The sequence below is a fragment of the Saccopteryx bilineata genome, chromosome 1, assembly GCF_036850765.1.
Source record: "Saccopteryx bilineata isolate mSacBil1 chromosome 1, mSacBil1_pri_phased_curated, whole genome shotgun sequence".
NCBI classification, from domain to species: domain Eukaryota; kingdom Metazoa; phylum Chordata; class Mammalia; order Chiroptera; family Emballonuridae; genus Saccopteryx; species Saccopteryx bilineata.
This window is the reverse complement of record NC_089490.1, coordinates 398,090,021-398,227,885: the sequence shown is the minus strand read 5'-3', so window position 1 is coordinate 398,227,885 and position 137,865 is coordinate 398,090,021. Positions and strand designations below refer to the sequence as shown.

The 137,865-nt window shown below is 50.5% G+C and overlaps 5 protein-coding genes, 1 long non-coding RNA gene, 10 other non-coding genes and 1 pseudogene across 26 annotated transcripts; 15 read left to right on the top strand and 2 right to left on the bottom strand.

Moving 5' to 3' along the window:
* Positions 1–1,643: 1,643 nt before the first annotated feature.
* On the top strand, positions 1,644–11,026 carry SLC22A6 (solute carrier family 22 member 6). Of its 3 annotated transcripts, none has more exons than XM_066251795.1 (10): positions 1,644–2,278; positions 2,617–2,720; positions 2,951–3,105; positions 4,315–4,483; positions 4,919–5,042; positions 5,199–5,314; positions 8,192–8,406; positions 8,544–8,652; positions 10,083–10,286; positions 10,585–11,026. In XM_066251795.1, exons 1-10 carry the CDS (start codon positions 1,910–1,912, stop codon positions 10,658–10,660), a joined length of 1,641 nt encoding a protein of 546 aa, XP_066107892.1. In that variant the 5' UTR covers positions 1,644–1,909; the 3' UTR covers positions 10,661–11,026. The 3 variants fall into 3 exon arrangements, with proteins under 3 accessions (XP_066107892.1, XP_066107891.1, XP_066107893.1); XM_066251794.1 differs by having other exon boundaries at positions 10,582–11,018; XM_066251796.1 differs by lacking the exons at positions 4,919–5,042; positions 5,199–5,314 and having other exon boundaries at positions 10,582–11,024.
* Positions 7,432–8,062, bottom strand: LOC136327862 (UBA-like domain-containing protein 2 pseudogene; annotated as a pseudogene).
* Positions 11,027–28,781: 17,755 nt separating the features above from the next.
* TRNAS-AGA (transfer RNA serine (anticodon AGA)) lies at positions 28,782–28,857 on the top strand. The gene has a single exon. It is a non-coding gene; the product is annotated as a tRNA-Ser (tRNA).
* A 13,261-nt stretch (positions 28,858–42,118) lies between these two features.
* Positions 42,119–55,254, top strand: CHRM1 (cholinergic receptor muscarinic 1). Of its 3 annotated transcripts, none has more exons than XM_066251792.1 (3): positions 42,119–42,538; positions 43,022–43,078; positions 52,276–55,254. In XM_066251792.1, the coding sequence occupies exon 3, from the start codon at positions 52,352–52,354 to the stop codon at positions 53,732–53,734; it is 1,383 nt and encodes a 460-aa protein (XP_066107889.1). In that variant the 5' UTR covers positions 42,119–42,538; positions 43,022–43,078; positions 52,276–52,351; the 3' UTR covers positions 53,735–55,254. The 3 variants fall into 3 exon arrangements, with proteins under 3 accessions (XP_066107889.1, XP_066107888.1, XP_066107890.1); XM_066251791.1 differs by having other exon boundaries at positions 42,986–43,078; XM_066251793.1 differs by lacking the exon at positions 43,022–43,078.
* Positions 55,255–74,093: 18,839 nt separating this feature from the next.
* Positions 74,094–93,138, bottom strand: SLC3A2 (solute carrier family 3 member 2). The gene is made up of 10 exons (XM_066251789.1): positions 92,845–93,138; positions 81,381–81,815; positions 80,783–80,956; positions 79,564–79,658; positions 76,678–76,746; positions 76,525–76,583; positions 76,177–76,360; positions 75,920–76,063; positions 74,711–74,794; positions 74,094–74,599 (listed from the first exon to the last, which is right to left on the bottom strand). The coding sequence occupies exons 1-10, from the start codon at positions 92,954–92,956 to the stop codon at positions 74,234–74,236; spliced, it is 1,722 nt and encodes a 573-aa protein (XP_066107886.1). The 5' UTR covers positions 92,957–93,138; the 3' UTR covers positions 74,094–74,233.
* Positions 93,139–93,322: 184 nt separating this feature from the next.
* LOC136318832 (uncharacterized) lies at positions 93,323–97,059 on the top strand. 2 transcript variants are annotated; one of them, XR_010728130.1, is made up of 12 exons: positions 93,323–93,394; positions 93,716–93,766; positions 94,011–94,097; positions 94,314–94,364; positions 94,702–94,737; positions 94,903–94,951; positions 95,621–95,664; positions 95,853–95,887; positions 96,101–96,137; positions 96,459–96,505; positions 96,744–96,780; positions 96,937–97,059. It is a non-coding gene; the product is annotated as an uncharacterized lncRNA (long non-coding RNA). The 2 variants fall into 2 exon arrangements; XR_010728129.1 differs by lacking the exon at positions 93,323–93,394 and having other exon boundaries at positions 93,416–93,766.
* Positions 93,837–93,906, top strand: LOC136321136 (small nucleolar RNA SNORD26). Its single transcript, XR_010728429.1, has one exon. It is a non-coding gene; the product is annotated as a small nucleolar RNA SNORD26 (small nucleolar RNA).
* Positions 94,169–94,240, top strand: LOC136321135 (small nucleolar RNA SNORD27). The gene has a single exon (XR_010728428.1). It is a non-coding gene; the product is annotated as a small nucleolar RNA SNORD27 (small nucleolar RNA).
* Positions 94,557–94,633, top strand: LOC136321134 (small nucleolar RNA SNORD28). Its single transcript, XR_010728427.1, has one exon. It is a non-coding gene; the product is annotated as a small nucleolar RNA SNORD28 (small nucleolar RNA).
* LOC136321146 (small nucleolar RNA SNORD22) lies at positions 94,992–95,118 on the top strand. The gene has a single exon (XR_010728437.1). It is a non-coding gene; the product is annotated as a small nucleolar RNA SNORD22 (small nucleolar RNA).
* Positions 95,706–95,772, top strand: LOC136321131 (small nucleolar RNA SNORD29). The gene has a single exon (XR_010728424.1). It is a non-coding gene; the product is annotated as a small nucleolar RNA SNORD29 (small nucleolar RNA).
* LOC136321137 (small nucleolar RNA SNORD30) lies at positions 95,957–96,026 on the top strand. The gene has a single exon (XR_010728430.1). It is a non-coding gene; the product is annotated as a small nucleolar RNA SNORD30 (small nucleolar RNA).
* LOC136321138 (small nucleolar RNA SNORD31) lies at positions 96,213–96,281 on the top strand. Its single transcript, XR_010728431.1, has one exon. It is a non-coding gene; the product is annotated as a small nucleolar RNA SNORD31 (small nucleolar RNA).
* LOC136321145 (small nucleolar RNA SNORD22) lies at positions 96,547–96,672 on the top strand. The gene has a single exon (XR_010728436.1). It is a non-coding gene; the product is annotated as a small nucleolar RNA SNORD22 (small nucleolar RNA).
* A 5,243-nt stretch (positions 97,060–102,302) lies between the features above and the next one.
* On the top strand, positions 102,303–102,493 carry LOC136321431 (U2 spliceosomal RNA). The gene has a single exon (XR_010728677.1). It is a non-coding gene; the product is annotated as a U2 spliceosomal RNA (small nuclear RNA).
* Positions 102,494–104,800: 2,307 nt separating this feature from the next.
* WDR74 (WD repeat domain 74) lies at positions 104,801–109,846 on the top strand. Its single transcript, XM_066251788.1, has 11 exons — positions 104,801–104,921; positions 105,003–105,109; positions 105,191–105,312; positions 106,729–106,804; positions 106,940–107,086; positions 107,250–107,351; positions 108,502–108,602; positions 108,689–108,744; positions 109,049–109,194; positions 109,283–109,339; positions 109,625–109,846. Exons 1-11 carry the CDS (start codon positions 104,816–104,818, stop codon positions 109,802–109,804), a joined length of 1,200 nt encoding a protein of 399 aa, XP_066107885.1. The 5' UTR covers positions 104,801–104,815; the 3' UTR covers positions 109,805–109,846.
* An 838-nt stretch (positions 109,847–110,684) lies between these two features.
* Positions 110,685–135,134, top strand: STX5 (syntaxin 5). Of its 6 annotated transcripts, none has more exons than XM_066251787.1 (12): positions 110,706–110,835; positions 111,277–111,387; positions 111,482–111,725; positions 113,174–113,244; positions 113,410–113,465; positions 113,573–113,643; positions 120,341–120,457; positions 120,541–120,597; positions 120,760–120,841; positions 121,689–121,795; positions 121,984–122,105; positions 134,638–135,134. In XM_066251787.1, exons 3-12 carry the CDS (start codon positions 111,501–111,503, stop codon positions 134,795–134,797), a joined length of 1,068 nt encoding a protein of 355 aa, XP_066107884.1. In that variant the 5' UTR covers positions 110,706–110,835; positions 111,277–111,387; positions 111,482–111,500; the 3' UTR covers positions 134,798–135,134. The 6 variants fall into 6 exon arrangements, with proteins under 6 accessions (XP_066107879.1, XP_066107883.1, XP_066107884.1 ...); XM_066251785.1 differs by having other exon boundaries at positions 111,479–111,725; XM_066251782.1 differs by lacking the exon at positions 111,277–111,387 and having other exon boundaries at positions 110,685–110,835; positions 111,479–111,725.
* Positions 135,135–137,865: the final 2,731 nt, after the last annotated feature.

The window sequence follows — 137,865 nt, the reverse complement described above, 5'->3', positions numbered from 1 at the left end:
GGTTGTGTGGGGCTGCCCATGCCCTCTAAGATGTTCAGCAGCCTCCTGGAAATCTACCCACTAGAAGCCAGTAGCACCTCTACCCGCAGTGCTGATGACCAAAAATATCTCCAGACATTGCCCAACGCTCCCTGGGGGCAAAATCACCCTCACTGGAGAATCACTGTTCTAAAGATAAGATGTGCTGAGGCATATTTTCTTTCTAACTTCAATGTGATAGTCTTGCCTTTTTTATCAGCAATAAGTCATAAGTACAACTCGTAATCAGTGAGCTATGGGGCAAGGGCTTCTTTGAGATCTTTACCTGTATTTGTGTGTTTAAGGCCCCAAGAACACGAGAGGCCAGCACTATTCTCTCCGCCTTGCAAACATGAGCTCTGACGTACAGAGGAGTTAAACAACTTTCCCCGTTACACAGCCTTAAGAGTAAAATGAGGATTTGGATCCAAGTAGGCTGGCTCCAGAGTCCATGCTTTATATCATAATGCATGATCCAAACAATTGGATCCTGTCCAATCACAGCCGCCGGCACTGCCCTGCATTGTGAGTGACCAGAAGTCAGGAGCCAAGTGTTGGAGGAAATCAAGTTACCATCTTAGCACTGTGGCTAAAAATAAAATAAGTGCAGCCAGACTTGCGGCGGTGCAGTAGATAAAACGACCTGGAACGCTGAGGTCGCCAGTTCAAAGCCCCCGGCTTGCCTGGTCGAGGCACATTCAGGACGCAACTACTACAAGTTGATGCTTCCCACTTCTCCCTACTTTTTCTCTCTCTTTCTCTCTCTCTCTCCTCCCTCTAAAATTCAATAAAAAATAAAATAAAATAGAAAATTCATGCTCATTGCAAGAAAGGGATGGGGGATTTGAATCAGGACAAGCTAGAAGGTTAAAGCTGAGACACTGGAAGAACCTCCCGACATCACGTGTGAGGTTGGCCTCAGGTCCCAAACCTTCGAAGGCAGCCTCTGGCCTCTGTCGTTTCTTCACTCGAACAAAGCTGTGGTCCTCCAAGATGTGAGCTGTTCCCAGAAGACCTAAGACCAGGGCTGCTGATTTTAGCAAATGGGAATACCGGATGCCCAGTTAAATTTGAATTTCAGATCAATAAATAATTTTTAGTATAAGTATATCCCATGTGATTTTAGGGATATATTTATGGTTTAAAAATATATATATATAATATAAACAGTATATATATATACACACATAAATATACATACATATATGTGTGTAAATATGTATATATAAATATTGTGTGTGTGTGTATATATATATATATACATACATGCAACCGTTCCCAAGGACAGGCTGTTTGGGTCCTGTCCACTAAAATGACAGAAGCCCCTCAAGAGGCCACCATACTTCTCAAAACCCAGTCTTCTTCCTGAAAGAAAGATAAAAATATACCACCCTGTCCCCTCCTGATCCCAGAGGCCCAGCTGAGCCCTCCCAGCCCACCCCTCCCACCACCCAACCTCAGTTCACCCGCCCCTGCCCTTTACAACCACTTGGAGAAATTCCAGACACCAGGATACTCGGAGGGTTAATTCTTGTAATACTAAGTAACACATTAACGCCTTCCCTCCAGCCCAAGGATTAAATACTGCCCATCTAGGGGTCAGGGCTATAGCAGACCCTGAAAGTTGAACACCCACCAAGTGAGAAGAGCCTGCAAGGGAAAGGGAGGGACAGACCAGGAGAGAGAGAAAAGAAAGGAGGGGCACCGAGCAGGCTGCTGTCCCCCCCCCCCCCCCGGGACCAGCTCAAATTCAGCTCTAGGAGCAACTCAGCTGCAGAGGCCACGGCAGCTCCTCTCCTCCGGCAAAGGACAGCAGGCAGACAGACACACAGACGGAGATCCCGGGACTAGAAGTCCTCAGTCCCCAACCACTCGGCTAGGCTCGGTCCCCATGGCCTTCAATGACCTCCTAAAGCAGTTGGGGGGCATCGGCCGCTTCCAGCAGATCCAGGTCACTCTGGTGATCCTCCCCCTGCTCATGACAGCCTCCCACAACATGCTCCAGAACTTCGTGGCCGCCATCCCCACCCACCACTGCCGCCCGCCTGCCCACGCCAACCTCAGCGAGGACGGGCAGCTGGAGGCCTGGCTGCCCCGGGACGGGCAGGGGCAGCCTGCGTCCTGCCTCCGCTTCACCACCCCACAACGGGGACCGCCCTTCCCCAACGGCACCGAGGCCAACCGCACAGCAGCGACAGAGCCCTGTACCGAGGGCTGGATCTACGACAATAGCACCTTCCCTTCCACCATCGTGACCGAGGTGAGGATGCCTGGGGCCCCTCCGTGCACCATCCAGGCTGTGCCTTCCCCTCCGAGACAGGCAGACAGACAGACAGACAGAAACACACATGCGCAGAGACTATCTGAAGTTCTCCACAGGCCGCAGAGGGAAGACAGAGAAAGGAGGTCCAGACGGGGATCTTTAGAGAAAAGGTGGATGTGGGAGTCAAGAACAGGCTCTCAGCACCTGGAATCAGGGAAAGGAACAACTCAGAGAAGTCAGGGGAAGGGGGTGACAGACTTCGGGGGGCCAGCCGGGGGAGAGGGCTGCCCGCTGCTCAGGCCCCCCTCGCCTGACCCTTCCCCCTTTCCCCGCAGTGGGACCTTGTGTGTTCTTACCGGGCCTTACGCCAGCTGGCTCAGTCCTTGTACATGGCAGGGGTGCTTCTTGGAGCCATGGTATTTGGGTACCTGGCAGACAGGTCAGTCCGGGGTAGGGCCAGAGGGCCAGGCTGGGACCAGGGGCTCCTCAGCGGGGCTTAGGGCCCTAGGTGGGAGGTCAGCATTCCCAGCTGGAGGCTGCCTGAGGACCTCCAGCACCAGCCTCATGATACTTCACAGGTCCTCAGAAGACCCCCCCTCCCAGGACCTCGCCCAGGGCCAGCACCCCTCCCCCTACCCAGCCGGGCCCCTGGTCCTCCCTCCTCCACAGGCTGGGCCGCAGGAAGGTGCTGATCTTGACCTGCCTGCAGCTAGCTGTGGCAGGGACCTGTGCTGCCTTCGCTCCCAACTTCCACATCTACTGTGCCTTCCGGTTCCTCTCGGGCATGTCGGTGGCTGGCATCACCCTCAACAGTGTGACCCTGAGTGAGGAATGTGGGGAAAGGCAGGGCGGGTCCCCACCTCCTTTCCTCTCACCGCTCAGCCCACACCCGCTCCAGCCTCCCCTCCGAGCCCTCCGCTCCCCAGCTCTGCCTGCACTTGGCTTGCCCTTTGGATCTTCCCTTCCAGCCCACATAACAGCCTTCTGGGGGAGCCTTACACTATCCTGACCCCTCGTTTAGACATGGGCTTGCAAACTCCATTATTAGGAACAAGCAGGTCCCATAAAACTGAAGCAGGCCAGGTCCAGAGGCATCAGGGCGTGGGGAGGACTGTACCTAAAGGTATGCGAGCCCTTCCAGAGGGGCCACAGTCACTCCGTTGCTCCAGCCAGGAGGTCTCAGGACTGACAGAGATCTCCTCTCCTTTTTTTATTACTAATGTAAAATATCCCAGTTTCTTAATGTTAGCAATTCATTCTGATATTTCTGACATAGGGCAAGCCGGTACAATGTAGACCAAACACATTTACGGACTGATCATGGCCTGTTCGACAGCGACGTTTCCCAGACCAGAAGCCTGAGGCTGGGGAGAAGGGCAAGGCTTTACCCAAGGTCGTCCCTCAAGCCCAGAAAAGAATCTAAGTATTCGGGGTTCTCTGAACTAGAGGAATTAATCAGGACGAGGCTAGAGCCGGGGCAGGACACCTGGAGAACACAGCCCCAAAGCCTAGGCTGTCTCCAAGCCGCTGCCCCAGGAGCCCAGGAGGAACAGAGCAGGACCTCGCAGACCCCAGGAGGGCGGGGTTCCCTCCCCAGCCCCACCCTCCGGGGGGCGGGGCGGAAGAAAGCTGCGGCTTCCTCTGAGCTGCTCTGGCCGCCGCTGAGGCGGAAGTCGGGCCCAGGCCGAGGGGAAGCAGAGGGGGGCTGCTGTCCAGGGTGGACTGCATGGTCAGAGACACTCGGAAGGGAGAGGAGGCCTCAGCGTGGCCTGTAGCACAGGGAGGAGCAAAACCACAGGAGGGGGCAAGGGGGCAATTCCTGGGGATTCCAACCCCCCATTCCTGCCTCCATCGAAGGTCTCCCGCTCTCTCTACCATTGCACCCACCCTGCCACCCTCATGTGCTGTCGCACCCGCTGAGCTTTGGGACAGACCCAGGTTTGGAGGCAGAGAGGGCTCTCTGCCTGCCTCGCGGCCTCCACCCACCTGGCAGTCCAGGCCGTGGCCCCACTCTGCTCTAACCCTATTTCCAGATATGGAGTGGATGCCCATCCACACGCGGGCTTACTTGAGCACCATGACTGGCTACGTCTACAGCCTGGGCCAGATCGTCCTGGCCGGCCTGGCCTATGCCATGCCCCACTGGCGCCACCTGCAGCTGCTGGTCTCCGTGCCTTTTTTCGCCTTCTTCATCTACTGCTGGTGCGTGGGGCCCAGGGGGCTGGGGTGCCACAGATGCCCAGAGGGCTGCAAGCGACAAGATATCCCCCCCCCACCACTCGCTGAACACTCACTCCACAGAATCGGAGAAGGTCAAAGCCAGAAGGTCAAACCCAGGCCAGTGCCTCAGTCTAACAGATGGGGAAGCGGCCGTGGGAGATTTGTCCCAATGGAGCCGGTTCTCCGGCTTTCCCCCGCTTCCCCAGTCCCCAGACTGCCTGCACCGCTCCCTTTACCCGGCACTCAAGGCCTGAGTTCCTGGTGCACACAGTGAGTGGTCCCCAAGAGATAGATTTGACAAAACCGCTGTATTCCTAGACTTAAGTAAAATCCCACTGCAAGCCCTTAGAATGCCAACCCCCCCCCCAGCTGACTGGAACTGAAGCCACGCCCACCCCGCCCCTCCCCCGCCCCCAGCTTCATCATCGAGTCCGCCCGATGGCACTTCTCCTCCGGGAGGCTAGACCTCACCCTCAAGGTCCTGAAGAGAGTGGCCTGGATCAATGGAAAGCGGGATGAGGGGGCCAAGCTCAGTCTGGAGGTGAGACCTGCCAACACCTCCCATGACACCTCCTGAGACTCCACCCCCAACCCCTGAACCCAGGGCTCAGGACCCAGAGGCCTTCCGCGAGAAAGAGGCGAGCCTGGGAGGAGCTCAAGGAGATGCCCGGGCCCTGAGCCTTGTCCCTCCTAACAGGTCCTCCAGGCCAGCCTGCATAAGGAGCAGACCACAGGCAAAGGTCGGGCCTCGGCCATGGAACTGCTGCGCTGCCCAGCCTTGCGCCGCCTCTTCCTCTGCCTCTCCGTGCTGTGGTAGGTCCGGACAGCCGGGCCAAGGGAGACACTGCTGACTGGGAGAGAGTGCATGCCCTGGGCAGAAAAGTGGGCGAGAGGAGCAGTCAGTGGCCTGCCATGAGGAGCAGAAATCCTCCACCAGGGGCAGTATATAAGGACCACATGATTTCCATCGTCAGTGCAATTCCAGAGTCTAAACTGGAAACCACAATCTCCATCTTCTTCTCCTTTTATCAACTCTGTTCCAATATAGAAAAACCTTATCAGGCCTGATCAAGCGGTGGCACAGTGGATAGAGCATCGAACTGGGATGAGGAGGATCCAGGTTCAAAGCCCCAAGGTCGCCGGCTTGAGCATGGGCTCATCCAGCTTGAGCGGGGGCTTACCAGCTTGAGCAAGGGGTCACTTGCTCTGCTGTAGCGCCCCCCCCCATCAAGGCACATATGAGAAAGCAATTAATGAACAACTAAGGAGACTAAGGAGCTGCAACAAAGAATTGATGCTTCTCATTTCTCTCCTTTCCTGCCCATCTGTTCCTATATGTCCCTCTGTCTTTTTCTCTTGTCTCTGTCACACACAAAAAGAAAGAAAGAAAGAAAGAAAGAAAGAAAGAAAGAAAGAAGAAAGAAAGAAAGAAAGAAAGAAAGAAGAAAGAAAGAAAGAAAGACCTCATCAGGCTCAGTGGCCCCCAGAGTCAATAGAATTATACATCACGAAGGCAGAGACTGGTCTGCCTGGCAAAACATTTGGAGTCTTTCCTGGCCTTGTGCCTATGCTGGTTTTGGCCAGAATCACAATCATGGGCAATAAGATGCTTAAAGCTTGTCTCCGAATGTACATTTTGATTCGGGCTGATTTCAGCCAAATGTCTTCTTTCCCCATTGCAACGTTCCCCACTGCCCTTCTTTCAGCTACCCTCCCAATCCCACCGCACCAACGCCATGACACTGAAGAGAGGTGTGGTCAAAAGGAACAAATCCACCAATGAATTCTGTTTCCAATTTTGGATTTACTCTGGATTATGGGTTTGATCCGATAACCTGAGCTTCATTTTGTGGGATTTTGATATCTTAAAATGAACACCTTCCATCCCAGCACCGTGGACAGCTCCTAGAAGGACATTGCCTCTCCCAGCACCTTGACCCTAAAGACATGGCCTGGATATCCACTTATCCTCCCTCAGCCCAGTTTCAATAGATAAAATAGAGACTAAAACTATGTAAATCTTAGATGGCTTCCAAGTGAAAAAGTTTCGGTGTATTCCAGGACTACCCCAATATTTAAACTGGGTACTGATGTCTAAAGAAAATTAGCCAAGGCAGATTTCAGCTCCTAATCCAGGTACTCAGTGCAGCTCATTCCTATTTTAGTTGTTTGTTTATTTGTTTTGAAGTTAGGAAAGTCTCTTTTTAAGTTTTTAAATTAGCATTTCCCCTGAGGGGAAAGAACTGATTTGGGAACTAAGCCGAAGACAAGCTCTATCCACTCGGCCATTGCTCAGCCAGGACACGGAGAGAGGCAAGCCCCGAGCGAGCGAGCGAGCCACAGACTGGACCTCTGCCCCTTGCTGGCTCTTTAGTCCCAGCCACCAACAGGGAGGGGTGGGGGGTATCTTGTGATGGCAAAGAGGCTGCCACACCTTTGGCCACCAGCACCTCTAGGAACTCTCCTGCAGCCATTACTACTTGGAGTGGTGGTGACCTTCTCCTTCTCCCCATTCCAGAAGGCATGATGTCTAAAGGGAAGCAGCTGGCAGACACCTCATGCCTGCAATACTGCGCCACTTGGCTTTGTAGCACCTGCCCGGGGACTGGAGCCCAGGAGGGGGTGCTGACCACAGGGCAAGGTCTTCTGCTCCTTCCCTCTGACCTCAGTGCCTCAGGCCGGCCAGCCTCATTCCCATACATTTGTTATATTTATAGTTATAAATATACCTGAAGAGAAACTCCTGAAGGACCCAAGTGACTCAGGAAGTTTACTATCTCCCCACCCCACCCAAAATTCCTTTATAAACTCTTCCCGTGCTATTTCCAGGAAACCTCCTCCCACCCCAAGCCCCCCAGCTCCAGCCTTCCTGCATCCTCACCACCCCAGGACTGTCCCCAGCTTCAGCCAGCACAGGGCAGCGTCCAGTCTCACGTCTGGCTATCCACCGAAGCCACGGCTTTCTGCTGGTGCCCCCCCTGCTGGGCCCTGATGGGCCACGTGGGCTGTGGGTGGTGGAAGTGGAGGGAGCTGTAGGGCGTTGGGGAGGAGGGTGGGATCCAGGTGGCCTGGTGGCTGGGTGGGAACGAGGCCCAGAAGGAGCTTAAGTTTGCAGGGTGGGGAGCAGGCCACGGCAGGCATGGGGCTGTCGCTGCTGCACAGCCCTCGGAGGTGAGAAGCTGGGACAACATGGCCAGGGCATGGGGGAAGTTGGGTGGCGTGGCTGGAGTGTTGTTGGGGGAGCACATCATCTAGTGGTGGTGATGGCTATGGGGAGCGCTGGTTTCTTGGGAAAACGTACTCAGGGCAGTCTGCAACCGCCGGTGGGCTCTTGTAGCAGCTGAGTCACCTGGTCAGCTGCACAGCCCATACCAGCACCAACCAGCTGATCATGACCTGGTGCCGCAGCTCATCCGTGGTCACTCATTTGGCTGTGGCCTCAGCTTGCACTCACCGTCTGGCCAGCCACCCCGCTGCCCACTGGGCTAGTGTTGTGGTCTGGTCCCCGCTGCTGCCAATGCACAAATAGCAGTGGGGCGGGGCTGTGTCCCAACTTTTCATCGCCGCTGATTGGCCCGCGCCGCTGGGCCAACTCCCTACATTCGGTTCGAATCCTCCCCCTACTTTGAAGGAGCACTCCACTCTCAAACCTTCCTAACAGACTCCATGCCCCTCCTCCCTCCCCACTAGGTTCGCCACCAGCTTTGCCTACTACGGGGTGGCCATGGACCTGCAAGGCTTTGGGGTTAGCATCTACCTAATCCAGATCATCTTCGGAGCTGTGGACCTGCCTGCCAAGCTTGTGGGCTTCCTCATCACCAACTTCGTGGGCCGCCGGCCTGCCCAGATGGCCTCCTTGCTCCTGGCTGGCATCTGCATTCTGATCAATGGGGTCGTACCCAAGGGTGAGCACTCACAAGCATGTTGGTCCTTCATCCTTGGCCTTAGCCCCAGGCATGACTCAACATCCCACGAGGGAGGGGCCCCCACTCTCCCAGCCCCCACTCCCAAGATCCTGCTGACACCCCTCCTTTCTCTCTAGTTCAGACCACAGTCCGAACCTTCCTCGCCGTGCTGGGGAAGGGCTGCCTGGCTGCCTCCTTCAACGGCATGTTACTGTACACTGGGGAGCTGTACCCCACCGTGATACGGTGAGTGGGAGCCTAGCGAAGGGTCCTGGCGGCGAGCATGCCTCCACACACGGGCCAGACCCCAGAGTACGGTCCGGTGCGCACAGCCCAGAGCCCCTTCCCGGCGCCCGCCGCCCGCCGCCCGGCAGTATTAAATGCATAGCAGCCACTCGACACACACTCGGTGGCTACCTGACTAACACAAGTGTGACTACCCACTAAGGCCTTACCTGACCCTAGAAGATCTCAGAAAGTGGCCCAACTGAGACAGGGTAGGAAGCCAAGAAGACACATCTCAGAGGCAATGAACTGAAGTCCCTCCTTGATTTTCAAGGCGCACGTTAGAATCTGACATCAAATCTAAATTCTGTCTCTAAACCAAGCGGTATGTCTGAAACCAAAGACCGCTGGCGTGAAGGTACTTTCCCTCACAGGAGCCACACTCAGCAGGGTGGGAACCGATGGTACGGCAGCTCTAGGGATAAACACAGCACTGCTTCTCCCAGTGTCAAGGTTCAGTGGAAAGAGGCTTTTTGAATTAAGAAACAAGAAACAGGTGTCTATGTTAAGAATGGGATGCAAAATTCACATGAGATGTCAGAGAAATGTTAGGCTTCCCAAAGCCACTTGGCATGAGAACCCAGAGGCGTCATGGTTCCTATACTGAGCCCTCATGGGACTTAAGAAGAAGGACTAATGATACAAGCCACTTACTATGTGCCAGACACTGTCTTAAACTTTTTACAAATACCAACTCGTTTAATCCTCATAACAAGACTACCAGGTAGATATTATGATGATTTCTACTTTACAAATAAAACACGGGAGCCACAGAGAATTTAAGTGATTTGCCCAAGGCCACACAGCTTGTGAATCCAAGCAGTTTGTCTCCTGAGACAATATTTTTAACCTCTGCTCTCACAGAGCATGTTCTTAACCTATTCTTCACTTGTATGTTCTGGACCCTTCCCTGCGACACTAATCTAATAGAACTGTCTGTATGGGGCTGGGGCCACCGCAACTCAAAAATCCCCCAGGTGATTTGAGAATGATTGGCCCGACTCGGCTCTGGTTTGACTGCAAAGAAAACTTAGTCCCAGAAAGGAAAAGGGACTTGCCCAAGTCATGCAGCAAGTTAAGGGCAGAGGGATCTGGCCAGAGAATCAGGCAAAATCAATTTCCTGATTCTCTAGCCAAACACCTTGTTTTCCTCTTCTTCTTCTTCTTCTCCTCCTCTTCCTCCTCCTTCTTCTATTTCCTCTTCTTCCTCTTCTTCCTCTTCTTTTTCTTCTTCTTTTTCTTTTTCTTTTTCTTCTTCTTCTAATCTCTAAATCAAATTGGTTTGCTAATCAAATGGGGAACAGAGGAGTGTGCTCAGGCTCATAATTGCCCACGCACCTCAGCAATTATGCCAGAACTCAAACCGGAGCCTACCCCTGTGGGCCCTGCAGGCAGACGGGCCTGGGAATGGGCAGCACCATGGCCCGAGTGGGCAGCATCATAAGCCCACTGGTGAGCATGACGGCTGAGCTCCACCCCTCCGTGCCTTTCTTTATCTTCGGCATCGTCGCCATGGCTGCCAGCATTGTCACTCTCCTCCTGCCGGAGACCCTGGGCCGTCCACTGCCAGACACAGTGCAGGACATGGAAAACAGGTAGGACCCGACCCAGAGAGGAGCAGGGACTTACCCCAGGTCACACATCCAGGCCGGGGTGGCATTGAGACTCAAACCCAGGCCTCTTTTTCTAAGCCAGCAATCTTTATCTCCATTTCCCCAATGTACTCCACCACCTCGAGTTGTTCCTGGGGCTCCAAGCTCCAGGGAGGGGTAGGTGTGTGAGGCAGAGAGTTGGTAGCTGGGCCCAGCTAAGTGGAGAAGCCCGGGAACACCCAGCGCCCAGCCCTGGCCTGCAAGCTGCATACCTAGGGCACCGCATTCTGCCCCCCAGGAGGGGAGGGAAACTGCAGGAAGAGCAGCAGAAACAGATGGTCCCGCTCCAGTCCTCGGCACAGAGGAGAATAGACTGAGCGCTGAGAACCAGCTTTACAAGAGCCCGAAAGAGAGCAAGTGCCCTGGGCCACCCATGCCAGGAGGGAGAAGAGGCAGCCCAAGTGATTCTGATGGCTATGGCACAGGGGCACAGGGAAGCCATATGGCTTCAGGGGCCCCCCCTTTGAATAGATTCTACCAAGACTGCGTCATTAAAAGGTTTGTCTATGTGCAATCTCTGTCTTCGTCTGTCTTGTCTCAAAGTCACAGTCACTTCACATCGGCCAGCTGCCAGCCCAAAAGGAATTAAAACCCAGTCCTTGCCCTCAACACCCACAACTTGACAAACCAGCCCAGACCTCGACCCTCTCCCCTGTCCTACCTCCTTCCCTCCCCCCTTCTCTAACTTATTCAAATACTTCTGCAAGGTTTAAATACCTTAGGCCAGTGGTCCCCAACCTTTTTTGGGCCACGGACCGGTTTAATGTCAGAAAATATTTTCACGGACGGGCCTTTAGAGTGGGACGGATAGGCCTGACCTGTGGTGGCACAGTGGATAAAGCGTCGACCTGGAAATCCTGAGGTCGCCGGTTCGAAACCCTGGGCTTGCCTGGTCAAGGCACATATGGGAGTTGATGCTTCCAGCTCCTGCCTTCCTTCTCTCTCTCTGTCTCTGCTCTCTGTCTCTCCCTCTCCTCTCTAAAATGAATAAGTAAATAAATAAATAAATAAATAAAACTATAGAATAATCAGCTGTTTGTGCAAACATAAAATATCTTAAAAAAAAATAGAGTGGGACGGATAAATGCACAAAATAAAATTATGTGAATGGCGTAAAAACTGGTATTTTTAAATATAATTGTTGAACTTACAAGACAAGCGTCAAGAGTGAGTCTTAGACGGATGTAACAGAGGGAATCTGGTCATTTTTTAAAAATAAAACATCGTTCAGACTTAAATATAAATAAAACGAAAATAATGCCCTGGCTGGTTGGCTCAGTGGTAGAGCGTCAGCCTGGCGTGCAGAAGTCCCGGGTTCGATTCCCGGCCAGGGCACACAGGAGTAGCGCCCATCTGCTTCTCCACCCCTCCCGTCTCCTTCCTCTCTGTCTCTCTCTTCCCCTCCCGCAGCCAAGGCTCCATTGGAGCGAAGATGGCCCGGGCGCTGGGGATGGCTCCTTGGCCTCCACCCCAGGCGCTAGAGTGGCTCTGGTCGCAACAGAGCCACGCCCAGGAGGGGCAGAGCATCGCTCCCTGGTGGGCATGCCTGGTGGATCCCGGTCGGACGCATGTGGGAGTCTGTCTGTCTCTACCCATTTCCAGCTTCAGAGAAATAAAAAAATAAAAAACAAACAAACAAACAAACGAAAATAATGTAAGTTATTTATTCTTTCTCTGCAGACCGGTACCAAATGGCCCACAGAACGGTACCGGTCCGCAGCCAGGGGGTTGGGGACCACTGCCTTAAGCCTCTCTCCTTAGTTGGACTGGAAATTGAAGAGACTAAAATGAAGGCAGCCAATCAGAGGCTTTGTTTCAGGCTCCTCCCCCTCTGTGAGAGCAGATGGGAACCTCTAGCCGCAGGACTACGGGGCGGGGCGCTGGGATGTCCGGATGCTGGGCCCTGCTCTTCTAGATTCCAGCAGAATCGGGACGCAAACCCAGTTTGACACTTCCAGCTCTGCGACTGGAGAGATTCAGCCTCTAGCTACCCTAATGCTTCCGCCTCACTTCCTGGCCTATCTTTGCAGCTCCGCCTCCTGGGGCCTGGCTGGTGGAGGGGCAAGGGAAGGGACCAGCGAAGGTAGTACTCAGCTCGAGAGAGCCAGCACTGAGTGCTAATTTGGTGCCAGGAGCTGTCCTAAACTTTGCATGTATTATCTCATTTAAGCTCCCCAGTAACTTTTTAGAAATAGATGTTATTATTAGCCCCCTCCCTCATTTTAAAGATAAGAAAATCAAGGCAGAGTGGTTAAGATACTTGCCTAAGTTCACACAGCTAGAAAATTGTGGAGTCAGGAGTAGAATGCAGACAATCTGGTCACAGTGTGCACCTGGCCCCTCTGCTGCCAGCGGCTGTGGGGCACTGAGACTTTGGCCGCTTCCACTCCTGAGATCTGGCCTCTCCTCCCTCCTGGACTGAAAAGAGACAAGCTCTGGGGAGGGAAGCACCGGGAGTGGGTTGTAGAGAGAATATTATAAGGAGCCCAGGCTCTGGGATTGGGCAGAGGCATTGCGGTGCTCGCGGTTAGGGGGCGTAATGGTGGCACTGCAGTGTGGGCTCTTCACAGTCTTTCCCCCACTCCGTCTGACTCAGTGTCATTGAGAAAAAGGGAATTTGGTTTAGGCTTCATGCTCACACGAACTGGGGCCTTCTTTCCTGACCTTAGCACTGTCCCTTCTTCTCCAAGGAGAGGTCGCCCTCTCTGGCCCAGTGGGGAGACTCAACCTGACCAACACGGGGGCATCGTGCGTGTCCCTCCTTCACAGAAAGGTAGTTTCTTCCACCTGGTTCAACTTGACCTGCTCTGTAGATCCTCCTGAACTAACCATTAACCCAATGAGTCTTCATAATTGCATGTCTTACTCTCAAGACACAGTTTAACTTGATTCCTTAAAAGAAGTAATAGAAACTACTATTGAACATATAAATAGCCTGGCTTGCGGTGGTGCAGTGGATAGAGCTTCGACCTGGAACTCTGAGGTCGCCGGTTCTAACCCCTGGACTTGCCCAGTCAAGGCACATACGGCAAGCAACGAACAACTAAAATGAAGCAACTATGAGTTGACACTTCTCACTTCCCCATTCTCTTCCCTCTCTGTAAAATCACTAAATAAAATTTTTAAAGAAAATATAAACAAATAATGATAAAAACTCTTCCTGGCCATCAGGAGGCCCAGGGCCACAGCCGACCTAGGAACTGATGAGTTAAAGAGACAAGAGCAGTCCTTCACCTCGCCCTGCACCACGAGACAGGCACAGTCTGAAAGCAGCAGGCTCAGCTCGTGTTCCTGCAAGGTCCTGCTCCCTGGCCTGCAGCGCCCTGCTGCAGCAGTTGAGAGGGTCTCAGCTGCCTCCACACATCCAGGTAAGCTTGCTGCTCTTCCCCCGGCTCCTGCTGTCCTCACATGACGCCCTGCAGAACTTCACCACTGCCATCCCCGCCCACCACTGCAGCCAGCCTACCAACGCCAACCTCAGCAAGGACAAGGAGCCCCAGGACAGGCAGGAGCGGCCGGCCGGCCGGAGTCCTACCTCCGCTTCACCTCCCCCTAATGAGGTCCTCCCTTCCCCAACGTCACAGAGGCCAACCGCAGGGAGGCCACAGAGCTCGGTACCGATGGCTGGATCTATAACAGCAGCCTCTTCCCTTCCACCACCATGACCGAGGTGAGGATGCCTGCATCCCCATCTTACCTCGCCAAGCATGGGCTGGACCGGATGACCCTGGCCTGAGTTTGTCTGAATGTGGGAAGACCCTGGAGCTATAAAGAGTTTTGACCAAAACATAAGAGAGCCGTGGTTGGAGTTGGGGATTTCCTGGCAGAGAACACGTGGCGGTCCTTGCGGAACCCTGCTCTCTGTCTTTTCATTCTTGCCAGGGAGAGACACTGGTGCAGTATTTACCTGTGGTTACCCTGAGCTAGGGCAGCTGGGAGGGGCACAGAGGAGGGGAGAGAGGAGGCACGCTGGTGGCTCGTGGTCCCTGGGGCATTCCTAAGCAAGGGATTCTGGGCTCAGAGTCCTAGAGACAAAAACCGTTTCCTGACTTCATCTAGAAATAGCTCTCAGCAGCTGGGTCCAGGCGACGGCAAGCAGCCAAGTGGAAAAAATGGGAAGAGAACAGGGTTATGGGGGGTCCATTCATCCCTAGTGAGTTAACGCTGCTTCCCCCAAACACACACACCCATTTGTAGAGTCACCCTGGCCTGCTGAGTGGTTCATCCAGCTGGGTCCTGCACTTTATAGCTGTCAGAGCCATCGTGTTCTTATCATCTATTCTAGTCAATGGTCTTTTGGTGGCGAGAAAGAGAAGCTCTCTCAAATCAGCTCATGGGAACGGGGGTGTTACTGCAAAGATACAGAGATTCCAGGGAATCCAAGGACAAGAAATGAAGTGTGTCCAGGCCTCATGGAAACTAGAACCAGAAACTGGAACACAAGAGGCATCTCTATACACTCACTCTGCTCCTGTCTCCTCTCAGCCCAGTTCATCTGTGTGCTCACCCCGCCAGAGGACCACCAACCCCAGCGGTGATCCGGTACCTCTCACAGTTAGGGTCCACCAACAACCAGACTGTTTCTGTATATCTTACATCAAATTCTTAGAAAAGTCTCTGATTGGCCCAGCACAACATACTGATGCGTTCATCCCCTCTCACAACTGGCTCAGATGCCCGCTCTTCATCTATTCATCATGCCAAGGGGCAGGATAGTGGGATCGCGTGGCCGCTGGCCTCTCCGTCAGGGCTGCACAGGGAAGAGGCCCTGAGTAGGGGTTGTGGTCACGCATAGTCCCCAAACTTGTCTGATGCAGCATCTGTCTAAAATTTATCAAAATCAAGCCATACTCCCACCAGAGAGACCCAAGACAGAAGCAGAAGGAGACCAAGTCTGACTGGCCTTTCCCCCTGTGAGGCATGCAGGACTCCACGCCGTCCCCTCCGTGCCTGGTGAGAGGGACTTTCTTCATTACCTTCCAGCTTCAACCCAAGCCCACTCACCTTAGTGTGGATGTCTCAGCCCTTCCAGATCTGCTTCCCCTTTTCCCTTCTTAAAACTTTACACTTAGCTTTCCAAGGTCAACAATATTCCAGGAACTATCAACCTAGCTACTGCTCTTTCGTGTAAACAACAGGCAGTTTGATCCAAAAGCTCAGATTTCTTGCCATCTAAGAGCAAAGAATCTGGGTAAGCGAACACCTTCGATTTCCTTCTAAATAAAGACTTGGTAGTAATCTCATAACTCTTGGTTTCAGTGACTAAGAAGGCCAGATGCAGTTATTCCGTTCTCTGAGATGTACAGAGATGCCAAAAATAATCCATTCCTCTTCCTATAGGCACGGTGGATGGGACCTACCCACCACCACACACAGGCACGGGGCACCAGCAATGCCAAAGCCTTTGACTGTGCCAGAAAACATTTCATTAGGATAATAAACAGCTTACATGCCTAACCCAAAGTAAAGCTGGACCCTCTGAGTTGTGAAACAAATGAAAACAGCTCACACAAGTTAATAGGGGCTGCGTAAGCAAAAAACTTGATGGCAATGAAGACACTGTCCCCAGGCCACATGGCTGTATCTGGTAAGCACAACAGCACAGGTCACCTGAAAAAGTCCCAGCTTGCCCCTTGGAAGGAAGATGGCCCAACATCCCATAGGGATATTTCAGCACTCTGAATGCAAAGCAAAAAATAAATAAATATAAGAAGAAAAAGAGGCTGGCTAGGGTTATAATAAAAACCCTGCCTGAGCTTTTCTCTTCGTTTTCTTCTGAATTAAAATATCCTGAGCAATAACTAGCAGCTCCCATCTGCGCTACATTAGTCCGGACTCTTACTGGCAAGTGACTGTAATTCAAGTTGAACTCATCTGAGCATAAAAAGAGTATATAAAGTCTCCCGTATTCAAACTACAAGACGGGCAGAGGGGGTGGCAATGCCTCCAGGGAAAGTGGGAACCAGGGCCATGGATGTCATCAGGACCCTTGCTGGGTCTCAGTTCTGCTTTTCTGCTTTTCTTCGCATCCTGGGCATGTCTACTGCACACATGACCCTGCACAAGGAGGCCACCAACCATTCTGGGCTCACTCTTCATCACTTCCTCCCCAGAGAGAAAGAAGGTTCCTGCCCTCAGCTCCAAACTTGAAAACTTCTAGGAAAGACTGATCAATTGGTTTGGGTCATGTGCCTACCCTTTGGTCCAGTGACGTGACGTCAGGGCAGGAAGGACAGGGGTTATTATGAATGACCCCGCCTGAGTCCCCTCTTCCTTCCTGTTCTGCCGAAGAGTGGAGCTACCATTTCACCTCTGTGCTCTCTGGCCCAGCTGCCATTCGTTTCCTCTCTTTCTCCTGCTCTCTCCCCTGTGGGCGGTCTCCTGGCATCTGCTGTGTATCATAGCCTTTATCAAGTTAGCCGTGCAGGGCTGTCTTACAGGCAGCGGTTCTCTTGGTCTCCCTCAAATCCTATTCCTAGACTCTGGTTCCTGTTAGAGATAAAAGTTCTCTATATAAGATTCTCTGTAATACAAGAGGCCCAGGAGCACACAGAAATATTTGGTCCTCAATGGGCCCTGGCTGGATAGCTTGGTTGGTTAGAACATCAACCTGAAGCACAGAGGTTGCCGGTTCAATCCCCGGTCAGGGCACATACAGGAACAGATAAATGTTCTCTCTCTGTCTGTCTGTCTGTCTCTCTCTCTCTCTCTCTCTCCCTCCCTCCCTTCCTGTCTCTCTAAAATAAAGGAAGGGAAGGTGGGAGGGAGGGAGGGAGGGAGGGAGGGAGGGAGGGAGGGAGGGAGGGAAGGAGGGAAAAAAATATTTGATCCCAGGGATTTTTTGAAGGGAACACAGTCAGTGGTCTAAGCTTCATGCAACCTTTGCTTTTGCAGATGACAGCACCTTGAATAGACCACAGGCGGAGAGAGCCTCTGAGCATTCCATATTCACTGATCCATTTCTCATCCGGGCTACACACAGATTTCATCACGAGACTGCATGGATTTGGTTCTCTTTGCCCTTCTCTAACTTCTTACCTCTTTCCCACACCCTCTCATTTCCTATTCTTCCATTCCTCCTTTCCCGTCTACAAAAACCTTAAACCCCTCACCACCGTCTTTCCCACGTACTTCTCCACAGCCACACTCCATTCACATATTTTCATCAAAGTACTGTTAACATTAATTTTCATTCTGACACAGCCCAGAATCATTTTTTTAATTTTTATTTTATTTATTTCAGCTAGAGAGTAAAGTAGAGGGAGAGGAACATCAATCTACTCCTGTCTGTGCCCTGACCAGGGACCAAACCGGCAACCTCTGTGCTTCAGGACAGCACTCTAGTCAACCGAACTATCTGGCCAGGGCCCAGAATCATTTTTAAATGAAAGCTATATTACACAGTACAAAGAATTATGGAATGGCTATTTGAACAAAACAGCAATAAAGTCCATTACTCCTTGGGGGGGGGATGTTCAAATGCAACATCCCAAATTTTACATCATGTTGAGTGTTCATCATGTGCATCCACAGAGTAGTAAAAGTCTAACGTTAATAAGTTTATTCAAAAATAAGAATTTCTAGCCTTGGCCAGTTGGCTCAGTGGTAGAGTGTCGGCCTGGCGTGCAGAAGTCCCAGGTTCGATTCCCGGCCAGGGCACACAGGAGAAGCGCCCATCTGCTTCTCCACCCCTCCCCCTCTCCTTCTTCTCTGTCTCTCTCTTCCCCTCCCACAGCCGAGGCTCCATTGGAGCAAAGATGGCCCGGGCGCTGGGGATGGCTCCTCGGCCTCTGCCCCAGGCGCTAGAGTGGCTCTGGTTGCAACAGAGCGACACCCCGGAGGGGCAGAGCATTGCCCCCTGGTGGGCGTGCTGGGTGGATCCCGGTCAGGCGCATGCAGGAGTCTGTCTGTCTCTCCCCGTTTCCAGCTTCAGAAAAAAAAAAAAAAAAAAAAGAATTTCTTTCTGACCAAATCAAGATTATCAAGTAACTACACTTGAAAAGTGAAACCATTTGGATGTATATTAACACATCTTAGGGGAAAGCCCCTAATTGTCTTGGTCATTCCAGCCCCTTTTTCTTTTTTTCTTTTTTTCTTTTTTTTTTTTTTGTTTTGTTTCTTTATGTTTGACCAAAAAAAAAAAATGACAGTTTAAGAATCTACTCAAAAGTACACAAAAATTAGCTCTTAATTGTGAAGGAAATGCCACGTCCATTTATTATTTCACTTAATCTGAACAGCCGTGCATCAGCCCCATGATTTTCCTGCAGGCTGTGGAGCTATGTTACTCTATCTCGAGAGAAAGTACTTTCAAAACGAGAGGGTTGATTTCTTTCTTCTATTAATTAAAAGGAGCAATGCAATGTAAACTATCAGTTGTATTGCCCAATTTCTGTTTATTTCCAAGTTGCAAATAACCACAACCCTCTCAAATTTGCTTACGGACAGTTAATGGAAGGATGGAAGGGTATTTCACAGGATTCATGGTCAAGAGCTTAGGGCAGCCCTAGGCGGGGGTGGGACCAAGTAGCTGAAGGGAACTGAGATGATGGACTCTCCATCTTGACTTCCCTAGTGCTGACTGAGCTCTCCCCCCGACTTCTCTCTGACTAGATTACTTCCTCCTCTTCCTCCTCCTCCTCCTCCATTCTATTTCTTTCACATTTCTCCTTCTCTGTCTATCTCTAACTCTTTCCCTCATGTTTTCTTAACTCCACTTCTATATTGTTCCAAATCTTAGCCATCCCATCCCAACTTTAGGTGTCTTGACAGATCTCGCTTCCCTGAGACACATTTCCAAATTTATAATTAAAAACAGTTTCTGAGTAGCTAAACCCAGCTCCAGGGACAGGTTTCCTCAGGTGTGGCCTGGGAGAGACCAGCTCAGCAGTCCTGAAAGAGGGTGAGGGGTTAGTGTTCGGAGAACAAGTTGTCTAAGCAGTCACTATGAAAGGCACCTTTTATATGTTTTGAAATTACTATATGTTGAACTTTCATAATAATTCATTACCTTTTTTAAGAAGTGAATATTTTTATTTATTTATTTATTTATTTATTTATTTTAACAGAGGCAGAGATAGACAGGAACAGACAGACAGGAACGGAGAGAGATGAGAAGCATCAATCATCAGTTTCTCGTTGCGACTTCTTAGTTGTTCATTGATTGCTTTCTCACATGTGCCTTGACCGTGGGCCTTCAGCAGACTGAGCAACCCCCTGCTGGAGCCAGCGACCTTGGGTCCAAGCTGGTGAGCTCTTTGTTCAAGCCAGATGAGCCCGCGCTCAAGCTGGCGACCTCGGGGTCTCGAACCTGGGTCCTTCCACATCCCAGTCCGACGCTCTATCCACTGCACCACCACCTGGTCAGGCAAGAAGTGAATATTTTTAATAACTACAGTCACACTGGCCCTGGCCAGTTGGCTCAGCGATAGAGCCTCGGCCCAGCGTTTGGAAGTCCCAGGTTCGATTCCCAGCCAGGGCACACAGGAGAAGCACCAATTTGCTTCTCTACCCTTCCCTCTCTCCTTCCTCTCTGTCTCTATCTTCCCCTCCTGCAGCCAAGGCTCCATTGGAGCAAAGTTGGCCCGGACACTGAAGACGGCTCCATGGCCTCTGCCTCAGGCACTAGAGTGGCTCCAATTGCAACAGAACAGTGCCCCAGATGGGCAGAGTATCGCCCCCTGGTGGGCATGCGGGGTGGATCCTGATCAGGCACATGCGTGAGTCTGTCTGACTGCCTCCCTGTTTCTCACCTCAGAAAAATACAAAAAAAAAAAAAAAAACAACTACAGTCACATAACTAATAAGTAGTGAAAGCAGAACAGGAATCTAGATTTTCTGACATCCTAAAGAAGTCACCTTCCACCACTTCTGCCTTGTATGTGACATGCGAGAGTCACAAAAACAAACATAGACCTAAGAATCAGTAAGAGCTAGGAACAAGCCATAACCCTACCACTAACTGTGTCCACGGGAGAGTTACAACCTTTCTTTGGCTCATTTTTTCTTCTATAAAATGGGAGTAATGATTCTAACCCTAGGGTTATGGTGAAGGCTAACTTGGTACCTAGAACTCAGTGTTGATTGCCTGAACCTTGACTGTCTTGAAGGCTAAAGACCATAAACACATCATAGGGTGGATAACAGAGGGTAATTTGCTAGAGAATAAAATCTACAAATACTAGAAATGTCATAGCAGATCAAAGGTACACAAAATCAGCTTTATTCTTCATACAGTATTATAAGCCAAAGTCATATCTATTTTGCTAAAGCATAACTTTGCAGAGGTTTCTCAAAACAAATCTATAAACCAAACTCAGATACAGAAGACAGGCAGTTGCCAGTGACTGGGGGGGGGGGGGCGGGTGACCAAGCTAAATAGGTGAAGAAGGCCAAAAGGTGCAATCGTCAGGTTATAAAACAAGTAAGTCATGGGATGTAATGTACAGCATGGTGACTACAGTTATTAATACTGTATTGCATATTTGAAAGTTGCTAACAGATATGATTTTAAAAGGTCTCATAAGAAAAAAATTTGTAACTATGTACATTTACAGATGGCAAGTACACCTATTATAGTGATCATTTCCCAGTGTACACAATTATTGAGTCATGGTGCACACCTGAAAACTGATATAATGGTACACGACAACTATGCCTCAGTTTTAAAAATCACAAAAGACTTGTCTACTGGGGGAGGTCTGTCAGGAATAACCATCAACCAACAGTCAAAGAATCAACCACATCCCAGAACAGCAGTTCACAAACCTTAAAAACTTGTTAAAAAATCATATTTTAGTTTATCCTCCAGATAGTCAACAGGACTTGAGTGGGATTCAGGCATATGAGTTGTTTCAACACATCCCTGTGATTTTTTTAAAAGATTTTATTAATTTTACAGAAAGAGGGGAAAGGAGGAAGCGAGAAGCATGAATTTCTAGTTGTTTCCCTTTAGTTGTTGATTGACTGCTTCCCATATGTGCCCTGACTGGGCAAGCCCAGGGTTTCCAACCAGCGACCTCCGCACTCCAGGTTGACACTCCATCCACTACACCACCACAGGTCAGGCAGACATCCTTGTGGTTTTAACCAGAGGGTTTGGGCCCCTCCACTCCAGTGAGCTGAGGTGTCAGGACCCTGGACAGCGGCAGCCCAGGCCCGGATCCCAGCCCTCACCTTATTGTTCCCACCTCCCACCTCAGCACCTACTTCATGGTCACATGTGGACAGCTTTGCCAAAAAAAAAAAAAAATCTGTTAGATTGCTCAGGGCGCCAAAGGCAACAGCGAGTGCCACCAGGCAGGGAGGAAGTGACGTGCTCGTTGAACCCGGGGTTCCCCTCTCCCTACAAGGCCGGCACTGGAAGGCGTTGGTCTGGACCTGCCTGTAGTTAGTCAGCAGCGTCAGGAACCCTCACTGCCTTCACACCCAACTTCACAGCCTCCTGCGCTTGCAGCCTCCATTCATGCATGGCTGTGAGTGGCTTCACCAGCAGCTCCCTGGGCCTTGGGAGGGCCGGGCTCGGAGGACGCCTGAATCACAGGGGCTCAGTGGGCCAGGGGACCCAGCCTGGGCCCTATCTCTCTGAGCAGCTGCTCCAGAGCCCTCTGCAGGGGAGCCTGACCACGGACCAAGCTCAACACCCCTGCTGTTCACCTCCTCGTCCTCGGCCTCGTGCCACTGAGGTAGGTCCTTCCTCACTCGGCTGGGAGACAGACAAACTGATGGACAGAAGCAGACTGAGAAAACAGGACAGGCCGGGAAGGTAAGAGGCTGAAGGAGGCCCCACAGCAAGCGGCAAAGAGGCTCAGAGCGCTCCCCGCCTCTCCCGGGAAAGAGCAGCTGTACCTCAGCCGAGCTACTCCAGGGGATCGGGGCTCAGCTACCCCCAGAGCCCTGGTTTTCTGGCCCTGAGAGCTGGGTCATAGGCACTCACATTTCCCTAAACATGTCTTCTAGTTAGCCGCTTACAATAACCCGCAATTGTTGTCTCACAGTTTCTGTTGGTCCCAAGTCTGGGCAGAGCTTACCTGAGTCCTCTACCTAGGGGCTCACAGCTGAAACCAAAGTGTGAGATGAGCTACATTTGAAGGCTTGACTTGAGAAGAATCCACTTCTAAGCTCACCCAGGTTGTTGCCTGAATTCATGTCCTTGTAGACAGAGAACCGAGGGCCCTGGCTACTTGCTGGCTGTCGGCTGGAGGTCGCCCTCCGCTTCTAAAGGCTGTCCTCAGTCCGTCACGTGGGCTTTCCCAAATGGCTCCTTACTTCATCAGCCACAAGGAGTCTTTCTAGTGGGTCTGCAGCAGGAAGCCATCCTAGAGTGTGCCTGCCACGATGTCTTCCCAAACGCTGTGCGACACGTTCCTGACTGACAATGGGATTGTTTGTAGCTGACAAGGGTGCAGCCATGGTCTCGCTTGGTTTGCACAATTCTGTAACACCTCCACAGAAAAACTTACAGGTCACCCATGTGTATAAGGTAACTAGGCAGTAGGGATAAGCGGACAAAAATTGTTAATGATTTGGTAATCTTATATCTCAGAAATAATCCTCATTAACACACTGGCATGCATTCACCTAGACTTGTCCCATTTTCACATACTTTTGAAACACACACAGTAATTTATATCACATATAGTTAAAAAATACAGCAGAAATAACAACTGTTTGTTCTTAATATTTCATGAACATCTTTCTATATTAATAAATGTAGAGCTACACAGCTGACCCTGTATTCTCATGATTCACCCACTCTAAGAAATGCAGATATTCCCAAGGGGCGCAAAGAGGCCAGACACCGGAACTCTGATGCCAGGACAAGTTAAAAGATAAATAACACTGAAGTCTCCTTGCCCCAAAGGAAGGGCTAACTGCTGGAGGTTTGTGATTAACCCACAGCCTCTGCACATTCCAGAGTCCACCCAGGGAGGAAATGAGAGGAGGTTTGGGTTCAGAGGTATTAGTTCTAAAACGGAGTCAGCTTTATCTGCACACCAACCTACTCTCCAGTAAATAAATATTTTACAAGCCCCGGCCAGCTAGCTTAGTCGGTTAAGAGCATCATCCCAAAACAACAAGGTTATTGGTTCGATCTCCGGTCAGGGCACACACACAGGAAGCAACCAAAAAGTGGAATAACAAATGTTTCCCTCCCCCCTTCCCTCCCTCTCCCTTCCTCTCTTTGTCTCTCTAAAACTCAATAAAAGTTAAGCCCTGTCCGAATAGATCTGGAGCGTCGTCCCGAAGCACAGAAGTTGCCAGTTTGACCCTGGTCAGGGCATGTACGAGAGCAGCTTGATGTTCCTGTCTCTCTCTACCTGCCTCTCAAAAAAGAAAAAGAAAGAAAGAAAAATGCAAAGGAATATTTTACAAAAGTGACCATCTTCAACAGAATATTATTACTCTAAGAAACAGAAAATAATATTTTCTTTTTCAGCTCACTTTTATTTTATCCTGGAGGAAGTTGAATATTTTCTTCCTATGGTTTTGATCTATTTATAATTTTTTATAAACTTCTTATTCATATCCCTTGTCCATTGTTTCTTTTTATTGACTTATAAGAATACTCTTTGACCTTAAAGATAATAACCTATACGCCCTGGCCGGTTGGCTCAGCGGTAGAGCGTCGGCCTAGCGTGCGGAGGACCCGGGTTCAATTCCCGGCCAGGGCACACAGGAGAAGCGCTCATTTGCTTCTCCACCCCTCCGCCGCGCTTTCCTCTCTGTCTCTCCCTTCCCCTCCCGCAACCAAGGCTCCATTGGAGCAAAGATGGCCCAGGCGCTGGGGATGGCTCTGTGGCCTCTGCCTCAGGCACTAAAGTGGCTCTGGTCGCAACATGGCGACGCCCAGGATGGGCAGAGCATCGCCCCTGGTGGGCGTGCCGGGTGGATCCCGGTCGGGCGCATGCGGGAGTCTGTCTGACTGTCTCTCCCTGTTTCCAGCTTCAGAAAAATGGAAGAAAAAAAAAAAAAGATAATAACCTATTACCATATGTGATCAATATTTTTTGCATTTTAAAATCTGCCATCTATACTTATCACTTTTTAAAAACAAAGATGTTTTGCCTGACCAGGCGGTGGGGCAGTGGATAGAGCATCAAACTGAGATGCAGAGGACCCAGGTTCAAACCCCAAGGTCGCTGGCTTGAGCCCAAGGTTGCTGGCTTGAGCAAGGGGTCACTCACTCTGCTGTAGCCCCCCAGTCAAGGCACATATGAGAAAGCAATCAATGAACAACTGAGGTGCCACAACAAAGAACTGATGCTTCTCATCTCTCTCCCTTCCTGACTGTCTATCCTTATCTGTTCCTATCTGTCCCTCTCTCTCTCTCTCTCTCTCTCTGTCACAAAAAATAATAATAATAAAATAAAAACAAAGACATTTTATTGCTTTGTACAAACACATCTACCCTTTCTTTTAAATTCAGCTTCCATGTTCCAAATAACATCTAGGTTGCCCTCCCCCTGAGTATAAAACTATTCATCTAGATTTTCTTCAAGCATGTTCTTATTTGTTTAAGCTTTTATATTTTATGATAATCTATCTGAAATATAGTTGAACATACGGTAAGGAGTAGGAGTCTAGTTGTTCTAGATTAACTAATTATGCCAAACCCACTTACTGACTGGTCCATCCTCTGTGGTGGGTGTGAAACCCCTCCCCATGACATGCTGTTTCAGTACTATGCAGTCCCATTGACTAACTACCTAGTCTAGTGCCCGTCCTATTCTGTCTAAGTCTTCATTCCCATGTGGCTCACATAAGATTGCCTTCTGCGGACAGCTTCTCACTGTGCCCTTCACCAAGCCTGCGGCAGGACACAACCTTTAATCACATCTCTAAGGAGCCATGCTGCCTCACAAAGTGTCACAAAACAATGTTGATTTTATGAAGACTCCATGGGCAGATGGAGAGATGCTCATATCACTTACCACACAACCAAAACCTCAGAGCCATTTCTGTTGGCCCTCAAACCCATCAAATCCCTCAACCAGACGGCTAACCGCAATCAATTCTTCCCCTCTCTCTGCTAACCCTTCTTCCTATAACCTCTAAAATCTCCTCCTAAAAATTCATCTCTAGCTGTAAATTTACATACATTCCTCAACAAAGAAAAAGAATAAATGTTTTTCTTTGAATTCATCAGCTGTTACTTGAACATCCCTAGGATGCAAGGTCTCTCACAAACACCCTCTTCCAATGCAATCAACTAACCAAAGCAGCACCTGCCAATAGCCAGTCTCGGCCCTGGCCAGTTGGCTCAGCAGTAGAGCATCAGCCCAGCCTGTGGAAGTCTCAGGTTCCATTCCTGGTCAGGGCACACAGGAGAAGCGCCCATCTGCTTCTCGCTTCCCCCTACACACACACACTCTCTCTCTCTCTCTTTCTTCCCCTCTTGCAGCCATGGCTCAGTTTGAGCAAGTTGACCCCAGGCACTGAGGATGTCACCATGGCCTCGACTCAAGCACTAAAAAAATAAAAAAATAATAGCGGCCTTGGCCAGTTGACTCAGTGGTAGAGCGTCGGCCTGGAGTGCAGAAGTCCCGGGTTCGATTCCCGGCCAGGGCACACAAGAGAAGTGCCCATCTGCTTCTCCATCCCTCCCCCTCTCCTTCTTCTCTGTCTCTCTCTTCCCCTCCTGCAGCCGAGGCTCCATTGGAGCAGGGATGGCCCGGGTGCTGGGGATGGCTCTGTGGCCTCTGCCCCAGGCACTAGAGTGGCTCTGGTCGCAACAGAGCGATGCCCCGGAGGGGCAGAGCATCGCCCCCTGGTGGGCAGAGTGTCGCCCCCTAGTGGGCGTGCCTGGTGGATCCCGGTCAGGTGCATGCGGGAGTCTGTCTGACTGTCTCTCCCCAGAAAAAAAAAAGAAAGAAAAAAAATATCTGGGTTGCCAAGCAACAGAGTAGCAGCTCCAGATGGGCAGAGCACCCCCCCATAGGGGGCTTGCCAGGTGGATCTCAGTCATGGTGCATGTGGGAGTCTGTCTCTGCCTCCCCACCTCTCACTTAATAATAATAAAAAATGATAATCATAAAAAATAAAAAGCAAGTCCCTTAAGGCAGGGGATTGGGAGTGGGGGTAGGACCTGTTGTAAAGTAAAAAATATTATTTTCTCTTAAGTAATTTTAAAATATAGTCTAATATATGATAGAGAAAGTTGCCTTTTAGAATTAAGAGAAGACTTTCTTATGTGCCTTCAAAGGAAAAAAAGACTGACTCACAGAGCTGATGTAAATACTAAAGGAAAGAACAGATGTGCCCTGGCCAGAGAGTTTGTTGGTTAGAGCTTCATCCCAATGTGCAAAGGTTGCCGTTTTGATCCCTGATCAGGGCACATACAGGAACAGATCGATGTCCTTGTCTCTCTTTTTCCCTCTCTCCCATCCTCTCTAACATATTAAAAAAAAGAAAGAGAGAAGGAAAGAACAGGTGGCAGAGCGGTTTGCCAGCTGCAGTTACTATACTATATTATAGATAGATGTGGCATGGCTGTTACCCAACGCACAGCCCCTCTGCTCTGCCCCAGGTCCACACGCAACCTCAGCTTCTATCGTTTAATCTTGAATCTGTAAAGTTTTGGGATCCACATCTAACTGATGCAGGTGCTCTTCACAATTCCAGACCTCTTATTTCATTTCCTGGGCTTTTTGGCCACCAAGTCATTGGGCTGCAGGCCTACACAAATGACCTCCTCGCAGCTGTCAGGAGTCTGCATTCTGGCCTGCGTGATGATACCCGGGGTGAAACTGTGCCCCGTTCCTGCTCCTGTCTTGGTCCTTTCCCAAAGTCAGACCCCAATCTAGCTCAAGCTAGCTGTCTAGAAGGATGGAAAAGACCCAAAGCTCCACCCACCCTTTCCCAACACCCAATCATCACTTCCATTTCCTTCTCAACCAGTCATTCCTCACATCATAATGGCTGTGTTAGGAAAAGGCTGTTAGCTCCTTGGACTGCATCTTCATGTATACAAGGGAGCTGTACCCGCAGCGATGTGGTGAGTGGGGTGTGGGAGAGGAGTCCTGGGATGGGACAATCAGGCCCTAGAGCCAGAAGCTTTCCACTCAGAAATGGCACAAAGGTCAATAAGTTATTTGTAGGCAAAACATGAGGAGAAAAACATACATAAATTAGGACAAGTTAAACAAAAAATAAGATGGTATCAATAACTCCAAATATATCAATCACACAGTAAATATAAATGGATCAAACCTACTAGTTAAAAGGCAGAGATATTCCACCTGACCAGGCAGTGGTGCAGTAGATAGAGTGTCGGGCTGGAATGCTGAGAACCCAGGTTTGAAACCCTGAGGTCACCAGCTTACGCACAGGCTCATCTGGCTTGAGCGCAAGCTCACCAGTTTGAGCACGGGGCTGCTGACTTGAGCGTGGGATCATAGACATGACCCCATGGTTGCTGGCCTGAGCCCAAAGGTTGCTGGCTTGAAGCCCAAGGTCACTGGCTTGAGCAAGGGGTCACTCACTCTGCTGTAACCCCCCAGTCAAGGCACATATGAGAAAGCAATCAATGAACAACTAAGATGCCATGATGAAGAATCAATGCTTCTCATCTCTCATCTCTCTCCCTTCCTGTCTGTCTGTCTCTCTCTCTCTCTGTCTCTGGCACACAAAAACAAAAGGCAGAGATATTCCAAGCTGATTTTTTTTTTAGTCTAGTTCATGCAGTTTACTAGAGACCCATCTAAATGTTAGCACATGAAAATGTTTAATGTAGAGAAATGAAAAAAGATATACCAAGCAAATATTAACCAGAAGAAAGTAAGGTAGCTTTACTACTAACAGGAGTCGGAATAGACTCTAAGACCAAAAAAAAAAAAAGGTGCAGCCTCACCAGTGGTTGCACAATGGTTAGAGCATCAACCTGGGATACTAAGTTTTCAGGTTTGAAACCCCAAGGCCACCAGTTTGAGCACAGGTTCATCCAACTTGAGCGCTGGCTTACCAGCTTGAGCACGAGGTCACTGGCCTGAACACAGGATCATCAACATGATCCCAAGGTGGCTGGCTTGAGCCCAACATTGTTGGCTTGAACAAAGGATCACTAGCTTGGCTTGGCTTGAGCCAAGGAGGATTAATCTCAAGAAAGCAAAGGTGGTTTAACATTAAAAAACAATGTTAGCCTGACCTGTGGTGGCGCAGTGGATAAAGCGTCGACTTGGAAATCCTGAGGTTGCCAGTTCGAAACTCTGGGCTTGCCTGGTCAAGGCACATATGGGAGTTGATGCTTCTAGCTCCTACCCCCTTCTTTCTCTCTGTCTCTCCTCTCTCTGTCTCTCCCTCTCCTCTCTAAAATGAACAAACAAAAAATAAATAAAAATTTATTTTAAAAATTAAAAAAAACAACGTTAATATCACCACATTAATAGATTATCATACAAATAAAAGCAGAAAATCTTTAATAAAAATTAACATCCATAAGCCCTGGCCGGTTGGCTCAGCGGTAGAGTATCGGCCTAGAGTGCGGAGGACCCGGGTTCGATTCCCGGCCAGGGCACACAGGAGAAGCGCCCATTTGCTTCTCCACCCCTCTGCCGCACTTTCCTCTCTGTCTCTCTCTTCCCCTCCCGCAGCCAAGGCTCCATTGGAGCAAAGATGGCCCGGGCACTGGGGATGGCTCTGTGGCCTCTGCCCCAGGCACTAGAGTGGCTCTGGTCGCAACATGGCGATGCCCAGGATGGGCAGAGCATCGCCCCCTGGTGGGCAGAGCGTCGCCCCTGATGGGCGTGCCGGGTGGATCCCGGTCGGGCGCATGCGGGAGTCTGTCTGACTGTCTCTCCCTGTTTCCAGCTTCAGAAAAATGGGAAAAAAAAAAATTAACATCCATAAAAAATAGTCTTAATAAAACAGTAATAGAAGGCATTTTAACTTGATATGAACCATCTATAACCCAAAGCAAATATTATTGTTAGAGATGAAACATTAGAAGTGCTCCTCTTAAATTAATTAAGACAAACATGCCTGCTGTCTCCTCCTCTAGTCAACATTATACAAGAGCATGTGGTCAGCACCTAAGAATAACAAATAACAAAAATAGGGCCATAAAAGTGCTGGCCAGGTAGCTAAGTTGGTTAAAGTGCTGTCCCAAATGCCAAGGTTGTGGGTTTGAGCCTGTCAGGGCACATACAGGAATCAACCAATGAGTGCACAAATAAATGGAACAGAAAATTGATTTCTCTCTCCCTCTCTCTCCCTTCCTCTCTTTTTAAAATCAAAATTAAAAAAAATAAAATAAAGTGCATATGAAAGTGTTATAGGCCAAATATAACTAAGGTACCTTTTATAAAAAAAAACAAGGTGGAAGAATTTGTCCTACTAGAAACCAAGATGTATTATAAACTCATATTACAAAAAAATACTATGATTATAAAATTATAGTAATTAAGACAGTAAAGCCTGACCAGGTGGTGGCGCAGTGGATGGAGCGTTGGACTGGGATGTGGAGGACATCCAAATGAAGATGTCAGGTAGGAAATCAGATACATAGTCTGGAGCTCGGGAGAGAGGTTGGTTGGAGACTCATTGACGATCAGACGGCAAGTTCAAATTGGGGCCAGAACCCAGGCTTCCTGGTTCCAAAACCATTTGCTTCCCATTTTCCTTTTAGCCAGTGTAAATGCAAGCATTTGGCACGACAGTAGGGACTCTGAATAGAATAAACAACAGTGGCAGGCAGAATTATGGCACCCACAAGCCCCACCAGCCCCGTGAGGTTCTCCTCCTCCCCACAGCCAGAGAGGTCTAAGCCAGGGGTCCCCAAACTACGGCCCCCTGAGGCCATTTATCTGGCTCCCGCTGCACTTCCAGAAGAGGCACCTCTATCATTGGTGGTCAGTGAGAGGAGCATAATTCCCCTTGAAATACTGGTCAGTTTGTTGATTTAAATTTACTTGTTCTTTATTTTAAATATTGTATTTGTTCCTGTTTTGTTTTGTTTTTTACTTTAAAATAAGATATGTGCAGTGTGCATAGGGATTTGTTCATAGTTTTTTTTTTATAGTCTGGCCCTTCAACGGTCTGAGGGACAGTGAACTGGCCCCCTGTGTAAAAAGTTTGGGGACCCCTGGTCTAAGCAGAACAACCTTGGCCAACATAGGCAGCATCCTAAGCCCACTAGTGGGCATGAGCACTGAGGGCTGCCTCTCTTCATCTATGGAGTGGCCCCTGTGGCTGCCTGCACTGTCACTGTCTTCCTGGAGACCAGGGGCCAGGCACTGCCCAACACAATTCAGGACCTGAGAGAAGTGGGCTTCCCCCCCACACACACAGTCTCCCCACCCTCAGAGCTGTAAGAAGTTCAAAGCTCCTTGATCCAGCCTCATTTGAAAACAAAAGGCCAGACCCAGGGGAGAGCACAGACTTAGCTGGGGTCATTCAGCTGGACTCTGGTCGAGCCAAGGCCAGAATCTAGGCCTCTGGTCTCTTGTCCTCCTGCGTCCTATTTTCACAGATAGGTTTGAGTCCCCTGGAATCTTTTCCAGGAGTCTCAACTCCTGAAAACAGTGGGCAGTTCGGAATATCAAGTAGGACAGCTGAGCACAAGTGTAAAAGAAACCCTAACTCACCTCTCAAATCCTGCTGTCCTCCTCCTGTAAACAGAAAAAGAAACTGGGGCAGAAGAAGCAGATGGTCCTGCTCTGGGAGTCCTGAGGACTGAGAAAGGAGAGCAAGTGGAGGGAGAAGCCTCCGACTCTCCTGGGCGTCCTCCCTGAGCGGGAACGGAGACACGGCAGCCAGGGGAAGATGGGAGGAACCTCTGCTGGACCTGTGGGTTCAGAGAAACACTCCCCCTAGGTCCCCCACCCCTAGCCAGACTCACTCATTAAAATTAACTTTGCCCAACTTCTCCCGTTGTTCCCCTCTGGCCCAAACATGGTGGCCGCTGCACATAAGCTAACCCTCAGTCCAAAAAATCATGCGGTGATCACCTAGGTAGAAAACCCAGTGGAATCTACAAACGCTACTACAACTAAGACATGTTTAGCAAGGTTGCGGGTAACATGATCAGTATTAAAAGAATTGCGTTTCTATATACTAGCAATAAACAACTGGAAATCAAAAATTAAAAGACAATTCCATGTACAGTAACATCAAAAAATGTAAATCTATGGAGACAATAAAAAGATCAAAGGTTCAGAGAGAGCAAGGATGGATAAATAGGCAGGAAAACTATTCTGTATGATACTGTGATGTCATCGCACATACCAAAACCCTCAATGAGCTGTGATGTAAGAATTATTATAATCCTCAGGCTGAGGAAGGTTATGAGACACAGTTAAGAAATAATGGGGCCGGCCCTGGCCAGTTGGCTCAGCGGTAGAGCTTTGGCCTGGCGTGCGGGGGACCTGGGTTCGATTCCCAGCCAGGGCACATAGGAGAAGTGCTCATCTGCATCTCCACCCCCCCCTCCTTCCTCTCTGTCTCTCTCTTCCCCTCCCGCAGCCAAGGCTCCATTGGAGCAAAGATGGCCTGGGCGCTGGAGATGGCTCCTTGGCCTCTGCCCCAGGCGCTAGAGTGGCTCTGGTCGCAGCAGAGCGACGCCCCGGAGGGGCAGAGCATCGCCCCTGGTGGACGTGCAGGGTGGATCCCGGTCGGGCGCATGCGGGAGTTTGTCTGACTGTCTCTCCCCGTTTCCAGCTTCAGAATAAAAAAAAAAAAAGAAAAGAAATAATGGGGCCGCCTGACCTGTGGTGGCGCAGTGGATAAAGCGTCGACCTGGAATGCTGAGGTCGCTGGTTTGAAACCCTGGGCTTGCATGGTCAAGGCACATATGGGAGTTGATGCTTCCAGCTCCTCCCCCCTTCTCTCTCTCCTCTCTCTCTCTCTGTCTCTCTCTCTCCCTCTCTCTCTCTCTCCTCTCTAAAAATGAATTAAAAAAAAAAACCTTAAAAAAATTAAATTAAATTAAAAAACTATAGTAATTTTAAAAAAAATGCCTGACCTGTGGTGGCGCAGTGGATAAAGCGTCGACCTGGAAATCCTGAGGTCGCCGGTTCGAAACCCTGGGCTTGCCTGGTCAAGGCACATAATGGGAGTTGATGCTTCCAGCTCCTCCCCCCTGTCTCTCTCTCCTCTCTCTCTCTCTGTCTCTCTCTCTCCCTCTCTCTCTCTCTCCTCTCTAAAATGAATAAATAAAATAAAATAAAATAAAATAAAGAAACAATGGGGCCACCTGACCTGTGGTGGCACAGTGGATAAAGCGTCGACCTGGAATGCTGAGGTTGCCGGTTCAAAATCCTGGCCTTCGGTTGGCTCAGTGGTAGAGCGTCAGCCTGGCGTGTAGAAGTCCCGGGTTGATTCCCGGCCAGGGCACACAGGAGACGCGTCCATTTGCTTCTCCACCCCTCCCCCTCTCCTTCCTCTCTGTCTGTCTCTTCCCCTCCCACAGCCGAGGCTCCATTGGAGCAAAGATGGCCCGGGCGCTGGGGATGGCTCCTTGGCCTCTGCCCCAGGCGCTGGAGTGGCTCTGGTCTTGACAGAGGGACCCCCCCCCCTGGAGGGGCAGAGCGTCGCCCCCTGGTGGGCATGCCAGGTGGATCCCGGTCGGGCGCATGTGGGAGTCTGACTGTCTATCCCCGTTTTCAGCTTCAGAAAAATACAAAAAAAAATTTTTTTAATTAAATAAATAAATTTTTTTTTTAAATAAGAAAGAAAGGGCCTACACTTGAACCCAGAGAGCAGAATTCATGTATGTGCACGCACACACAGCGCTTCCACCTTCCATGCCATTTTTTTCTGCTCCATTCAAGGCTATCTTATAGTTGCAGTGAAAAACCTTATGCATCCTGCTCCCCCACCACCACTTCTAGAGGCGGGCACACACTGCCTCAGCCCCAAGGCAGGGAGAAGGAACTGCATGACTCTACAGGGACGAGGGCATATGTGCCACCATAGACCCAATGCTCAGGTACCTGCCAGAATGCCCTTGCTCCTGGTCTGTTTCTAGAGCTGCCCTTAGTCTTGACCTTGCCCCCATCTTCAGAACATCAGAGCCGGGAGAGTCCTTTGGGACCGTCTCCATCTTTGCATCTTTCCCCACCCAATTTATAGATGAGTAGATTGAGGCTGAGAGTGAAGCCATGGCTCCTTCTCTCCCACAGGGTTCTAGGCTGGGCCACCAACTTGACTCAAATGGACTGGTGCCCTGTCATACTTGATACATCTGGAACCAGATCTTCCCCTCCAGGCAGGCCAACACCTTCCCCACCGGAGCCAGTTCTCACTGACCAGTGCTCTATCTCTCCTCACCTTTTCTCTTATTTAAAGTGTTCATGGGCTCTGGTCTGCCCTGGTACCTTTCCTAAAATAATCTTGTCTCTTCAACTAGCTCATCAACTCCATGGCTTCTAGGATCTGGTTTCTCCCATTCCCTTCTCAGTGTTGAGCACAGTGTGGGGCATAGACTCCAGACTGTTCCCTTAGGATGGGGCTGCATTGTCAATCTGGAGGAAGTAGGACATACAGTGGGCTGCACTGTGTGGTTTTTAAACAGTAACTATTGGTTGAAAACTCTGGAAGTCTAATCCTGAATTGTATAGGCCATGGAAGCAAAGTATCCCCATGAAGAAGGCTGAGCTCAGACTGCATTTTCTAGTTTTAGTTTTTGTTTGTTTGTCTTCTGTTTTTAATTTGTTTGTTTTATTGTAAGGTACCAAAAAGCTGAAAAATTAATATTGATATTCTAGGAGGCAAGGTCAGGCTTTCCTGTCCTGTCTTTCCTTTGAGGAGGGGAGGGAGAAGAATGTAGAAGTTTCTGACTTGCAAGAACAATGGGTCATTTAGTTTTAAATCTAAAATAAAGGTTAACTGAGAAACTTCTTCTCTTTCAATGGGAGACAGGATTTACATACCATTGTAGTTCCTCCCCCTTCCTGGAATCCTGAGAGTAACTTACCTCTAGGCTAGTGAGGAAAGATGAACCCTAAAAGATTTGTAAACATCTTTGATTGTGTTACCTTGAAAGTCTTAATGTTTCTGTGTATCCCCTAAACAAATGTAAGCTTATGCCATGATGTCATGCTCTCCCCAGCCATGTGTGATCAAGGGTATATAAGCAGCCCCTGAAATATTTGGGGGGCACATGATTTGGGCTTCCAGACTGCCCCATGTAAGCTATAAGCGGCCGACATATTTAATAAATCTCCTCCTTTAATAAAACTCCCAAAATTCATCTGGACTTGGTGTCTCTATATAAACCGGCAGAATTGAGGCACAGTACATTTCAGCATCAGGGGTACGGGTACTTTACAACAGTTTTGTTTTGGGTTTTGCTTTTTGGTTATTGGTTTTTTATTGATTTTAAAGAAAGACAGAAACATCAATCTGTTTCTGTATGTTCCCTGACTGGGGATTGGACTGACTGCCCTGGCCAGATAGCTCTGTTGGCAGAGCGTCCTCCCCATGGGCCTGGGTTTATCCGCACTGGCTGTTGGTGGCAGGAAGGTTAGGGCAGGCCCGGCATGTGCTCACCACTGGGAGGTCCACAAGCCTGGGAGAAATAGAGATACAGGTCCCAGAAGTGAGGCAGTTAGGACCCAAGCAGGACCCAAGCCTGGAATAAATAGAGATTCAGATCCCAGAAGTGAGGCAGTTAGGACCCAAGCAGGACCCAAGCCTGGAAGGAATAGAGATTCAGATCCCAGAAGTGAGGCAGTTAGGGCCCAAGCAGGACCCAAGCCTGGGAGAAATAGAGATTCAGATCCCAGAAGTGAGGCAGTTAGGGCCCAGGCAGGACTGCTTCCCACAGGCCAAAACCAAGACCCAGCCTGGCTCCCTCCCTCCCTCCCTCCCTCCCTCCCTGCATTTGGCACCACCTTCTTTGGGGACGTGGCCCTTCAGGAGAGGGCTTCCTCCTCCTAACACCCCCCAGTCCCTTCCTTTCTGAACCTCCTGTCCTCTGTGGAAAGGGAAAGAAGGGCAAGAAGAGCAAGGAAGGTTGGTGCCCGCTCCGAGGACCACATGTCACCTATGCCCGCTAGCTGCTAGCTGGCACAGACCCTCCGTGGACTCCTCAGAAGCTCCAGCTCCCAGCAAACCCCTGATGACCCCCGGGGAGAGGGCAGTTCTAGCCCGCAGGCGCCGGCGCCGCTCCCTCCCCCCGCCTCGGCCGCGGAGCTCGGGCCCTAACTCGATTGTACACTGTTAATCATGCGAGCGCCGGCCGGCAGAGCGAACAGGCGGCCTCCGAGGTCCGCTCAAACTCATCAGTCCTGCCCTTGTCAGGCTGGCAGGAGGCGCCAAGGGGGCCGGGGAGGGGGCTTCAGACCCCTGCAAAAAGGCTGATTACCCTCCGCAGTCCAGCGCTGGGGATTGGGGGTGCGGGGAGGCGATGTGAATACACTGGTGTTGATATTTGGGAGACTTTTAGGATAGGGGCAAAAGCAGTGATCAGAAGTCAGCTGGGCCTGACCTGTGGTGGCGCAGCATTCTCAAAGCGTCGACCTGGAAATGCTGAGGTCGCCGGTTCAAAACCCTGGGCTTGCCTGGTCAAGGCACATATGGGAGTTGATGCTTCCAGCTCCTCCCCCTTCTCTCTCTCGGTCTTTCCTCTCTGTCTCTGTCTCTGTGTCTCCCTCTCCTCTCTAAAGTGAATAAATAAATAAAAAATAAATTATAAAAAAAAAAAAGAAGAAGTCAGCTGGCCTGACCAGGCAGTGGTGCAGTGGATAGAGCGTTGGACTGGGATGCCGAGGACCCAGGTTCGAGACTCCGAGGCCGCCAGCTTGAGCGCGGGCTCATCTGGCTTGAGCAAAAAGCTCACCAGCTTGGACCCAAGGTCGCTGGCTTGAGCAAGGGGTTACTCAGTCTGCTGAAGGCCCACGGTCAAGGCACATATGAGAGAGCAGTCAATGAACAACTAAGGTGTCGCAATAAAAAACTGATGATTGATGCTTCTTATCTCCCTCCATTCCTGTCTGTCTGTCCCTGTCTATCCCTCTCTCTCTCTGACTCTCTCTCTCTGTCCCTGTAAAAAAAAAGAAGAAGAAGAAGAACTCAACTGGCCTAGCTCTGGCACCTACTAGTGGTCAGGGCCTCAATGTTCTCATCTATAAAATAGGGATAATAATTGTCCCTACTTCGTCGGGCTATTATAAAAATTAAACTAGTTAAAACTTATAAAACACCGAGAACCGTACCGACACATAGTTGGGGCTATGTGTTTGTTAAATAAATGGGACAGCAGACACTGGCTTAGCAAATTCCCATGGTACCCTTTCCTCACACTAATGGCCCAGAGGGTTCTCAGCTAGTTAGGGTCCAAGCCGGGGGCAAAATTTACAAATTATGAAGAGGCCGGCTCTAACCTCTCTGGGCCTCTTTCAATCTGTAAAGTGGGTATCAGTTATGCCTACGTCGTGGAGCTGTTAGAGAATTAAATGGCGAAGTGCACGTACAGAGCTTAGGAACGCGGCGGGCAGGAGTAAGCGCTCAGTGAAGGGCAGCCAGCTTTTATTCCTTCTGAAAGTTAGATCTGCACCAGCCCTGCCAACAAAAGACCTGCACTTCAGGGCAGGAAGGAGGAATACGTCCTATTATTCTTTTTTTTTTTTTTTAAACACCCACCGGTTCCACAGTAATGGTGGTTTATTTTTTTTTTTTTTCAGAGAGAGAGGGATAGACAGGGACAGACAGACAGGAATGGAGAGAGATGAGAAGCATCAATCATTAGTTTTTCATTGCATGTTGCAACACCTTAGTTGTTCATTGATTGCTTTCTCATATGTGCCTTGACCGCGGGCCTTCAGCAGACCGAGTAACCCCTTGCTGGAGCAGGGGACCTTGGGTTCAAGCTGGTGGGCTTTTTGCTCAAACCAGATGAGCCCGCGCTCAATCTGGCGACCTCGGGGTCTCGAACCTGGGTTCTCTGCATCCCAGTCCAACGCTCTATCCACTGCGCCACCGCCTGGTCAGGCCGTCCTATTTTTCTTATATCTGAGAAGCAAAATGGGCCTTTGGCATCGGCACACCCCAGCCCCAGGCACCTGGCTTCTCGCCGCGCCCCCTAGCGGCCGCCTAGCTCTCTGCTGAAAGGGGGCGCGGCGGCAGGTGCGGAGGCCCGCGGGTACAGCTGGAATCACCGCGAACAGCCCGCTGACCACCGCGATCAGAAGCTCAGATGTTCGCGACGTCGCAGTCCGGAAGGCTGAGCGGCAGTGCCCTGCCCACCCAGTGACTTGCTGCGCCTGGCCGCTGCGAGGATCTCACCGAGAGGTGATGGGAAAGCGATGGGGATTAGATTCCACTCGCCCGGCCTGGCCCCATTCCTCGTCGTCGTGGGCTTGGAGCTTCGGTCTTCACCTCGGTGGGGACTCGAGGACAAGACGCCCACGGGAATGGAAGGATGGAATGTTACCAGGAAAGGAAGCAAACTGAACGGGTCTGGAGTCAGGTGACCCCCAAATGGGTCTTGCCCACCCTGTCACTCCCTGGGCACGCAGACTCTGACATGGAAATTTGGGGAGAAGCTTTGGGACTCGGACCTCAGGTCCCGGATCTGGCCCAAAGTTCCCGCCCAAAGCTCCCTCCACTTCTCTCCAGCAGTCTCACACGGGGCCTAGTCCTGGGTCCAGACGCCTATACCATGTGGGGGAAAAGTTGAGGGCCCAATGTCCAATGACCTCTAAGAGAATCAAAGTCGGCGCTGCTAATCAGATTTTTCGTGCTGTTTTTGGCCATAGAGATCTGAACAGGTAGCATCTGCCTCCATTGCACAGAAGAAAGCAACCTTTTCCTCTCTTTCAGTCTTAAGTCCATGATGCGTCCAACTTCTAGGCGGCAGGCAGCAAGTAACTTGAACTCCAAGACCTTGCTCTCCTAGGCGGGATGGAAAATGCTCAGGGACTCTGTATGGGAATGCAGCTCTGAGCTGCGGGGGGTCCCACAGTCCAGGATGCCTTGCCTCTGTTTCCAGCACGCCCCACTCCGGGCGCTCTGGAACTCAGCTGAGCTGCGGGTGCGTGTGGTAAGAGCCCGGGAGCGCAACGTCCTGGGCCAGGCCCCTCCAGACGCCTAGCTCCCAGCCACCCTAAACACCCTTTCTTCCCGGTGGGGGAGCCAGGCTACTCCCAGGCCCTCTCCCTACCCCCGGGCTCCCAGCACAGAACTCTGCCCGAGAGTTAAAGCGTTGATGCGCTGATACGTGGAGGGAGTGTTTCCACGCACCCTTGACTTCAGAACCAGACTCAGAAAACTCAATTTCCTGTCCCAAGATGATGCCTCTGTTGTGACTACTTTTGCCCCGGCCAATCAGCGGATGGGACTCCCGGCATCCCTTACTAGACCTATTGTATCTGCAGACCCAACCTGGAATTTAGCGTCTTGTTTTAAATCTGGGAATTGGTCTCTCTTGTCATCCACAGCGTCGGGGTGGGTGGAGGAAAAGCAAGGCTGAAGGCCTAAAGCAATGGGGAAAGAGAGGGAAAGAAGGGATACCCTCGGGACGACCAGCTGTCTCCCTCCCTGGCTCTGGATGAAGGTCACCTCCAAGGCAGGTGAGAACTCCAACCCGCGCCCTTTCCCGCGGAACTGAGAACCGGCAAGCTCTGCTTCAAAGGTCTGGTGGGGGAGAGAAGAATCGCCCACTCCAGCCTCCTTCTCCCAGGGCTGAGGAAACAGCACTGAGGAGTGACAAGCTTATCTGGGTTTCACCTTCTGACCTGGGTTCAAGCCGAGGCTGAGCGTTTTAAACTTAGAAGATGCGAGCTCACAGCATGGAGGGCACTCACTTCCTTCATCCCCCGCGGCCTTCAGCTAGGATCCCCGAGTTTTAAAAATGCTGTTCTAAGGGTCTCTGCCATCCTGGAACCGCAGGCTACACACTCGCACTCCCACCGCAGCTCCAGGATGGCGTCAGGCACACCGACCGCACCGCGCGCACCGCGCGCACCACGCGGGAAGCCTGGGGTGCGCGCTGTCTGCACATGCATTCATCTGTAAAATGGCAATAGAACCTCCCTCAGAGAGTTGTTTGAAACAAACCAGTTCGTGAATTTAGAGCACCTAGCAGCGCCTGGCATATAGTAAGTGCTCATTGCGAGTTATAAATAACAACAATAATGGCTTTCCTTGTAGCAAACGCCAGTGCTACGTTTAACATGCAAAACGTACTTGTCAGACGAGGCGGTCAGAGGGGTGCTTCCACCTCCCACTAACACTCTTGAGGAAACTGAGACCTAGAGGGGGCCACTAACTTGCCCAGGATGGTTCAAGTGAAAGGAGACAGAACTGGATTTGCACCTAGGGCAGCTTCTCGCTGCCACCCCCCACCCCCGACCCGACCCCTCCACGGTGGGGAGGATGAGAGAGGGAGCCAGAATGGCAGGAAGACCCCGTGCTCCCTCTGTGGCCTAGAGGAGGGAATGCTCCACCAAGCGACCAAAAATAGCAACTGGCAAGAGCGGTGACCCAAGTGTCCTGCGCCAGCCCGGGTCCCACCCGGCGAGAGAGGAGACAGCTGGCTGAGGTCAGGCCTGGCCGCTTCAAGGTGGCTGAGGGGTCGCGCTGCGGGAGGCAGGGACCGACCTCCACGTGCGCCTCCTGCCGCTGCTTTGAGAAGCCCTTTGTTGAGAGCAGCCGCGTTCGTGCCGCACTCGGCGGCTTAAAATAAAGACAATGTTCCCAGCCTCCCCGTGGCTAAATCCGGCGCGGGTGCGGGGGCGGTGAGAGAACTGGGTGGGAGAGCTGCTCCCAGCCCTATCTCCCTTCTCCCTTCCTACCTCAGTTTCCCCATCTGGCCATGGGACTAGCCATGGAGACCTGGGCAGAGAGGAAGTCATCTAGTGGGGGTGGGAGAGGGGGGTCATTCTCTGGCCCCGGCAGCTGCACGGCCTTAAAGAGGTAACCGCTTGGGACAGAGAGAGGCACTCTAGAGGAGGCAGGGGGAAGCTGGACACCCTCCTCTCCCGCCTACAAAATAAGTGTTTTTATTTCTACAGGGACGTGTGCAGAGGCGGTGGGAGAAGAGAAAAGAGAGACCAAGGAGATTGGGGGAGGGGGCAAAGAGAGACTGATTCAGACTCGGAAATGGATTTTGAGCGTGGAGGCCTAACACCCCCACACTCAGCCACGTGTACAGCTCGGCGCGCACGAACTGCAGCGGCAAATCAGGATCGCCCAGCAGGGGGCAGCCCGAGTCCGCGCCCATGGGCAGGGACTGGTCGAGTCCTGACCCACCCCTGACCCGCTGGCTGATCAGGGATGGGAGGGGATGCTCAGATTCCTAGCCAAGCTGCACTATCTCCGCAGCCTCAGAAGAGAGATGGACTGGGTGTTTGCTGTAGCCTCCGCAGGCTTTGAGAAGCAAAGATCCCCCCACATGTACTTGCCACGTGTGCCTACCACCGGCATCCTGTGCTTGCTGGCCAAGCCTCAAGAACTCATTTCTGCTCCACTGGCCTCCACTGGCAATTGGGTTCCATCCCCAGGTTACCCTCGAGCAAGCGTCAGAATTGAGAGGAGGTGCTTGGTGGAGAAATGGGCAGGGGAAAGTGGTGGGCGGGTCCCAACCCCCAACTGGACTTCTTCCTAGTCTTAGAGCTAAGGGACCTGTGTCCAAACACTCGCCCACCACATATTAGTCACACCTCTGCTCTTTAGCTTTCTCATTTACATAATGGGGATAATATACTGTTCACAAAAATTAGGGGATATTTCAATGCTTCATATTCATTTTGAAGTATCCCCTAATTTTTGTGATCCTGGCCCTTCCACCCCAGGGCTTCAGCATGGCCCAGTGGGGCAAAGCACACAGCACCCCAGCAGTAGCCTCCTATCTCTCCTCCCTGGTCAGCTCCCAAGAGGTCTCAAGGGCCAGGTGAGGGCAGTGCAGGACTCAAGTTTCTATGGCAAAGGGCCCCCAGGAATGAGGGATTCTATCTCTGAGGAAATTCAACACAAATCCAAATGGCGAAGGGGTGTGGGGTAGTGCAGGCTGGCCAGGCAGTGGGCTAAGGGAGGTGGAGAGGAAGGGCAGGTCTGTCATTTCCCAGGTACACACCTGTGAGTCCTGAGTGGGAGTCGGGAGACAGAGTTTGACAAGCAGGGAGGAGAGCTGTCTGTCTGCCTATCTGTCTGTCTTCTAAGTGGAAGCTGGGGGTGGAGCAGGCAGGGAGATAGAAGCTGCTTCACTTGTCAGAATTAACAAGTTCCACAGTTGGGCAACACTCAGACACACACCGAATACAGATACACGTGTACACACGTACCCTGGCTCCAGACCAACAGGTGACACCTGCATTTCCAAAGGCTGCGTGATGACACATGTACTCAGGGACACATGTGTGAGGCACTCAGCATAGCATGGAGCGGGCACATAGCCCCCCCCCCCCAACTCATCCCTGAAAACCAGACATCCGCCCTCACTGGGCTAGGCAGCAAGAACAGGTGCAAAAGCACACAGCCCGGCACACGAGCACACGAGCACGTCTGCTCAGCCCCCAGGGTGGGTACGCCAGCCCTCTGGGTCTGTTCCAAGTTGGAACCTCTCACATGAGGCCCAATGTGTCATTTCCAAACAGAAGGAATCTAGCTCCTTCGCAGCGGGGAAGAAGAGCAGGGTGTGGGGCTGAGTGGGTGGGTGGGTGCGTGGGCATGTGCAGGGGGAAGAGCTTGCGTGAGGGAAGGAGGCATGTGAGTCCCGGGGCGTGCATGTCAGGGCACGGTGCGTGCGGGTTGGGGGCGCTAAGGCGGGGTGGGGGAAGGAGCCCAAGGAAACAGAGTGTGCCTTTGTGAGGGTGTGTGCATGTGTGCCGCCGCGTCTGTGTGCAGTGGGTGTGGGTGTTTGTCTCCCTGCATCCGCCTTCTCTCCGTTCTGGACTTTCAGCCTTCTGGGCTCATCTTCCTCATGTCCTCCCCTCTCCTTCTCAGGGCTCGAGTTGGGGGCCCTGGTGGAGGAGGGGGGCATGCTCCAGGACCCAGTCCAACCCCAGACATTGCCTGAGGCTTCCCTCCAGCTCCCCTCCCTTCCTTTCCTCCCTCCCTCTCTTTCCCTTCCTCCCTCCCCCCCCCCCCAGGCTGGCGTGCCAGGGGGTGGGACATGCCAATCACTGGCTGTGCCTCTCCGGCTGCCAGCACAGGACGCAGCTCCCCCCAGGAGCCAGGTGTTTGGGTCCCTGGAGACACCACCAGCCCCTGGGAAGCAGTGGGGTTGAAGACCCTACAGACCCCTCTCCAGCCCCATGGTGAGTACATTTGAAAGGGTTTGGAAGGGGTTCCACCGAGGTGGGGGCTGGAGAAGCAGGCTCCTGGGATCAAGGTAGGGACCAAAACTCCAGGAAATGTAGATGGACCCCAGAGAAAGAAGGGGGACAGGGAGGGGTTTGAGACCAAGGGGGCTCTACAGCATTGGACGTTGGCTGCTCCAAATGCCCTGTCCCCTGGCTTTGAGTGGGTATACCTGATGTTTTTCTGAGGTTCGACTGGCGGAGGAGATAGAGACACCCTTAGAAAACTGGACTTGGAGCTCAGAAGGGATGAGGTTGTCACACAGCAGGCACAGCCTCCAGAACCCCAGGGACAGCGTGGGAAGGGCAAGGGGCCAGGGAGCAGCCCTTACCATTAGCGTCCTGTGGGAGGTTGACCCCTTGAATTGGGGTGCCAGTCCCAGAACCCCTCCTCTCCTCCTTCAGGGAATTCTGAATCCCACCACCCCCATCCACCTTCAGCTCCCCCAAGATGGACTGAACCAGGCTGCTGCCCAGATGGACAAGCTGGACGCCAAGGTGGGTGATGGGCCAGAAGCCAGCAGGAGAGCAGGCCAAGAGCCCCAGGGCTTTCCTGGGACGAACGAGCCATGGATGGCCACGCTGGCCAGGGAACATGGTGCTGACATGTGCAGGGGGCCGGAGGGCACTCCCTGCGTTCTTAGTACCTTGGGCTCCCTCAGGGCAGGTCTCAGTCCTACGTTCTGGTAATGCATGTACACTAATGGGCACCAATGCCAGGTACCCACCCGCGTCCCCAGACTCCACAACGTGCAGTAGGCTGGGGGTCCAGAGCTCTGATTCTTGCAGAATAGCCAGCACCCAGCTGGCAGCTGCAGAGCGTTGGTCATCTCTCATTGGGTCTTTTAGACCTTGCTGCTTCAGTGTTATCAAACCGGTGGACAGGGCTCCACCTCTTCCCACGAAACATACCTGCAACTCCACCCAGACTGACCCAGGCCATGACCAACTGGCCGGAATGAGTCAGAGTGTCTCCTGCCGCCGGACAGTCTTCTGTCCCTGGGTAATCAGCTGCTCGCTGAGCTGTCAGATGAGAGCTACTTCTCTGCCCTCTGACCTCAGCCGCCAGGAGAACTGTGATCACTGTGATCCCCACTACCTTACAGAAGGCAGGGGAGGAAGTGGCTAGGCGAACTGTGATCACTGTGATCCCCACTACCTTACAGAAGGCAGGGGAGGAAGTGGCGAACGGGGCTGCAGAAGATGTGACTCTTGGGTCCCTGCGCCTGGGAGGGCGCAGAGCTGAATCCCAAAGCACAAAGAGGACCCTGGGGTGTCAATAAGGGATTAGGCAGAGGTCGCATCCGAGCTAGAAAGGAACCTCCCCATTGTGCAGGCGGAGAGACTGAGGCTGAGAAAGGGGAAGGGACATGCTTGTGGTCACAGAAGAGATATTTAGGGGTCCATTTGGGGTGTGGACCCCATTCTCCTCACCCCCAGCGCCACATTCCCACCTGCCTGAGTGAAATGATGGGGTTGGGGAGCTGGGGAGCGACAGACAAGCTCTGCGAGGCAGGAGCTCAGGCTCCAGGGTGGCGGTGGCGCTGGGGAGAGGTGGGTGAATTCCTCACTGGGTTTCTGCTCAGCGGTGATGCCATGGTGATGCCTAAAGGATGGGGAGGGAGGGAGAGAGAAGAAAAGAGACGGGAAAGGGAGCCCAGGAGTGGAGAGCAGGGAGCACAGGAGTGGGGAGCAGGGGCGTGCGGAGAAGAGGGTGAGGGCCCAGCACTCCTGAGGCCGCCGGGAGAGAGAGGGCTACAGTCCCGCTTGCCAACGCTGCCCAGCGGGCTGGCCTCTGGCACGGTCCCGCTGAAGTCGGGCCGCTGGTTAAGGTCACGCACAGTGAGGGCAGCTGGCAGTGGTTCTTGGGCCGACGCTCCTCTTCCAGCTCAACAGTGCTGTTTGTGAGCACTTCGCTGATGGCTGCCCTCCCCGGGGCTAGACGGCGCTTCCCCCGGAGACTGTTGTAAATTCCATCTGTTCACCCCCTTGTTCCCAAGGCCAGGCAGCAGAGGTGGAAGTTTTGTGCACCTTTAATGGGGGGAGATTTACCTTTGGAGAAAAGTTAACCTGGGGAGAGAGCACCTCCCACTGCCTGGCCCCTGGGTTACAGCCTGACAAGAGGGCAGGCAGGACACAGCCAGAGGAGGAGGCCCCCCTCACTGTGCAGGAGCCAGTGCCCAGCCCCGCAGCTCCGCCGTGCCTCCTTCTCCCCAATATTGCCCATTCTGCCCTGTCAGGGCTCTGTCGGCTCTCAGGCCCAGAATCACAAGATGGCTTCACTCCTCCTTCCTGAACCTCTAGCCAGGAGTGCCCCCCGCCCCAGTCTCTGCTTCCCCTTCCTCACTCCTCAGCCACTGGTAAGACTCTGAGACCCTGGTGTTAAGGAATCCCTCCTGCAGCAGCAATCGCTCTGCTTCCCCCAGTGCCTCTCCCCCCCCTCCCTCTCCCCCTCCCCCTTCCTCTCACTCTCACCGGCCAGATCCCCAACCCCAGGGGATTTGTCCTGGGCGCTGTCAGTCAAGAGTCTGGCTAGAGGCTCTGACCTCATCCCTTAACTCTTTGAATTCAGGATGACTTTTTCCTCCTCTAACGCAGACAGGCTCCATCCCAAGCCCATGCCTGTCTTATCTCCTCCCTCCACCTCCCGGCAGCAGGTGAAGCAGGGTTTCCTTGGTCCATTCCTGGTCCACAGATGAGGATATGTGTGACTGCTCTTCCCCTGTGCTCTCAAATCAGGCAGGGCCTCGCCCAGGGGACAGGGACCTGGCAGGTGAGGAAAAACAGAAATGGAGGGAACAGAGGGCCCATGCTCTGGAGCTGGTCCTGAGCCCTGCACGCACATTCTCATGCCCCTGGGCCTGAGGCCAAGCAAGATGACTCCATGTACATTCATGTATTTATTCCACAAATGTTTATTGAGCAACTACTGTGTGCCAAGCACTGGGATAAAGCAGTGAATGAGGCAGACACAGCCCCTGCCCTACCTCTCAGAGAGCTACTGCTGCTATACCTCCCCCTTCCTATGGCACTGTCATCATACATCACACAGACAGATAACAGGCTCTCTCTCTCTCTCTCTCTCTCTCTCTCTCTCTCTCTCACACACACACACACACACACACACACACGCGCAAGCCAGATCTTAAAAGAAGGACTGACTCCTCGCTATTGACTGATTCAAACTAGGATTTGGCCAAGCTTGTCTAGGTGGACAAGGAGGCTGCTGAGCCCCCCACCCCCGTAAGAGCAGTAAGGGTAGGGGTCCAGGAGGTTTGCCTCAGAGGCAGACTGCCTGGATCCAAATCCTGGTGGCATTGCTGATGAACTAGCTGTTTGGTCCTTAAGATTCCAGCCTCAATTGCTCCTTTTACAAATTGAGGTTAACAGATCCTACTTTACAAGGAGTTATAATGGGTCAATTAAATCATATATATAGTGCTTACAACCATGTCCGGTATATTGTAAGCAGTCAGTAAATACCAGTTGCTATGATAATATTAATAATATTATTAAAAGCTCCCAACCTCTGGCCCTGGCCGGTTGGCTCAGTGGTAGAGCATCGGCCTGGCATGCAGGAGTCCCGGGTTCGATTCCCGGCCAGGGCACATAGGAGAAGCGCCCATCTGCTTCTCCACCCCTCCCCCTCTCCTTCCTCTCTGTCTCTCTCTTCCCCTCCTGCAGCTGAGGCTCCATTGGAGCAAAAAGATGGCCCGGGCGCTGGGGATGGCTCCTTGGCCTCTGCCCCAGGCGACAGAGCCACGCCCCGGATGGGCAGAGCATGGACCCCTGGTGGGCGTGCCGGGTGGATCCCAGTCGGGCACATGCGGGAGTCTGTCTGACTACCTCCCCGTTTCCAGCTTCAGAAAAATACAAAAAAAAAAAAAAAAAAGCTCCCAATCTCTGGCCCAGTAGCTCAGAGTGTCGTCCCAATACCCCAAGTTGTGGGTTCAAGCCCCAGTCAGGGCACAACATACAGGAAGTAAACCAATGAACGCATAAATAAGGGGAACAACAACAAAAAAAGTTCCCAATAACCTCCATCAGGAAGCCACAGTCGTGGAGGCAAAAATCACTTCCCCACCTCCCCATGTCCTTGTCAAATTCTTGTAGCCCAGACAGGACACCCTCAGAGGATCAGTCCCGACCCATCCTCACAAAGCTATCGACTCACCGCCACCACTTCTTACTCTTACTCAGTGATGCACACACCCTCACACACTACCACTCATCCTACAGGATTACCAGGTCGGACAGTGACTTGCCCAAGGTCACACAGCAAGATAAGAGCAGAGACAAGGTTTAAAGCTAAGCAGAAGAGAGTCCTCAAGGATTTTTTGTAGGAAGCTACCCCCAGCCCTGCAGCCCCATCGACTAACTCTGAGCCCCATGGATGATTCACAGCAGAATGTTCTAGGCAAATCCAGCTTCCAGCCTCCCTTTCAACCAGATGGCTCATTCCAGTCTCTCCGTTGCAGAAATTCTGGAGGCTGCTGAACCCTGGCGCCCTGACTCTCAGCCTGGGGTTTAAACCCATTGGAATCAGCCACAATCACGGGAAGCCTGGTTCTTTTACACCACCACCTTGCCTTGAACAGGCAGAGAGTTGCCCCCAATCAAGGATTAAAGAGACTCACCCCTGGCCACACAATAAGGACTAGAGCAGGCCTCCAAAATCTGAGCAAATCACTGTCCCAGAGGGGTCTGGGGGAGGGTGCCCGCTTCTGATTGTGGAGGAAGCAGAGTCATTGACAGCTGCGCTGCATCCCAGGAGCTTAGAAGCCCCCGCCTGGGGGGGGGGGGTCCAGAAACCTCTCCTCTTCTCCTTCCGTGCCCGTTGCCCCAGATGAGAGGCCTTAGTCCATAGTCCCCATAGCTCAGAGGTCAGCCAAGTAGGACGAATGCAGACCTTGGAGCCCACAGGTTCCGGGCAGAGTCCCTCAGCACCCCCCTCGTTTCTTCATCCATAAAACAGAGCTAAGAACCCCTTGTTGTGGTGGCCTGTGGATTAAGGCAGATAATATCATCCATCAACTGCCAGGCATACAGGAGGTGATTAATTGTGGTGGTTATCAATATTACAGTGAGAAAGTTGGGAGGAGGGGAACCCTAGCCTCTTCGCTTTCAAGGACCAATTTTTCTCTCAGTTACCCCATTCTGAAGCTTTTGTTTATTTACTTATTTTTAATTTTTATTTATTTTATTGATTTGAAAGAGAGGAAGGAAGAGAAATGGATTTATTGTTCCACTATGCATTCATTGGGTGATTCTGGTATGTGCCCTGACTAGGGATCGAACCCACAGTCTTGGCATATAGGATGATGCTCTATCCAACTGAGCTACCCAGCCAGGGCCTGAAGTCTTTTTTAAATTCATCAAAGTCCTAGCTAGTTTCCAACAAGAGTTCAGCCACGGTTATGATGGGCAGTGGAGGCCATGTTCCCACGGCGAGATGTCATTCCAGCCCCCACTGAGAGAAGGAGTGAGCCATCAGCCTCTGCAGCCTCAGATCGGGGACTTGGGTCCTTTCTGTTCATCGTCTTAAGATGTTAGTTTCAGAATCCTGGAAAATCTTCAGAGACGCCCGGCTGGTCCAACTCCTCCACTGAACAAATGAGCAGTGTGGGTGGATGAGAGAGGGGCTGTGCCTGGGGTCTGGAGGGGAAGGGGCAAGGCCAGAGGGGTTGAGCTGTGCCTCAGAAGGAGGAGTAGGGAGTAACTACAGAGGCCTTTACCTGAGTGTCCTTTCCGAGAGCCCGGGGCTTTGGATGCTATAGTCCGCATCAGCTGGGGGATGCGGGGCAGCCGGTAAAGGAAGGATTAAGTGATGGCTGGTGATCACAAGGCTAGGAAGGGACAGCTTGGCGATTGGGAGCCAGGGCTGTGGTCAATGCTAGAGTCAGGGTGAGGTGAGTGTGGTGCTCCCCTCCGAGTAAAATTTAAGGAGGGCACCACACACACACAAAAAAACCCCAACACCTCCCTCATCAAGATAAATACTCTAGTAAATCTTTAGAAAACAAATAGCAAAAACAGCCCACAGACAGGTGGGTCATCTGTTTTTGTAAATAAAGTTCCATTGGAACCAGGACCAGAACTAGGTAGGGCAAGGCATGGGTGGTAGTAAGGTGACCAACTTTTTTACAATGAAAAGGAGGTCAAAAATAAATTGAAGAAAACAATATCATAAATAAAAGAAACATTTTATTCATTGCAACAATAATACACTATAATCTGATAAATGCATAATAAAAACATTTGTAATATTTTATATTGTAATTATGCTTACATGCCAATTAATTTTTAATAATAATTGTAAGAAAAAAAGTACTCATTTAGATACAAATATGTCATATCACACGCAATGGATCGACTCTGCATAGATCAAATACGGACATTCACAGATTAGTCTTCCAACATCAAAAAGGAGGACATGTAGGAGGACACTTTTCGAAGGAGGACAGAACTTACAAAAGGAGGACTGTCCTCCCTAAAGGAGGACGATTGGTCACCTTAGTAGGGGTGTTTGTGCAAGTGCAGGGTTGGAGCCTGTCTTTGTTTAAAATGTGATTACGGTGGTTTTGATTTAATTTCCATCTTTAAAAAAATTACATTAAACTATTGTTTCCTTGATTAGTGAGTTTTGGGGCCCATCCTTAAATTTCGCTCCCAAAACAAGTGGCTCACTTCCCTCAGCTGAGTCCTCACCCTGCGGTATACGTGTATACGGACCAGGTACAACGGGGGATGGGCACTCAGCTCTGCCTGGGAGGCTGCACCGTGCAGGACGCCCCGCAGCTGGGGAAGGGGGGGCCTCTCTGGCTCCTCTTCTAATAAAGCCTTTTCAGGACTTGGTCCAGGTTGTCCCTGGGGGTACCGAGCTGCTCAAAAGCACCTGGGGCCTGGGGGCTGGGAAGCACCCAATCTAGGAGCCAGGAAACCTTGGGCAGCATGATGGCTTCTTTCCCCTTTTTCTGGGCCTCAGTCGTTCCATTTCTGCAGTGGACACTAAACAGCACTGGGTTCGGATGAGAGGAACAAGAAGAGTGCAGGGCTTGTCAAGGGCGGTGTGCACCCAGCATCCCACACAGCGCCTGGCTTTGGTTAAAGGAGGAGGATGCACTTCGGTGTAATTCTTTAAAAATTCAACCTGGCAGCTCTGGCCAGAGAACTCGGTTGGAGCGTCACAGAGAAGTTGCTGGCTTGATCCCCGCTCAGGGCACATACTGAACAGCTCCATATTCCTCTCTCTCTCTCTCTCTCTCCCTCCCTTCCTCTCTCACTAAAATCAACAAATTTTTTTTAATTAATATAAATCAATAAATAATTCAAATTGGCAAACTCTGGCCCCAGGGTCGACCACTAATTTTTATAGTTTCACTGGAATAAACTGCTTGGCCTCAAACCTTGGTTTCTACCTTACTCGTGCATCTGGTGCTAATTCCCTTACTTTTCTCAGCCTCAGTTTCTTAATCTGTAGAATGGAGAGAAGAGCAGTGCCTTGGTCGTAGGCTCCCTGTTGCGATTAACTGCAATAGGGCACGTGAGCACTTTGAGCAGCAGCTGGCACTCAGGGAGCGCTAAGCAACAGCAATGATCCCTGTTGTCACTAGCTGCTGTTGTCATAGTATTAGAAATCCTTGATGACCAAACAGGTGCTTCTATTTTTTATTTTATTTTATTTTTTTAATTTATTCATTTTAGAAAGGAGGGAGAGAGATGGAGAGAGAGAGGAGAGAGAGAGAGAAGGGGGGAGGAGCAGGAAGCATTAACTCCCATATCTACCTTGACCAGGCAAGCCCAGGGATTTGAACCGGCAACCTCAGCATTTCCAGGTTGACGCTTTATCCACTGTGCCACCACAGGTCAGGCCCAAACAGGTGCTTCTAGACAGCACGGGGCCCTCACGGCTACACAAGCTAAGAGTCAATGGGGACCTTGGATGCCAGAGCTGTTCTAGGCATTTTATATCTCTTGACTCCTTTAAGCCTCACAGTAATTCCTTGATCTGTTAGCTAGGGACTAGTGTTATCCCCATGTTTCAGCAGTTATGTTGCTAGCGGAGATCACACACCCCATAAATGGAGTAGCCTGGACTCAGATACAAACAGTCTAGCTCCAGAGTCCCGGTCCTTCAGTCAAGATATCCAATGTGCCCCCTCATGTGTAAACTGTCCTGGAAACATGGACAGCCACAGTCCTTCTTGCTCGTGGGTCACACGCTGACCTCTCCACATAGAAGGATCGCTTTCACACACCAACAGTTCCCCACAAGCCGTGAAGATACCCTGCGCCACACGCACTCGGGGCCACACGTTGTCACAGCCGCTCCCCCTCAAGGCCATCTGTTAGGCGGTGACCCTCTCGCTGGCATAGCACTCGTTTCTCTCTGTCACAAGCTGGATTTCCAGGAACACTGGGGCTTGGTGGGTCCTTGCCCAAAATCTCTCCCTTGGAATTTTCCCAATGATTCAGCCCCTGAAGCCACAGCTGCAGGTAGGACAGATGGATGCCTGAGGCCCGGAACAGGGAGGGACCTGCCAGAACACAGCCGTGGGCCACGGCTCCGCCATGGCTCCTCCTGCCTGACCAGGAGGGTCCTGGCTTTTCCATTTGCCCACACTTGGTGCCTGGGCTGGGCTCCAGCTTCAAGAAAAATCTGCTGCTCTTCCCACTCCCCTTGCTGTCCCCCCCCCCGCCACTCAGCTGGAGCCCAGGAACAGCGTGGGGAGATGGAGAGGCCCTCAAGTCCCATCTGGGGCCAGACCCCGCTCAGCTGGGCACTGAGTCCCTTGCTCTTGCTGCCTGCTTTTACTGAGGAGCTTCTGCCACCAAGCGAGTGTCCAGGGCCAGCACAGCTCTCCCTGCTGCCCTCATAGAGGGTCTCATGCAGCTCCAAACATCGCCCAACCCTCACGCTCTCTCTCCCTCCCTCTTTCTTTCTCCTCCTACCCCCCCCCCACACACCCACAGACACGCACCATCACACAGCGCCCCTCTGCTCCAATCTCTTTCCTCTTATCTTCTCTGGAGCCTTCCCCTGCCTTCTCCTGTCTCCTTGTTTAATGGAATTGTCCTCCTGGAGCTCCACGTGCTCAGAGAGAGAGACGTGGGTTCTAATCATCCTCCCCACCTCTGGCACGGTGACCAGGCCTTGCAGCCATGGTTGCCTCAGTGAAATGGGGATCATAAGACACCTTCCTCTAGGAGATCTACTACAGTTAAATCAGATCATTCAGTGAAGTGCTTAGCACTGTGTCTGCTGTGTCGTAACTACTCAGTAAATGAGAGCTGTAATAAAATTGAGTGAAACGCTTTGAAAATTTGGCAGTACCATATACGAAGCCCGTCTCCCTGCCACATGAGTTAAGCAAGACAGGGATTAGCAGCAATTTCCCACAGGGAAAATTGAGGCTTGGAGTCCGAATGGTGAAGCTAGAATGAGGACTCAGATCTCTGGATCCCAAAGCCGCCCCCTCCCCCATGCTTCCGGCAAACCCATTCATGGCTGGGAACGTGCGTTCTAAATGACTGTGTGTGGACACCAGGACAGGAAGGGACCAGCCAGTCAGGGAGGGCGACACTGTCTGGCCTGAAGTTCTGGAAGGGCGGAGGCTGTGTGCCTGGCACCCTCTACTGCAGGCGATGGAAGGCATCCAGCAGCCCAACCCAAAGCCCGTGTCCTCTCTTTCCAGGTGCTGACCTCCCCCTGAGGAAGTCCTTTTGTGTGACTGGAGGAAGGGGCTTCCCCATCAGCCCCACCTGGCCACCATGAATACCTCAGCCCCACCCGCGGTCAGCCCCAACATCACCGTCCTGGCACCAGGAAAGGGTCCCTGGCAAATGGCATTCATTGGGATCACCACGGGCCTCCTGTCACTGGCCACCGTGACAGGCAACTTGCTGGTTCTCATCTCCTTCAAGGTCAACACAGAGCTCAAGACAGTCAACAACTACTTCCTGCTCAGCCTGGCCTGCGCCGACCTCATTATCGGCACCTTCTCCATGAACCTCTATACCACCTACCTGCTCATGGGCCACTGGGCTCTGGGCACACTGGCCTGCGACCTCTGGCTGGCCCTGGACTACGTGGCCAGCAACGCTTCCGTCATGAACCTGCTGCTTATCAGCTTTGACCGCTACTTCTCCGTGACCCGGCCCCTGAGCTACCGTGCCAAGCGCACCCCCCGCCGGGCAGCCCTGATGATCGGCCTGGCCTGGATGGTGTCCTTCATCCTCTGGGCCCCAGCCATCCTGTTCTGGCAGTACCTGGTGGGGGAGCGGACAGTGCTGGCCGGGCAGTGCTACATCCAGTTCCTCTCCCAGCCCATCATCACCTTTGGCACCGCCATGGCTGCCTTCTACCTCCCCGTCACGGTCATGTGCACACTCTACTGGCGCATCTACCGGGAGACGGAGAACCGGGCCCGCGAGCTGGCGGCCCTGCAGGGCTCTGAGACGCCGGGGAAGGGGGGCGGCAGCAGCAGCAGCTCAGAGCGGTCCCAGCCAGGGGCTGAGGGATCGCCGGACACCCCGCCGGGGCGCTGCTGTCGCTGCTGCCGGGCCCCCAGGCTGCTGCAGGCCTACAGCTGGAAGGAGGAGGAGGAGGAGGATGAAGGCTCCATGGAGTCCCTCACGTCCTCAGAGGGTGAGGAGCCGGGCCCCGAGGTAGTGATCAAGATGCCCATGGTGGACCCCGAGGCACAGGCCCCTGCCAAGCAGCCCCCCCGGAGCTCCCCGAATACAGTCAAGAGGCCAACTCGGAAGGGACGTGAGCGAACAGGCAAGAGCCAGAAGCCCCGCGGGAAGGAGCAGTTGGCCAAGAGGAAGACCTTCTCACTGGTCAAGGAGAAGAAGGCAGCTCGGACCCTGAGCGCCATCCTGCTGGCCTTCATCCTCACCTGGACACCATACAACATCATGGTGCTGGTGTCCACTTTCTGCAAGGACTGTGTTCCCGAGACCCTGTGGGAGCTGGGCTACTGGCTGTGCTACGTCAACAGCACCATCAACCCCATGTGCTACGCACTCTGCAACAAAGCCTTCCGGGACACCTTCCGCCTGCTGCTGCTCTGCCGCTGGGACAAGCGGCGCTGGCGCAAGATTCCCAAGCGCCCCGGCTCTGTGCACCGCACCCCCTCCCGCCAGTGCTGATGGCCCCCTCGCCCTCTTCCCTCCACCCCAGGCCCGGGACAGTCCGGGAGAAAGCAGGCAGGGGCTGTGACCGCAGACCCCGGGCCCTGCTGCGTCCTCACCAGGCTTCCCAGGCCCGAGGTCACCTTCCTGGACAGTGCAGAGAGACCCTGCCAACTTTCCACACTTTGCTGTTCCCAGGCAGGGAGTGGACTCGGGGAACTGGTTTTTCTGTTCCCTGGATGGGAATGGGCTCTTCACCAGGAAGAAGGCCTGGGAGGAGGATCCGGCCTTTGGATTCCTTGTTTGCGTTTAGGCAGGAAGTCTGTCAGAGCCAGCAGGGCGGGCTGGGCCGGAGAAAGAAGGTTACCATTACAGTCTTCCTTGGCCCCTGGCTGGCCTGAATTGTGATGGGAGCTGGCACCAAACACTGAGAGAGAAGCTTGGTTCACAGGGACCAGCCCCTGGCTGGGAATCCCCTCCTTCCGCAGGCACGGCCCGCTCTGCTGGGCCCTAAGCACACTCTCCAGGATTGTCCAACCTCCCTACCAATGTCCTCAGCGTCCTTATGTGGACCACCCCAAGGCAAATGTCCAAGCATCAGTAGGACAATGGCACCAGAGGGGACCAGCTTGGCTACTCACACATCGAGTCCCTAGGCAGCAGCAGGACCAGGCACCAGGTGTCCTGACTGTCCCACTCTGTCATTCCCCTGGGAGTGAGGGGCGCGGGTGCCTGCTGTCCAGCCTCACACCTATACACTCCGCCCCAGAGAAACCTGCAGCCCCTCCTTGGTTCACAGCCGTTGCCTGGATAGGTCTGCTTTGTGTGGACCTAGCCAGGCCTCCTGCATGCTGCCTGCCTCCGGCCGCCCCACACAGGCGTGGCCCAGCCAACAGGTTCTCTCCTGTGAACTCCCAGCTCCACCCATGCATGGCCTCCCAGCCACCCTTCTCTCCAGGCCCAGCCTGGCCCCAGATTTCTTTCCTTTCATCCTCAGCAAGTGCTGAGTCTGTGAATAAAGCCACATAACCAGCGGATGCTAAGGGTCCTTCCTCCCTGTGTTGGATCAAGGACCTAGTCTTAGAACCGGGCAGGATGGGGCAGGGAGGGCCCAAGTCACGTGGAATGTGGGCCGCTGCCCTGATGGTGGTCCCAGGAGGGGCAGCACTGGGTGGCTAGATCTACTACAATCTGAGGGCCTCAGCACCTCAGGGCCCCCGGTTCAGGTGAATATGGCTGTGATGGCTAGACCAGGCTCCTGCAGAAGAAAAGTTAGACGACTAAACTGCCCCTGCCCGCAGGCCAGCATCTCCATAAGCTTTGCCACATGCAGCTTTGCCGGACATGCCCAGGGAGGACAGAACTGCTCCACAGCCCCACTTGCTGATGGGGACACCAAGGCCCAGTGACCCAGGGAGACTGTTCAAGGTTACCCCACAAAGCAACACCAGGCTTCCAGGCAGTAGGAGTTCTCGAAGTGTGGTTGTCATTGCAGGTCCTCAAGTCTACCCTTAAGTTCGGTGATCCCCCACAGTGGTCTCAAACTCGCGGCCCGCGGGTCACATGCAGCCCACCGAACAATTTTGTGCGGCCCGCAGACTAATCCACGTGGACAAACGGAAACTCAGCAAAGCTGTTACAACAGCTCATAAAGTTTGTTGCAGTGAAAGGATACATATTTTTATTTTTTTATTTTTTATTTTTTTTTTTGTATTTTTCTGAAGTTGGAAACGGGGAGGCAGTCAGACAGACTCCCGCATGCGCCCGACCGGGATCCACCTGGCATGCCCACCAGGGGGCGATGCTCCGCCCATCTGGGGTGTTGCTCTGTTGCAACCAGAGCCATTCTAGCGCCTGAGGCAGAGGTCATGGAGCCATCCTCAGTGCCCGGGCCAACTTTGCTCCAGTGGAGCCTTGGCTGCAGGAGGGGAAGATAGAGACAGAAAGGAAGGAGAGGGGGAGGGGTGGAGAAGCAGATGGGTGCTTCTCCTGTGTGCCCTGGCCAGGAATCAAACCCGGGACTCCTGCACGCCAGGCCGACGCTCTACCACTGAGCCATCCGGCCAGGGCCAGGATACATACTTTTAAAAATATTTTTTTAGCCTGATCAGGCGGTGGCGCAGTGGATAGAGCGTTGTAAAAAAAATTTTATTTATTTATTTATTTAGAGAGAGGAGAGAGAGAAAAGGAGGGTGGAGAGGAGCGGGAAGCATCAACTTATAGTAATTGCTTCTCATATGTGCCTTGACCGGGCAAGCCTGGGGTTTCAAACCAAAGACCTCAGCATTTCAGGTTGACGTTTTAACTGATACATATTAAAATCAGCAAAGGGCCTGACCTGTGGTGGTGCAGTAGGTAAAAGCATTGACCTGGAACGCTGAGGTTGCTGGTTCAAAACCCCAGGCTTGCCTGGTCAAGACACATATGGGAGTTGATGCTTTCTGCTCCTCCCTCCCTTCTCTCTCTTGGCCTCTCTCTCTGTCCCCTCTCTCTAAAATGAATAAATAAAATCTAAAAAAAAAAAAAATCAGCAAAGGATAAAGGCGCATAGAGCAGAGTCCAGCAGGGACCGGGCGCAAGCTTCCAGTGGAGTCATGGGACAGCACTGAATCCTCCCAGCAATGATGTGTGACAATATGCATGAAGTGTTGCCAACCAGGAAAGCTCCCCCAAGCCTTGGTGCCCAGGGTTTTTGCTGGAGGCTGCTCATGGACATGTGGTTGACCTTTGTTACTTAATCTTCACACCCTCCAGAGGTTAAATTGATACCATGTGGCCTATGGCCCGCTATAAATCACATTGATAGCACAGACTGCTATCTGGTATGGTTGAAGGCCTCCAGGTGAGCAAAGACTCTCACCAGGCAGGCTCTCCCAGGCTCAGGAGTTACCTCCCAGGCGCCAGGCAGGACCAACCTTTTCTTTGGAATGCGCAAGGTTTGGATAACCCAGACCTGCTCCGGTACCCCTTTAGTGCACGGTGGTCTAACCAGTAGCATCGGTCTCACCCGGGAACTTGTTAGATATATAAGTTCTTAGGGTCATTCCAGATTTACTGAATGAGAAACTATAGGGGTGGGACCCGGCCATATGTTTCAACAAGCCCTCAGGTGACTGTGACCAGGCTAAAGTTTGAGAAATGCTGGCCTAGAGGTCTGAGGTCCTAGGTGGGGGCTACACCCTTGCGGAGAGAAGGAGTGGAGATTCACTCCACACACAGCTGTCAGGACTCCCAGAATCCTTTGAAAAGGAAACTTCTAGAACTGTGGGCAGGGGCAATCTACTGAAGAGGTGGACAGAACAGGCCGTCCAGGTACTGGCAGGAGCACAGCACTGTGGACAGCACTGGGACACAAAGCCGTGTCCCTCTCCCACAGGTACTACTTCCTGGGTTGTCAGCTCAACACCCTGAGAGGGCCCCTCCCGTGTCACTGCTTCCGCGTAGCCCTGTGGTGAAGGCCTGGCTCCCAGAGGCAGAGGGGCTGAGGAAGCCCGGCAGTGTGGAGAGACCCAAAGCATTGGAATCACAGTGGCTGGTCTCCGTCAGAGACCAGGAGTGGGAAGGTCAGAGCTGGTACTTGCAACAGGAATGGGGCTGGCATTTGACACTTGTCCCTTGTCTCAGGCACAGGTCCCAGCTGCCTGTGCCCCCTTACCACACAACTCTAGGCAAGTCCCGTTTCAGGGTCCTCATCTCTGAAAGGGGCCTGGGCCCCTCGGGGAAGAGTTGAGAAGATGTGGAAGACGGGAGGGGACGCTCTTTGAGGGCTCCATGATCAGTGTCATCACAGGGCCAGGCTGCTCACAGGTAACAGCCAGGAACAGTCTGGTTTCAAATGCACACCTGGCAGCACTCCTGCAGCCGAGGCTTTAAAGAGCCCAGAGTCCCACCCCCCAACCCGAACCCCAACCCGGCTACCCCAGCCCAGAAGAAAGAAGCAGATTGGCGAAAGGCAGCAGAGGGCGTGTAGCCCAGGATGCCTCCCAGAGGTGGGGTCTGTGACCTGCAAGCCTCTGAAGCAAGAATCCCACAGACCCAGCTGCCACAAGATGGAGGAAATGGCTTGAGCCAGGCTGGTGAGAGTGACTGGGCATGGAGTCAGGGCACCCCCAGCGCTGTGCCCCCTCCCACTCTGAAGGAGTGGCCCTTTCATGCCTGAGCAGGAAATTAGGAAAGAATAGGAAACCTGCGAACACCACCCCTCCCCTAGCAGGTTGGGGCAGGCCTAGAGAAGGGGCACGGGTCAGGATTCTCTCTCCTCCTGTGGGTCCCACCAACCCCCCACCCCTCCATTCACAGCCTATCACTTTAGCGCCATCTGCGGGCAATCAAGGGGATAGTCCTTCCGGGCCTGGGCTGCTTCCCAGAGAACAGGACCATCAGCCCAATGACAGAGCAGATGGTGGTCTTGGCCACCTCGGCTCCTGCCCCCACACCTCCGTGGGAACCAAGGCCCCCAGATCTGCAGGGGCAGGCCCTCCCCTCCCCCGTAGGCAGCTAGGAGATAGCGGAGCAGAGACGGGGCGGCTAGAACATCTCCACATCCTTCAGATGTTTCCCGGGGCTGCTTGGGGATCCTGGGCTTCATTTTGTGGAAGTCTGGCTCCGATTTGACAGACCGGATGCCGATCCAACTGGAACTTCAGACAGGTACCTGCTCGCCTTCACAGCACAAAAGCCATTTGAATGCCAGCTGCCCTGCACCAGACACCAGCCTCCGGCCCTATGCTAGGTGTCTTTAGCATATTTGGTAACACAAACTGCATAACTTCAGGAACCAGACTATCAAACGAAGTTGGCCTGAAAATGATTCTCACTCTTCCCCCCACCCCGTCCTTACACTCCCTCCGCACCCCAGTTCCACCCTCCCCCTGGCATTCCTGGGTTGGCTCACACCCCCTCCCCTCAGTTCTCAATCCAGAAATCTGGGCATCATTTTAGATTCCTTCTCCTCTCACCCCGTACACAGTCCTACCTGCTGAACAGTTCCCACACTCATCCAGAGTTCTCCACCCGAAGATCATCATCCCCAGTGAGGCCTCTCGCCTGAACTGCTAAAAATAATCCCTTCACTCAGAGGTCAGCAAATGTTTTTCTGTAATGGGGCAAAGAGTAAATATTTGAGGCTCTGTGGACCGAGAGGCAAAATTGAGGCTATTATGTCGGTACCTCTGTATCAGTCTCGTTCGCAGTTGTTCAACCCTGCCACTGCAGTCATAAGCTGCGTAAGCGACCGATGCATAACTGAATGAATGTGGCTGTGTTGCAATAAAACTTTATTTGACTTTCACTGAGATTAGAATTTCATGTCATTGTCACGTGTCACGAAATATTCTTCTTTTGATTTGAGTTTCAGCCATTTAAAAATGCAAAACCCATTCTTAGGTCACAGTGGGTATAAAAAACCAGGCCCACCAGCTGCAGTTTGCCAGCCCCTGTCTTAACTGGTCCCACCTCCACCCATTCTTCACGCTTCATCCAATGCGATTCGGGCAAAACGTCCATCTGATGCTGGCGGTTCCTTGCTTACCATAGTCAGAAGCTTGAGAAAAAAATGCAAGCTCCTTAGCCTCCAAAAGTCTGCCGTTCAGCCCAACCTCTTCAGCCTCGTCTCTGACCCCTGGCCCATGGACCCTGTTCCCCACCTCTGAAATTCTCCTGGTCTTCACACCCTCATGCTTTTCCTCCATGCAGTTCCTCTGCTTGGAACGTTCTCGCCCTACTAAAAGGGGAAACTTCTGTTTCCTTTACACTCTCTACTCACCAAACTTCTGACACCAAATGTGCGAGGTTTCTTTTCCCCCACACCAACCCACCAACCAGTTCTCCAACAGCATCCAGGTGTCCTCCAAGTCAATCCCCACACCGTCCGCCTGGAGCTAACATCAGGCCCCACAGGCTAAGGGCTCAGGCCCACGAGACTGCCCCCAGTTCAGGTGCCAGTAACAAGTAGTGGGTCCTGAGGTTACCCCCACTTCTATCTGATTTGGCTACAAATTGGGAGTTCCCACGACCCCCACCCCAGATTCAGTAGTTTTCCATAACAGCTCAAGAACTGAGGGACACACTTTTACCAGTTATATAATAAAGGGTATGATAAAGGATACATAGGAACAGCCAGATGAAGAAGAAGTACATAGGGCGGTGAGGTCCAGAAAGGTCTCAAGCATACCGGCTTCTGTCCCCGTGGAGTTAGGGTGCACCACCCTCCCCCTACATGGATGTGTTCCCCAACCAGAAGCTCTCTGAACCCTCTACTTTAGGGATTTTTATGAAAGCTTCATCCTGTAGGCATGATTATTATCTCAATTTCTATCCCCTCTCCCCTCCCTGAAAGTTCCAAGTTTTCAATCAAGGCTTGGGCTTACTGATGACCACCCCCTATCCTGTTGCTACCCAGGAGCTTGTGAAGAGTCAAGTCATTAGAATAAAAGGCACTCCTGTCCACCACTCAGGAAATTCCAAGGGATTTAGGAGCTCTGTGTCAGGAATCAGGACAAAAGACCAAACATTAGAACACAAGATGTTCCTAGCACCCCCATCACTCAGGAAATGAAAGATAAGAGTTTAGGAGCTAGAATTTGTGACCTTGAAAAACAAATTAGTTCATCATTCTAAGCCTCAGTTTCCTCATCTGTAAAAAGATGATTATCATGCTGGACCTGTTATAGATGCAGAACGCTCAGAACACACTGCTTTCCCTCCCTACCTGCTCTGGTTTTCACGTTCCCTTCCCAGGCTTCTCTGCCTCTGCCCGGCCACCACGTCCAGGGGCTGCACACATGAGACCACGGCCCTTGGGGTCAGATAAGCACTGGGTGCATTGCGACATAGGAGGCAGTAAATGATCGTTATATTTTGTGACATGGGAACCAGACAGACGCCTACTAGCATTCTCCCTACGTGTGAACGAACTCTTTCTGAATCTTGAAAATCCCTCTGGAGGGATATTACTCTCCCTATCTGTGATATAATAAGAAATATGGATTCGGTTTTTGTCCCAGTTCCTGACACGGAGCTTCTAAAACCTTTGGAATTTCCTGAGTGACAGAGGTGAGAGAAGCTTCTCTTCTTCTTCACAACAAACCCCTTTCAACCTTACCTTACTGTATGCTAATGAGGTGATGGGTCTTGGCGTTGGGGGGGCGGTGCTTAGATAGCTTCAGGTTGGAAGGTGGTTGTCAGAGGAACCAACGCTCTCATTGACTACGGGTTGGAACGTTCAGCTCCACCGCAGCTTTCCAGGGAGGGGAAGGGAGTCAAGATTGAGTTCAGTCACTAATGGCTGATGATTTCATCAATTATGCCTGTGGTAATGGAATCTCCATAGAAACCCCTAATGGGCAGAGTCCTGAGAACTTCCAGGTCGGTGACACACCCTGCCCCATGCATCTCTTCTGTCTGGCTGTCCTGAGCTGTATCCTCTACAGCAGTGGTCCCCAACCTTTTTTGAGCCACAACCGGTTTAATGTCAGAAAATATTTTCACGGACTGGCCTTTAGGGTGGGACGGATAAATGTATCACGTGACCAAGACAAGCGTCAAGAGTGAGTCTTAGACGGATAAACAGAGGGAATCTGGTCATTTTTTATTTTATTTAATTTTAATTTTTATTTATTTATTTATTTTTTACAGAGACAGAGAGTGAGTCAGAGAGAGGAACAGACAGGGACAAACAGGAACAGAGAGAGATAAGAAGCATCAATCACTAGTTTTTCATTGCGCGTTGCAACACCTTAGTTGTTCATTGACCGCTCTCTTACATGTGCCTTGACCGGGGGCCTTCAGCAGACCGAGTAACCCCTTGCTGGAGCCAGCGACCCTGGGTTCAAGCTGGTGGGTTTTTTCCTCAAACCAGATGAGCCTGCACTTAAGCTGGCGACCTTGGGGTCCCGAACCCGGGTCCTCTGCATCGCAGTCCAATGCTCTATCCACTGCGCCACCGCCTGGTCAGGCGGAATCTGGTCATTTTTTAAAAATAAAACATCATTCAGACTTAAATATAAATAAAACGAAAATAATGTAAGTTATTTATTCTTTCTCTGCGGACCGGTACCAAATGGCCCACAGACCGGTACTGGTCCATGGCCCGGGGGTTGGGATTCACTGCTCTACAGTAAACTGGTAATGGTAAGTGAAGCCCTTTCCAAGTCCTGTGAGTTATTCTAGAGAAGTATTGAACCTGAGGAGGGATTATGGGAACGCCCTGAAATTATAGTTGATCGGTACCAGTAACAACCTGGGACATCTCAAATGGGGACAGTCTTGTGGGAACAAGCCCTGAACCCGTGGGATCCAATGCTGACGGCACATAGGGAGTATAAGAACTGAACTGAACTGCAGGACACCCAGTCAGCGTCCAGAGAGTCAGAGAATCAGAGAATCGGCTGGTGTGAGAAAAAAACCACACGTTTGGCGTCAGATGTGTCATGAGTAAAAACAGTTTCTATACCCCACAGGTGAGGAAACTGAGGTTAAAAGATTTAGTCAGGCCTGACCTGTGGTGGCGCAGTGGATAAAGCGTCAACCTGGAAATGCTGAGGTCGCCGGTTCGAAACCCTGCGCTTGCCTGGTCAAGGCACATATGGGAGTTGATGCTTCCAGCTCCTCCCCCCTGTCTCTCTCTCTCCTCTCTCTCTGTCTCTCTCTCTCTCCCTCTCTCTCTCCTCTCTAAAATGAATAAATAAAATTTAAAAAAAAAAAAAAAAGATTTAGTCAGACCCTGGCCTGTTGGCTCAGTGCATAAAGTGTTGACCTGATGTATGGATGTCCTGGGTTTGATTCCCAGTCAGGGCACATGGGAGAAGCAACCATCTGCTTCTCTCTCCTTTTCTCTTTCTTCCCCTCTCATAGCCAGTGACTCCATTGGTTGAACCATGGGCTCCCAGCACTGAGGATAGCTGGTTGGTCTCAGTATCAGTGTTTCAGCATCAGGTGCTAAAAATAGCTAGGTTTATTTGAGCATCTGTTCCAGACAAGGGTTGGTCAGGGCAGGAGGGAGTCTGTCTCACCATCTCCCCTCCTCTCACTTAAAAAAAAAAAAAAAAAAGAGCAAGGAGTCCATCCCCAAATGATCTTCAAGCCCATGCTTGCCTTTTGTTAACTCTGGCTGCCTCCAAGGCTGACTCATTTATCTTAGTGCCGACATCATGATCTCTCCAGCCCCGGGAACCTCGCCTTCTGCCCCACATCGGCAATGTCCTCAATGGCTCCTTCGGCTCCCTCGTGGAGAGCTTACACACTAGTGTTCTCACTGCCCACCGGCACCAGGCTCCCTCTTCTCCTCCAGGCCCTGCCTTTTTACGCCCCATCATCCAGCGCCCTCCCCTGCCGTGGCTCCTCCTTCCCTGAGAAGCGTGAATCAGGCAATCTTTCGTCCATGCCACACATATGTACAGTGCCCTGGCTCCCTGGTTCCACTGCAGACTCACCACCCTGGATCAATCCTCCACCCACGCTCCCTGACCCCACGTGGGCCGTCAAGCACTGCTGGAAAAAAGTCCTTTTCTACCTTGCAGATTGGCTCCAGAGGAGACACAGGGTTCCTGACCTCAGCCAAAGGGCCTCATGGTGCCATGTCACCATCCTTGTACTTGTCCTTGGTCGGCTCTTTGCCTTAATCCCAAAAGTATTCTCAGTTTTCATCTCTGTCTTTATACCTCCTGCCCTCCACCTCACAACAGGTCTCCTTGCATCCTGCATGTTCATTTAAATGACACAAGACTCAAACTCTTTAAGAAATCTTGATGCCTGCCTGACCAGGTTGTGCCGCAGTGGATAGAGCGTCGGACTGGGATGCGGAGGACCCAGGTTCGAGACCCCGAGTCACCAGCTTGAGCGTGGGCTCATCTGGTTTGAGCAAAAGCTCACCAGCTTAGACCCAAGGTCGCTGGCTCCAGCAAGGGGTTACTCGGTCTGCTGAAGGCCCGCAGTCAAGGCACATATGAGAAGGCAATCAATGAACAACTAAGGTGTCGCAATGAGCAACGAAAAACTAATGATTGATGCTTCTCATCTCTCCGTTCCTGTCTGTCTGTCCCTGTCTATCCCTCACTCTGACTCTGTAAAAAAATAAAATAAAATAAGTAAGAAATCTTTTTTTTTTTCATTTTTCCGAAGCTGGAAACGGGGAGGCAATCAGACAGACTCCCGCATGTGCCCGACCGGATCCATCCAGCATGCCCACCAGGGGGCGATGCTCTGCCCCTCTGGGGCGTCGCTCTGTTGCATCCAGAGCCATTCTAGCGCCTGAGGCAGAGACCACAGAGCCATCCTCAGTGCCCGGGCCATCTTTGCTCCAATGGAGCCTCGGCTGTGGGAGGGGAAGAGAGAGACAGAGAGGAAGGAGAGGGGGAAGGGTGAAGAAGCAGATGAGCGTCTCTCCTGTGTGCCCTGGCCGGGAATCGAACCCGGGACTCCTGCACTCCAGGCCGACGCTGTACCGCTGAGCCAACTGGCCAGGGCCAAGTAAGAAATCTTGATGCCTGGCCAGGAAGTAGTGTTGTGGTTAGAGCATTGGCCTGGGATGCTGAGGAACCAGGTTCAAATCTCCAAGGTCGCTGGCTTGAGCGTGAACTCACAGACATGACCCCATGGTCACTGGCTTGAGCCCAAGGTCACTGGCTCAGCTGGAGCCGCCCCCTCCCCTTCAAGACACATATAAGAAAGCAACCAATGAACAACTAAGGTGCTGCAACTATCATATTAATTGATGCTTCTCATCTCTCTCCCTTCCTGTCTATCTGTCTCTCTATTCCTCTCTCTCTCTTAAAAAAAAAAGAAAGAAAAAAGAAAAGATTTTTTGCCATTGTCTGACCTGTTGTGGTCCAGTGGCTAAAGCATTGACCTGTAAGGCTGAGGTCACATTTGAAACCCGGGCTTGCCTGATCAGGGCACACACACTCCTTCCCTTCACCACATCCCCTGTCTCCCTCTCTCTCTCTTTCTGAATAAATAAAATATTTTTAAGAAAAAATAAGAAAGAAAGAAAGAAAGAAAGAAAGAAAGAAAGAAAGAAAGGAAGGAAGGAAGGAAGGAAGGAAGAAAGAAAGAAAGAAAGAAAGAAAGAAAGAAAGAAAGAAAGAAAGAAAGAAAGAAAGAAAGAAATGTTGTCATCCTTGGGTCTTATTTTACCTCCTGCACGTGGGAGAAGAGAGATGTACCAATGCTCCCCTTCTGGCTTAACAAAAAACTCACAGGTATTTATACCTTCTAGAAAACAGAGGTGTGAATTTAAATATTATTGCCAGGGCAACACAGTATTAAGGAAGACAAGCAATTAGAATTGCAAGCTTTTTAAAAGTTGAAGGTTACTTTCACAGGCCAAAGAACAGCCTCTGACATTGCATTGTCTTGACAAGCTTCCCTGGTTAGAAATAACATTTCTAACCAAAGACATTTTTGTGATGCAGGGGGAAAAAAATCTGCTTTTATTTCTGTTTTATTTGCTTCTGAAAAGGAGGAAACATTTTCTCCTTATCACACTGTGATTCTTTTTGCACGCAGGGGTGGGGTGGGGATGTAGAGTGTAAAGCGATGAAAATCCATGAGTTACCTCCAAGAGAAACAAAAGCAGGTTGTTCACACTGCCTGTCAATCAGTCCACCTTTCCCTCCGATAGCGGCTCTACCATTCTCCTACATCAGGGCTTGTCCAACTGGAGTGTGCACAGGAGTCACCTGGAATCTAAAATCGGACTCAGACTCTAAGTCAATGGGTCTGGCGGGGACCTGAGATCCTAACCGGTAGGTGATGTGGTTGCAACCAGCTCCCAAACAGACACTGTGAGTAGGAAGATCCTGGCAGATTATTCGAGTACTTTCCCCCCTCTTGGTCTCTGTCTCTGTTTCTCTCTCCAAATATATATAAATATAATATAATAATGTATTTATATTACACCTCAATAAAAAATTAAATTAAATAAAAAATAAATAGTGAGTGCCTGACCTGTGGTGGCTCAGTAGATAGAGCACCAACCTGGAAGGCTGAGGTCGCTGGTTCGAAACCCTGGGCTTGCCCGGTCCAGGCATGACAAGCAACCAATGAACAGCTAGAGTGAAGCAAATCCTTCTTGTTCTCCGTACCCTGCTCCTCTCTGTAAAATCAATAAATAAAACCTTAAAAAAAAAAAAAGAGCACAAGGATTGCCACTCTCCCCACTCTTATTAAGTAAATAGATAGCTAGATAGTGAAAGAAAACAAAGCCTCTGGCTCCGTTTGTCCTCCAACTATTGCCTCTTTTCTTCCCTCCCGCCTTCCGAGCCACACTGTCAATAATCCCTGACTCCAAATTCTCTCTTCGGATCCTCTTAAACTCTTTCCAGTCGGCTTTTGCCCCAGCCCCAACCAAATCTGCTCCTGCCAAAGTCACCGAAGGCATCCATGCTGAAAAACCCCATAGCCCAGCCTCCGTCCTCCACTTGGCCACCAGCAGCGTTTCATGGAATTGATCGTCTTCTCCCTCACTTGACTCCAGGGCACCCTCCTAGCCACCTCACTGACCGTCTTTCTCGGCCTCTGTTGCTAGCTTGTCAGCCCCCGTACCTTTGAAGGACAGCTTTGGTCCTTGGTCCTCTTCTCTTTCCTCTCTACCCTGACTCCCGTGGTCATGTCCTGTCGTCTCATGCTTTTAAGTGCCAGCTGTCTGCGTGACTCCCAGACCCTCATCTCCAGCCCAGGTCTCTTCCTGGACGCCAGAGCAATATGTCCAGCTAGAACCCCGGCGTTTCCGCTTAGATGTCTGCTGGTTCTCAAAGGCACCAGGCCCTAAACTGAGATGCTCACTGCCGCTTTTAAAGCCCGGTCCCCAGCAGCCTTTCCCGCCACAATAAATGGTAAATCCAAGGTTCCAGCTGCTTAGGCCAAAAACGTTACAGTCATCTTTGACTCTGTGCCTCTATCTAGGGCAGGGGTCCCCCAACTTTTTACACAGGGGGCCAGTTCACTGTCTCTCAGACCGTTGGAGAGCCGGACTATAAAAAAAACTATGAACAGCCTGACCAGGCGGTGGCGCAGTGGATAGAGCATCGGACTTGGATGCAGAAGACCCAGGTTCGAGACCCCAAGGTCTCCAGCTTGAGCACGGGCTCATCTGGTTTGAGCAAAAAGCTCACCAGCTTGGATCCAAGGTCGCTGGCTCGAGCAAGGGGTTACTCGGTCTGCTGAAGGCCAACGGTCAAGGCACATATGAGAAAGCAATCAATGAACAACTAAGGTGTCACAACAAAAAACTGATGATTGATGCTTCTCATCTCTCTCCGTTCCTATCTGTCTGTCCCTGTCTATCCCTCTCTGACTCTCTCTCTCTGTCTCTGTAAAAAATAAAATAAAAATAAAATAAAATTTAAAAAAACTATGAACAAATCCCTATGCACATCCCTATAATAATAAAATATCTTATTTTAAAATAAAAAAATAGGCCCTGGCTGGTTGGCTCAGCGGTAGAGCGTCGGCCTAGCGTGCGGAGGACCCGGGTTCGATTCCCGGCCAGGGCACACAGGAGAAGCGCCCATTTGCTTCTCCACCCCTCCGCTGCGCTTTCCTCTCTGTCTCTCTCTTCCCCTCCCGCAGCCAAGGCTCCATTGGAGCAAAGATGGCCCGGGCGCTGGGGATGGCTCTGTGGCCTCTGCCTCAGGCGCTAGAGTGGCTCTGGTCGCAACATGGCGACGCCCAGGATGGGCAGAGCATCGCCCCCTGGTGGGCAGAGCGTCACCCCTGGTGGGCGTGCCAGGTGGATCCCGGTCGGGCGCATGCGGGAGTCTGTCTGACTGTCTCTCCCTGTTTCCAGCTTCAGAAAGAAAAAAATAAATAAATAAATAAAAAATAAAATAAAATAAAAAAATAAAACAGGAACAAATACAATCTTTAAAATAAAGAACAAGTAAATTTAAATCAACAAACTGACCAGTATTTCAATGGGAACTATGCTCCTCTCACTGACCACCAATGAAAGAGGCGACCCTTCCGGAAGTGCAGCAGGCCAGATAAATGGCCTCAGGGGCCCGCATGCGGGCCCGCAGGGCGTAGTTTGGGGACCCCTGATCTAGGGCCATGTTATGGCAATCAGCACCGTGGTGTGAATGAGAAACAGGCATCTCATTGGTGAAGGCACGGTACCGGTACCGCGGTGCCTGGGTCGGCAGCCAGGCTCGCCCGTCGGGGCCGTTGCAGGTGGAGCACGCTCTGAGTAGCAGCCTCACCCACAGCCCACCCAAGCCGCCAAAGGCTCTGCGCCCAGCCCTAGGTGTACTGGCAGTGTGTCCCCAGGTGGCAGCCTCCCAGGCTGTTCCACTTAAAAGACAATTGTACTTCCTGCTGCTTGGCACTTGCTTCCTGACCATTTTTTCATATCTGGTCCTGCCTCCTCCTGGCAGTTCCTGATGACCTTTCAATTAATTCTTCTGCTGCTTAAGAAAACCAAGAACTCTGACTGATACTATCAAGACAACTTGTACAAACCTCTCCCTCCCTTAAAATCAAGAAAAACCATTTCTCCGCCGTGCCCTGGAAGTGCTCTGGAGAACACCACCAGTGACCTCTTTGTCACCTTGTCTGAAGGCTAGCTAGGACAGCTGTCGCTGACACTGACCTGGCCCCTTCCTCCTGTCTTCCCATCCCCCTACCCTGCCCAGGGCTCCATTCTCTTCCTTCCTTCTCACATTGTCTGCCCTGTAAGTGTTGCCAGTCCTCAGGGCTCCAGCCTTCTCACCCACACAGTCACCCAGGCATCATTCACACCCACGTTGCACCCCACCTCTACCCCGATGACTCCTAGGGCTCCCCTCTTCCCCACCGGAATCGCCACCCACAAGTCCGAGAGCTCCTCAACCCAGCACGTGGACACAGAGCCCATTCCTGACCACCTGCTGCGGCTCTGATCTGTCAGCTTCAGCCCAGTGGCCCAGCCTGCCCCCTCCTCACTCAGGCTAGAAAGTCAAGTCACCACACAGCTCCCCGCCCCCCTCACTTAGTCCACCCCTCCTACACCCTCATGAAATCCTGCAGCTTCTTCTCTTGACCATCTCTCCAGGCCACTCCCTCCGCGCCAACCCCACCACCCCTGCCTCCTTAACTTCTGAAACTTCCCGGGCTCTTCCGAGGGGCTCCCTGCCCCTGCCCAGCCACCCTCAAATTCTTCCTCCCCAACTGCAGAGCCAGTGAGCTTTCTGGGACTCAATCCTGACTGACCGTGTTACTCCCTACCAAGCACGTTTCAGGGGTTTCCCTGCCAGCGAGAACAGTGTTCCTTTCTCATGCTTATCTGAGCCTCTTTTTTGTTATTTTTATTTATTGATTTTTTAGTGAGAGAGGAAGAGAGAGATGAGAGAAAGAGTCAGGAACATCAACCTGTTCCTGTATGTGCCCTGACTGGGAATCGAGCCGGCAACCTCCGCACTTCTAGACGATGCTCTAACCAACTGAGCTACCCAGCCAGGGCTTATTTGAGCTTCTTATACAGGTTCTGGTGTATCCTAGACCTTCTGAAATGGAACATCCAGGGGGAAAAACAGGACCTTTCTAACTACTGTCCTCAGGCGTAACAACGCAAGTTTGAGAAACGTTAAGGTAGTGATTTCCAGAACTGCTGCGAGGATCATTTTGGTAAGTTGGTTAAAAATAGACTCCCAGGCTCACCCCTTTAGAGACCCCGATTTAGTGGATGTTGGATAGGAGATACTGTTTTCAGAGGAACCTGCATAACCGGGTTGGGAACCACATTTGAGCCAAGTGGAGCTAAACTGAGCATGGCTGTTAGCGCCTCTGCTTGGCGCTCGCCACTCCTCTGAACCGTCCGAGACTGTGCTCTGTGCTCCCGCACACACATCGAGCTGTCTCGGCTGTCTCAGCCGAGTGGCTGTACACATTGTCCCCTCTACCCAGGTGGCCCTGTCCCACAGCCTTGATCTCCGGACTGCAATTAATGGCACACCTGCTACCACTCCCTATCAGTAAAGCCTGAAGTGCAGGACAGGTGCAGCATTGTTTTTCTTTTTTAATTGATTTTAGTGAGAGAGGAAAGAGACAGAGAGAGAGAGACAGAAACATCGATGCTCTGTTCCTGTCTGCGCCCTGACCGAGAACCAGACCGGCAACCTCTCCGCTTCAGGACGACATTCCAACCAACAGCGCTATCTGGACAGGGCAGGGGGCAGCATTTTAGTCCCCTTTTCTGTCCCCCAACACTGTAGCACACTGACTGGTAATGGAGGAATGACTCAGACAGAATGTCAGTCCCTTCCCCGACCCACAGGCAGTAACTGACCAGGGTCCCTGGAGAAAGACCGAGTCCCGCGGCACAGGGAGCTTGACCACAAAGCTTAAGGCCGGGTCCAAACGGCGAGCTCGACTGGTGTCCAGGAGAGTCCCTTTACTGTTCTGGGCCCTCCACCCTCCTTGAGGACTGAAAGGAGAAAAAGTAAAATTCTCAATCAGTTATCTCACTTAAGTGTCCTTAACCCTTAAGAGGTAGCTTTCAGTGCCTAGAATTCCAAGCCTCTGGTCTTTTGGGGACCGGAAGCTTTGTGAGGAGAGGGTCTTATTAACCCTGAGTGCAGAAATTTCAGGGTGGGACCAGAAACAGAGCAGTAACTCAAGATGTTGAGCCTGACCAGGTGGTGGCACAGTGGATAGAGTGTCAGACTGGGACACGATCCCAGATTCAAAAACCCAAGGTCACTGGCTTGAGCATGGGATCACAGACATGACCCCATAGTTGCTGGCTTGAGCCCAAAGGTTGCTGGCTTGAGCAAGGGGTCACTTGGTCTGCTGTAGCCTCCCTCCCTCAGGTCAAGGCACATATGAAAAAGCAATCAATGAACAACTAAGATGCTGCAAAGAATTGATTCTTCTCATCTTTCTCCCTTTCTGTATGTCTGTCCCTATCTGTCCCTCTCTGTCACATACACACACATACATACACACACACACAAAAGTTAGTGTTTAATGGATACAATCTCAGTGTGGCACCACAAAAAAGTTTTGGCCTGGCCCTGGCCAGTTGGCTTAGTGGTAGAACGTCGGCCTGGCGTGCAGAAGTCCCGGGTTTGATTCCAGGGCACACAGGAGTAGCGCCCATCTGCTTCTCCACCCTCCACCCTCTCCTTCCTCTCTCTCTCTTCCCCTCCCGCAGCGAGGCTCCATTGGAGCAAAGATGGCCCGGGCGCTGGGGATGGCTCCTTGGCCTCTGCCCCTGGCGCTAGAGTGGCTCTGGTCGCACCAGAGCGACGCCCCGGAGGGGCAGAGTATCGCCCCCTGGTGGGCAGAGCGTCGCCCCCTGGTGGGCATGCTGGGTGGATCCTGGTCGGGCGCATGTGTGAGTCTGTCTGCCTGCCTCCCCATTTCCAGCTTCAGAAAAATACAAAAAAAAAAAAAAAAAGTTTTGGCCTGACCTGTGGTGGCACAGTGGATAAAGCGTTGACTTAGAACGCTTGAGGTCACAGGTTCAAAGCCCTGTGATTGCCCAATCAAGGCACATACGAGAAGCAAGCAATGAACAACAGAAGTGAAGCAGCTATGAGTATGAGTTGATACTTCTCACTCTCCTGTCCCTCTCTTTCTTCTCTCTGTAGAATCGATAAATAAAATCTTAAAAACAAAACAAAAACCGTTTGGGAGGTGGATGGCAGTGATGGTTGCACAATGTCATGTACTTAATGCCACTGAACTGTAATAGCTAAAAATGGTTAAAATAGTAAATTTAGTTATGTATATTTTACCCGTTTTTAAGTAAAAGCTCACAATAAATGGCAAATCACACAGGCATGCCCAGGCTGCACCCGGAGTGACAGGATGCTACAAACTGTGGGTCAGAAAGGAGGCCAGGAGGCAGAGGAGGGGAGAGGAAGGGAGGGCGCAGCTGGGCCTGGACAGGGGCCTGGGAGGAAGAGGCGGCACCTCAGGAAGAGAGGCCCGGATTAAACAAAAGCCAGGAAGGGGGAGGGGGAGGGAAATCCTGGGCGGTCCAGCTGGCCGGCTGGCTGGGTGTGTCTGCCCTGGTCCTGCTGGACCCCTCAGAGTGCACGCCCAGGGCCCAGGGTACACCCCCCTCGCAGCCCTCAGGCACAGATGCGGAGCAAGGCAAACCAGCCAGCAAACCAGGACTGGGCCTGAATTTGATTTGTTCCCTTTCACCTGGACACCCTTAGAGCCCGGGCCCAATCCACCAGGAACTAGTGTTCTTTCTAGCAAATTCTGCGGATGGATCTGCAAAATAAATGCAGGATCCAAACCAACCCCACTGCCACCACCCTCCTAAGTCTTCTAAGCAGTAGCAATCACCATCCTAATCTGTCCGCTGCTGGAAGGCCAGCCAGTAAACTAGATAAAACCTAAGTCAACCCTGTCAGCACTCAGAACCCTCCCAACGGCCACCCCACCCCTACACCTACACAGACAGTGAGGAATTCACTCAGCCCCCAGGGGCTGCTCTCCAGGGCCCCGGAATGTCCGGAACAGTAGTGTCTTTGTTAGTACGGGCGGGGACTTCAGACATCAGCCTAGCAATGTGATTTACGATGAGGGCTCACGAGCTTCTAGAGGAATTCCCGTTCTCTAGAGGAATAAAACTAAAGGTATTCCTGACCCTCCGGGACAGGCTGGTGACTAAAGGTCAGCCATTTACTTACCTTATTTCAGTATGTGATTTGACCCCAAGAAACACTCTGGACACCCAAGGCTCGGGGAGCTCCCCCCTTAACCAGCTCGCGTGTCCAGGCCTCCACTGGGAAGCCCACCCAGTAGAAGCTTCATGTTTGGATTCCGCCCTTTGCACCTTTGGTCAGTTCTAATATGTATCCTTTCACTATAAAGCTGACCTCAGTGCTTTCCTGAGTTCTATGAGTCATTCTAGCAACAACCCACTGAGCGTAGCCAGGAGCTTACAGCTGAAGTGTCTGAAGTGAGGGCAGTCTGGGCAGACCACGCCCTCCCCGTGCGCTCTGCCGCTTTGTACCTGCAGCGCAGGGACCCTGCCTCTGCTCCCTTCTCTCCTCATTCCTCCCGGGGTCAGGCATGCTCCCGCCTCAGGGTTCTGGCTAGCTCTGTCCCACTGCATCGGCCTAGTTAACTCCCTGCTTCATTTCCAGCCTTTTATACAAGTCACCTCATGGTGAGGCCTACGCTAGCCCCCACCCCAAATTCCCTTCACCCCCAAACACCCACCCCTTCTCCTGCTTTACTTTTTCCTCTTTGACCACTATCACCATATCCACTACACACTAAAATTTACTTACCTTATTTCTAATCCGTCCCCTCACCAGAATATAAGCCCTAAGGAGACAGGGATTTTGCTCCCTCCTGTAACCCCATACCTAGAACATCTCCTGGACATACTGAGTGTGCAGTCAATTCCTATTGAATGAACTCCTCTCATATCCCTTAGAAGTACCTCTTAGCCTGACCAGTAGTGGTACAGTAGATAGAGCATCAACTTGGGACACTGAGGTCCCAGTTTGAAATCCCAAGGTCGCTGGCTAGAGCAAGGGGTCACTGGCTAGAATGGATCCCCCTGGTCAACGCACATGTAAGAAGCAATCAATGAACAAATAGTGCCACCACTATGAATTGATTATATCTCATCTCTCTCCCTTCCTATCTCACTCATTCTCTCAAAAAAAAAAAACCCAAAACCCAAGTACCTCTTAGAAAACATGCCAGCACACTCCCACTATAGCTCCCTGAAGGCTGAGTCAGCAAAAACAGGAAAATGAACCACACATGGCTGGAGACCCATTGCTGGGGGAGGTAAGAGTCAGCAAGACCTGAGAGCACGGGTATAGCTCCCGGCCCAGCCAGGGGAGGAGGCATAGGACCCGTCCCAGCCTGGGCACCTGCACGCGGACCTTGGCCGGCCCCTTCCCCTGGGCTGGAGCAGATGTATAAAACTCTCTGGCCATGACCCTGGCCGGTTGGCTCAGTGGTAGAGCATCAGCCTGGCGTGCAGGAGTCCCGGGTTCGATTCCTGGCCAGGGCACACAGGAGAAGCGCCCATCTGCTTCTCCACCCCTCCCCCTCTCCTTCCACTCTGTCTCTCTCTTCCCCTCCCGCAGCCAAGGCTCCATTGGAGCAAAGTTGGCCCGGGCACTGAGGATGGCTCTGTGGCCTCTGCCTCAGGCGCTAGAATGGCTCTGGTTGCAACAGAGCAACGCCCCAGATGGGCAGAGCATCGCCCCCTGGTGGGTGTGCTGGGTGGATCCCGGTCAGGCGCATGCGGGAGTCTATCTGACTGCCTCCCCCTTTCCAACTTCAGAAAAATACAAAAATAATAATAATAATAATAAAATAAAACTCTCTGGCCCTGATCACTGTGGGTAAGGTCCAGGCGGAAGGAGGACGGGAGAGAAATTCCCGCCATAACAGAGGGGTGGACGAAGACAAGACCTCACCAGGCAGGAGTGACTTTTATTGGAAGCCAGAAAACACCCTATTGGGGGTTCATCTATAACCTATGACAGTAAAAAACAAAGAGAACCCAGAACCCAAAGGGCCTGGGGAGTGGAGGAGCAGGCTGGCGGGTCCCGGTCAGGCCACGTGGGGGAAGCGAAGCAGCAGCCCCTCATGGGGCTGTAGTCTCAGGTGCTCCAGCTCAAGAGAGGTGCCTGGCTTACGGCCCGGCTGGGTGCTGAGCTCCAGGGTAACCCTGGCAGGCAGGCTGGTGCTGGAGGGCAGGTCAGGGACCCCCAACATGGCAGACTGACCTACATCCCCAAAATTGAGCACTACCAAAAACCGATCATTCTGGTCCCACTGGCGGATGTAGGAGAAGGAGTCCGGCTCGGAGGAGGAGAGGACCTGGAAGTCACCATGCAGCAGGGAGCGCTCCTTACTCCGATGGAGGCTCAGCAGCCGGAACAGGGAGAGGAGGGAGCCGATGTCCTTATTCTGGCCCTGCAGAGGAAGACACCACAGGAAGGGATGAAGAGCTCCCTGGGGTGCAAACTCCTCCAAGCCACCTGGCCACCGCTGGCTGGTCCGGCCCTGCCCGCCCACAGCCCTCACCTGCACAGTCATGTTGGCGCTCACAGATCCTGTGCTGTTGACAGAGCTGAGTTCATCCCACAGCATGACTGGGGCCTTCATAGGCTGAAAAGCAGGGAAACAGGGCTGGGAAAAGGCCTGGGCCCCGCCCCCTGACTCCCCCCCCCCCTGTGCCCACCTCACCGAGGCACAGCTTCCCACACTCACACCTAACTCCTACTGGACAAGCAGCAAGGCAGGCTCCCGGCTCAGGTCGCAGCCACACTGTCCCCTCAGCCTGCAGGGCTCTTCTCGCAGACAGCCCCACACAGGCGCCCTCACTTCCCTCTAGGCCCTGCTCACTTGTCTCACAGGGTTTCTGGTGGCCCCTCAATATAAAACATGACCACAGCCCCTACTCCCTGACCCCGCACAATGTTTCCTTTCGCATCGTGCCCATCAGCACCTGGTACCTTTATCACACCTGCTGATGGCCTCATTTCACCACCTCCAGTCCCTCTGGACACTGCTGAATCCTCCCTGCACGGCACACAGGACTTAATACGACTAGGTGGAATAAGTCAGTGGCTGGCTCTATAGACATCAGCTCAGATGTCAACCTGCAAGCCCACGGCTAGAGCTAAGCGAGTGCTGAGCAGCCAGAACAAGGAGAGGGGGCCGGGATCCTTATTCTGGCCCTGCAGAGGAAGACACTGCAGGAAGGGATGAAGAGCTCCCCGGGCTGCAAACTCCTCCAAGCCACCTGGCCACTGTTGGCTGGTCCGGCCGCCCACAGCCCTCACCTGCACAGCCACGTTGGCGCTCAGTATTCATGGTCTTACCCCTATCCGACACTCACTGCCATGTACTTCTCTCACACATCTGGCTCCCCCACTAAAGTAGGAGTTCCTAGGAGGCGCAGAGCCTAGCTCAGAGTGCCCACTGTCCAATGAATGAATGAATGAATGAATGAATGAGTGATGGCTACCATACTGAACACATACCAGGTACCAGGCATTGCATTTTAAAGTAAACCAGCATTTAATCCTAACTACACTGCAAGAAATACAGTGTCACAGAAGAGATGACCAGAGAGTGAAACAGCTTGCCAAGGCTACCAACTAGGTGATTAGGAATCAAACACAGTTCCACCCTAAAGTTCACGCATGCCTGTCCGCCAACATCCACAGAACCATCACGATGGAGGAACACACCCTCCCCGACTATGCTGGGGAAGGCAGCACGGAATACCTGTCCAGGAAGGGCCGCTGCCGTGAGGCCAATCTCATCCCCAGAGCTGAACACGGGGGTCCCGGGCAGGGTGAAGAGCAGCAGCTGGTAGAGTCGGAGGAGGTGGGCTGGCACGAAGGAAGACAGCAGGCCCGCCTGAGACAACTGGAGGGATGGGCACACTGGTGAGCCCCAATGCCCATGCCGCCCTACCTCCCAACACCCCTTTTCTCCAAAACCCAACCTGCCCCTGCCCTTGCCCACCCTGTGCTACTCACACTCCAGCTGCACCAGTGCTCGTCGGTGACGTTATTCCAATACTGTGTAACAAGGAATTTCATGTGCTTCCCAGTGCTGTCAGAGGCTGACAGGTAGGAGCTAGTCAACAACAGGTCCTTGGTGTGTCTGAGGAGGTTCAAGATCTGCTGAAGGTTGGAGGATTTGGTCCCTGCAATCAAGACCCTGCAAAGAGCAGAGCAGGGGCCAAGGTTGGCACAGGATAAAAAAGGAAGAACGGAAGGGAAAAAGACCTTTAAATTAGGAACTCCTTCCTTCCGCGGGTCTAGCACTCCACTGAGGGGTCGCCACGTGGAGTGAAGTTGGGGATACAAGGGTCTGGCACTCACTTATCTTCACTGAAGCTCTTGGTGATGTTCTGCCACTCAGACAAGAATAGAGATGCATCCTAGAAGGCAAGAACCAGGGTCTCTACTACTGGGCCCCGGCGAATCCCGCTGTTCTCATCCAGGCTCTGCCTCTCACGTGCAAAGTGAGCTTACCGTCACACTGTCCATATCCCGAACCTGGAACCCATCCACGCCAGCTTGCAGCCAAAAACTCAGAGCGTCCTATGAGGAAGAGGAGCAGAAGAACAGAGGAAAACTATTCGCACTCCGAGGCAAAGGCTCAGAAAACTCCAGCCCATACGAAACCGTGCCTGCCATGTACTTCCCCATAACCTTGGGAGTCCCTTAAACGAGAACCTTAAATTAAGTGGTCTCATTTTTCCATCTCTATTTTTTTTTTGAGAGAGAGAAAAACAGGGACATCAATCTGTTCCTGAATATGCCCCGACCAGAGGTCAAACCAGCAACCTGTGTGGCAGGACAGCGCTCTAACCAACTGAGCCATCCAACCAGGGCCCCACCTCTATTACAAATGTTCAGCCCTTGGTCCCCTCTCATTCTGACCTATCACTGATTTTCTTAGTGATAAAGCATTTCCCTTCTCTACTCCTCCCCACGGCAAAACACGCGCCTTCACCTTTGACAACCACAGAAAAGGCTCAAGAGAGAAAGTGTGTCCATAAACATAACTTCATTTAATACTTGGCATGTGTGGAATGCTGGGATACCCAATTTAGAGATGCAGAAACAGTCTCAGGGGAGGAAGGAGGCACGCCCAAGGCACAATCAGAGAGCAGCAGGAACAGGACCCGAAGGCTAGTCAAGATCCCAAGACACAAGTACTGACTCCTCCCCCAGTGTCCGATGCCTGGGGCGTGGTGGTTTAGAAGCCAGTCAGAGCAAAGCAAAGGAGAGTGGAATGCAAAGTATACCCCAGGGGCATTCTAGAGGAAGATTTGAAAAGAGCCAGCTCTGAGCAGCAGGCCCAGGCCTGAAGCCCTGAGGTTTGCAGCGCAGAGAACACCAGGCCCCGTTCCAACTGCCCCGTTTCCCTCTCCTCCTCTCTGCTCCATGTGCTCTCTCCTCTCGTCTCCATTTTCACCTGAGGCTAGTACTTTTCATGTCAAATTTCCCTTACCAATAATAATTTTTAAGGTTGTTGTCCCGGCATCATTTTTTTTAATTGATTGATTATAGAGAGGGAGAGGGAGCTAAAAACATTGTTTTGTTGTTCCATCCATCTATACATTGGTTGATTCACTGGTTATTCAATGACCTGATCCAGGACAGAATCTGCAACCTTAGCATATCGGAACAGTGCTCCCAACTGAGCCAACCAGCTAAGTTTTCCCTTTATCAATAACATCCCCCCCCAAAGTGAGAAGCGGGCGGGGGGGGGGGGGGGCAGACAGACTGACTCCCGCATGTGCCCGACCGGGATCCACCCGGCATGCCCACCAGGGAGCGATGCTTGGCTCCCCTTGGGTGTTGCTCAGCTGCAACCAGAGCCATTCTAGCGCCTGAGGCAGAGGCCATGGAGCCATCCTCAGCACCTGGGCCAACTTTGCTCCAATGGAGCCTTGGCTGCAGGAGGGGAAGAGAGAGAGGAGGGAGAGGGGAAAGGGTGGAGAAGCAGATGGGCGTTTCTCCTGTGTGCCCTGATCGCACCCAGGACTTCCACAGCCAGGCCGAGGCTCTACCACTGAGCTAACCAGCCAGGGCTATCAATAACTTTTAAAGGGTCCTCCAGTAATTCACTAACTGGTGAACTGGATGACCCCAAGGGTCCTCTAGAAATGTCGGGAGTGTAGGATTCTACCACAGAATCAGGGCAGCCAGCAGTATCAGGATCTGTGCCCACTTTTGTTCTACACGTTCTGAACTGGTCAGTGTCCTGGAACACAGGCATTAGGAGCTTGGGTGACATACAACGCCCCACTCCTAGCCTGCTGGATATAGAGCTTGAACCTATACCTTCAGAGAAGTCAGATTAGAGAAATAATCCTACTTGGACTGTAAATCCCAGGCACATTGAATCCTCTGAACCTTAGCATTCTCATTTACAGTTTGGGGGTATTGATAGGGACCTTGTGTAGGTATGCAGGGGATTAGAACACATATACAAAATACCCTGCATAGTCCCAGACACACAGGAAAACCTCAGTGCTTACAATTTCAGACTGGGCTGTTCTCCAAAGCACATCAAACAAGAACTGGGAAACCAGTCAGGACAGATTCCCACTGAGCAAGGGTTTCCTCTCCCCAAAGGAAGAAAACTCAAATCCAGTTTAACATCTGAGAAGCTGCCTTCCTGGCAGTCACCATCAGAGTCAAGAAAACAAGAAAAATGAGCAGGTCCTAGCCGGGAAAATTAGTTGGTTAGAGTGTCATCCCAATATGCCAAGGTTGCAGGTTAGATCCCAAGTCAAGGTACATACAAGAATCAACCAATGGCCTGACCAGGCAGTGGCACAGTGGATAGAGCGTCGGACTGGGATGCGGAGGACCCAGGTTCGAGATCCCCAGGTCGCCAGCTTGAGCGCAGGCTCATTTGGTTTGAGCAAAGCTCACCAGCTTGGACCCAAGGTCGCTGGCTCAAGTAAGGGGTTACTCGGTCTGCTGTAGCCCTACGGTCAAAGCACATGTGAGAAAGCAATCAATGAACAACTAAGGTGTCTCAATGAAAAACTAATGATTGATGCTTCTCATCTCTCCCCGTTCCTGTCTGTCTGTCCCCATCTATCCCTCTCTCTGACTCTGCAAAAAAATTTAAAAAAAAATAAAAAGAATCAACCAATGAATGCATAAGTAAGTGGAACAACAAATTGATGTTTCTCTCTCCCTCCCCCTTCTTCTCTCTAAAATAAAAAAGCAGCAGCAAAAACAAGGGTGCACTGCTGGGGAGGAGTGTGTCTGCTTGGCTCCAAAGAGCAAGGGCCCGTCAGCAGGAGCGGCGCTAGGGTTACAGAGCTTGCAGTGAAAGGACCCACAAAGGCCTTGCACCTGGCTGCCACCTGCCATCAGCACCAGCACACTTACCTTCATCTTGGTATCTACAGTGTTCATCTGAATGGGGAGGAACCACGAGTTCTGGCCCCTGTAGTTTGGAGTGAGGTCCAGAATGACCCGGATACCTAGAACAATGGAGGAAGAGGCCACTGTGAGAAAGATTTTGGGGTGAAGAGAAAGGAAATCAGTAAATACAAGTCAGTAGCCAATAAAATATTTCCTTTATATTACTTGGTACAAAAGCTTAGATTTGGTCCAGGCCAGAAAGCTCGGTTGGTTAGAGCACAATCCCAAAGCACAAAGGTTGCCAGTTTGATCCCCAGTCAGGGCACACACAGGAACAGATTGATCTATGTTCCTGTCTGTCTGTCTCTCTCCTTTCCTCGCTAGCTAAAATCAATAAAAAAATTTTAAAAAGGGCTTAGATTTGAACCCTGGCAAATCTCAGTTCACTGAAACAGAAATGACCAAGGAGGGGCCTTTAAACCCAATAAGACATGTTTAACAGTGTTACTTAGAGAAGGCTAAGTTATGGAGCTCTGGACTCCCGATCCCCAAAGTGAACACTTTTAAAGTATTAATAGATTTTATCTAGACGCCCCCCCCCCCCCAAGAAACCACTTGGCCCTGGCTGGCTGGCTCAGCAGTAGAGCATCCGCCCAGCATGTGGAAGTCCCAAGTTTGATTCCTGGTCAGGGTACATAGAAGAAGCGAGTACCTGCCCCTCCACCCCTCCTCTTCCCCCTTCTCTCTCTCTCTCCTACTCCCACAGCTATAGTTCAAATGGTTTGAGGGAGTTGGCTATAGGCACTGAAGATGGCTCCATGGCCTTGCCTCAGGCACTAAAATAGCTCGGTTGCCAAGCAACAGGGCAACAGTCCCAGATGGGCAGAGCATGGGCGTGAGGGTTGCTGGGGTACATGCCCGAGTCTGCCTCCCAATTCTTACTTAATTTTTTAAAAATAGAAAGAAACCACTCTTAAGTTTAAAAGCCACCAATTTAGTAAAATCCTGCATTCTGAAAATATGGACCTGAAGCCCAGAAGTGAAATGATTGCACAGCGAGTAGGAAGTCTCTGAACCACTTGACAAATCCATTTTAGGCTGAAGCCTAACAAACCTCCTTCAAACATGCACGAGGAAAACTCAGAGCCAGTCAGGAGTAAACCTGACAAAAGTCCTATCCTGCCTCCCTCTGTCCAGAAAACCAAGTCCTTCCTAGCTGCTCCCTCTCCAACAGGACACCCACTTTTTTTCTTGGCCAATTGCAGGAGGCTGTCAAAATCTTCCTTGGAGCCAAAAGTGGGGTCGATCTGTTGCAAGTCGGTCCTGTCGATGTCATCTTTCTGGTTCTTGTGAATTGGGCCCAGCACAAAGCCCTTCACCTTCAGGTTGCTCAGGTAATCGAGCTTCTCCTTTAGGCCTGAAATAGAGAAAAGCGTTAAAAGTGAGGCCGATATGTGTGGGGGGGCGATCTCCTCTCTCGGAGACTAAGTGTGGAGGCTGAGGCTGGATCAGGAGACGCTGATGTAAGGAGGCTCGCACATTGCTTTAGAAACTGGCTGTGACTGGCTCTGGGCGCCACAAGAGGAAGGGCTGATGCTGAGTCAACTACCCTCGTGAAGGAGGGAGAGAGGGAAGGGGAGGGGGAGGGGGAGAGGGAAGGGGAGGAGGAGGGGGAAATTCTTCAAAGAAAGGAAGGAGAAGCTACGTCCCGGGGAGCGGAGCTGCAGTCGCTATTGGGTGGGGTGGAGAACCGTCCGAGTCAATTCGGGTAAGGAGTCTAAGCCGGTGACCAGTTAAACCAAGGCGGTGCGGGGTGAGGGATGGGGTTGCATCGCCCTCACCTGCTAGGTCGCCCTGGTCCTGGCCCAGGAATGCCTGAAGGTCGCCGATGCGGTAGAGGGCGCCCTTGTGCCACCAGTGTTGCGTGGGCAGCTCGCGGCAGCGCGGCGCCTGCACGATGATGACCACGGCGCCCGCCAGCATGCCCAGCCAGCCGAGCCAGAAGAGCAGAAGCAGCGCCCAGCGGGTGCGCACCCAGCCGGGGCTGCCCGCCACCTTCAGCAGCTCTTCTTTAGACAGGCCCGTGAACTTGGCCGCCGCCACCTCCGCTTCGTCGTCGGCCACCTTGATCTTCACCAGACCGTTCTTCTCCGAGCCGCCCGCCATGACCGCGGACACGGCCGCCTCCGACGCCGCGTTCATCGGCTGCTTCTCGGGTTCCAACTCGTTCAGCTCCACTTCCTTCATGTCGGACTCGGTGCCCTGGCTCATGGTGCCTGCGGAACCGGCAACACGACGCGGTCTGTGATCGGGTAGTGGCTGGATACCGGTTTCGACCTTCCGGCCCCAGAACGGTCTTCCTGGCTTGTGACTCCGTGTAGCTCGGAGACCGAGTCAGCCGCGGGGCGGGGCGGCGCGACAACGGGGAATTGGGCGGGGAGTCCCGCCCCGGCCCGCCCCCGTCTGCCCCTTAAAGTGGAAACTCCAGGGTTGCTCTTTCTGGGACGCTCGGGTGGGCGGGGTAAGGGGTAAGAGTGTCGAGAACAGGCCTCCAACGCCTACGTGGGCCAATTCCTCATATTGAACCCGTCTACCCTCAACGTTCCTGCCAGCCGGACGCTAAGAAGACACCTTAGCACGGAGCCATCTTTAGATGGACCGAGTCTGTGATTTTCACCTGCCCTGAGTTCCCACTGGTCACCCCATCCACCTGAAACTGGATACAGAAAGGTGATATCCAGCTCCATGGGAGTCCCCAGGATCCTCTTCGGAGGCCACACCATCCTCCATATGCCCCTGCCCCAAGGCCACAAAGCTACCTGCAGCTCAGAGTCAGCCAAATTCAGCTTCTATCCTTTTCCCACCTGGCCTTGTCTTCTTAGGCCTCTGGGCCTTAGCCAGACCTCTGTTTCCCCCACAGGGCTTACTCCCACTCCTTCAAGGCTCATCTTGAGTTCAGTTAATACATGAGGCGGCAATTATTTATGGACCGCCCACTACAATACTTTGCTTTATTAACTTTATTGAATTAACTCTAATCCAGTCTTCTCCATGACGTTTTACAATGGCTGTTTGGACAGGGAAGTTGCTGACACTCCATCTTACTCTCCCCTCCCCCTCCCCCAGTTTCTGGCGCCAGGATGTCAGGCAGCTAGGAATTTGACAACCAAGAAACTGATAGGCAACCTCTGGGCTGTAGCAAACATTCCAGGGCTCAGTTAGAGGCATCCACCTTTTTCCTACAACAGATCAGAAGGTGCCATGGTCAGACTCTTCCCTACCTTGCATGTCCTCCCACAGATTATCCTAATCTCCGCAGGTGCCAGGGTTCCCTTACCTCCCCACCATTTAACTATGCTAGGCCTTTGAAGCAGCTGGTGCTGCGGAGGTCTGGAAGACCACCCAAATTCCCTCCACAGAGGTCCCTGAATTGACGGCAAGTGGGGCCGGGTGAGAAGGTTCACAGCAGGGACTGCTAGACAGCAACACCAAGAGCTCCCGACACTCAGGAACTTCCTGTTCCTGAGCTCTGCCAGCTGGGTTATTTTCAGAGAGGAGCGAAAGGAAGTACTTTCTCCCTCTCTTCCCTGGGCTGGAAGCCAAGATGGCTGTGTATTTGGAAGAAGGCAGAAGCCAAGATCTGAAGAAACAGTAGACAAAGGGTACGAAAGGAGAGCCAAAGGTGTGAAAGGCTCATTGTTGGGCAGATAAAATGTATTATGCTCACTTTGTTAAAGATAACATGAGGAGGCCGTCGCCCAGGTGATATTAATGTGTGTTGGGGTAGGCTAAAGGCAGGCAGAATCCTTGTAGCCTGGGGTTTGGTTTTGGGATTAAGCCTTTCCTACCCTTTTTTATGTGGGGTGGTACAATCCAACCATGCCTCAGAAAGTGACTTTGTATTAGAGACTTCCCTATTTTGTATATTGGATTAAGGGTTTGGATTTCTACACTATAAAATGGGGACGGAGCGGGAGTTTGCGCTCTTGGTTCCTGGATGATTAGCATGAGAGAGCAGAGGGAGCAGAGCAGAGAGCAGCGGAAAGAGGCCATGTGGCCAGGAGAAGCAGCCAAGATGGCGGAGTGCTGAGTGAGATGCCAGTTTGTGTAGTTTGTGTAGAGAGAAGGACGGAGATGGGGAACTGAGGAGAATAAGGCTGGTGAGCTAGAAACCTTTGATTCTAGGAAACTCGGATAAGTCAGTGGCTTTGTGAGCACTGAATGTGATTGGGTTTTGGAGCCCAGTGTGTGTTTTTACTTCCCCGCCGGGTGCAAGCTAGGATTAAAGACGATGGCCCACCAGTTTTTGGCTCCGTTGTTTCTTTACCGACTGTCCGAATCCAATGCAAACCTGCATGGGCTGGGCTGCTGTGATTTTGGCCTTGGCCCTGGCCCTGGCTGCTGGCTTTACACTCATCCTCTGCCATCCCCTTCTTCATCCCAAAGCCCATACCCCACCCCGTGCCCTGAGAAAGCCAGAACCAATTCCTAAAGGGAGGCAGGCAGGTGGGTAGAGGTTGGAGTTCAGACCAGTGTTTAATGATGATAAGAAGTCCGAGGTGCCCTGAGCATGCAGTGGAGTGCCAACCAGAGCCTCTGCACAGACTTTACCCCTAGCACGAGTTCAAAGTCAGACACTGAGGTCAGAAGCTGTCCTTTAGACGGTCCAACATAACACCCCCAGGAATGCGGTATCTCACTCACAGTTCCCCTGGCTCAGTAGATAAAGCCAATCCCTTTTGCATGCGATGAAGCGAACCTCCAGTTTATCACCCATCACACCTGCCACAGGGACTGCCCTCCAGCCACATCAGCCTTCGAACACCTGCCAGCCTCACAACAGCCTTTTTCAGGCTTCTGCCTCTCTGTTCTGGCCATTCCCTCTGTGCTTTGCCCTTCCTCTCTGCCACTCTACCTCAGAAGCGCCTATTCATTCAAGACTCAGCTCAAATGACAGCTTTTTTCAACTCCCCCAAAAGAATTACCGTGTCAGACATGCATAAAAGTTGCCTTTTCAATTCCCGGTCAGGGCACAACAGCTCATTGTTCCTGACTCTTTCTCTGTCTCTCTCTTTTTCTCTCTCTGTCCCCTTCCTCTCTTTCACTAAAAGCAATAAATCTGGTGTGAATGAATCAACATTAGACCTAACTGTTGTCAGACCCTCAAAAAAAGAATTACCTTTCATCCGTTGTGTACCTACCTCTGCTACAATTCATATCCCGTTTATTTTCTCTCTTTTTTTTTTTTTACTATTTTTTGTTCTTATTCATCTCCCGTTTATTACATGTCCTTGTCCGAGTGTCTGTTCACACTACAAGACAAGGAGCAGGGACCTTGTGCTGTTTGTCAGTGGACCTGCCTGCTCAGAGGTAGCAGAGAGCACGCACTTGTTTGATCAATTAGTGGATGAACTATATCATTCAAACCCAAATAATTCCCTCGTAGACACAATTCAACAAAAGTACCATGTGAAGATAAAGAGAGAAAAATGAAAAGGAATTTTAACAATATTGTACCTTTTAAAGATGAAGCTGTTCATAGAGGAAAAAACAAGACTTATAATTTGTCAACCAAAATAAAAGTACTAAATGTGGGGGAAGGGGAGGACATAAAAGCAACTAAAGAAAGAGGACAGAGGGTGGCTAGAGTGCCTTAGATCCTACAATGTATGTTAATAAATATAAATTTTAATATTTAGCCCTGGCCGGATAGCTTGGTTGGTTAGAGCATTGGCCCGAAGTGCAAAGGCTGCTGGTTCGGTCCCTGATCAGGGCACATACAGGAACAGCTCGATGTTCCTCTCTCTCCCTGTCTCTCTAACCATTCCTCTCTCACTGAAATCAATCAATAAAAATTTTTTTAAATAAAATATTTGCCCTGGCCAGTTTGCTCAGTGGTAGAGCATCAGCCTGGCATGTGAAAGTTCCAGGTTTGATTTCCGTTCAGGCATCCACTTCTCTACTCCTCCCCCTTCCCTTCTCTCTCTCTCCCTCCCGCAGCCATGGCTCATTCAAGCAAGTTAGCCCTGGGTGCTGAGGATGGCACCATAGCCTCGCCTCAGGCGTTGAAATAACTCAGTTGCCGAGTAACGGAGCAGCAGCCACAGATGGACAGAGCTTGCCCTGTTGGGGGCTTGCCAAGTGGATACCGGTCAGGGTGCATGCAGGAGTCTGTCTCTCTGCCTCCCTGCTTCTCACTTAATAAAAATAAACAAATAATTAAAATAACAGAAACTTAATATAGGAATGCAAAATATATAATTTGTCAAAAAAGAATTTAGCCTTTAAGAGAAGCTGAGACAGCCCTGGCCGGTTGGCTCAGCAGTAGAGTGTCGGCCTAGCGTGCGGAGGACCCGGGTTCGATTCCGGCCAGGGCACACAGGAGAAGCGTCCATTTGCTTCTCCACCCCTCCGCCGCGCTTTCCCTCTCTGTCTCTCTCTTCCCCTCCTGCAGCCAAGGCTCCGTTGGAGCAAAGATGGCCCAGGCGCTGGGGATGGCTCTGTGGCCTCTGCCCCAGGCGCTAGAGTGGCTCTGGTCGCAACATGGCGACACCCAGGATGGGCAGAGCATCGCCCCCTGGTGGGCAGAGCGTCACCCCTGGTGGGCGTGCCAGGTGGATCCCGGTCGGGCGCATGCGGGAGTCTGTCTGGCTGTCTCTCCCTGTTTCCAACTTCAGAAAAATGGAAAAAAAAAAAAAGAGAAGCTGAGACAGCCCTGGCTGGTTGGCTCAGTGGTAGAGCGTCGGCCTGGCGTGCAGAAGTCCCGGGTTCGATTCCCAGCCAGGGCACAGGAGAAGCGCCCATCTGCTTCTCCACCCCTCCCCCTCTCCTTCCTCTCTGTCTCTCTCTTCCCCTCTCACAGCGAGGCTCCATTGGAGCAAAGATGACCTGGGCGCTGGGGATGGCTCCTTGGCCTCTGCCCCAGGCACTGGAGTGGCTCTGGTTGCAACAGAGCGATGCCCCAGAGGGGCAGAGCATCGCCCCCTGGTGGGCAGAGCGTCGCCCCCTGGTGGGCGTGCCGGGTGGATCCCAGTCGGGCGAATGCGGGAGTCTGTCTGACTGTCTCTCCCCGTTTCCAGCTTCAGAAAAATAAAAAAAATAAAAATAATAAATAAGAGAAGCTGAGACAAAGCAAAGAATAAAAGCAGTTCCACAGTTCAGAGGCCAATAAGGACCACGTGAGGCCACGAGCCCTCAGTATTCCACACACTCAGGCTGGCAGATGGAGGGGAAGCTCTGAAATGCAGAAGGCCAAATGTACAAAGTTCTCTCTAATCCCATTGCAAAAAGTCATGTCACATGTTTCCCAACAGAGGACGACTCCTTGATCTTGGCTGAAAGGTAAGGACGTTATTTTTCCCCCAAAGTGTAAAAAAGGATTTCCGAAGAGAGCAAAGAGGGGAGGTTAGTTAGAAACTTAGGAGACTATCTCTGTCCAACAGACGCTGCAGCTCTGCCAAAGCCCAGGGCAGTCTCCCAAAGACACAGAAACAAAGCATCCAGGCTCTGCTTCTAAAGTACCCATCAACCTTGAGCAGTTTAGCCGTCTGAAAAATAGCTGTTGGCTGAAGTGAAGAAACTCAGTGTTTGGAAGTCAAAGAGCAGCTCTGATGAGAGCCCAGGAGGCAGTCCCGCCCAAAGGGGCTGGCTCGGCAGCTGTTACTGAAAGAACTGATGTCGGAACAATGTTTGTTATTCCAAGTCCTGCAGAAGGGACACTGGCTGCTAAAGAAGAGCTGTCTTAGGGAAGGATGAGGAATGTGAGGGGGGAGAAAAGCCAGAAAGATAAAAAGAAATGCAACCAAAGCAATCTCTTAGGAAAATAAACGCACCATCTGAAAAGGATCAGGTACTTAAATAAATTGGATAAAGGCATCCAAGATGGCTAAATGCTACCAGAGCTTTTCAACACCGCAATCCCACAGACACATAATGAGAAGTTGGGATCTCTGATTTCAATACGGGATCTTAGATTTCCTGAACATGAAGTCTCCCTTCATTCCCTGGCTACAAGTATTAGCCCCACCCACATCTGCCCCTGCTCCATTCTCTTTCAGGTCTATTATAGGAAGTCTTCTTAGGGCCTGCATATAGAGAAGGTAGAGAATTTATCAGATGTTATGTGGTAAAAACTGGTATCGTTCTTGATCTTGGGCCAAAAAATATATATAAACCTACAATTAAGATTCCTGCCTGGCCTGACCAGGCGGTGGCGCAGTGGATAGACCATTGGACTGGGATGTGAAGGACTCAGGTGTGAGACCCTGAGGTTGCCAGCTTGAGCACAGGCTCATCTGGTTTGAGCAAAGCTCACCAGCCTGGATCCAAGGTCGCTGGCTCGAGCAAGGGGTTACTCAGTCTGCTGTAGCCCCACGGTCAAGGCACATATGAGAAAGCAATCAGTGAACAACTAAGGTGTCGCAACGAAAAACTAATGATTGATGCTTCTCATCTCTCTCTGTTCCTGCCTGTCTGTCCCTATCTATCCCTCTCTCTGATTCTCTATGTCTTTGTAAAAAAAAAAAAAGATTCCTGCCTGACCAGGTGGTGGTGCAGTGGATAGAGTGTCGGACTGGGACACAGAGGACCCAGGTTCCAAACCCCAAGATTGCTGGCTTGAGTACAGGCTCATCTGGCTTGAGTGCAGGTTCACTGGTTTGGGAGTGGGATCACAGACATGACCCATGGTCACTGGCTTGAAACCCAAGGTTGCTGGCTTGAGCAAGGGGGTCACTCGCTGTGCTGTGCCGGTCAAGGCACATATGAGAAAGCAATCAGTGAACTAAGGAGCCACAACCAAGAACTAATGTTTCTCATCTCTCTCCCTTCCTGTCTGTCTGTTCCTATCTGTCCCTCTCTCTGTCTCTGTCACACAAAAAAAGATTCCTAACAGGTCTTGCTTCATAAATTTCACTCAAGGCAACAAAGGCAGCCTGAAAACTGTTCCTTATAAAATTCCGTTTTGTGCCCTGGCCGGTAGGCTCAGTGGTAGAGCATCGGCCTGGCGTGCAGAAGTCCCGGGTTCGATTCCCAGCCAGGGCACACAGGAGAAGCGCCCATCTGCTTCTCCACCCCTCCCCCTCTCCTTCCTCTCTGTCTCTCTCCTCCCCTCCCGCAATGAGACTCCATTGGAGCAGGGATGGCCCGGGCCACTGGGCACTGGAGAGGCTCTGGTCGCAACAGAGCAACGCCCCGGAGGGGCAGAGCTTCGCCCCCTGGTGGGCAGAGCTTCGCCCCCTGGTGGGCGTGCGGGTGGATCCCGGTCGGGTACATGCGGGAGTCTGTCTGACTGTCTCTCCCCGTTTCCAGCTTCAGAAAAATACAAAAAAAAAAATCCGTTTTGTGTGTATGTGACAGAGACACAGAGAGAGAAAGACAGGAACATCTATCTGTTCCTGTATGTGCCCTGACCAAGGACCAAACCAGCAGCCTCTGCATCAGGATGATGCTCTAGCCAACTGAGCTGTCTTGCCAGAGCTCAGGGAAATCTTTCCCAGTTTTATATTAACTATTACCTGCAACCCACATTTCAAGAATTATATCCATACACTTCCTTTCGTTTCTAGCTCCAAGCCTGTGCTCAAATTATTTAACTGAAATTTCCTCCCTGGGTCTATTTACCTTTCAAAATTCCCATTCCCACCTACAGCCTCGCTAGCTTTGTCTGCCTACTCTAGGACTTCTGGATCTTCCATAGTTTATCTGTTCCCCTTTCTATACATTTTGTTACAACTTTTCAATCATGTACTTGATTGATAAGTACTTAACTGTTGGAGCCCTGCCAGGGAGCTCAGTTAGTTAGAGCATGGTCCTTATATGCCAAAGTTGTTGATTTGAACCCTGGTCAGGGCACATAAAAGAATCAACCAATAGCCTGATCAGGCGGTGGCACAGTGGATAGAGCGTCAGACTGGGATGCAGAGGACCCAGGTTCGAGACCCCGAGGTCGCCAGCTTGAGCGAGGGCTCATCTGGTTTGAGCAAAATCCCACCAGCTTGAACCCAAGGTTGCTGGCTCCAGCAAGGGGCTACTCGGTCGGCTGAAGGCACGCGGTCAAGGCACATATGAGAAAGCAATCAATGAACAACTAAGGTGTCACAATGCGCAAGGAAAAACTAATGATTGATGCTTCTCATCTCTCTCTGTTCCTGTCTGTCTGTCTCTGTCTATCCTTCTCTCTGTCTCTGTAAAAAAAATTAAAAAATTAAAAAAAAAAGAATCAACCAATAAATGCATAAATAGGTAGAACAACAAATTGATGTTTCTCTCTAAGATCAATCAATACATAAAAAAATTTTAAAGCACTTAACAGCTCTGGCCAGGCGGCTCAGTGGATAAAGCATTCTCCCATTGCACCAAGGCCGCAGGTTCAATCCCCGGTCAGGGCACACAGAGAATCAATCACTGAGTGCACAATTAAATGGAACTAAGTGGCACAATTTGATGCTTCTCTGTCTTCCTTTCTCCCTTCCTCTCTCTCTTTCTCTCATCTCTCTCTCCTCTGCTCTCCCTTTCTCTTTCTCCCTTCTTCTCTGTCTCAAATACATGGGGAGAAAAATTTTTTTAAAGGCACTTAATAGTTACTGAGCAAATTAATTTACCACAGTCCACAATACCTGGAATTTTCTCAATATTGTATAGTGTCACTTGTTATGTTGCCCTGGAACACATGGGGACCATACGGCTTTCAAAGGAGCAAAAACTGATTCTTGGTAGAGGAAGGGTATAGGGATCCTAACAGTGAAGACCAGGATGTGATCTCTGGTTCTCATAAGAAACTGCAAGCAGCCTGACCAGGTGGTGGCACAGTGGATGGAGCGTTGGACTGGGATGCCGAGGACCCTGGTTCGAGACCCCAAGGTCACCAGCTTGAGTGCGGGCTTATCTGGTTTGAGCAAAAGCTCACCAGCTTGGACCCAAGGTCACTGGCTCGAGCAAGGGGTTACTCGGTCTGTTGAAGGCCCACGGTCAAGGCACATATGAGAAAGCAATCAATGAACAACTAAGGTGTCACAATACACAACGAAAAACTAATGATTGATGCTTCTCATCCCTCTCCGTTCCTGTCTGTCTGTCCCTGTCTATCCTTCTCTCTGATTCTGTCTCTGTAAAAAAAAAAAAAGAGCCTGACCTGTGGTGGCGCAGTGGATAAAGCATCGACCTGGAAATGCTGAGGTCGCAGGTTTGAAACCCTGGGCTTGCCTGGTCAAGGCACATATGGGAGTTGATGCTTCCAGCTCCTCCCCCCCCTTCTCTCTCTCTGTCTCTCCTCTCTCTCTCTCTCTCTCTGTCTCTCCCTCTGCTCTCTAAAAAAATGAATAAATAAATAAAACTTAAAAAAGAAAAGAAAAAGAAACTGCAAGCAGCAACAGCTCCCCCAACCTCTGGGCTGCGTGCCCTAGGACCAGCTCCCATGTGTATCTGGGCTAGCCTTAGTCCCCCGGCATTTCTAGGTCAGCCGCCCAGAAGACTGTTCTTTTGGGTATAGGTTAACTAGCTCAGCAAGTTGATATCACCACACTGATGTAATGGTTGATGTGATATTAGCCCCATGCTGCTACTGTCCCTAAGCCCAACATCTATCCGCGCCGGTACTGCTAGGGAGGATACAGAAGACATCAGAATTCAGGAGAGGAGACATCATGATTCGGAAGACTGAGGAGACTTCAGAACTGAGGATTCATTAGACTTGAGATGAGGACTGAGGAGACTGGGGGGAGGTGGACATCAGAAACAGAAATAACAGCTGTAGCATTAGGAACAGAAGCAGCAGAGATAAAGCAGCAAATAAAACATTGAGGAATATAGCACCTTGCCTCCGGCTCCTCGTACTTTCTTTCACCTTAGGAATCACACTACCTCAGTCACCCCTTGTAGAGCAGGTGTGCTCCAACAAATGGGCAGCAAGAAAACCTCAGATATCAAACAGGTTTCTGGTCCTCTGTGGGCCACAGTACATAAGAAGATATACAGTATACAAGTGGTCCGAACATTTTATGGAGGGATGGATTAGAGGGGAAATGTCTTTTTACAGCTCCTGTGGAGAGACAATAATGAAAAAAGATTGAGGAACAGTAAGTAACCAGGGATCATTTCACTTGCTTCCTAAGTATTTGCTCTGGGACAATCTTGAGAACCATGTGTGTGATGGCAATAAAGCAAAGTGGTAAAAAGGGCAGGCTCTGGAATCAGACTGCCCTGGATTTGAACCTTGGCTCTTCTATTTCTTAGCTGGGTAACACCAAGCGAGCCACTTAACGTGTCTACGTCTCAGGTTCCGCATTTATAACATTACCTTCATACCTTCCTCCTAGGGTTGTATATCAAGTGAGGTTGTACAGAAGAGCACATACAACGAGCAGTGTAAGTGCTTACAAAACGTGCATGTAGGCCCTGGCAGGGTAGCTCAGTTAGACCACTGTCCCAATAGCCAAGGTTGCAGGTTTGATCAGGTCAGGGCGCAGATAAGAATCAACCAATGAGCCTGACCAGGCGGTGGCGCAGTGGACAGAGCGTTAGACTGGGATGCGGAGGACCCAGGTTCCTGACCTCGAGGTCGCCAGCTTGAGTGCAGGCTCATCTGGTTTGAGCAAAGCTCACCAGCTTGGACCCAAGGTTGCTGGCTCGAGCAAAGGGTTACTCGGTCTGCTGAAGGCCCGCTGTCAAGGCACATATGAGAAAGCAATCAATGAACAACTAAGGTGTCGCAACGAAAAACTGATGATTGACGCTTCTCATCTCTCTCCATTCCTGTCTGTCCCTATCTATCCCTCTCTCTGACTCTGTCTCTGTAAAAAAAATTTAAAAGTCAACCAATGAATGCATAAATTAGTGGAATAACAAAGCAATGTTTCTCTCTTCCTCTCTAAAATCCACAAATTTAAAAATAAAATAAACGTGCATGTACATTAGGTTTCACCACAAAAGACTGATGAGCTAATAATGCTGGCAGGTCTCAGTAACAAGACTGGAACCACCTTGACAATCAGGCGGGAGGCAGCTGTGCAAGAGCATAGCCCTGGGGTCCCTCATCTATCAATATAAAAGGTGGCGTAGTTGCACCTACCTCTTGGGATTTGGGAGGACTAATCAATTCATGCAGCGTGCTTAAAACGGTGCTCCTAAAGCTAGCCGATCTACAAGCCAAGATCCTAGCAAAGTCAGACCAGACCTGCAGGGTCAGGAAAAATCAGACCCTGCCCTAAGGCTCAAGCGGAGCTCCTACGGCCAGACTCACTTCCCAAAATGAATCCATGCAAGGGACCTCCAGCTGAGCTCAGCCCAGCCCAGCCTGGGGCTCAGTACCTGAGTCGCCTCCCGCGCTGGCATCCTGAGCACCTGGCCCGGATTGCGCGCTGGGCGGCTGGCACGAAACTGAGACGACATCAGTGGAGGGTTCAGGAGGTTCGGGATCCATGGAGGCGGACCCTGTATGGGGTTAAGGGTGCGTGTGGGCAAAGGGAGCTCAGGAAAGGGTGTCAGGCAGACGGCTGTAACCCAAACGGAGCATCAACCCGGAATCGGCTGGAGGCCGCCCCAGGCCTCAATGCTCCAGTCCCACCAGCAGCAAGCGGTAGAGAACCTGCCGCAGTGCCGCAGCGCCCCAGTGCCGCACCGCAGTAGGCGTGCCCGCTCACTGCTCTAAGGCGCATGCGCGCCCTTTTCGCGCCGCTTGGGGCGCGCACTTACATCTCCCTTGCCGGGAACACTCTACCCACAATTCCCAAGGTTCGCACGGGCTCTCGTAATGCGCGTGCGCCCAACACAGTCCCGCCCTCGAATCCCGTGGGCCTCTGCGAAATAGTATTTAAGTGTCTCGTAGTGGTTTTTAGGCCTCGTTTTTCGTTTGCTCCAGGTAGGTACGTTTTGTTTTTGAGAAAGTGATGACCGCATGTGCGGGGCGGCCATGTGTCGCACCCGTTTGATTGGAGGGGAATGGGACGGCTTGGCCATGGCCTCCAGGCCTCGAAGCTGCTGCAGGGCTTTGTAAAGGACAAAGTGGCGGTGGCGGGCGGTGCCAGCGGCCCTCTCTGTGATGAGAACCTTTTCACAGACCTGTACTGAATTCCGTGAGGATAAGAAACTCTGAGACTGGCCTTGCACAGCCAATTCAGCCCTTCCGGATAACAGGGTTTGCGAAATATCCAGTGCTGACCTAATGTCCTCTTGTCTTCAGGGTTCAGGCGCACATTTGAACGCTAAAGAACCTGAAACGTCTCTTGTTAGAGTAAGTGCTTAAGGCCATCCTTTATGGCCGATCCTCCGTTGTTGAGTGTATGGAAGTCCTATGGCATGTGCTACGGAGATGATAAAAATTGAACTCTCTCTTTCTGATGGGTTAGTGGAGAACTGGAAATTCTGAGTAGCACCACCCACAGCAAACGTTTGGGGGATTGGTTTTGTTTTTTTAATTCTGAAGTGTTAAGGCACTAACATGCAAAGTATAAAAGATTGCTTTTCATTTTTTTCAGATGTGGTTTAGTTCAAAAGAGCTTACGGGATGGATGATGAGACAAAACCTGTCCCTTTGCAAATCTGCCATTACACTGATGCTCCAGGTGGGTACACGATGCTTAAGCAGTTACAGGTAGGGGCACAGTGTCTAGATGGGCATCTAGTTGGGCTGGCCACTCCATGATGAACATAAAATGACAAGCATATGACTGAACTTAAAAGTGATGTCATCATACTCCTGAGAAGTGGGCCAAGAATATTAAGGCATTGTTTGAATGGCATTGCTGGGTTCATGTACTACCTCCCTTTTCTGTTCGTAGCATCCCATCACCAATACTGAAGAATTCAGCTGTCTCCCAGAGTGACTGCAGGTAAACGGTTCAAATGGGGGTTTGGGATATCATCTCTCCAGTGTTCCCCACAACCAGGAGAACAAATTGGCCAATGGAGCAGTGTTGCTTTTTTTGCTCCATCCAAATTTGTTTTTCCTGGGGAGGGAGAGACCAGTAGTACTGTTGGTTCTTGAGGGTGTGAATTTTTCTTCCCCTCACCCACATGTCACTGTCAGATGATTTGAATTGTTACGCTGATGCTCTGTGAGGTGTGACAGGTAAAATAGCATGTTAGAGTTCTGATGGCAGTTTCTGTTAAAAAAAGGAAAATCTCCTTCCATTCTAATATTTTTAAGTAATGTTTGCTCTTTTACAGGTTGTCCTGATGATGATCTAGTCAGCTACTTTACTGGTAAGTTTCTTCCAGTATTGTGATAAATTGACATGTGAACCCATTATCCAAACGATGACTTAGCAACATGGGAGGTTTAGTTACCAGAGCTCTGATAGACTCGTATAGCTTTCTGGTGTCTTTTGTTCCTTGTAGTGATGTTTCTTTATCTCTTTCCTCTCCTAGATGCCCGTTGGTCTGCCCAGGGTTGAACTTGTGGATGGAGTTGAAAGTGGTGAGTGTCTAACTTAGTTGTAGCTTGCTCCACTTTTCAGTGCCAGTGAGGAGAGCAAGCATCCGGTCTTATCCCTGTTCTAGCCCCAGAGCCAGTCATGGTGAACCCACTGGGGCTAACAGGGAGAGAGGATGAGAACTTGTTCTACAAGAAACTGTCTGAGGTACCACAAATACCTATAGATAGTATTAGTTTTTTTTTTGTTTTGTTTTGTTTTGTTTTTGTTTTTTTTTTGTATTTTTCTGAAGCTGGAAACAGGGAGAGACAGTCAGACAGACTCCTGCATGCACCCGATTGGGATCCACCCGGCATGCCCACCAGGGGCAGGGGCGACGCTCTGCAGCGATCAGAGCCACTCCAGCGCCTGGGGCAGAGGCCAAGGAGCCATCCCCAGCGCCCGGGCCATCCCCGCTCCAATGGAGCCTCGGCTGCGGGAGGGGAAGAGAGAGACAGAGAGGAAGGAGGGGGCGGGGGTGGAGAAGCAAATGGGCGCTTCTCCTATGTGCCCTGGCTGGGAATCGAACCTGGGTCCCCCGCACGCCAGGCCGACGCTCTACCGCTGAGCCAACCGGCCAGGGCAGTATTAGTTTTTCTTGACCTATCCATTAACCATAGCTAGAGTATCTTTGGTTGTAATAGATACTTTGCTAATTACATGATCTCACTTAGGAGCATTTGGGTCCATACTACTGAGAAGCTGCCAGAGATAAAAGGTTAGTTCATTAATGTCAGGCTTATGCCACCAAGTAGTCAGTTTCTATGATGAAGCAAACTAGCTCACTATGACTTAAATAATGAAAACATTTGAACACCTGAGAAACTGGAGAACACAAAAGTGGAGGGGATACTGACCAAGTTACGGGATTTTTACCAGCTACAGCTTTGCTTTGTCTTTACCTAGGTAGTATTACCAGGAACCAGCTTGTCTGCTCAAAGGTGAGTGATTGCCCTGTGTTGGTGCCTGCAGCATGCATGCTGGGTAGAAAAATAACTTTGTAGGCCTATACATATGATGACTTACCTAGAATCTCGTTCGGCTGATGACTTGCTGTTGAGACTCGGAAATCTGATTTTCTAGGAACTGGCTTGGGCAGGGACAATGTCTAGTGCAGAAAGTACACATTGCTGACTAGGTTTTATTTGTTTCAGGTCTGACACCTTATCTGGAGCCCAAGAGTGATTATAGGTAAGTCTTGACAGCACTCAATTTGTGGCTGCTACATAAAATTTGCCACGATTTTCTGTGTGGCACTTTAGATCACTCACCAGTGATGAGTTTAATACCGCCCCAGTCTGACTAGTGTGACTGAAAGGTATTTTCTGAGCTGTGAGCTAGCCTTAGCGTGAAAAATGACAGTGGACAGTGGATTGGGAAGGCTGTTGAGCCAGTAGGAAGTTCTTAGGAATACCTCGTTTCTGTAAAGATGTGCATGTGCAGGTGTGCCTTCCCTCCAAGCAGCAGGGTTCCCAGTTCTGCAAGGCTTAGTTCCCAATCATTCCTTTGCAGGGAAAGTGCGAGCCGTTTTTCTGCTTGGCTTCTGTCGGAAGTTAGAGGTGAGTAACTTCAGATGTAAAATGTGAGCCTAGTTAAAATTTCCCAGTGAGGAAACATTCACATGTCTTACCTCCTGTCCTGGTCCCAGAGCCTGTAAAGGTGAACCCACTGGGGCGGGCTGGGGGAGAAGAGGAAGGATTGTTCCAGAAGGAACTGTCTGAGGGATCATAAGGTTTCTAAACATGGGAAAGAAGTTTTAAGTCACTTGTTGAAAAGTCGTGCTTTTTTTTTTTCCAGTTCTAAGGAAGAACAAAGCCATGTGCACATAAAATGGGTAGGTATCTGCTCACTTGTTGCTGTTTACTGTTTAAATTCCTGCCATAACAGCAGAGCTAGAGGTGTAACCAGTTTAAAGGTTAGCCCCTTACAAACTCATAGTGCACATTCTTTCCCATCAAGTGAGAAAACTCATTTTTCTTTTTCTTTGTAGGACTCCAGCTCTTGGAAGATGTCAAAAAAGGAGTTTTCAACCAATTTCTTATACAATCTAGATGTTCAAATTTGCATATAACTGTTTTGGTCTTTATAAATAAAATATTTGTTTAGTTCTTCACTGTGATTGATGTGTTTGAGTGATTCTGGTTGTTGACCTAACAAGGATGCAATCTCTAGGGCAAGGATCCCCAAACTTTTGACACAGGGGGCCAGTTCACTGTCCCTCTACCGATGGAGGGCCAGACTATAAAAAAAACTATGGGCCCTGGCCGGTTGGCTCAGTGGTAGAACGTCGGCCTGGGTTGCTGGAGTCCGAGGTTCGATTTCTGGCCAGGGCACACAGGAGAAGTGCCCATCTGCTTCTCCACCCCTCCCCCTCTCCTTCCTCTCTGTCTCTCTCTTCCCCTCCCACAGCCAGGGCTCCATTGGAGCAGAGTTGGCATGAACAAATCCCTATGCACACTGCACATGTCTTATTTTAAAGTAAAACAAAAAGAACAAATATTTAAATAAAGGACAACTATGTTTAAGTCAACAAACTGACCAGTATTGCAATGGGAACTATGGGCCTGCTTTCAGCTAATGAGATGGTCAATGTCCAGTTCCATATTTGTCACTGCTAGCCATAACAAATGATATGATGCGCTTCTGGAACCATGATGTGTGCATCCCATGTCACTGGAAGTAGTACTGTATGTGAGCGACGCCGCCACAGTACTCTTACTGACTGCCAATGAAAGGTGCCCCTTCTGGAAGTGCGGAGGGGGCAGATAAATGGCCTCAGGGGCCGCATGCGGCCTGCGGGCCATAGTTTGGGGACCCCTGCTCAAGGGCATCTGGTAACTGCTCGGGTAAATGCTTGCTGAATGGTGTGATTGCCGCCTGACCAGGCGGTGGTAAAAAAATAGTGTGATGGCCATTGACCATCCACCCTGACCTCCATATACCCTTACATATGAGCTCATGTAAATGGCTCTTTGAGAAGCCTGTTTCCACACATACCCACCATTTTCAATTTTTTTTTTTGCTTTTTTGCCCTGGGCAAGTAGGCTTTGGGGATGAATTAAGGGCAGTGTGGCACACAGCATGGTGGTGGTGGGGGTCTAGTGAGGTCAGTGATTCTTGGTCTTGAAAGCCATTATGTAGTCTTAGACCTTGAGGATCAGATCTGTATGGTCAACCTGCATACTGACTCCCACACGCCAGGAAGTATTTTTTTTTTTTTAGTGATTAGAGGGGAGGCAGAGACAGACTCCCCATGCACTCCAACTGGGATCCACCAGGGGTGATGCTCAACCCATCTGGGGTCCTTGCTTCATTGCAACCAGAGCCATTTTTTTAGCAACTGAGACAGGCCATGGGAGCCATCCTCAGTGCCCAGGGCCAACTCACTCTAATTGAGCCATGGCTGCAGGAGGTGAGAAGAGAGAAGTGAGGGGGAGGGGTGGAGAAGCAGATGGTCACTGTGTGCCCTGACCAGGAATCAAACCCAGGACATCCACATACTGGACTGATACTCTAACATTGGGCCACCGGGAAATTTTTTTTAAGATCTTGTTTAACATGACCTGTGGGGGCACAGTGGCTAAGCAGGCGTCCCCAAACTATGGCCTGTGGGCCGCATGCGGCCCCCTGAGGCCATTTATACAGCCCCTCACCGCACTTCCGGAAGGGGCACCTCTTTCATTGGTGGTCAGTGAGAGGAGCACTGTATGTGGCGGCCCTCCAACGGTCTGAAGGACAGTGAATTGGCCCCTTGTGTAAAAAGTTTGGGGACCCCTGGGCTAAAGCGTTAACCTGGAGTGCTGAGGTCTCCAGTTCAAATCTCAATCCTTGTGCTTGCCTGAGCAAGGTGATGCTTCCCGTTCGCCCCTCCCCGTACCTCTCCCTCTCTAAAATCAAGTGAAATATTAAAAACAAAAAACTAATACAACCCTGAGGATGGTAGGGTTTCTGAAAGTGGATCAAGTAAGAAAAGACCCATAGCAGGACCCTGGGGGAAGAGTGGGGGGATAGCAGAGGAGAAACCAGGAAAGTCACTGCAGGCAGTGGGAGACCCGCAGATCAGGAAACCAGGGGAAAACCAGCACATGTGCCTGAGGAATGGTGTGTCAAAGCGGCAGAGATCAGAACAGACCAAATGACTACCAGCAGGTGTGGAGCATTAGCTACAATCCAGTGCCTCCTCGCCCCTCACCATGGGAGGCATGTGCCAGAAGCATCCTTGGGTAGAGGAGGAAACTGAGGCACGGAAAAGATAAACAAATTGCCCATTGTCACAGAGTTAGAATAGCAGGAAGGAGAGGGTCAATTGTTGAAGTCCCAGGCCAGATAGCTCAGTTGGTTAGAAGATTGTGCCAATATGCCATGAATCCCCAGAAATCAACCAATGAATGCAAAAATAAGTGGAACAACAAATAGATGTCTCTCTCTCTCTCCCTTTTCTCTCTAAAAATCAATTTTTAAAAATTTAAATGTACCCATAGAAAGAATATTCTTCCCATGCCTGATCAGGCAGTGGCACAGTGGATAGAGTGTTGGAATGGGATGCAGAAGACCCAGGTTCGAGACCCCGAGGTCGCCAGCTTGAGCGCGGGCTCATGTGGTTTCAGCATAGCTCACCAGCTTGAGTCAAGGTCTCCAGCTTAAGCAAGGGGCCACTCGGTCTGCTGTAGCCCCCGGTCAAAGCATATATGAGAAAGCAGTTAATGAACAACTAAGGTGCCGCAACAAAGAATTAATGCTTCTCATCTCTCTCCCTTCCTGCCAAATAGATCTTACACTTTTGGAGGTCAATAGTCCAAAATGGGTCTCACTGTGTCAGTAGGGCTGCATGCCTTTCTGGAAGTTCTTTTTTTGTTTTTATTTTTTGTTGTTGTTGTTTTTGTGGCAGAGACAGAGAGAGTCAGAGAGAGGGACAGATAGGGACAGACAAACAGGAAGGGAGAGAGATGAGAAACATCAAATCTTCGTTGAGGCTCCTTAGTTGTTCATTGATTGATTTCTCATATGTGTCTTGACTGTGGGACTACAGCAGACCAAGTGACCCTTTGCTCGAGCCAGCGACCTTGGGCTCAAGCTGGTGAGCTTTGCTCAAACCAGATGAGCCTGTGCTCAAGCTGGCAACCTCGGGGTCTCGAACCTGGGTCCTCCACATCCCAGTCCAATGCTCTATCTACTGCGCCACTGCCTGGTCAAGGCCTTTCTAGAAGTTCTAAGTGAAAATAATCTCCTTGGCTTTTCCAGCTTCCAGAGGCCACTGGGCATACCTCCTGCCATCTCCAGAGCCAGCAATGGCTCATCAAACTTTTTTCATGCTGCATCGCTCTGATACTGAGTCTGCTGCCTCCTCTAATTCCTATTATAAGGCTCTTTGTGATGACACCAGTGACCCACCAGATAATCAAGGGTAATCTCTCCTCAAAATCCTTAATCATATCTGCAAAGTACTTTTTTCCTTGTAAGGTAACACATTCAGAGGTTCTAAGACTTAGAACAGGCCCTGGCTGGTTTGCTTAGTGGCTAGAGTGTAGGCACAGAGTGCAGACATCCTAGGTTCAATCCCTGGTCAGGGCACAGAGGAGTGACCATCTGCTTCTCTTCCTCTCCCTCTCCCCCTTCTCTCTCTCTTCCCCTCTCAATTAGTTCGAGCATTGGCCCTCAGACAGGGGTTGCCCCGTGGATCCCGGTTGGGGAGCACGCAGAGGCCTATCTCCCCTCTTCTCACTTAGAAAGAAGAGAATTAGAACATAGGCACCTTTGTGGAGGGCATTATTCTGCGGATCACAACCCCTTAATGTAGCCCCTCCTGGAGACTCTGGTTCTACTGCTTCTGTTTATTAACGTCAGGGACACAGTGCTGAGAACCTTGACATTGTTCTCTAAAATCATGAATTATCGGAAACCTTGCAGGTTGAAAATAATGAACTAAAGTGAGGGAACTATGAGTTGATACTTCTTGTTCCTCCCCTCTCTGTCTCTCTCTCCCCTCTGTAAAATCAATAAATACAGTAAAATCTTTTTAAAATTATTATTTTTTTAAAAAGAAAGAAAAGGGCCAGGGCTCTTCTTCCAGCCCAGCTGCAGTACTTTAGTTAGGGAGGTTTCCAACAGAACATTCCATAATATTAATATAGTTTCCAAGAAAAGGCCTGACCTGTGGTGGCACGGTGGGTAGAGGCGACTTGGAACTCTGAGGTCACTGGTTTGAATCCCTAAGCTCGCCTGGTCAAGACACATATGGGAGTTGATGCTTCCTGCTCCTCCCCTCTTCTCTCTCTCCTCTAAAAATGAATAAAAAACAAACAAGGACCTCAAGTCCCTTCTCAGGGCCAGATATATAATCCCTTTCATACTGCCGGGATTTTGCTTTGAGACTATTAAATATCTGCTTATTTATTTATGTATTTATTCATTCATTCATTCATTCATTCATTCATTTTTAGAGAGAGAGGAGAGAGAGAAGGGGGAAGGAGCAGGAAGCATCAACTCCCACATGTGCCTTGACCAGGCAAGCCGGGGTTTTGAACCGGCGACCTCAGCATTCCAGGTCGACACTTTATCCACTGCGCCACCACAGGTCAGGCTTATTTATTTATTTTAATGGAATATATTAGGGTAAAGATCTGCTCATTTAAAATTTTGACCTACCCGGCCTCATCGCCCCTCGTCCACACGCACCTCCAACAGTAGATGTGACAACTCAGGGGAAAGGCACAGAAAAGAGCCAGGAAGGGAGGAGAACGCAGTCCTAAAGGCCAACCTTCACTGTATCCTCATATCCAGGCGCGTTGGGATTTTCCCATTTAACAGCGGAAGAGACAGAAGCCTAAGCAACGTGCCTCACAGCTTTAAGTCAGGAATTTGCGAGGAGGGATCCCAGCTCGGCAATTTGGACTCCAATGCCTGAGTGCACTTCAGTGCCGCGGCCTCCGCAGTTGTTGCCCGCAAAGGGGGATACCGCCACCGCCGCACCCGCACCCTACAGCAGAGACCACCGCTCTGCCAACCCAAGGGACGCCTAAAAGCCTTCAGGACAGGACACTAAAGTCACAGTCCAGGAGAAAAAGAAAGCACGCGGCCAATAAAATCACTTGTATGTGAACCAATCCCAAGAATATTACGAAGCATAGGGGCGGGTTTATGCAAAAGTTAGAGCAGTGAGCGGGTTGGAAAGCAGTAAAGAATTCTCTTTAAGGTCTAGTTCCAAAATCTAACCTTATTTTGAAATGATAATAATAGGAAATTGAGTATAAGAAAGATTGTATATGGAAAACAATATTTATTATTATGCCATAAAAGTCACCAGAAACGTAAAAGCTATAGTACTGTTAAGCCAGGGCGGGAGAGAAAAGTCTTGTTATCGCTTCTCGGCCTTTTGGCTAAGATCAAGTGTAGTATCTGTTCTTATCAGTTTAATATCTGATACGTCCTTTATCCGAGGACAATATATTAAATGGATTTTTGGAATTGGGAGATGGAATAGGAGCTTGCTCCGTCCACTCCACGCATCGACCTGGTATTGCAGTACTTCCAGGAACGGTGCACCCCTCCTTGGGGTGAGTCTGGCTGGTTAAAGAATAGACTGGTTTTTCTTCTAGTTTACTTCATTGATCATATAGGTTTTAACTATTGTAATTGGAGTACCTTGATTTTATGTTCGGTGTTTTCTATGAGTTGTAGACAAACGTTGGGTACAACTTCCAGGGTTCTAACTGTACTTTTCATTTACACGGTAAGCAAAAGTTCTCTTTCTTTTTGGTACCTTCTGGTCGGGGTGGGGGTGATGTTCAGTTCTTCAGTGTTTGTTTAGTGTGACTACGTATTAAGAGCAGGTCTAATCCTATCATCCTTGATACAGAGAAAACCGCACAAAGGAGAAATGGTTGAATGTACCTCGCCAAGATGGGGTTTAGGTTTAATTTAGTGTTCTAATAGGCTTAAAGTAGGGCTCTGGACAGAGATGTCAACATTAGGTCGCGACTGTGAAGTGTACCCAGGGTGCCATTTCCTTAGTAACACAAAAATAAATGTGGAATGTTATGCTCAGAACTCTTATTGGCAGCTCTGTGCTCTGATAATCAAGGCTGCTTTTCCGTGGAGGACTTAGATCTACCAGGCAAGTAGATCCACCAAGCAAGAGTGGGATGCTTTTATTCTTTTCTTTTTTGGACAGAGAGTGGGATAGATAGGGACAGACAGGAACGGAGAGAGATGAGAAGCATCAATCATCAGTTTTTCATTGCGACACCTTAGCTGTTCATTGATTGCTTTCTCATATGTGCCCTGACTGTGGGGCTGCAGCAGACGGAGAAACCCCTTGCTAGAGCCAGCGACCTTGGGCTCAAGCTGGTGAGCTTTTGCTCAAACCAGATGAGCCGCTCAAACCAGATGAGCCCGCGCCCAAGCTGGCGACCTCGGAATCTCGAACCTGGGTCCTTCTGCATCCCAGTCCGATGCTCTATCCACTGCGCCACCGCCTGGTCAGGCTCTTTTCTTTTTAAAGATTATTTATTTATTCATTTTTAGAGAGATAGGAGAGAGAGAGAATGGGGGAGGTCCTATATGTGCCTTGGCCAGGTGTAAGAAAACAATCACTCAAAAAGAAAAAGAAACACTCAAAAAAGGAAGCCATGGCCTGGTCTGTGCTGACACAGTGGATAAAGCATCAACCTGGAACACTGAGATCGCGGGTTTGAAACCCTGAGCTTGTCTGGCCAAGGCACATATGGGAGTTGATACTTCATGCCCCTCCCCCATATTCTCTCTCTCTCTCTCAAAGTTCTCTAAAATAAATAAATAAATAAATAAAATCTTAAAAATAAAACAAAACAGGGAAGGCATTAATGACATTTTATTTTCCCTTCCCCCAAGTTATGACATTTTAAAGTGCGTCTTATGTTTGGGAGAAATATTGTTTCTACTAACTGTAGATTTTTTACTGTTTGAGCTAGTTTTTTTACCATCACCAAACCTCAATGTGAGTTCCCGTGTTTCTTCGTTTTGTGTCTTTTACACTCGAGTTTGAATCCACGCACCAAAAAAGTGATTTTTAAATTTTTAAAAATTGATTTTAGAGGAGAGAGAAAGTGGGGGATGGAGCGGGAAGCATCAACTCCTAGTAGTTGCTTCCTGTATGTGCCTTGGCCAGACAAACCTGTGGTTTGGAACCTGTGATCTCAGCATTCCAGGTGGACACTTTACCCACTGCATCACCGCAAGTCACGCCACAATAGTGATTTGAATCGTTTCTGAAGTGTGCTCTTGTACAGAAAAGACATGCCATGATGTTTTGCAGCAGACATTACTGGACTACAGATGGCTCGCCCACATTGCGGTCCACTTAGGATGCGTTATACTCGAATTGAAAATTGGTTAAGTTAGCCTGACCAGGCGGTGGCGCAGTCAATAGAGAGTGGAACTGGGATGCCGAGGACCCAGGTTCCAGACCCCGAGGTTGCCAACTTGAGCCTGGGCTCATCTGGCTTGAGCAAAGCTCACCAGCTTGGACCTAAGGTCGCTGGCTCGAGCAAGAGGTTACTTGGTCTGCTGTAGCCCCATGGTCAAGGAACATATGAGAAAGCAATCAATGAACAACTAAAGTGCCACAACGAAAAACTGATGATTGATGCTTCTTATTTCTCTCCGTTTCTGTCTGTCCCTATCTATCCCTCTCTTTGACTCTCCCTCTGTCTCTGTAAATAAATAAATAAAAAATAAAAGAAAATTGGCTAAGTTACTCTTCAGATTCCCCACTTCATTTCATTTTAGTATTGCAAAACTAGCGGCAGCCGGCAGATGACTTGTGCTTTTCCTGCTTTAAACTCCGGAAACCACGTTGTTCCAGATCCCACTCGGCCCAGGCTGGTGACGCAATGCTGCGCCGGAAGTGCGGCTGTCGGCTGCCAGGCTCCGTGATGGCTGCTGCAGGGGCATGCTGGAACCATGTGTGGGTCGGCACCGAGACAGGGATCCTGAAAGGTGGGTGGCAGGACCGGGCGTTGGGAAGTGGGGCGGTCGCCAGCTTGGGACTCCGGTGCGATTGACGCCCGCGTCCCGCAGGGGTGAACCTGCAGCGCAAACAGGCGGCGAACTTCACGGCAGCGGGACAGCCGCGGCGCGAAGAGGCGGTGAGCGCCTTGTGCTGGGGCACGGACGACGAGACACAGGTGAGCGGCCACTGGCCGGGGTGGAACTGTGGAGGCCAGTAGTCTAGCTCTCCTTGCCATCCTGCCCTCATCTGTCTACAGATCCTGGTGGGCTGTGCCGACAGGACAGTGAGGCACTTCAGCACCGAGGAGGGCAGATTTCAGGGCCAGAGGCACTGCCCCGGCGGGGAGGGCACGTTCCGAGGACTCGCCCAGGTCGACGGGTAAGACCGAGGCCCTCGCTAAACGCTTAAGCAAAACGTAGAGACTCCCGCAGGACGGCCGAATAATAGCGATCGACCCTTAGGTGACGCGAGCCAGCTCTGGGTGACAGGGACCTGTGTCCTATCGTTCATTTTTACAACTACCATTTATTGAGCATCTACTGAGTTACAGGCACTAAGCAAAATGAAAGGGCTGCAGGTAAACCAGACGCGTAGCATCTACCTTCAGTAGAGTTTCCATCCTTGAGGAATTTTCTCCTGGTTCCTGAACCTTTTTGATTGACCCAGAGAAAGTAATTTAATAGTTTAGAACACTGTTGTGTTTTTTTAAGATTTTTATTTATTTATTTTTAGAGAGAGATAGAGAAGGGAGGGAGGAGCAGGAAGCATCAACTCCCATGTGTGCCCTGCCCAGGCAAGCCCAGGGTTTGGAACCGGTGACTTCAGCGTTCCAGGTTGATGCTATTCTCCACTGCCCCACCACAGGTCAGGCTTAGAGGATTTTTTTTTTTTTTTTTTTTTTTTGACAGAGTCAGAGAGATGGGCAGATAGAGACAGACAGACAAGGAAGGGAGAGAGATGAGAAACATCAATTCTTCGTCGTGGCACTTAGTTGTTCACTGATTGCTTTCTCATATGTGCCTTGACCCGGGGGCTACAGCAGATCGAGTGACCCCTTGCTCAAGCCAGCGACCTTTGGACTCAGGCTAACAATCATGAGGTCACGTCTATGATCCCACACTCAAGCTGGTGAGCCTGTACTCAAGCCAGCGACCTTGGAGTTTCAGACCTGGGTCCTCTGCATACCAGTCCGATGCTCTATCCACTGTGCCACCGCCTGGTCAGGCAGGCTTAGAGGATTTTTTTTTTTAAGATTTTTGAAAATTGATTTTAGAGAGAGAGAAGGAGAAAGCAGGGGGAAGGAGTGGGACACATCAGCTTGAACTCAAGAGAAGAATCTGGTGTTTGACCCTGGCCAAACCCTAAATCCAGACCAGTCCCATTTCAGTCCCTTCAGAGTTACTGATCCTGACCCCTGGTGACCAACTCAAGATTCAGAAAAACCTTCAGGGCCAGGCACTCCCAGATGAACCTGTGGAATACAAAGGCATGCTGCTTTGGAGTGTCACAGACTTGATTTTTGGTTTTGACATTTGCCGAGTGGGCAATCTTAATTGCTCAAAAATTCAGTTTCCTCACTTGTAGAATTGGTAAACCCTCACTCTGTTGAGGAAATTAAATAATAGACACTGAAGCCAGAAACTTTCAAGTCCTGTCTGGGTTACCTGGAAGCTTTCTTAGGAACAGGGCTGGTAGGAATCTAGTTAATTTGGGGATGGGTTGACCAGGGCTTAGAAAACACTTTCACACTTTTTTTTTTTCTTTAACCTAACCCTGCCCTTCCTCTGCCTGCAGCACCCTCATCACATGTGTGGATTCTGGGATTCTCCGAGTCTGGAGTAACGATGATAAGGAGACATCCTCCGACCCAGTGAGTCTCCCCTGCCCGGAACCTGATGGTGGGGAAAGTGGGGCCAGGGTGGGAGTAGCATGAGGGTTTTCGGGAGGAGTGTTAAGGACTCTGGAACTGACTCTCATTTCCTACCTCATCTCTCATTATTTTTAGCTCCTGGAACTGAAGGTAGGCCCTGGGGTGTGTAGGATGCGCCAGGACCCAGTGCACCCCCACGTAGTTGCCACCGGTGGGAAGGAGAATGCTTTGAAGGTGTGGGACCTGCAGGGGTCCGAGGAGCCTATGTTCAGAGCGAAGAATGTGAGTGACAAGGGTAGGGAGGGGATGGGCCCGAGGTCTAGGGAGGCAGGGGCATTGACTATGAGTCATAGACCAGTGGGCTTTAGGGGATGATGATAGAGGGCTGAAGGAAGGGGCACACTGAGCTCTCACAGCCCTTTCCCCCATCTGCCCACCCCACCAGGTTCGGAATGACTGGCTCGACCTGCGTGTTCCCATCTGGGACCAGGACATACAGTTCCTCCCAGGGTCACAGAAGCTCGTCACCTGTACAGGGTACCACCAGGTAAGGCACCACCCCCACCCCTGCCTCCTACCGGGCTTAAGCAGCCTCATAGAGAACCAGCCACCCTGTGTAGACTGCGCCCCCATCCTTTGTCACAGCCACCCTTCACACCATCCATCCATCCATCCATCCCTCAGCTCTCAGAGGAGAGGTCTTCCTCTGACCATTTCAGCCCTGTGACCTTCTCTTACTGCATTTTCGGATGGAGTTTCCTGAACTCTGCCTCTCCCTCCCAACTGGAAGGGAGGACAGGAGAAGGAAGTATGCCTCTCACAGTAGAATTACAGGGTCAGGTGTCATGAGAGGGCACTGGGCCGCATGTCAAGAGAAATGGGTTTCTGGTCCTGAGGCAGCCTCTTATTTGCTTCAGGCCTGGGCCTGACTCTCTCCTCTCTGGCCTCAGCTCCTCAGCTGTATAAGAAGGGCCAACTGCGGATCTTTACTGACTCAGGCAGGACTGGGTCACCGTTTTTGCTGTGTCCTTTGTCCTTTGCTCTTGCCTTTTTTTCTTTTTGCTCCTGCACATTGAACTCTGATCTTGGTGATACACTTCTCAGAACACATGTGAGAGCTTCCTCTTTCCTCCTTTGTTTGGGCTACACCTCTGCACTTGAAATTCAGCATTCTCTGACAATTGCACCAACTTGCTTTTCTGTCCCAGGATGGGAGTATGGGGGATGGAATGGTCACACATGCAGATCATGGGAGTGCTGCCACTTCCTAACTGGGGACTGCTCCCCTCAGCCTTGTCCCTGATGCCCCGGAGCAGCTCCCCCCACGCACAGGCACACGCACACACACACTCAGAGAAGAGGGATATATTTCTTTTTTTAAAGATTTTATTTATTCATTATAGAGAGGAGAGAGAGAGAGAGAGAAAAGGGGGAGGAGCAGGAAGGATCAACTCCCATATGTGCCTTGACCAGGCAAGCCCAGGGTTTTGAACTGGCAACCTCAGCGTTTCCAGGTTGACGCTTTATCCACTGTGCCACCACAGGTCAGGCCAAGAGGGATATATTTCAACCGAAAAAGTTTCTCGAAGAGTGAGTTACAAACAGGAAAGCAGTATAAGGAGGAAAGGAAGATGTGGGGAAACCACAGGGTGGGTATTTGGGGTGAGTGTACCGGTGATAACTAAGTCTTCCTCCAGGTCCGCATCTATGACCCAGCCTCCCCCCAGCGCCGGCCAGTCTTGGAGACCACCTATGGAGAATACCCACTGACGGCTATGACTCTAACTCCTGGGGGCAAGTGAGTGTTTAATGGACAAAGAGTGGGGTCAGGAAGGACTCCAGGAGGCTCCTGCTGACTTCATCTGCCTCTGGTCTCCTCCTCAGTTCGGTGATTGTGGGGAACACTCATGGGCAGCTGGCAGAAATTGACCTTCGGCAAGGTAGTGGACTGGGAGCCTTGGGGGAGGGAAGGGCAGGATTCCCTCTGAGGCAGGACAGTGGGGCTGCTGAGCCCTCATTTAGGTGTCACGTTGTCTGGGCCCATGTCCTGGTTTCAGAAGCTGTATGACCTTGGACAGATTACTACACTCAGCTCCTCCACCTGTAAGAGGGGGATGTATTGGGAACTCCTACCTTAGCATTATGTTGAAGATTAAATATTGAAATGTATATTGATTTGAACAGTAAACACCCAGTGTTGGTTGTTGGCTGGCCAGCTGGCACTGATGCCTCCTCCTTCTCCAGGGCTCCTACTAGGCTGTCTGAAGGGGCTGGCGGGCAGTGTCCGGGGGTTGCAGTGCCACCCTTCAAAACCCCTACTCGCTTCCTGTGGCTTGGACAGAATCTTGAGGGTACACAGGATCCGGAATCCACGGGGCCTGGAGCATAAGGTGAGAGCCTGCTGCCTCCTGTGTCCCCCACTCGTGTTTCTGTATATTTCAGTGTGTTTGGCTCATTAAGGCCCTTCATCTCTTGCAGGTTTATCTCAAATCTCAACTGAACTGCCTTCTCCTGTCAGGCAGGGATAACTGGGAGGTAAGCGGTTGGGTCTGGGAAGGTGGAACCAAGGGCAAAGATGTGAGGATTTATTTCCCTGTGGGGAGAGAAAGAAGCAGCTGGAACACAGACCTGAACTGTCCATCTCCCTGCAGTCCTGACAGGGTTACTGCCAAAGGTGACATAGGAACATGGATGGGAATTATTTCCCAGAGTAGGAAATAAAAGGGGTGTTACCTAGAAAGATTGTTTCCCAATTAGAGCCTCCTTCCCTGTAGGTTTGTTACTGTGCTCCTGACCCCTAAGCTTTTCTCCACTCACCAGGATGAGCCTCAAGAGCCTCAAGAACCCAGTAAGTTGTCCCCAGAAGACAGAGAGGCAGATGAACTTTGGGCCTCTTTGGAGGCGGCTGCCAAGAGGAAGCTCCCTGATTTGGAGCAGACCCCTACGGCTTTCCAAAGCAGACGGAGAAAGAAGAAGCGGCCTGGCTCCACCAGCCCCTGAAGAACCTGTGCTCACTTTGTAAATAAACAGCTTGACACCTATCATGACGGACCCGTTTGTGACTGGAGAAATGATAGGGGCGGCAGTTCTCTGAGCTGGGGCTGCGGGATATCTGACGTCACAAAAGCCTGGTGGGGGCCAGGTGGGCTGAAGTGGCTGGCACAGTGTCCAGCCGCGGGGCCATGGGCTGTTGCCAAGCCAAACAATCGAACACCTCAGGTGCGCCGGCCAAGCAGGACCAATGGGAGGAAGACGGAGAAGGTGGGAACGCAGATACACCTGAAGTGCATAAAGAATGGGAGGCTGGGAAAGCCCAAGGAGGTTGGACGGGGTGGGGGGTGGGGGGGAGCGGAGCTCAGCTGCCGCATCTTTGCAGACACAGAAGAGGTCGATGCGGAATCGTCGGACCACCGGGATCGTAGTTCTACCGAAAGCCTTTTGATCACTGTGCTGTGGCGGCGGCTATCTATGTTCAGCCGTCGGGGTTCCTCGCGGACAGGCAGGAAGCGATCAATTCAGAATCAAAAGCATGGGTGTAAGTTCCAGGAGAACAACCCAGAGGGAATCAAGGAGGAGCCGGAGAAGGGGTAACCTCAGCCCTCCTGCACTCATTCCTCCCTAGCTTCCAGATAATAAAGTTTCTAATGTGTACTTGCCCGAGCGCCTGTGCATCTGTTGCTCCTTGAATGTACTGTATCCGGGCAGTACCGGGACCGGGGTTGCGGTCTCTTTAAGGCTCCTCCCCTGAGGCTGGCCCAACCTGGTGGACCCAGCTCTAGTCCCAAGGAGGCGGAGTCACGGTAGCGGCCTAGCCTATGGGAAAGCAGGGTTGTAAGTGCATTTGGATGGGGGCGTGTCCCTTGGTTGCCGGGCTCAAAAAGGCGTGGCAGCGTCCTCCAGTCACTGGGGGTGGGGTTACGTGTAGGTGACGTGGCGGCTTCTAGTCTTCGGTCGAGTGTTAGAAGCTTCCGCTCTCGTGGTAGTAGGCAGTGATTATAGCGGCGGCGGCGGCGGCAGGCAGCAGAGAGGAGGTAGGACTTGCGCTAAGAGTGGTCTGGCCGCTGGGTCAGCTTGGGGCAGCGGCTTTCTGGGGGCTGCGACGGGCGGGGTAAGGGAAACGGGAGAGCTGACGAGTCCTGCCGGCCCGGTTCGGAGTGAACGAATACTTCGGAGTCCAATCAGGAAAGTTTCTGTTGAGAAAGACATTGGCATTAGCTAATCAGTAGTTGCAGTCCCTTAGAAGGCGGGGATTGATTTAGGGTGGGACTTCCTGTTTCAAATAAACACCCAGAAATCCCCCCCCTCCGCCCACCGAAGTGTGTTCCCCTCCGAAGGTCCGTTGTCACTTCTCTCTGAGGAGTCGAAGGGACCCGTGAAATCAAGAGGGCCCAGCTAGGGCCTGGGATAGTTGCACAGACCAGGCTAGAGCCTCGGGGACACGGGACCTTCCCTTGGCCCTGTCTCCGTTTCAGGGCCCCCGACCTGAGCTCTGAGTACCCGAGCTAAGTTGGAAGAAGAGTGAGGAGGGGAACGGCTTAGGCCAAAGAGGAAGTGGAGTCCTGCCCGTTGCCGGCCGGCCCCAGGTTCTGCGGGTGGCTTTGGAGCTCAAGAATTTGCTGGTTGGGGGGAATTGGTGGGTAAGAGGCCTGCGGAATGACCCTCTCCCCTCCACAGCAGTCTGAGGTTATGCGTCTCAATGATCCCGCGGAAACGCTACGGGTCTAAGAACACGGATCAGGGTGTCTACCTGGGTCTCTCGAAGACGCAGGTCCTGTCCCCTGCAACTGCTGGCAGTAGCACCAGCGACATCGCCCCACTGCCCCCCCAAGTGACCCTGGCCCTTCCCCCTCCCGACACCATGTCCTGCCGAGATCGGACCCAGGAGTTCCTGTCTGCCTGCAAATCCCTGCAGAACCGTCAGGTAAGGACCAGTAATGGCGAAGGCAAGGGTGAGCTTTACTCAGATGTGGGAGAGGATGTGTTGATTGAAGTTACTCTTGTGGGAAACTGGTGAACTCATCAGGCTTGGAGGAGGCAGTAGGATCTATGTGGCTAGCTACCTAGAGGCAAGCATATAGACTTTTTTGGTGGGATGCATTTTTAAAAATTAATTTTAAAGAGGGGTTGGGGGAGAGAGACACACGTATTGATTTATTGTTCACTTATTCATGCATTTATTAGTCGATTCTTGTATGTGCCCTGCCCCGACCAGGAATCGAACCTGGGCCATCCATAGGCCGGCTGAGCTCTAGCCACTGAGAAACCAGCCAGGGAAAAATATTTTTACTAGTCAACTTTTGTGTGATCTCCAAGAGCTTTTCAGTTATACTCTTTGATTCCCTGATTTATTTATTTGATTCCCTACCATTTATTTAGTGTTTACAATGTACCAGTTATTTGGCTAAAATATATACGTTATAATCCTTATGTTGTTTAATCTTAGCAACAACCATAGGAGGTGTGTGGACTGTCTCTATTTTACAGAAGAGGAAATAGAGATTCAGAATGGTTTAAGTAACTTGTCCCAAACACCCCAGCTAGTAAGTGATAGAGTCAAGATTTCTTTCTTTCTTTCTTTATTTTAATACTTTATTTATTGATTTTACAGAGACAGGAGAGAAAGGGGAGCATGGAATGGGAAGTATCAACTCATAGTTGCTTCATGTTAGTTGTTCATTGCTTGCTTGTGTGTACCTTGACCAGGGCAGCCCAGGGTTTCGAACTGGCAGCCTTGGCATTCCAGGCCAAAGGTTTATCCACTGCGCCACCACAGGCCAGGCTGGAGTCAAGATTTTTTTTTTTTTTTTTTTTGTATTTTTTCTGAAGTTGGAAACGGAGAGGCAGTCGGACAGACTCCCGCATACACCCGACCTGGATCCACCCGGCATGCCCACCAGGGGGTTATGCTCTGCCCATCTAGGGCGTTGCTCTGTTGCAACAAGAGCCATTCTAGCACCTAAGGCAGAGGCCACAGAGCCATCCTCAGCACCCGGACCAGCTTTGCTCCAATGGAGCCTTGGCTGCGGGAGGGGAAGAAAGAGACAGAGAGGAAGGAGAGGGGGAGGGATAGAGAAGCAGATAGGCGCTTCTCCTGTGTGCCCTGGCCGGGAATCGAACCCAGGACTCCTGCGTGCCAGGCCGACACTCTACTACTGAGCCAACCGGCCATGGCCTGGAGTCAAGATTTGAACCTAGGTCTACTTGTCTTCAAATTTGAACTCTAAACTATCACTACTAGTACTAAAATTAGACCGTCTGGTGGAGGACATCATCAATACTAGAAGGAGAGTTCTGTGGACACCTGAGAACAGTGAAAGCTTATAATAGGGAGGGGGGACTAAAATGTCACTTCTTGACATTGTTTTTCAGAATGGAATACAGACAAACAAACCAGCCTTGCGTGCTGTGCGGCAGCGCAGTGAATTCACCCTCATGGCTAAGTGAGTTGAGAGAAGTTATGTGGTGTGCTGAAACAGGGTCTGGGGAGGAGTAGGCTTGCCTCCGAGGGCCTTGGCTGTGAGGGCTGGGGTTGGTTATGCTGGAGCTAACGCGGGAACAGGCCTTCTCCTGTTCTTCGCAGTGTTCTCACTAACGCTTGCTCGCAGGCGCATTGGGAAGGACCTCAGCAATACGTTCGCCAAGCTGGAGAAGCTGACATTCTGTGAGTGTTTCATGGATGGGGCAGTGAGCCAAGGGGGGTGGAGGAACCGTACTCCCTGAGCCTTGTCTTTGATGTCACCTGTCATGACTTCTTGTTTATCTCTGCAGTGGCAAAGCGCAAGTCCCTCTTTGATGACAAAGCAGTGGAAATTGAGGAGCTAACTTATATCATCAAACAGGTGAGCCACTAACAGTAAGAGAGCCCAGATTTCTAGTCAGATCATTTCTGACATTTTCTTAATTTCTTTTCTTTCTTTTTTTTTTTTTTAAAGCAAGGGGTGGGGGGTGGACAGACGGACAGGAAAGGAGAGAGATGAGAAGCATCAACCCATAATTGTGGCATCTTAGTTGTTCATTGATTGCTTTCTCATATGTGCCTTGATCCGGGGACTCCAGCTGAGCCATTGACCCCTTGCTCAAGCCAGTGACCTTGAGCTCAAGCCAACAACCATGGGGTCATGTCTATGATCCCACGCTCAAACTGGCAACCCCATGTTCAAGCTTGTGAACCCACATTTAAGCTGGCGACCTTGGGTTTTTTGTTTTGTTTTGTTTTTACAGAGACAGAGAGAGAGTCAGAGAGAGGGATAGACAGGGACAGACAGACAGGAATGGAGAAAGATGAGAAGCATCAATCATTAGTTTTTCATTGAGACACCTTAGTTGTTCATTGATTGCTTTCTCATATGTACCTTGACTGGGGAGCTACAGCAGACCGAGTAACCCCTTGCTCGAGCCAGCGACCTTGGGTCTAAGCTGGTGAGCTTTGCTCAAACCAGATGAGCCTGCGCTCAAGCTGGCAACCTTGGGGTTTGGAACCTGGGTCCTCTGCATCCTAGTCCAACGCTCTATCCACTGCACCACTGCCTGGTCAGGCGCGACCTTGGGGTTTTGAACCTGGGTTCTCTGAGTCCCAGGCCGATGCTCTATCTACTGCACTGCCACCTGGTCAGACTTTTCTTTTTTCCTTTTTAGCAAGAGAGGAGGGAGGCTTAATATTTATTGATTTTAGCTAGAGAGGAGAGGGAGAGAAAGGTGGGGAGGAGCGGGAAGCATCAATTCCTGGTAGTTGCTTCTCCTATCTGCCTTAGCTGGGCAAGCCCAGGGATTTGAATCAGTGACCTTTTTTTTTTTTAGATTTTATTTATTTCTTTTTAGAGAGAAAGGGGGGGAGGGGAACAGAAAGCATCAACTCTCCTATGTGCCTTGACCAGGCAAGCCCAGGATTTTGAACCAGTAACCTCAGCGTTCCAGGTCAACGCTCTATCTACTGCACTACCACAGGTCAGACTGTAATAACTTATATGTATTGTTTATGCTGTTCCCTCCCCTCAAAAGAAAAAAAAAGGAAGTGCCACAAGAGCAGAGATTTTTATTTTTATTTTATTTTTTTTAGCAAGAGAGACAGAGAAAGGGACAGACAGGAAAGAAAGAGATGAGAAGCAATTTTTCATTGCAGCACCTTAGTTGTTTATTGATTGCTTTCTCATATGTGGGGAGGACTGTAGCAGAGCATTTGACTCCTTGCTTAAGCCAGTGACCTTGGGCTTCAAGTTTATCATCCCTTGCACAAGCCTGCGATGCTGTGTTCAAGCTGGTGAGCCCACGCTCAAGCCAGTGACCTCAAGCCTGAGTTCAAGCCAGGGTCTTGAACCTGGGTCCTCTGCATCCCAGTCTGACGGTTTATCCACAGCGCCACCACCTGGTTAGGCCGGAGATTGATTGATTATTTATTTATTTATTTATTTATTTTTATCCTGCTTGTATCCCAAATGCCTATAACAGTGTCTGGTATTTGGTAGGTACTCAGTTTGTTGACTGAGTAAGTAATGTGCAGAAGATGAGGCTGTAAAGGTAGCTTGGTGGCTGATTGTGAAGATCTTTTGGCCTCTGCTAAGGAATATGGAATAACTCTGAATGCCATGGGCTATGAAGATGATTAGAACCTAGATCCCAATTCTGTCTAAAAGACATTGATGTAGCACGATGCTCTACAATTGTGACTCCTTTTCCCAACACAGTATAATAAGAATAAAATGTGAAGTTGAATGACCATGGCTGGAGGTGGGGGAAATCCTGAGAGTGGCTGGGCAGAGAAGCGAGGATGACCCTGTGCATTGTCCAGTACGAAGATGATTATGGCAGAATGCCCAGGGAAGACACGTTCAAGAGCTGCTGTGCTGGGCTGTGCTGGAAAAGAGAGGGTTGGGTGTTATTACATAGGCATTCAAGGACCGCAGCTGGATTCAGACAGACTTGAGTTCAAATCCCAGATCTATACCTTATGGTGTGACCTAAGCTCTCTAACTCCTCTGAGCTTTAGTTCCCTTATAAATAAGAATGGGATGATAGTAGTCCCTACCTCCCAGGGTTGTTGTGAGGACTCCTCTCTCTATTTTCCAGTCACTCGTGTGACTGAGTGTGTTTGACCGCCTGGTTCTGGGGATTTGGCAGTGAACAAGGAAGATGTGTGGTCCCTGCCTTTGGGAAGTGTCTGTCCGAATGGTTGAACTAAGCACTCTACAAATAAACTGAAAACATAATTTCAGATAGTGGTAAATCCTTTAGTAAGAAATAAGGTAAGTGAGGTAGTCAGGGTAGGGGATGAGGTCAGAGACCTGTGGGCCAGACCATCTAGAACTGTGTGAGCCAGGTAAGGAATTGGGTTGGATTGTAAATTCAGTGGGGCGTTCTGGGGAGATTGTAAGCAGAGGGATGGTGTGCCCTGTTTTTGGTTTAAAAGGGAACTAGGTGTTGTATGGAAAGTAGACTGTAGGCCTTGGTTGGTGGGCCCAGTGGATAGAGCGTTAACCCAGCATGCAGACATCCCGGATTTGATACCCGGTCAGGGCACACATGAAAAGTAACCACCTGCTTCTCTTCCCCTCCTGCTCCCCCTTCTCTATCTCTTCCCCTCTTGTAGCCAGTGGTTCAATTGGTTTGAGCGTCAGCCTGGGCACTGAGGTTGGTTCAAGCATCGGCCCCAGACAGGAGATGTGGGGTATGGGATTCTCTTTTTTTTTTTTCAAGTGAGAGAGAAAGTAAGGGAGGGAGATGAGAAGCATCAACTAGTAGTTGCGCCACTTTAATTTTTTTTTTAACAGAGAGTCAGAGAGAGGGATAGACAGGGACAGACAGACAGGAACAGAGAGATGAGAAGCATCAATCATTAGTTTTTCGTTCCATGTGTGACACCTTAGTTGTTCATTGATTGCTTTCTCATGTTTGCCTTGACTGCGGGCCTTCAGTGGACTGAGTAACCCCTTGCTTGAGCCAGCGACCTTGGGTCCAAGCTGGTGAGCTTTGTTCAAACCAGATGAGCCCACGCTCAAGCTGGCGACCTTGGGGTCTCGAACCTGAGTCCTCCGCATCCCAGTCCGACGCTCTTTCCACTGCGCCACCGCCTGGTCAGGCTAGTTGCGCCACTTTAGTTGTCCATACGTGCCTTGACCGGGGGCTTCATCCAAGCTAGTGATCCTTTGCTCAAGCCAGCAACCTTAGGCTTCAGGCCAGCAACCTCTGAGTTCAAGCCAGCAATCATAGGGTCATGTCTATGACCCATGCTCAAGCTGGTGAGCCTGCGCTCAAGCTGCTACCTCAGGGTTTCAATCCTGGGTCCTCAGCGTCCCCAATTGACACTCTATCCACTGTGCCACTGCCTAATCAGGAGCCTGTCTCTATCTCCCCTCCTTTCACTTAAAAACAAACAAAAAAGTGGATTGTAGGGGAGCAAGCTCTAAGATGAAGGTCATTTATTTAGGAGGCTTTTGGAGATTTTTTTTTTTTTGTAGCAGAGACAGAGTCAGAGAGAAGGACAGATAGGAACAGACAGACAGACAGGAAGGGAGAGAGATGAGAAACATGAATTCTTCATTGCGGCTCCTTAGTTGTTTATTGATTGGTTTCTCATATGTGCCTTGACCGTGGGGCTGCAGCAGACCAGCGACCTTGGGTCCAAGCTGGTGAGCTTTGCTCACACCAGATGAGCCTGTGCTCAAGCTGGCAATCTTGGGGTCTCGAACCTGGGTCCTCCACATTGCAGTCCGACGCTCTAACCACTGCGCCACCCCCTGGTCAGGTTGGAGATTTCTTTTTTTTATTGATTTTAGATGAAAGGGGAGAGAGAGAAGAGAGAAGCATTCATTTGTTTTTTCACTTATTTATGCATTCATTGATTGCTTCCTGTATGTGCCCTGGCAGGGGATTTAACCCACAACTTTGGTGTTTCAGGACAGTGCTCTAACCAACCGAGCTAACCAGCCAGGGCCTCGTGGAGATGTTTTAGAAAGAGAAGAGGGTTTGGATTAGGATGGGTTCATTAGAGGAGATGCACTGGCTTCTTTTGGTACCTGCTAGGTTCCATGTAGACTAAGGGAAAAGAAAGGGATTGAGGATGGCTGTTTTTGGTCTGAGCAACTGGTAAATGGTGGTGCCATTCACCAAAATGGAGAAGAAGAGAGAAGAGGGAATAGCTTTGAGGAAGGAGTTAAAGGTGGTTTCCTTTAAAAAAAAAAGTTTCCTCTATTAAGTTTAGGGACCAAAGGAAAGTTGTAGACTGCCCATCATGTCGCATGGCACACAGTGAACAAATACGAGGCTGCTGTTGTGTTTGCCCAGGGCTGCGCACATTGTGAGCACAAAGTAGGACGTGCTCGTGTGCGGTGTCTGTATAGGTGGTTAGGGAGGTGAGAGCATGTGACTTAGAGGCTTTTCGCTTGGGCACTGAGGCCGGAAGTGGTGCCGTTTCTGAGCTCGAACCCTGCAAGAGGAGATGGGGAACCCTAGAATGTAGTTTTGGCACATGGCTGTGAGGAGGCTGCATCCACTTTCCAAAGGGACAGACTACTAAACAGTATAAATCATCTAGTAGTCTCACGAGAATGGTTGGGACTGGAGTACTAATTGAGGAGACTATTGAAGTGACTATAGAAGTTGTCCAATCTAGTTTTTCCTCTAGTTTATTTCTTCTTTTTTTTTTTTAACATAATTTCTTCAACTCACTGTTCTAGCCCTCTCCCCTCCCTTCCCCACTGCTCAGCCCTGGCTGGCTGCCCTGGGCCAGCCTTTCTCCGTCCTTCTCTAGCAGCGCACTTCACCTCCTTTGTGCCCTGTGGCCCTTGGCGGGCTGGGCGGAGAATGGATGAGGCATTGGGCTCATGTAGAAAGCCTGGCATGCACTCATTGAGTGGGACCCCAAGCAAGGTGCAGCTTTCATTCTTGCAGTGATTGTGGGGTTTTTTGTTTGTTTTTGTTTGTTTGTTTGGTTTTTTACAGAGAGTCAGAGAAAGGGCTAGATAGGGACAGGCAGACAGGAACGGAGAGAGATGAGAAGCATCAATCATTAGTTTTTCATTGTGACACCTTAGTTGTTCATTGATTGCTTTCTCATATGTGCCTTGACTGTGGGCCTTCAGCAGACTGAGTAACCCCTTGCTCAAGCCAGCGACCTTGGGTCCAAGTGGGTGAGCTTTGCTCAAACCAGATGAGCCCACGCTCAAGCTGGCGACCTCAGGGTCTCGAACCTGGGTCCTCCGCATCTCAGTCCAACGCTCTATCCACAGTGCCACCGCCCAGTCAGGCAGTAGTGATTGTTTTTGAAAGGAATTCTATCTATAGAAATTGTTTTATTGATGCTTCTGGAAAACCATGTTACCTTTGACTCTTCTTTTGATCTACTTATTTTTATTTTTGTGTTTGTTTGTTTTTTTGTGGGTTTTTTTGTATTTTTCTGAAGCTGGAAACGGGGAGAGACAGACAGACTCCCACATGCGCCTGACCGGGATCCACCCGGCACACTCACCAGGGGGCGACACTCTGCCCGCCAGGGGGTGATGCTCTGCCCCTCCGGGACGTTGTTCTGCCAGGACCAGAGCCACTCTAGCGCCTGGGGCAGAGGCCAAGGAGCCATCCCCAGTGCCCGGGCCATCTTTGCTCCAATGGAGCCTTGGCTGCGGGAGGGGAAGAGAGAGACAGAGAGGAAGGAGGGGAGGGGGTGGAGAAGCAAATGGGCGCTTCTCCTATGTGCCCTGGCCAGGAATCGAACCCGGGTGCCCCGCACGCCAGGCCGACGCTCTACCGCTGAGCCAACCGGTCAGGGCCTACTTATTTTTATTTTATTTATTTTTTTGTTTGTTTGTTTGTTTTTTTTTAATTTAATTTTATTTATTTATTTATTTCAGAGACAGAGGGAGAGTCAGAGAGAGGGATAGATAGGGACAGACAGACAGGAACGGAAAGAGATGAGAAGCATCAATTATCAGTTTTTCGTTGCAACACCTTAGTTGTTCATTGATTGCTTTCTCATATGTGCCTTGACCATGGGCCTTCAGCAGACTGAGTAACCCCCTTGCTCGCGACCTTGGGTCCAAGCTGGTGAGCTTTTTTTTTGCTCACACCAGATGAGCCCGCACTCAAGCTGGCAACCTCGGGGTCTTGAACCTGGGTCCTTCCGCATCCCAGTTCAACACTCTATCCACTGCACCACCGCCTGGTCAAGCCTTATTTTTATTTTTGAGTCATCTTTTCTCCTGAATCCTACATAGGTGCTTGCTTTGTTGGTCAATGTGCTCTGGGTTCAAGATTTTGACCTTTTAAGTGGTTCTGTGACCATGAGCTTGGCCTCATGGTGTGGAGTAGGGCAGTAGGGTGGAGGTGTAAACAAGTGGCCGAAGCCATATTTCACCCTTTGGCTTGCATCTGCAGGGGCCGAACCTGAGCAGACTCCATAGCCTGGAAAATCCCAGTAGGCCCTTTTTGGTCTGATTAGTAACTGCTAGTAACTCCCACTCTGCCCTCCCTGCCAGAGATGTCTATGTGGGAGAGAGGCTGGCTGAGGACTCCTGGCTGATACTGTTTCTCCATTGGCTCTTTCCCCAGGACATTAACAGTCTCAACAAACAAATTGCCCAGCTTCAAGATTTTGTGAGGGCCAAAGGCAGCCAGAGCGGCCGGCACCTGCAGACCCATTCCAACACCATCGTGGTCTCCCTGCAGGTGGGACCTAGGGCGGGAGAGGGGAGACGGAAGGAAGGAAGGCACTGTCTTCCTCTGGCTGACCCTTTCTCTTTTTCTTCTAGTCAAAGCTGGCCTCTATGTCCAATGACTTCAAGTCAGTTTTAGAAGTGAGGACAGAGGTAAGAAAAATCGGTGTAGGACAGATAGGAGTGGGGGTAAGGGTCCAAGGGGGAAATGGGAGAGAGATGAGGAAGGACCAGGGCGCCAGGCCCATGGGCCGACAGGAGGGATTTCTGTACCAGGCCTCTTCCCAGGACCTTTGCATTTCTCCCCAACCCCAGAATCTGAAGCAGCAGAGGAGCCGGCGGGAGCAGTTCTCCCAAGCACCCGTGTCAGCCCTGCCCCTGGCCCCCAACCACCTGGGTGAGTTACAGGTCAGACAGGAGTCCTGAGGGGTAAGGCTCGGTTACTCCGGCTATGACGGTGTCTTCGAAGGGCGAGGGTTGGGTAGGATAGTGGAGGGGAAGGAAGTTGGGAGGCTTTAGCTGTCAGAGGTCAAACCTGATTGCTGGCTTCCATGGTCTGTGTTTAGTCTCTCACAGTCTCACTGTTGGGGACAAATTCAGTCATGTTCAGAATGACAGTTACTGATATTTTTTGTGCACTCACTTTATTCACATTCTCTCATTTAATTTTCACAACTACCCTTTGAGAAAACAACTATATATTATAGTATTATTCCCCATTTTACAAGTGAGGAAACTGAGTCTCAGAGACAAGTTAAATGACTTGTCCGGGATCACAAGGCTAGTAGGTGCCAGAGCTGGGATTCAGATCCAGAGCATGTGGGCTTTGAAAGTGCTTCTTTTTCTCTCAGTGAGAGGAAGGGAGGCAGAGTAACAGACTCCAGCATGCACCCTGTCCCGGATCCATCCGGCAAGCCCACTAGGGGGCAGTGCTCTGCCCATGTGGGTATGCTGTGTTGCCCAGCAATCAATCTTTTCTTAGTGCATGAGACGGAGGCCATGGAGCCATCCTCAGTGTCTAGGACAAACTCGCTCTAATCCAGCCGTTGCTGCAGGAGGGAGAGAAAGAGAAGCGAGAGGGAGAGGGGTGAAGAAGCAGATGGACACTTTTCCTGTGTTCCCTGACCAGGAATCGAACCTGAGACATCCACACGCTAGGACAATGCTCTGTGACTGAGACAACCAGTCAAGGCCTGAAACTGCTCTTAACAAATAAATAGTGCCATTTCTTCTTTTTCCTCTAGGGGGCAGTGCTGTAGTTCTGGGGGCAGAGTCCCGTGCCTCTGGAGATGTAGCCATCGACATGATGGACTCTCGGACCAGCCAGCAGCTACAACTCATTGATGAGCAGGTACCCAGGTTCTGAAATGGGAAGAGTTGCCCCTTTGTTCTCTGGGCCACAAGCAGGTGTTTGGAATGTGCCATGGATGAAATGGCAAGCTGAAACAGTCTTAAAGAGACAAGCGCCCCACCAGATAAAGGGCAGGCCTTACTGTGAAGAAGCTCCCAGTACTCATGTGCCTTCTCTCTCCTCTGAAGGATTCCTATATCCAGAGCCGGGCAGACACCATGCAGAACATTGAGTCCACAATTGTTGAGCTGGGCTCCATCTTTCAGCAGTTGGCACACATGGTGAAGGAACAGGAAGAAACCATTCAGAGGTAAGACTCACTCTCTCTCTCTGTTTCTTTCTCTCTCACCTCAAACAGAGGAGCCTTCTCTTCCCTATGGGCTGGCATCCTAAGGGTCCTCAGAAACAGCCCTTTGGAAGAGTAGAGAGAACCCTGCCCACTCACAGGGCCCAACTCACCTCCCTCCATTTATTCCGCAAGTGTTTATTGAGCACCTGTTCCATGTCAGGCACTGTTCCAGGGGCTGGGCACACAGCAGTGAGTAGAGCAACAGCAAAGTCTCTGTTTCACTGAACTTAACTTGTGTAGTGTATGTATGGAATTCAATTGAGTGTGCAAGGACAGCTATTAAAAAGTTAACAGCCTGACTGGGCGGTGGTGCAGTGGATAGAACGTGGGACTGGAATGTGGGGGACCCAGGTTCGAGACCGTGAGGTCACCAGCTTGAGCGCGGGTTTATCTGGTTTGAGCAAGGGGCACCAACTTGAGCCCAACCAAGGTCGGTGGCTTGAGCAAGGGGTCACTTGGTCTGCTGTAGCCCCCCCCCCCCCCCCCCCCCGGTAAGGCACATATGAGAAATCAATCAATGAACAACTAAGGAACCACAACGAAGAATTGATGTTTCTCGTCTTTCTTCCTTCCCTATCTGTCTATCCCTATCTGTCCCTCTCTCTGACTCTCTCTGTCTCTGCCACAAAAAAAAAAGAGTTAACAAACGTGAGCAGGTAGTGGCGCAGTGGATAGAGCATCAGCCTGAGACGCTGTGACCCTAGGTTCAAAACCCTGAGGTCGGCCCTGGCCGGTTGGTTCAGTGGTAGAGCGTCGGCCTGGTGTGCAGAAGTCCCGAGTTCGATTCCGGCCAGGGCACACAAGAGAAGCACCCATCTGCTTCTCCACCCCTCCCCCTCTCCTTCCTCTCTGTCTCTCTCTTCCCCTCCCGCAGCGAGGCTCCATTGGAGCAAAGATGGCCCGGGTGCTGGGGATGGCTCCTTGGCCTCTGCCCCAGGCGCTAGAGTGGCTCTGGTCGCGACAGAGCGACGCCCCAGAGGGGCAGAGCATCGCCCCCTGGTGGGCAGAGCGTCGCCCCTGATGGACGTGCCAGGTGGATCCCGGTCGGGCACATGCGGGAGTCTGTCTGTCTTTCCCGTTTCCAGCTTCAGAAAAATACAAAAAAAAAAAAGAGCTGGAGATCGGGAACCCCCTTCTACTTAGTGCATGGGATGCTGCCGAGTTCATGCGTCATTTAAAAAAGTCAGTTAGATCTTCAAAAAAATAACAAAGAGGAGCCAGTGGTAGGTGAGAAAGCAAACTGTTTTGCACAGATGTTGGGGGTGGGGATGGTAGGTCTCCTATGACTTTAGTTTTCCCAGTTCAGTAAGAGGAAAAGCCATCAGTGGAGAGAGCTGGGGCGAGGAGGCACGGGAGGTTTGAGGAATCCACAGATCACACATGCCGCCTACTTGCTCTTATGCCTTTCGGTAGCATCCAGTCCTGGCTAAACTATTGTCCACAGCACCTAGCAGAGCACTTTTACCCTATGTTGTTGATCATATGACGCTGGATAAATACCTGCATTTTGTATACAGCACCTTGACCCATCGGCAGCCTCACTTATTAACTTAGGCAAAGTATAGAAAATAGTTTCCTGGCCTCACACTTAGAGATTCTGATCCCATAAATGTGAGGGGAATGTGAGTTAAAGACCCTAAGGCAGTGGTTCACAAAGTGTGCGCCAGGGCACACTGGTGCGCCCTAGAAGATTTCCAGGTGTGCCCTATGGTATTCCAGAGAAATATGGGCCCGTTGGGGACGAAACAACCAACAGAGTTTTCGGAGTTTAGATTTTTGGGGAACAGAGGTGTGGGGAATTGGCTGTAAGCTGACAGTCTGCCCAACCCCCCACCTCACTTGCCTGATTAGGTTGCAAAAGGCTGTTAGGCTATGGTGCTGGATTATTTACACTACCCCCCATGTTCCCTGGAAAGACTGGAGGCAAGTTTCTTCTATCCTTTGGTGTAAAGTTAAGATGATATGTATGGTGGGGGTTTTCTGCACTCAACACAATTAAGAGTAAAAAGAGAGGAATTCTTCAATGTATTGACAAGGAAATGAGAGTTTGCCTTTCAAATATCTGCCCAAACATTGAAGAAATCTCTAGGACACATCAGGCTCAATTTCTCATAAACACAAGAATGAAAAAACTTAACACATTCGCGCCGGGACCTGCCAAATTTAAGTGTATCTATATATATAAAAAGATAACTTTTTTGTCTTTTTTTACATTTTTTAACCCTCTTTTTTACGAATTCTAGACAGCATAACTAAAAAAATGTAATGTAAAAATGTTTTCTAATGTCAGAATAAATTTAATTTTTCATATTTATTTTGTTTAACTACCATACAAGCACGCTTGGACTTTATATTTTCTCTTTAATATTTGACTTAATTATTATAACATATTTCTCAGAAATTTGGATATAGTGTGCCTACAATTATTTGTAGGATTTTAAATGTGCCCCGACTTCAAAAAGTTTGAGAACCACTGGCCTCAGGTGTTAATTAGGTCACAGGCTGGATTGATTGGATCCATGCTATCACTTTCAGTTGACTGGAGAAGTAATTTTACGGTAGAATGAAGTATAAAAATGAAATAACAAAGGAGAGAAAATTAGTGCACAACCACGTACACAGGAAATTAAAATTTTGAAAGAATGAATTTAAAAAATAGGTATAGAGCCTGACCAGGTGGTGGCTCAGTGCATAGAGCATCGGACTGGGATGTGGAAGACCCAGGTTGGAGACCCCGAGGTCACCAGCTTGAGCCCAAGGTCACTGGCTCGAGCAAGGGGTCACTCGGTCTGCTGTAGCCCCATGTTCAGGCACATATGAGAAAGCAATCAGTGAACAGCTAAGGAAACCCAACAAAGAATTGATGTTTCTCATCTCTCTCCCTTCCTGTCTGTCTGTTCCTATCTGTCCCTCTCTCCGACTCTCTCTGTCTCTCCCACAAGAAAAAAAAAAAAAACAGGCATAGAGCCTGACCGGGTGGTGGCACAGTTGATAGAGCATCAACCTGGGACGCTGAGGTTCAAGACCCCGAGGTCACTGGCTTGAGCCCTGGTTCACCAGCTTGAGCACGGGGTCGCCGACTTCAGCGTAGGATCATAGACATGACCCCAAAGTAGCTGGCTTGAACCCAAGGTTGCGGGCTTGAGCAAAGGGTCACTGGCTCAACTTGCACCCCCGGTCAAGGCACACATGAGAAAGCAACCAGTGAACAACTAAAGTGCTGCAACCATGAGTTGATGCTTCTCATTTCTCTCCCTTTCTGTCTGTCTGTCCCTGTTTGTTTGTCTCTGTCTCTTGCTAAAAAATAAATACAATAAATAAAGAATGGGTATAGCCGGACCTGTGGTGGCGCAATGGGTAAAGAATGGACCTGGAACGCTGAGGTTGCTGGTTCAAAACCCCAGACTTGCCTAGTCAAAGCACATAAAGGAGTTGATGCTTTCTGTTCCTCTCCCTTTCTCTCCCTCTTGTCTCCTCTCTCTAAAATGAATAAAATCTTTAAAACAATAAAGAAAGAATGGGTATAGACATTCTTTTTTATTATTATTATTATTATTATTTTTTATAGGGACATTGAGAGAGAAGAATAGACAGGGATAGACAGACAGGAACGGAGAGATGAAAAGCATCAATCATTAGTTTTTCGTTGCACATTGCAACACCTTAGTTGTTCATTGATTGCTTTCTCATATGTGCCTTCACCGCGGGCCTTCAGCAAACCAAGCAACCCCTTGCTTGAGCCAGCGACCTTGGGCTCAAGCTGGTGAGCTTTTGCTCAAACCAGATGAGCCCACGCTCAAGCTGGCGACCTAGGGGTCTCAAACCTGGGTCTTCCGGGCCCTGGCTGGTTGGCTCAGTGGTAGAGCGTCAGCCTGGCGTGCAGGAGTCCCGGGTTCGATTCCCGGCCAGGGCACACAGGAGAAGCGCCCATCTGCTTCTCCACCCCTCCCCCTCTCCTTCCTCTCTGTCTCTCTCTTCCCCTCCTGCAGCCAAGGCTCCATTGGAGCAAAGTTGGCCCGGGCACTGGGGATGGCTCTGTGGCCTCGCCTCAGGCGCTATAATGACTCTGGTTGCAACAGAGCAATGCCCCAGATGGGCAGAGCATCGCCCCCTTGTGGGCGTGCCAGGTAGATCCCGGTCGGGCGCATGCGGGAGTCTGACTGCCTCCCTGTTTCCAACTTCAAAAATACAAAAAAACAAAACAGACAAAGAAAAAAATCTGTGTCTTTCGCATGCCAACACTCTATCCACTGCGCCACTGCCCAGTCAGGCGGATATAGACATTCTTATGTTTGCTTTCTGGATGCCAGTGGATCTGGATTTGCACACCCTCCTTAAGAGTCCAAAGTCTCCTCAGCCTGTTGATGTTCCATGCCTGACTGGTGTGAGATTGTAGATACCAAAATTGTAATTTTCTAATTCTCTCAGTCCTCTGCATTTATTACTGGTATTCTTCTGGAAAAAAGGAGCTTTTTCTCTTGCCTGACCAGGTGGTGGTGCAGTGGATAGAGCATCAGACTGGGATGCCGAGGACCCAGGTTCGAGACTTCGAGGTCGCCACCTTGAGCATGGGCTCATCTGGTTTGAGCAAAAGCTCACCAGCTTGGACCCAAGGTTGCTACTCAAGCAAGGGATTACTCAGTCTGCTGAAGGCCCGCGGTCAAGGCACATATGAGAAAGCAATCAATGAACAACTAAAGTGTCTCAATGTGCAACAAAAAACTAATAATTGATGCTTCTTATCTTTTCATTCCTGTCTGTCTGTCCCTCTCTCTGACTCTCTCTGTCTCTGTAAAAAAAATAAAAAAGGAGCTTTCTCTCTTTAAAATGACAATAGAACCCCTGGCTCGAGAGCTCTGTTGGTTAAAGTGTCGTCCTGATACACCAGGTTGTGAGTTCAATCCTGGTCAGGGCACATTAAGAGTCAGCCAGTTGCCTGACTAGGCGGTGGCGCAGTGGATAGAGCGTCGGACTGGGATGTGGAAGACCCAGGTTTGAGACCCTGAGGTCACCAGCTTAAGCGCGGACTCATATGGTTTGAGCAAAAAGCTCACCAGCTTGGACCCAAGGTTTCTGACTTGAGCAAGGGGTTACTCAGTCTGCTGAAGGCCCAAGGTCAAGGCACATATGAGAAAGCAATCAATGAACAACTAAGGTGTCGCAACAAAAAAACGGATGATTGATGCTTTTCATCTCTCTCTCTGTTCCTGTTTGTCTGTCCCTGTCTATCCCTCTCTCTGACTCTTTTTTTTTTTTTTTAATTATTTATTTTTAACAGAGACAGAGAGAGAGTCAGAGAGAGGGATAGACAGGGACAGACAGACAGGAATGGAGAGATGAGAAGCATCAATCATTAGTTTTTCGTTGCGCATTGCGACACCTTAGTTGTTCATTGATTGCTTTCTCATATGTTCCTTGACCGTGGGCCTTCAGCAGACTGAGTAACCCCTTGCTCGAGCCAGCGACCTTGGGTTCAAGTTGGTAAGCTTTTGCTCAAACCAGATGAGCCCATGTTCAAGCTGGCAACCTCGAGGTCTCGAACCTGGGTCCTCGGCATCCCAGTCTGACGCTCTATCCACTGCGCCACCACCTGGTCAGGCCCTCTCTCTGACTCTTGCTCTGTGTCTGTAAAAAAAAAAAAAAGAGTAAGCCAGGTAATGCATAAATAAATGGAATAGCAAAGCAATCAATCTCCCTCTAAAAATCAGTAATTTTTGAAAGATATTTTTTTGACAGAGAGAAAGAGTCAGATAGGGACAGACAGGAAGGGGGAGAGATGAGAAGCATCAGTCCTTCATTGCAGCTCCTTAGTTGTTCATTGATTGCTTTCTCCTATGTGTATTGACTGGGGGGCTACAGCAGAACGAGTGACCCCTTGCTCAAGCCAGCGACCTTTAGACTTCAAGCCAGCGACTACGGGATCATGTTTATGACCCCGTGCTAAAGCTGGTGACCCCGTGCTCAAGCCAATGAGCCACGCTCAAGCTGGTGACCTCGGGGTTTTGAACCTGTTTACTTTATGTCCCAGTCCAACGCTCTATCCACTGCACCACCACCTGGTCAGGCTGAAAGAATTTTAAAAATTAAAAGTAAAATTAGTATGGAATAATTGTCGTTTCTTTTTATATACAACGTATTACCGTATTTTTCACTCGATAAGATGCACTTTTTTTAACCCCTGATGTGGAGAGGAAAATGCCCCTGCATCTTATGAAACAAAAATTACAGTATTTTATTAAATATTTTAACACAACATTTGGTTCAGAATATTTTTTTTCTTTTTTTTTTTTCTTTTTTTTATTTTGTTTTTTTTTAATTTTTTATTTATTCATTTTAGAGAGGAGAGAGAAAGGGACAGAGAGAGACAGAGGAGAGAGGGACAGAGAGAGAAGATGGGGAGGAGCTGGAAGCATCAACTTCCATATGTGCCTTGACCAGGCAAGCCCAGGGTTTCGAACTGGCGACCTCAGCATTTCCAGGTCGACGCTTTAACCACTGCGCCACCACAGGTCAGGCCAGAATATTTTTTTCCTTATTTTTCTCATTAAAAGCCTAGGTGTGTCTTATGGTCAGGTGCATCTTATGGAGCAAAAAATATAGTATATTATATTACCATTACCATCATTATTCTTTTTTACTAAATTTGGCCAAATCAAGCTACATCAAGGCAGTTTTTGGTACCCTCTTGAACATCACACGGTTACTCTCAATCATTGTCAAGGTTTGGAGAAACTTCCTGAGCAGGCAGTGGCGCAGTGGATAGAGCGTCGGACTGCGATGCGGGCGACCCAGGTTCAAAACCCTGAGGTCGCCTGACCTGTGGTGGTGCAGTGGATAAAGCATCGACCTGGAAATGCTGAGGTCGCCGGTTTGAAACCCTGGGCTTGCCTGGTCAAGGCACATATGGAAGTTGATGCTTCCAGCTCCTTCCCCCCCTTCTCTCTCTCCCTCTCTCTCTCTCTCCCCCTCTCCTCTCTAAAATGAATGAATAAATAAATAATTAAAAAAAAAACAAAAAAAAAACCCTGAGGTCCCCAGCTTGAGCCCAAGGTCGCTGGCTCAAGCACAGGGTCACTTGTGCTGCTGTAGCCCCCTGGTCAAGGCACATAGGAGAAAACAATCAATGAACAACTAAGGAGCCGCAAGAAAAATTGGTGCTTCTCATCTCTCTCCCTTCCTGTCTGTGTGTCCCTATCTGACTCTCTGTCTCTGTCAAAAAAAAAAAAAAAAAAAAAAAGAGGCCCTGGCCGGTTGGCTCAATGGTAGAGCGTCGGCCTGGCGTGCAGGAGTCCCGGGTTCGATTCCCGGCCAGGGCACACAGGAGAAGCGCCCATCTGCTTCTCCACCCCTCCCCCTCTCCTTCCTCTCTGTCTCTCACTTCCCTTCCCACAGCCAAGGTTCCATTGGAGCAAAGTTAGCCCGGGCACTGAGGATGGCTCCATAGCCTCTGCCTCAGGCACTAAAATGGCTCTGGTTGCGACAGAGCAACGCCCCCTGATGGTCATACCAGGGTGGATCCTGGTCAGCACATGCGGGAGTTTGTCTGACTGCCTCCCTGTTTCCAACTTCAGAAAAATACAATAAATAAATAAAATAAAAAGTTTTGAAGAAACTGAAACTCAAAAACAAATTCCAGATCTCCTTATCACGGTCACACAATCTTCATAGTTGGGTCACGATCTGTTTGTCTCAACCCCCTGCTTTTGTTTTTCCCAGCCTCTGCTTTTCCATGTCTCTCACAACAATTTCATCATTTCCCTTTGTTCAGAAAGACTCCAGATTCTTTTTTTTTTTTTTAAATAGTACCAATTTCTTTTTTCTTTTCTTTTTTTTCTTTATTCATTTTTAGAGAGGAGAGAGACAGAGACAGAGAGAGAGAAGGGGGGAGGAGCTGGAAGCATCAACTCCCATATGTGCCTTGACCAGGCAAGCCCAGGGTTTCGAACTGGCGACCTCAGCATTTCCAGGTTGATGCTTTATCCACTGCGCCACCACAGGTCAGGCTTTTTTTTTTTTTTTTTTTTTACAGAGACAGAGAGAGAGTTAGAGAGAGGGATAGACAGGGACAGACAGACAGGAACGGAGAGAGATGAGAAGCATCAATTATTAGATTTTCGTGTGCGTTGCAACACTTTAGTCGTTCATTGATTGCTTTCTCATATGTGCCTTGACCGCGAGCCTTCAGCAGACTGAGTAACCCCTTGCTCAAGCCAGCGACCTTGGGTACAAGCTGGTGAGCTTTTGCTCAAACCAGATGAGCCCTCGTTCAAGCTGGCGACCTGGGGGTCTCAAACCTGGGTCTTCCGCATCCTAGTCCAATGCTCTATCCACTGTGCCACCGCCTGGTCAGGCAAGACTCCAGATTCTTATTCCTTGATACCTTTCTTCAGTAATTTTTCTTTCTCTCTTTAAGACATTCTTTTGTCCTCCTCCCCTTTAAGCTTCTTCCCTTTCCATTTTCCTCAGCCCTCTCCTTCCAAGCCATTATTTTCTGCTTCATTCATTTCTGCTTTCTAACTCCCCTGCAGTTTCCTCTCAGTATCCCACTGATTTGTAATTATTTTCACCACCAGTGTTCCCTTCTATTGGTTTCATTCATGGACTACCATTTAAAATCTTTTCTGTGCCAGATTGCAGTTATTTTTGTCATTTTTTTTTCTTTATTTACTTGTCTTTTGTTTTTTAAAGCAAAGCCAGTGTGAGCTTTGATATGAAATGACAAATGTTCCCACGCTGAGAAATATACAGTATGGCAGGAAGCTAGGAAACCTGATACTTTGTTAGCGTCTCTGACATAAACAGGGAATCAAGTGCAATCCAGCCTTCTGTACTTGGACAGATGAGCTCACAGTTCTCCTGACCCTAGACCTTGGGCGCGCAGCCACTAGGCCAGCCTCTCCTCTCACTTTCCCGCTGCATTGCCAGCGCCACCAGCTTCTCCGTCCTCATGGCTTGGAAAAGGTCTCTGTTCCCAGGGATTCCCTATGCCGAGGCCCAGGTTTGTATTTGGGTTTTTTTAGCATATGCAGATTGGCTGGGAAATGTTTTCTTTTTCTCAGCCATCTCCCAAGAGATTGGCCTTCCTCTGAGGACTTCTCTCTACCCTGGAGTGACATGTTCTAATGCAGGGCTTTTCTTATGCCCTGACTTCCTGTTCATAGGATTCAGTTTCTCTTCCTGTCTCACTCAGAACCAGGATTTCCTGACTGGAATGGCCTGTGAACGTTTTTTCCCCCCTGTTACAAATGCAGTATATTTTTAGTAGACAATCAATAAATGCCTGACCTGGCGGTGGTGCAGTGGAAAGAGCATTGGCCTAGGACTCTGAGGACCCAGGTTTGAAACCCCAAGATCATCAGTTTAAGTACAGTTTCACCAGCTTGAGCACAGGGCCATTGCTTTGAGCGTGGGATCATAGACGTGACCCCATGGTCGCTGGCTTGAACCCAAGGTCTTTATCTTGAACCCAGGGTTGCTGGTTTGTGCAAGCGGCCACTGACTTGGCTGGAGCCCCCCAGTCAGAGCACATATGAGCAAGCAATCAGTGAACAACTAAGGTGCCACAACTAGGAGTTGATGCTTCTCATCTCTCTCCCTTCCTGTCTGTCCCTGTCTGTCTGCCTGTCTCTCTCTCTCTCTCCCTCCCTCTCCCTCCTTTGCTTAAAAAAAAGATCAATAAATACTGGCTTTGACCAGATAGCTCAGGGGTTTTTTTGTTTTGTTTTTTGATAGCTCAGTTTTTTAGCATTGTCCTGACATGTTGAAGTTGCCGTTTAATCCCGGGTCAGGACACGTATAAGAAGCAGCCAACGAATGCATAGATAAGTGGAAAAACAAATTGATGTCTCTCTTTCTGTCTCTAAAAATAAATTTAAAAACTGTTTTAAGAGCCTGACCTGTGGCCCTGGCTGGTTGGCTCAGCGGTAGAGCGTCGGCCTGGCGTGCGGGGGACCCAGGTTCGATTCCCGGCCAGGGCACATAGGAGAAGCGCCCATTTGCTTCTCCACCCCCAACCCCTCCTTTCTCTCTGTCTCTCTCTTCCCCTCCCGCAGCCAAGGCTCCATTGGAGCAAGGATGGCCCGGGCGCTGGGGATGGCTCCTTGGCCTCTGCCCCAGGCGCTAGAGTGGCTCTGGTCGCGGCAGAGCGACGCCCCAGAGGGGCAGAGCATCGCCCCCTGGTGGGCAGAGCGTCGCCCCTGGTGGGCATGCCGGGTGGATCCCGGTCGGGCGCATGCGGGAGTCTGTCTGACTGTCTCTCCCCGTTTCCAGCTTCAGAAAAAAAAAAAAAAAAGAGCCTGACCTGTGGTGGCGCAGTGGATAAATTGTCTACCTGGAAACCCTGAGGTTGCCAGTTCAAAACCCTGAGCTTGCCTGGTCAAGGCACATATGGGAGTTGATGCTTTCTGCTCCTCCCCCCTTCTCTCTCTCTCTATCTCTCTCTCTCTCTCCCCTCTCTATAATGAATAAATAAAATCTTTTAAAAACAAACAAAAAAAATCCTGTTTTAAGGGTGGTTTATTTTATTTTATTTTATTTTACTGATTTTAGAGAGAAGGGAAGGGGGTAAGAGAGAGACAGGAACATTGATCTGTTCCTGTATGTTCCCTGACTGGGGATCAAACAGGCAACTGTGCTTCAGGACTATGCTTTAACCAACCGAGCCACTGCCAGGGCAAACCCTTTTTTAAAATCAGTAAGTAGCCTGACCTGTGGTGGCGCAGTAGCTAGAACATCGACCTGGAATGCTGTCGCAGGTTTGAAACCCTGGGCTTCAGAGTTGATGCTTCCTGCTCCTCCATCTTCTCTAATTTTCTACTCTCTAAAATGAATAAATAAGATCTTAAAAAATAATAAATCAATAAAAATAAGTAGAAATTTGACTTTGGATGGTGAACACAATACAACATACAGATGATGTATTATAGAATTGTACACTTGCAGCCTATATTATTTTATTTACCAATGCCACCCTAATAAATTTTTTTGTGTGTGTATGTGACAGAGACAGAGTGGGACAGACAGACAGTAAGAGAGAGATGAGAAGCATCAATTTTTCGTTGTGGCACCTTAGTTGTTCATTGATTGCTTTCTCACATGTGCCTTGACCGGGGAGCTACAGCAGAGTGAGTGAACCCTTGCTCGAGCCTGCGACCTTGAGCTCAAGCTGGTGAGCCTTGCTCAAACCAGATGAGTCTGCACTAAAGCCGGCAACCTCTGGTTTTGAACCAGAGTCCTCCACGTCCTAGTCTGATGCTCTATCCACTGCGCCACCACCTGTACTGGCACCACCCCCAATAAATTTAATAAAATTTTTTAAGAAAACATATTAATGAGCAAAAAATTATAATAGCTAATATTTGTGGGCCCTTTGTATGGATTGGGCACTTTATGTGACTCAGATAAGATTGTAGGTTTGTTGACTCAGATAAGATTGACAAACAGAACCTGACCAGGCGGTGATGCAGTGGATAGAGCATTGTACTGGGATGCGGAGGACCCAGGTTCAAGACCCCGAGGTCGCCAGCTTGAGTGCAGGCTCATCTGGTTTGAGCAAAGCTCACCAGCTTGGACCCAAGATCGCTGGCTCGAGCAAGGGGTTTTCGGTCTGTTGTAGGCCCACGGTCAAGGCACATATGAGAAAGCAATCAATGAACAACTAAGGTGTCGCAACAAAAAACTGATAATTGATGATGCTTCTTACCTCTCTCCGTTCCTGTCTGTCTGTCCCTATCTATCCCTCTCTCTGACTCTCTCTCTGTCTCTGTCAAAAAAAGTAGAAAAAAAGAAGAAAAAAGATTGACAACCAGAGAGGAAGGTTTTGTGTTAGCCTCACTTTTCCTTCCTTTTCAGTTGGGTCAGATGAGATTTGAGGTTAAATGACTGATTTAGGGTCATCAGCTAATAAGTTGCAGAGCTGATTTTCAAACTAGAGCCAAGACTTGTTCTAGACACATATGCATACACAAAAATGGGATCATACTGTATATAAAGTTGTTTTGTTTGCTTCAAATTATAAGAGAAAGTTTAAAGAAAAATTAAAAAATAAAGTTTATTTAGAAAATTTCACTGGGTGATGGGCATACAACGCAATCAACAGTTCAAGTGCTATCCAGATGTTTACCTGAAATCTTTGTGCTCTTGTTGACGAATGTCACCCCATCAAATTTAGTTTCTAAATTAAGAAAAAAGTTTCAGAGGTAGAAGCGAGCTGGCTGGACCGCACAGGCTCCGGAAACAAATTACAGAAGGAAAAGAAGGGCCCTTGGCACTGAGGAGACGAAAAGGCAAAGAGAAGGCGCCTCGGGGGGCAGGGAGGGGAAAGATACGGGGTGCTGGTCAGAGGAAGAGTGGGCCTAAACACTTTCTACTTCCACATACTGTGACCATCTTTCCGTGTCATTAAATACACTTCAGTAGCACCCCCCACGCCCGCCCCCAATGCCATTCTTTCTAATCCAGTGTCCTGTTTCTTCTCCTCCCTGCCTATCCCCAGGATCGATGAGAACGTGATGGGAGCCCAGCTGGATGTTGAGGCCGCCCATTCAGAGATCCTCAAGTACTTTCAGTCGGTTACCTCCAACCGGTGGCTCATGGTCAAAATCTTCCTCGTCCTCATTGTCTTCTTCATCATCTTTGTAGTCTTCCTGGCTTGAAGCCTCTCTACTCTGAGGCACTCCGTGGGGGTTTGAAACCTACCTGGGAGGGCAGGTGGCCAGGGCTGCCACTGAGCCTGTGCAGGGTGCTTGGGAGAAAGGCCCTGTTTTCCTGGAACTGCTAAGGATGGTCTCTGGCCCTGTTCCCCGGCCCCTTGCCTCTGGCCAGCCACCCTGTCCTCCCCTCACTGTCCTCCAGCCCAACAAAACACGGTTCTGGATATGGACTCTGCTGTGAGGTGGCTAGAAAGGACCAGAGGCCAGGTCGGTGGGCGAGGCTGTCTCCACTACAAGATTTTTATAAACCTCCTTAGCTCTCCTCGAGGAGACTTTGGCAGCACGTCCTGAGAGTGAGGAGAGAAAGTGAAGCTGCCCTGGGGACCAACTTTCCCATCTGGCTTAGAATTTGACCTCTTTTTCCCTCTCTTCACCATGTGAGGCAGGGGGCCCTGAGCACCTCGGCTGCCAGCACAGCCCCAACTTTGGCTTGTTGTGACTCAATCAGCCAAATGTGCTGCGGCCTGTTTTCTCCCAATTACAGCAAGACTGTCGGCCTCACTAGCCATGGTGTCATTTCTGGGTGGGAGCGACGAAAAGCCTAGGCAACAAGTGGGGTGAGCCCACTGCCCCAGTTCCAGAACTGAAAGGGCTGGGCTGACGGCTGGGAGGGGCCAGTTTTGGGCTCTGTGCATAATGGCCTCCAGGCAGGAGAACAAAGTGCAGCACTTCGATAACATGGCAGCTTCCCTTCCAAGAGGGAAGCAGGAACCATGTGTGTCCCTGATCGCTGGCAACCTCCAGGACCTTCTCCAGCAATATTCACACCTGTTTCATCTGCATCCTCTGGTTGGCCCCAGTGTTCCCTGAGATGGATGAGGCAGGAGCTCTGCTGCTAGGGGTGAAAGGTGAAGAACTGGTTCCCAGCTGTATCTGAGGCTCTTGGTCCCCTGCAAGCCCCTCACCAACTCCAAGCCTTGAGAGACCTGTCTGGAGTACCCACCATCCAGGGAGGTTAATATACTGTCATTCCTGACCAGGACCAACATCATCATTATTAGGTCACTGGAATCTTTCCATCTCACACGTCACAAAGGAAGCTCTAGTTACAGACAACATCACCGTAGACTAGCTTGGCCCTAGTACACGGGTGGGGGCATGTCTAGGCAAGCCCATACCTTATAGCCCTGGCATTTAAATATTGTCTCTCCCCTTGGTTTCTGTTCAGCAGGTGGTCTTGCTGGAATCTTCACTACCCAGTTGACACACCATACAGGCCTAGCACAACACATCTGGTGGTGGGTGGGGAGGTTGTAAAGACAGTTGCTCCGCAAAACCTGACAAATCAGTCATTTGCAATGCTTTATGGGGTGGTGGTGGTGCATAGATAAGAAATTCATTTGTTTTATAAATATTTTTGAGTTCCTCCTATTTGCCAAGCATGGTACTGACCCAGGCACTAAAGAAAAAAGCTATGAATTTGTCAAGGTCCCTGCTCTCATGGAGCTTATGTTTCCTATTTTTTTTTATTAAGATTTTTTTAAATTATTGATTTTAGACAGAAATGTCAATTTGTTCCACTTATGCATTCGTTAATTCTTGAAGTGTTCTGACTGGAAGATCCGCAGGAGGAGGGACATACAGGTCTGATGAGTTTTATAAGAAGTTTGTTTATGTACCAGTGGTGAGCTGCAGGGAGAGGATGTCTGATATAGGGCTTGCTGCAGGCATCTGCTGGCATGGGGTTGGGCGCACCTGGACATCCTCAGATTAGCATATCTTGGTTTGTTGCCTTTGGTCACAGACTCTCTCCCTTTCCCAACCTTCAGGTCCCTCATGATGGCCTTGTCTCAAGGACATTTTCCAGAACCTTCCCAGGGTTGGGGGGGGGGGTTGCTTAAGGGGAGGGGGAGGTTGGGTGAGGGAGATGCTTAATGAAGAAGTTGCACTAGTGGGAGGTGGGATCTGGAAAATCTGAGTTTAAAGGGGCTCTGGATTTTTTTTTTTTTTTTGAAACAGGGAGGCTGACCTGTGGTGGCGCAGTGGATAAAGTGTTGCCCTGGAAATGCTGAGGTCACCGGTTCGAAACCCTGGGCTTGCCTGGTCAAGGCACATTTGGGAGTTGATACTTCCAGCTCCTCCCCCTTCTCTCTCTCTCTCTTTCTCCTCTCTCTCTCTCCCTCTGTCTTTCCCTCTCCTCTCTAAAATGAATAAATAAAAAAATTTAAAAAAAGAACTAAAAATACTTGTCAAATCAAAGCACATCATGTTTTGCCTGACCTGTGGTGGCGCAGTGGGATAAAGCGTCGACCTGGAACACTGAGGTCGCCGGTTCGAAACCTTGGGCTTGCCTGGTCAAGGCACATATGGGAGTTGATGCTTCCTGCTGCTCCCCCTTCTCTCTCTCTCTGTCTCTCTCTCTCACTCCTCTCTCTCTAAAAAAATCAATAAAAAAAAAACAAAAAAAACAGGCAGGCAGGCAGACTCCCGTATGCGCCCAACCAGGATCCACCCAGCACACCCACCAGGGGCGATGCTCTGTTGCAACCAGGGCCATTCTACTGCCTGAGGCAGAGGCCATAGAGCCATCCTCAGTGCCCGGGCCAACTTTGCTCCAATGGAGCCTTGGCTGTGGGAGGAGAAGAGAGAGACAGAGAGGAAGGAGAGGGAGAGGGATGGGGAAGCAGATGGGTGCTTCTGTGTGCCCTGGCTGGGAATCGAACCCGGGACTCCTGCACACCAGGCCGACGCTGTACCACTGAGCCAACCGGCCAGGACTGGGCACTGGATTTAAAGGAGCCCTGAACCCAAACCTAACTGACTGGGGATTGAACCCGCAACCTTGGCATAGCCTTGGCATAGTGGGATGATACTCTAACCAACCAAGTATCCAGCCAAAGCTAGTTTTCTTTTTTTTTTTTTTTTACAGGAACAGAGAGAGAAAGAGGAATAGATAGGGACAGACAGACAGGAACGGAGAGAGATGAATGAGAAGCATCAATTATCAGTTCTTTGTTGTGACACCTTAGTTGTTCATTGATTGCTTTCTCATGTGCCTTGACCGTGGGCCT

Coding starts and splice junctions, on each gene's coding strand:
- WDR74 (XM_066251788.1), top strand. CDS start 104,816: ATGCTGCGCCGGAAGTGCGGCTGTCGGCTGCCAGGCTCCGTGATGGCT. Junction 104,922..105,002: donor CGAGACAGGGATCCTGAAAG/GTGGGTGGCAGG, acceptor CGCGTCCCGCAG/GGGTGAACCTGCAGCGCAAA. Junction 107,087..107,249: donor CTATGTTCAGAGCGAAGAAT/GTGAGTGACAAG, acceptor CCACCCCACCAG/GTTCGGAATGACTGGCTCGA.
- STX5 (XM_066251782.1), top strand. CDS start 111,501: ATGATCCCGCGGAAACGCTACGGGTCTAAGAACACGGATCAGGGTGTC. Junction 113,644..120,340: donor TAACTTATATCATCAAACAG/GTGAGCCACTAA, acceptor CTCTTTCCCCAG/GACATTAACAGTCTCAACAA. Junction 120,842..121,688: donor CCTGGCCCCCAACCACCTGG/GTGAGTTACAGG, acceptor TTTTTCCTCTAG/GGGGCAGTGCTGTAGTTCTG.
- SLC22A6 (XM_066251794.1), top strand. CDS start 1,910: ATGGCCTTCAATGACCTCCTAAAGCAGTTGGGGGGCATCGGCCGCTTC. Junction 5,043..5,198: donor GGGCCAAGCTCAGTCTGGAG/GTGAGACCTGCC, acceptor CCCTCCTAACAG/GTCCTCCAGGCCAGCCTGCA. Junction 8,407..8,543: donor CAATGGGGTCGTACCCAAGG/GTGAGCACTCAC, acceptor CTTTCTCTCTAG/TTCAGACCACAGTCCGAACC.
- CHRM1 (XM_066251793.1), top strand. CDS start 52,352: ATGAATACCTCAGCCCCACCCGCGGTCAGCCCCAACATCACCGTCCTG.
- SLC3A2 (XM_066251789.1), bottom strand. CDS start 92,956: ATGGATCCCGAACCTCCTGAACCCTCCACTGATGTCGTCTCAGTTTCG. Junction 81,816..92,844: donor CAGCGCGGGAGGCGACTCAG/GTACTGAGCCCC, acceptor CCGGTTCCGCAG/GCACCATGAGCCAGGGCACC. Junction 74,600..74,710: donor GCGCCAACATGACTGTGCAG/GTGAGGGCTGTG, acceptor CTTCCTCTGCAG/GGCCAGAATAAGGACATCGG.